The sequence below is a fragment of the Equus przewalskii genome, chromosome 18 (genome assembly GCF_037783145.1).
Source record: "Equus przewalskii isolate Varuska chromosome 18, EquPr2, whole genome shotgun sequence".
NCBI lineage: Eukaryota > Metazoa > Chordata > Mammalia > Perissodactyla > Equidae > Equus > Equus przewalskii.
The window spans coordinates 3,269,749-3,412,753 of NC_091848.1; the positions used below are offsets into that span (position 1 = coordinate 3,269,749).

At 45.9% G+C, this 143,005-nt stretch overlaps 2 protein-coding genes and 1 long non-coding RNA gene across 3 annotated transcripts; 1 reads left to right on the top strand and 2 right to left on the bottom strand.

Annotated features, from left to right (window-relative positions):
* Positions 1–16,763: 16,763 nt before the first annotated feature.
* LOC139077080 (uncharacterized) lies at positions 16,764–21,138 on the bottom strand. The gene is made up of 4 exons (XR_011529292.1): positions 20,027–21,138; positions 18,631–18,699; positions 17,705–17,931; positions 16,764–17,304 (listed from the first exon to the last, which is right to left on the bottom strand). It is a non-coding gene; the product is annotated as an uncharacterized lncRNA (long non-coding RNA).
* A 153-nt stretch (positions 21,139–21,291) lies between these two features.
* Positions 21,292–71,857, top strand: LOC103562913 (uncharacterized). Its single transcript, XM_070582942.1, has 19 exons — positions 21,292–21,379; positions 22,299–22,677; positions 32,651–32,682; positions 33,903–33,947; positions 41,538–41,579; positions 41,863–41,892; positions 42,104–42,310; positions 45,021–45,065; positions 45,431–45,490; positions 45,846–45,892; positions 46,002–46,051; positions 46,323–46,540; positions 46,643–46,893; positions 48,047–48,181; positions 51,080–51,218; positions 65,777–65,830; positions 66,076–66,156; positions 68,726–68,992; positions 70,447–71,857. Exons 1-19 carry the CDS (start codon positions 21,292–21,294, stop codon positions 70,464–70,466), a joined length of 2,190 nt encoding a protein of 729 aa, XP_070439043.1. The 3' UTR covers positions 70,467–71,857.
* Positions 71,858–77,213: 5,356 nt separating this feature from the next.
* IL12A (interleukin 12A) lies at positions 77,214–83,828 on the bottom strand. Its single transcript, XM_008538081.2, has 7 exons — positions 83,435–83,828; positions 82,769–82,923; positions 80,059–80,172; positions 79,709–79,750; positions 79,593–79,634; positions 79,357–79,500; positions 77,214–77,880 (listed from the first exon to the last, which is right to left on the bottom strand). Exons 1-7 carry the CDS (start codon positions 83,550–83,552, stop codon positions 77,725–77,727), a joined length of 771 nt encoding a protein of 256 aa, XP_008536303.1. The 5' UTR covers positions 83,553–83,828; the 3' UTR covers positions 77,214–77,724.
* Between the last annotated feature and the right edge of the window lie 59,177 nt (positions 83,829–143,005).

Sequence of the window (143,005 nt, forward strand, 5' to 3'; positions counted from 1 at the left end):
CAGGGCTGTGCGTCACGGTGCGTGGGGATCTGAGCAGCTGGGTTCTGGAACGTCTAGAGGTGGTTCTGACATGCAGCAGCTTTGAGAGCCGAGGGTTCACATGCTCCTTTAATTTAGTGCTTATTTACAATGTTGTCAGGTATTAGGGTTGGCTGGGAGTCTTTATTTCTGTCTCAAGATGGCTCAAAATTCTGGGCTCTCCTCTTGGTCTCTAGGGGGAATCCTTGCTAATCTGGGCAAGAACCCACTTGCCCACAGCTGTTTTTGTGTGACACTGAATCTTTTTGGCTCTAGAGAAGCACTGTGCAGGAAGCATTTGTGAAAATGCAGTTGTGAAATCATGGTAATAGTAGCAACATTCACATAAATCAAAAGAAAAAATTACCCATAAACCCTCCCAACCCTGGTAAATCAAACTACTTTCATTTTTGCCTGTGACTGTGTCTGTCGGCGTAGGCATGGACACATAAACAATGGAAAAGTCAACGCGGCTCTCCAGTGGGTGTTTGCGTCTCTCTGAGATCAGACCAAAACAATGAAAGGGTTGATATTTCCAGATACTTAAGCAATTACCCCAGATTACTTGGCTTTAAATTTTTTAGCGAAATAAAAATACTTTTCAAACATCTTCTACCAGAAGCTAAATGTGACAGTGTTTTATTCTCAATCCAGCTACTTAAAATCTCCAAAGAATGTATTTTAAAGTTCTTCCAAAATACATTTTCCAAAAGTTTCAAATCTATCTTTTTCTTTCTTTTATCAGAAGCTGATGAGCGTCTGAACAATGATAACATATTGGAGGCTTTGTTTTAGAGTGGGCTGCTCTGCGTTTGGATTTTTTTTTAGGCATTTATTTTCACATCTAAATTTCTCTTCAATTTATCTGCCATAGGTCCTAAGAGATGAAAGTGACAGTAAATATTTTAAAACCTAGAATTTCACTTTTTTCTTTATTGTTTGAAAGACTGAGTCTCTCTCATAATCGGAGTTTGCACAGTGCATTTGTGTTTTAGTGTTCTTAGACATATGGCTAAGCAACTTTGCAAAACCCACAGGCTGTTGGGCAATGTCAGCCTGCGAGTCCCTCGGGTTCTTTTCGGCGCCATCGATACTTCCTGGTTCCCCGTTTGCTTCCTGGTTTGGAGCGCTTCCTGCCCTCCTCTCCACCCACTACAAGTCTGCAGTTTCAGCGGCCGCTTCGGGGCACGTGGGGGCGAGGGTGGCTGGGGTCTTTGAAACGGGGCACAGGGACAGGTGTCTAAGTCTGGGTTCAGGGAGCCTCCGGGACTCCTAGGCCCCTGAAAGAGCGTCTGGGGAGCTGGAGTTGAAATGCAGGAGACTGTGCGTGTTATGAAGCAAATCTTCTCTGATTCATGTGGAACTTCAGTGTTTCTAACGTAAAACTGTGACCCTTAGAAAATCAAACTGTACTCAAAAATGTTTAAGAATTTATAAGAATGTTCTTGAGACAGACTTTATAAACAATAAGTGAATTTAATTGAATACTGGTTTTATAAATTTACAGGGTACATTTCTTTGGCTACTTGCCCAATAAGAAGTGGGATTTTTATTCTGAAGTTGCCTTGGGCATCCAATAAAAATGTCTTTAATTATCAATGACTTGGACGGCTTCTGTCGCTGTGTGCTACACACCAGGCCTTTGTAGGCGACCTTTCATGCCAGTAATGAGAAGTTCTATCTTCATCCTCTGAATACCATCCCTCGTTAAGAGCAGATTCAGCTTGTCCCACGGTGCCTGAGCTGGCACCCATCTCCAAAGGCCCTTTCTGTCCTGTGGGCCAGTGTTGTTGAAACCACCAAACACATTGTTGTTGCTGTGTACCAACGGCCTGGGTGCAGGCAGGACACGTGTCTCGTATTCAAGAACGTCGTGTCCCCTACACTAGGGTGAGATGAGTGGCACTCACGCCTAGACCGGTGGAGTCTGAGAACGCCGTCAGGGCTGTCATGGCCTTCTTCATCTCGGGGCGGAGCCATTCCCCAGAGGAACTCCAGTCCGCCCCATGTGGCTCACTGCTTTACTCTCATCAGAAACTCATCGTCTTTTCCTATTCTGTTTAACAGCTTTCCATCCACAAAAACAAGGGTAATACGTATTTGTGCACAGTACGCTATGACATACTGGGCATGTCGCTGCTATATTTTGACCATTATAACGGGAGACCTTTACAAACATTTGATCATCAGGTTTATTGTTACACAGTAATCAGTCAGCGAAAAGCTGTACATTACGTGGTCCAATGGCCCAGTACAAAGTATTTCCTGGAAATTATTATATTTTTTTTGAGGAAGATTAGCCCTGAGCTAACATCTGCTGCTAATCCTCCTCTTTTTGCTGAGGAAGATTGACCCTGAGCTAACATCCGTGCCCGTCTTCCTCTGCTTTCTATGTGAGACACCTGCCACAGCATGGCTTGACAAGCGGTGGGTACGTCTGCACCTGTGATCCAAACCAGTGAACCCCGGGCCACTGAAGCAGAACACTCGAACTTAGCCACTGTGTCACCAGGCTGGACCCCCAGAAATTCTTAACTTAATGATGTCCTTTGTAGTAGATATAACCTTAAAAATAGGAGACAAAAGACACTGGAACATTCCTAAAGCTCCACTCAGCCATTAGCAATTGGTTCAGTTCATCACTCTATAGGGTGACTAAAATGTCTCCCAGAGCAATGCCACTCGGGTTTGCAGATTTCCACTCACCTTGTCAGATGCCGAGAGCAGAGGTGCTCTTGGCAAACACACGGCTTTGCCCTGTCAAGCATCTGATATAATTGTGCTAAGAGACAATCTCCTTCTGTTGCTCCGAGCCTCTCTAGAGGCACCAATGCAATATTGGATTTCCCCTATTGCATAATAATTTATTAATTCCTTTACCCCAGCTACTATTTCTCCTTCTCTTCATTCATCATTGATTTTTTACCCAAACTTTTCCACCTCTTGCGGGGATGTTAGGTTCAGCCACCGTGCGAGTCCGGATTGCTGACAGCATCACCGGTCCAGCAAGTACCCCGTCCTCGGTCCACTCGCCTTCATACAGGGTGGGTTACACAGGTGCAGAACCAGGGGGCTGTCCTGACCGCTGGGCAACACAGCTGCATTCACTGTCAATCTGAATTTTGCCAGACAGAGTGAAGACACAATGCAGCCCATTAGGCCCTTAGGAATTCTGCCAGAAAGATTTAAAAGGGATAGTTACAATTTCTCTCTTAGGGATCATCCCTGCTTCCTCCTCTCCCAGCACCCACAGTTGCCGTCCTGGTCTGAGAACCACCGCATCAGTGAGGAGAAAAGGAAGGTGTGGCGCAGGGAACGATCGTGCAGTCGCACCAGACTTCTCCCCCCGACCCCGCTCCTGTCCCCCAGAGACGCAGGGGAACCCGGGGAGTGGGGAGCCCTCCTCGGCCCTGCCCATGTTGACTGTGAGCACACACTCATGAAACTGTGTAAACCAGCACTTCATGCCTTTATTGTCCCCAATTTTAGACCTAAATGTTTCAGTTGCCCCTGCCAATTCTCTATCAAACCCCTACCCTGAGGACGAGGAGCAAAACGCTGTGTCCATTTGCTGTGATATTTCTGTGCCCACTCTTTGACTCTGTGGGCAATAAAATGTGTCCCTTGGTCTGAGGAAATGTAACTCAGAGGTCCAATTGGTGCAGTATCTTCTGCTCTAATCCTTTTCTAGAGTTTTGAGCATTTATGTTACCACTAGGTGTGCAAAGCTGAGTCCAAAGCAAATGTCTATTTCTGTCAGGACCCAGCACTACGGGCAGGGGCCCGAGGCAGTGTACTCGCCAGCTCGGCCCCAGGGTCGTCTCCCTGGGAAGCTGCCCCACCGCCAGCCGTAGTCCCTATCTTTCTTGCTGGCAAACAGGACAGTTCTGGTTCCAGTTGGCACTTTGTGCCTCTGGGACTGCAAGAGGAATATATAGATGGTCAGCCTATCTCTGTGTTGCTGCCGCTCCCCCAGATCCACTCGGTTTGTGGACCCAGATGAACACCTCTGGTGAGCACACCACGATATCCACTTGCGGATTCCAATCACCTTCCACTTGGAAAGAGGTTATTCTGATGGGCACGGACATGTCCTACTTAAAGCACTCCTTAAATTCCATAGTGATTTCCACGGGGCTCTTTTCCATTGCCCATCTGCCTGACCAAGCCACTGGCCACTGCCCGTGAGTCAGAATACGCTCCAACTTCGGAGATCTAATTGTTGAAGAATTGCTCCCCTCACTGCAAGGAAGACAGATGCAATCCGGCGCACAGGGCTGATTTGTTCTCACCTTCTTCAATTATAGTTTTTCCATCAGTTGGGACATAGCCTTCCAAAGAAATTGCTGCTTGTCATCTTTAGAACTGCCATCCATAAACCATGCAGCTTTTGGTTTATCAGTCAAGAGCCATTCATAAGACACCACCCATGTGTCAAGAGGATCTGACGGCTCCTCAAATGGTTCCAAAGTTGGCGCTAGAGGAAATGAGACCACCTGCTCCTGAATACGATGAGAGCTTCTTTGCATTCCTACATAGCAAGTTCCTGAATGAACCATTTCCATTTTATTATCAAGCTCTTTTGGGCACTGCCGTCTCTGTTGGAGTGTTTCCCTGATATTATCCAAGATATTATGCATATTTCAGGTTTCCAGATTATTTTATGCCCTTCTGTCATAAAAGAAGTTTCAATCAATGCCCAATAATAGAAACCCAATAATTGTCTCACAAATGACATGCACCATGCTGTTGCATTTGGAAATTTTCTGGTCCCAAATCCCAGTGGCCACCACCAGGCAGCCTTCATGGGCTGTTGCCATAAGCTCCAGTGTATGTTAAGTGTGAGTTGCAGATACTTCCCAAACTTTATCTGAGTACAAATCATAAGGGCCCAATATTGATTGAAGCATCACTTTTTGCTGCTGTTAAAGCTGCCATTCAGATACAGCTTTCTTTCAGGTGGCTTTATGATGAAGCTAGAAATATTCCCAGATGTGGAATATGCATCCTAAATCCAGACCACCCAGCAGTTGCTGTGCTCCTCACTTAGTTCCAGGGTATGTAATGCCAACTGGATATTTTCAGTTGCCTGTGGAACGTCAGGGGTGGCTCCTGCCCATGTTACTCCTAAGAATTTGTGCATTTGGGAGGCCTCTGGGATCTTTGCTGGATTCGTTACCCAGCCTCTATCAGTCACGTGTGTCACCACTGCACTTCAGTCATCCTGGCTTGTTCCTCAGTTGCTGATATTGTCATGCTATCATCAACGTAGTGTATTGTCAAACCAAATTATGGCAGTAAGCTGATGAGTTCCGATAACCCTGTGGCACTACAGTAAATGTCAACTAGGATCCCTCCCACATGAAGGCAGACTATGGTTAACTCTTTTTTGAGACTGTAATCAAGAAAAAAGCACTTGCAAGATCAGTCTCTGAGTGCCAATGTCTTTTGGCTTGTATTTTTTGCAGTGTGAGAGCCATATCAGGGACTGCTAAAATTACAAGTGGTGCTCTTTATTCCAGCCTCAATAATCCAGTGTTACTGTCTGTCAGCCACCCACCTTTTCAGTGGTCACATGGGGCTAATGTGCAGAGAGCTTGTTGACATCAGTGCTCCACCTTCTAACATGTTGTTAATTAAAGTGGAAATCTCTTTTTGTCCATTAAGTACCACTACTGTGTCAAATTAACCACCTGTGTGGGCTCGAGAAAATCTATAGGTTCTCATTTAGTAAGTCCAATTAATAATAGCTGAAGGGCAAACTTACATGCCTTCCGTTTTACAATATAAGACATAGGAAGTGTTTCCCAGTCAGACACAAATCCATTCCAATGATACATTCAGGTAAAGGAGACACGACAACTTCACATGAAGTCTGTTCACACATCCCGATTTTCCTCACGTCAATCCCATCGCCACTGCACCCTGGCATGCTCCCAAGCTAACTGTAGCCACCATTAGGACCTCACCAACAGGTTTTGAAATCACATTGCATTGGGCACCTGTGTTAAGGAGTCCAGAAAAGCTTTTGTCCACACTTGGCCATTTTACCTACACGTATGTTCACGGCCCTGGGTGTCCAGCTAGGGATTGATGCCAAACCTCTTAATCTCAAGTTCGTGTGCCCAATGCTCAGCAAGCCCAACACTGAGACATCAGCGCTTGGAGATGGAGACAGTTTTATTCAAATTGGCCAAGACGAGAAGGTGGGAGCATGGGTTCACTCAAATCCACCTTCAGCAGAGCACAAAGCAGGGGGTTTTATAGAGCTAAGGGGGTTGGCAGGAGATCTTTGGAGAAACAAAGGGGTCACTCCTGATAAGCTGCTGGCGCTGGCCATCTGATCGCAACCTCCCCAAAGTCACTTCCTTTCTTCTACAAAACAAATTCACAAATCCTCAAGGCCTGAGTCAACCTTCAAGTTAAAAAAAAAAACCCCAGCAAATTGACAAGAGTCATTTGTGTTTGTGCTGGGAACAAGATCAAAAGGCAATCATGTCCGTAGTGAATATCTCAGGTACCTGGCTTCAGGATCAGGCCAAGGGCTTCTGGCCCTTTCATCAATCTTCATCCTGATTAATTTGCTTGACCACCCCTGGGATATTGTGATTTACAATAAGAAATACATTTTAGGTCTTCGTCCCATTCCTGGCACAAACCTCCTAAAACCCTTGGAGTTTCCTAAGCGTTGAGAGCCGTAAAGCTGTCCTTTGTTACGTGAACGAGGTGACTTTTGGAAAGCACCTAAGGATGGGGCTGGGTGCCAGTGGAGCCAACCTGTGGTTGGAGGGTTGAACTTTCAGCCCCGCCCCCCAACCTCCGGGGAGGGGAGGCTGTATTAAGATCTTTGTTTTGATCCCATTAATGTCCTCCATAGTCATTCCGTTTCTTAATAAATGTTTAAAGAGCTCCTTCCCGCTGGGACAAGTCTTGACTATCCCCTTTGTTTTCTCCATTCTTTTGTGACTGGGTCTAATTTTCTTAGACTAAGGGTAAGCTGAGATGAGAGTTCTGACGTGGTTTCTTGGATTATTGCTTGATTTTGCAGCACTAAGTTTGCATGGGGTACCTGTGCAAAAGGGTCCCCTTTATCACAGCATTTGCTGTGACCTGGGTAAAGGCATATTAAGTGGATGATCATCATAATGATCATCCCGATCATTAAGAACGATTAAGTCCCGATCATCACAATGCCTCTCCAGTCTGGACTGCATGCACGGCACAGGAACCGTCTCATCTGGGATCTCCTTAGCATTTACAGAAGGGAACAGTCCATTCACCATCTCAGGGTAAACACACTTTACAGAGGCTTCTGTTCAGCCCACCAGGCCTGCTGTGCCCTCGGGAACAACTTGCTGTGTGTTTGGATCATGTCTGGTTGTTCAGTAGTGAGCTATGGGTCCTGCATCAACCAGACATGCTCTTGTACCCTACAGCACTCAAAATCAAGACGACTTCTCCTGAGTCAGTCACTCTCACAACCTGTGTTAGCAAAGGGGCCTCAGGAAGTTGCTGATGCTGATCTGCAAAATGAGACGGCTTCTTCACACTGTGTCTTCTGGTTTGATAGTTTCTTGGTTTTGCACATCTCGACATCCCTTCCCCTCTGCCACCTGGGCTACTTTCTTGGTGACCAGAGGTTGTACAGGTGTTATCTGTCAATCCAGCACACTTTGTCCCTGTGGCAGTGGCCTTGAGACTGGCAACCATAGCTTTGACTGGCCAAAATCTGAACATGGTACAGAGCCAGGATCTGCCGCAACACTCCTCATTCACTTTCATTTTAGTTATTACAGGTAAAAATTACCAAGGGATTGTATTTTAATTTGTTTCTCGTTATTTTGCATTTTTAAAATCTATCCAGTGAGCCAGTTCTTTGGGAGTTGCATCTCCCATTCAGAATTCCATGGGACACCTTTATCTTCAGTAACTGATGACAGTGCAGCTGCTGTCTCATCCTCATTTTGAGAGAGGAGGCACCAAAGTGCGGAGAGGTTATGCAGCTTGCTCAAGGTCCCACAGGCAGGGAATGACAGGGCCAGTATTTGAAAACAGGCCTATCTGACTTCAAGGACTTGCTCTTAACCTTTAGCAACACTGCCTCCTGTGAACAGATTCTAAACCTTAAGTACTAGAAGCTTCTCCCATCCCATTGGGCATTTCTTGCTTTATTCCATGGGAATTCCCTGTTTCCAACCACACTCCTCTTTCTCTCCCTTTGGGATTGGGCAGTCCACTCAACCTTGCTCAGCTTCAGATGTGTTTTGGGGGCCAGGAACATCCTCTGGGCTCCTCTTTGGGCCTCTTGTCTATTTCTGCCCCGGGACCTCTGCCGGACAGGAGATGGCGGTTCAAAGAGATCAGTGATTCTGAAACTTCGCTGCACATTGGAATCTCCTGGGGAGCTTTAAAAATATCAGTGTCCAGGTACCACCCTTGAAAGCCTGATTTAATTGGTTGATTTCTGTCTTAGTCACTTGGGGCTGCTATGACAGAATACCAAAGATCGGGCGGCTTACGAAGAACAGAAATTTGTTTCTCACAGTTCTGGTGGCTGGGAAGTCCGAGGTGAAGGTGCCGGCAGATTTAGCGTCTGGTGAGGGCCTATTTCCTGGTTTACAGATGCCGCCTTCTCACTGAGTCCTGATGTGGCGGAAGGGGTGAGAGAGCTCTCTAGAGCCTCTGTTATAAGGGTGCTAATCCCACTTTTGAGGGCTCTGCCCTCGTGACCTAATCACCTCCCAAAGGCCCCACCTCCAACACTGTTTCACTGGGGTTGGGTTTCGGTGTATGAATTTGGGGAGACACACCTTCAGTCTATAGCAGTAGTAGGGGGTTGAAAGGTTGCTCTGAAAAAAGTATGCTTACTTCCCAGAATCTGTGAATGTAAACTTATTTGGAAAAAGGGTCTTTACAGGTGTAATTAAGTTAAGGATCTTGAGATGAGATTGTCCTGGGTTATCCTGTGGGCCTTAAATCCAATGACAAGTGTCCTTATAGGAGCCACTCAGAGGAGAGACACATGGAGGAGAAGCCATGTAAAGATGGAGACAGAGATTGTAACTATGTAGTCACGAGCTGAGGAGCATCTGTAGCTACCAGAAACTGGAAGAGCCCAGGAGGAATTCTCCCATGGGGCCTTCAGAGGAAGTGTGGCCCTGTCGACACCTTAATTTCAAACTTTCAGCCTCCAGAACTGTGACAGTATACATTTTTGTTGTTTCAAGCCACTGTCTGCAGTAAGTTGTTGCTCAGATGGATACAATTGGGGCATGGCGTGGGCAGCACATATTTCCAAGAGCTCCCTGCGCGGCTCTAACGTGCAACCAGGGTTGCGGACCGCTGGAATAGGGCATCTAGGAAGCATGTCCCCTGCAGTTTTCTTCAGCTCAGGGTCTAAACGCTTTTTTGCAATATCATGATGTCTTAATTGTACTTTTTATTGTCTTTTATCAGAGTAAATATTCGATGCACTATGGGAGCTGCCAGGATATATAAAGTTTATGGTAAGGAAATAAAAAGCTCTATGCACAGGTATATAGGCATCTGTATCTTAAGTACAAACCCTTGCACCCAGTTCTTTTTCCCTGAGGCTATTTGGGCTGGATCTGCAGTGGTTTTGCTACTTCTGTGTCTGATTTATGAGTTATCCTGCCCCTTTCGTCTCCTGCCGTCCTGCCCGCCTCCTGCTGCTTGTTTGGGGGACAGTTTATTCTAGGGCTCACTAGCACCTCTGGAAAGAGTGGCCTGAGGAAAGAAAAGGGAGCAGGCCACGCGCAGGCTTATGGCCACTGTGGCTGCAGGGCTGAGGAAGGCAGGGCGGGCTGGGAGGAGACAGGCGCCGTGAGCTCCCGGGGTCTTGCCCTGTCTCTGAATTGCTGGACAGGGAGAAACTGTTGCTGATGGACAGCCACTTTGCAAGATAAACCTTGAGAAAGAAGTCAGGGGGGCTGAGATCCACACAAGTCTGATCATCTCTGAAGCCTATGAATTCTCCACCATACCTGCCTCTTCAGAAATATATATATTTTGATACTGATAGATATATAAACGTATGTACAAACATATTCATATACTGATACTGGCATGTGTACTGACGTGTTACAACATGGATGGCCCTCAAAAATGTTATGCAAAGTGAAAGACAACAGACACAAAAGACCACATATTGCCTGATTCCGTTTATCTAAAGTGTCCAGAAAAGGCAAACTTACCCAGTCAGAAAGCAGATTAGTGGCTGCCTGGGGCCGGAAGTGGGATTGGGGACTGACTGTGAACGGGCAGCAGAGGTCACCTCGGGGTAATGGAAATGTTCTAATGGATGAAAATGTGCTGGTTGCACAACGTGGTAAATTTACTCAAAATCATGGAATTGTACACTTCAAATTATTTTACGGTATATAAATTTCACCTCCATAAACTTGTTTTCTAACAGTATAGTAACTAATTTACCAGTGTTACTCTCAGAGTGCATGTTAAACCTTTACTCTTTAGTCCAGCACGCTGAGGGCAGAGCCGCCTTCCTTCTCACGGGTTGGCACCGTGCGTGGGGCTCATCCTGTGAAGTCGGAGGGCGCTGTCTGATGGGTGATCTGAGGTCCAGGGAGTTTTGCTCACCAGATCTTTAGCTTAGTCCGAGGCCTTTCTCCTGGCAGATAATTTGGAGCAGTGGCACTGGTTTTCTCTCCTGTCAGGACCATACTGGGATATATACAAAAGTTTTATTATTATCATTCATAGGGAAATAATGAAAACCATATTCCTACGACAATCTAGGGTCTCGGTTTGCTGGCTGTGTCGGTCAGGATGCCTCAGTCATGCTGCAGAAACAAACAGCATCCGAATCTCAGCAGCTTAAAGAGCAAAAGTTTATCATACACTCGGACTACACGACTTCGAGCGCTGGGGGCACTCTGCTCCACGTCATCCTTGCTCAAGGACTCAGGCTGACAAAGCTCCACCCTCTCCAACATGCCAGTGCCACGGCAGGAGGAAGGAAGGAGAATCACATGCTGGTTCTTCAATGCTGCTGCCCGGAAGTCACAGGCGTCTCTTCCACTCACTCATGACAGAGCAAGTCACGTGGCATCCACTAACTTGGAAGGAGCAGAGAAGGGCAGTGCTCCCTCCTGCTGGGAAACAGAGGCACAGGAAGTGAGTGGACAAGAACAACGCCTGCCACACGCTCTTTCACCAGGAGAGACACCCGAGTGGTCAGGACTCACAAGCTGCCCTCTGCTGCGTGAAAAAATGTCCCAGTTAGCCCAGGGCTGAGAGCTTCCTCAGGATGTGGTACTTTCATTGCTAAAATGGGAAGTTTCATGCCAGTCGAGATGGTTGGTCACTCTCGCTGGGTTGGGTCTTGGGCTGTGCATCCCGTGTATGAAGGATGCCAGGACCTCTCTGCCCACGAATACTCCTTTCAGAAAGTCTGCCCCAAACTCTTTAGGGGCTTTTAATTAAAATTTGAGCTTACTTACAGAGACTGCCCAAAGAATTCCCAGCGGGCCTCAGCTCTGAGAGAACTGCAGTGCTTGTCCTCCCTGGCAGGGTCTGAGCACGGGCTGGGCTCATTCCAAAGCCAGCACAGCTTGAGTCTTCACCACCTGCCGGAGGCTTTGGCTGGTGAGAGCCCACCCCTGCTGCGGCAGCCGTGTCAGGATAGGAGAGGTCACACTGTGAACGGGGGATCTTTGAACCACCACCCAAAGGAACAACTTCCCACCTTGGAGGAAACCTGCGTCTCATAAAAGGACAAAGTCTTTCCAAAAGCTTTAACAGCCATGCGACTAGTTGCCACTCCTCATTCCAGCTGCTGACATACACTGTTTTATTTAAAGCTTTTTTTAATCCCAAAATAGCAAACCAGGAAAACCAGATGTGCCCAAGTTCACAGAGTAGGGAGTGGCAGAGAAAGGGGCCAGTGTAGGGTAGGCTCTCAATCCCAAACTCAGATGCTTTGCTGTGTCCATTCCGGACCACGCAACGGGTCTACCCTGGCCCGAGCGGGCACTCACGGCTGCCGCAGCCTGAGCCTCAGAGCCTCGCCTGTGCGTGGTCCGTGATGTGTTTGCGTGGTTTTGTGTTTTTGTAAAATTTGCGAAAGGAAGGTAGTGTTTATATCCTTTTTCTGAAAGAGGGCTTCCAAAAGTAGCTACTCTTCAGGCCCCACAAAAGCTGGATTGAGTCCAGCTTGTATCAGCACACGTCCTCTGTGCCCCTCATCAGCTCTTCCTCGTGCTGCAGTCGGCCAAAGGGCACTGCTTTCCTCAGGAAAACCTTCCCCATCCCCCCCGTAGCCATTTTCCCCTATTGTTCACTTTCAGAGCACTGGGCACCTCTTGTCCATAACACAGGAGTTGCAATTTTAACATTGACTTGTGCAATTATGTGACTAAAGTCTATCTCCCCTAAGAGACTGCACACGCCACGAAAGCAGGACACATATCTACCTTCGTTTATCACTCTGTCCAGTGCCTACCAGGGTGCTGGGTACATGGCCAGAACTCAATAGATGTCACGTAGAATAACGTCAGAATATTGTGGATACCGCATGCATAAAAATTTATTTTATCTAACTTTATTTTGAAGTATTTGTCATATCCTTAGAAATAATTGAAGACAACCTGAAATTTTGCAGAACTAAGGCTGAGCATCCTGCTCTAGGTTCACATCTAAATGTCGTGTCTGAATATGTCCAGATGCTGTAGGGTAACACACACGTGCCCTAGTGGGGTCACTGTTGCTACCTGGGAAATTAAACCTCAGTTGTCTAAGAGTCTGAAAACGTCTCCTTTTAATACTCCATCTAGCTCCCGGAATTCCTTGAAATCAGATAGGAGAAAGCTCAGCAATTAAGCAGTACCCAGCAAAGAGCCCTTGTGGTCTGCTGACAACGCAATTCACGCAATTCACGTTTTATAGTCCTCACACAGCTCACTTCGTGATAGCTCCGACCTAGCCCTTCAATTACACCGTCCTTTTCCAGTCGTGGTCGTATTCACATTTATCGGGCACTTGCTGCGTGCCGGGCTCTGAGCTTGGTACTCTACACGCACTAGCTAAATCCTAACATGCTTATGATACTCTCATTCTCATTTTACAGAGGACAAAACTGAGGCTCAGAGAATCTAAGTAACTTGTCCAAGGTCAAAGAGTAGTGAAGCTCAAAGAGGACAAGACTCCTGGTTATCCTAAAATCCATTCTCCTCTTCTTTCTTTTTTAGTAAAATCTATATATTTTAGCTGAGCACATGGCTGCCGCATCTAAAGCCTGCATTCCCCAGCCTCCCTTGGATCTAGCCATGAGACCACTAGTCTGACCATTGGGCTGGGGGCATGTCATTCATGCTCTTAAAAGGAAGGAGTGTGTACTTTTGTTCTTTCTTCTTTGCCCACTGGCGGCTGCAAAGCAGACTTGGCAGTAGAAGTGGGAGAAACTGTCCTGATGGTTACCGTCAAACTAACTCCCTGGGATTTGAAGCCAGGCCTGTCTGATGCCAGCACCTGTGTTAAGCTAGGCTTTCAAAGGCCTTTCAAAGGCAACGGTGTTGATGAAGAAATTGGCAGAACTCAGAGGGAGCCTGCTCTGGGGAAGCAAGAAGGCTTGACAATGGACCTAAGGGGGATGGATGTCGACTCCAAAATTTATCAATTGAGTCTCCATGAGCAAATTTCTTAATCTCTCTGTCCCTCACTTTCTTTATCTGTAAAATGAGAATGATAACAGTAACTACTTTGTAAGACAAATGTGAGGACCAAGAAGGACAATGCATGTGAAAGAGCTCAGCACTATTGCCAATTACACGGTAAAAAGCAGTAAAAGTGAGTGATTATTATTATCGCAATTATTCAATGTATAATCACTTGTACAATGTTGATAATATTGTTGATATTTGATAGTACCAAAGGGGATTTCCGATAATAGATGTAAAATCAGCATAGCCCTTTGCGTATAAGAGGCACAAAGGCGGTTATTACAGATACACATTCAAAAGAGAAAAGGACCCCGTCCCTGCAAGCAAGGCAAATGAATGTGAATAAAGACATTTCAGTCTAGATAGGATGGTGATAGTATTTATCATTAGGTATTTGCAGAGCAGAGACTTCATAGCAGCAAAAAAATGTAATAATCCTTAGTCCATTGTGTTCGCTTTTCAGCTAATCAGTTTTCACTGATTTCCTTGGGCAGGCTTTGCCCAAGACACCTGACCTTGAGACCTCACCCAATTTAAAACCCTGTTGAAAAGCCTCTCACTTGATGTAACATCAACAACAAAGAAAAACTAGAGTAAGTGGAATTTATAACAGATGATAAGAACCACAGGGTGTGATCTGCTGTTAAAAGAGAAAAAAGGGGGGGCCGGCCCGGTGGCGCAGCAGTTAAGTGCACGCAGTCTAGTTTGGCGGCCCGGGGTTCGCCAGTTCGGGTCCCGGGTGCGGACATGGCACTGCTTGTCAAGCCATGCTGTGGCAGGCGTCCCACATATAAAGTAGGGGAACATGGGCACGGATGTTAGCTCAGGACCAGTCTTCCTCAGCAAAAAGAGGAGGATTGGCAGCAGATTTTAGCTCAGGGCTAATCTTCCTCAAAAAAGAAAAGAAAAAAGGAAACTATTGTGTCTTTCTAAAGAAAACAATAGAAGAAACTTATTGAGAAACCCAAAATAAACGTTGATTTTTGAGACAGAAGACCTGAATTCTGGCCTTACCATTGTCGTGGTCCTTTAGCCAGCTTCTAACCTCCTAGAACTGGAGCAGGACTTTGTAGAACTTATAAAGTGTGAGGACAAATAACAAATAATTGAAATGTTCTTTATTTTAGTTCTTCAAAATAGTTCCAAAGAAACATTTAAGATTTTCTCGGTTACTTTCTGCAGAAGATTTTTTTTTTAAAGATTTTATTTTTCCTTTTTCGCCCAAAGCCCCCCAGTACATAGTTGTGTATTTTTATTTGTGTGTCCTTCTAGTTGTGGCATGTAGGACGCTGCCTCACCGTGGGCTGACAAGCACTGCCATGTCCGCACCCAGGATCCGAACCGGAGAAACCCCTGGCCGCCGAAGCAGAGCTGGCCCCTCTGCAGAAGATTCTAAACAATGAAACAATTGCAGTTTGAACAGTTTCTTCCATCTGGATTTCTGTGGTGTTCCTTTATCTCTCATTTATATGCACTTCACCACTGATATTAATTATTAACTTTTCCTGGTAATAGTTTTGCCATACACAAGGAGAGAAGGGGGTTGCCGATTCCGGAACCAACAGAATCATGGTGAGTGATTCAACTCAGATGGAGCCATACTTGTGGAGTGTTGCTAGAGTAATAAAGAACACCTCTTACTGGAATACCCCGTTACAGTTCTCAGCTCCCTTTCACACACACTGCCTCCTCTGACTGTGGTTACAAGGTTACAGTGTGGGGAGCTTGAAGATTGGTGGGCTCAACATCTCAGGCGGGTCACTCTGTGCCTCTGTTTCCGGTCTGTAAAATGGGGCTAACACTTCTTTCTTTATCACACAGAATCGTCCTGTAGCTCAAATGAAAATATACGCATGGGAATGCTTTATAAACTGTAAAGCTCTGTATAAATAAAATCCATTATATTAAAATTAAAGATGAGGAAACAGGCTGTGAGGTGTTCCTGGACTTGCCAAACGTGAGTGGGCACGTCATGTCAGAGCTGGACTCCACCAGTCTTCCATGAAGAAGTATGTAGGGAGTGGGTATCTGTCATCTTTTTGGGCCAGCCAGCAGCAGAACCCCCTTGCCTATGTTTTGAAGATTTCCTCCCTTTGGAAGCACACCCCTCATCTCATTACCTCAACTCTCACTACCGGAACTGGAAATGCTACTCCCTTTCCTGGCCTCCTCTAAGCTGGGGGTGGGCTGTGGCCTGGGCCCCAGCAGCCTCCCGCATTCACCTCATGCCTTAGATGGGAAGCTAGAGAAATGAAGAAGGAGCTGGCACGCGGGGGCTCCAGTGGTGAAGTCCACTGCACACTGTCAGCAATTCGGGCTACTGTCCTCAAGGAGCCCCTCTGTGGAGTCAGGAGATGTCCCACATCCCCACGTCAGGCTCTCTGGCCCTCCTGGAGAGTCTGTGAACTACCCAGGATCTTTTATTTTGTTATTTTATTTATTTATTTATTTAGAGGAAGATTAGCCCTGAGCTAACTACTGCCAATCCTCTTTTTCGCTGAGGAAGACTGGCTCTGAGCTAACATCGGTGCCCATCTTCCTCTACTTTTTTTTATATGTGAGACGCCTACCACAGCATGGCTTGAAGAGCGGTGCCATGTCTGCACCCGGGATCTGAACCAGCAAACCCCGGGCCACCGAAGCGGAACGTGCACACTTAACCACTGCGCCACAGGGCCAGCCCCTACCCAGAATCTTTTAAATCAGTGCCTCTCAAATTGTAAGTGTGCCTACAGATCACGAGGAAGTTGTGTTAAATTGTAGATTGGTACTCAGTCGGTGTGGGTGTGCTTGAGATGCTGCATTCTACAAGCTCCCAGGTGATGCTGATGCTGCTGGCCTGCAGACCCCACTTTACGTAGCAAGGCTTTCCTACTTTTGTTTTCAGCTCAAACTAACACCCTAACTGATACTTACAGGTTCTATCATCAAAAATTGGGAGGCAGAAGTTTATACATAAAATAATACCAAAACACACAAAAAGGAATTTTCCAATTTTTCTGTAACTATAATTATTCTGTTGTCTTCTGGAAAAAAACGCAAATGATATTTAATTTTTAAAATTAAAGTGAGTTACAATTTTATTGAGCAATATTTTATTATTCTGCAACAGCCCTGGAGTTGACTGGAGACAGTGCTGTGTCTCACTTGGAATCCCCCTGAGGGGCACGATTAGAGCGGGGTGGAGGGGTCGGGAGGGAAGAATGATAACCTCCTGGCTAAACTTACTTTCCTGGAACCCCTCCTCACACATGCCCTGTCTCTTTCAGCAGCTGAGGCAAAGAGACAATGCTCTGCTAGATAAAGGCAGGAGCAGAGTAGTCCTCCCCAAATGATGGTAACATCTGCCAACAGCAGAAGCCTGGGGACTAGTGTCTCAGTCACTTAGGCTGCCATAACAAAATGCCACAGACTGGGGGCTTACACAACAGACATTTGTCTTCTCACAGTTCTGGAGGCCGAGGAGTCCGAGAGCGAGGTCCCGGCAGATTTGGCTCTTAGTGAGGGCCCTTTTCTTGCCTTGCAAACGGCTGCCTTCTTGCTATTTCCTCAAATGATGGAGAGAGAGCTCTGGGATCTCTTTCTCTTCCTGTAAGGACATGAATCCCGTTTTGGAGGCCCCACCCTCATGACCTCATCTAAACCTAACTACCTCCTAAAGGCCTCCCATCTAATACCATCACACTGGGGGGTTTGGGGCTCAACAGAGGAATTTTGGGAGGACAGAAACATTTAGTCCATAACAGTTAGCTAAAGATTCTTCTAGATAAATGATTTAGCTTCAATGCTAGGAATCTGTCAGTTCTGGACAAAGATTCCTGTTGTCAGTGGTGGTGTGTTTCACGGTATGCATGTACACCCTGGTGAGCTCTGATCGGCAGGAGACCATTGGGCCACACCGCCCTTTCTCTGTGGAACCTGGAAGATCACATGTGTTGTCAGTTGGAGAAGCATATGCATAGCAGGCCCTAGGATGCCACGAAAAGTACCTTAAACAAGAAATGGAATGCCCTTGTTGTAGAAGACAAACACCGCCAGCTCCGAGGGAGCTCAGAAGCCAAGAGAATACACCAAATGGTCTTTAGGGAGAAAACCAAGAGCTGCCTGAACACGTAACTACAGAGTTCCATTGGCTCATGTGTTCGTCCAGGGAACCTCCTGGTGGTGATTTCTCGGCCACGTCTGCCTTTCCAGGCCTGATACAGAAGATGAGAGTCTGCAACACACAGAAAACAAACATGGGGGAGAAGTGAGCAGTCTTTGCCACATTTAAATCAGAAAATGGCTGGTCTTCTCTCATTCACAGCTTAGATAAGCAATTCTCACTCCGATACTGCAGTCTTTAAGGAATTCTCCAAGATGTCTTCAGGAAATACGTTCTCTTCAAGTTCTCTCCACTAACATTCGTTCTCCAAAATTAAATAAATAAACTTACATTTTTAATCTGAAAACATGCATGACTCACATATATATTTCGTATAGTATATTTAGTATCAAAATGAGGCAATTTAAGTGCTTTATAAATGGAATAGCATTAAATACGTAAACAGCAAAATTTGCTATTGATGAACCTTTGAGATATATTGCAGACTAAAAACAAATTGAAGAATAGCATATATATCATACAATTTTCGAGGCAAACACACACACACAGTGCTTTTTATAATATATATGAAGATGTGGGGAAAATGGTCTGGAAGGGACACTCCCAACTGAGATAAGCAATTGCCCCAGAGAAAGATTAAACAATAACCATAACTCAAAAATACAAGCAAGGGCTTGACTGGCAGAGAGTCCCAAGAACAAGCCCCAGCTGGGCCTGAGAGAGACAACGCCCCATCAAATGTGTCGGGCAAAATAATAAACAAATATATTTAAATCCAAGGAGAAGGAGATGGAAAAATCATCACTTTACCCTATTGCCCTCCTCTCCCATTCAAACAGTGCCTTGTCTTCCACTCCCTCAGGCGAAGAGAGGCCAAAACTAAAAAGTAAAATAAAATAAGGACCAAGAAGTTAGTTCTTGGCTAAGACTGACTGGTCATTTGCAGGACGCTGGGCTAGAGAACAAGTGGATGCCCACATGTAACATAGCTAAATACTTAAAAGTTACGAATCGTGCTAACACACTGTTAAAGGAAATACATTCTGTCTTCCTGCCTTGACTGATATTCCTGTAAAATGATGTGGAAGGCCTGGTCAAGTTAGGGTTCTTGGAGTCCGGCCCCAGTGTGAGGCAGTCTGGGGAGAGCTGGCTCGGGCCCACAGCCACCTCTCTCGTTTTCCACAGCTGGCTCTGTCCGTGTGGCGACAGGCTTTGTGCACATGTGTGACCACTCAGCCCCCATACACAAGCCCCATCTGCATCCCTATAAACAGCTACCCCTTGCTCTCTCCTTGCTCTGGAGTGTGCACTCTGGCGGTATGTTCCACCCATGGAAAGCCGGACTTGGGGAAGGGGCTCATGTAGGCCCTGGAAGTGGGCTCAGGGCCATTTGGACAGGGAATTGGGGTCTCTCAACCCCTAAGCTTGGTCTAGAAGTTGGGGGGAGGCACAGGATCCGGAAGGGCGCATCCCTGGGGGCTGACCCCTCACCCCTGGGAACTGCGATTGGAGGCAGGCCACGGTACAGCCCTTTGAAGGAAGGGTCCCAGGGCTGCCCCTCCTACGCTGGTCTAAGGTCAGTCAGTACCATTCTTGGTTCGGAGGAATCCTGGGCTCAGGTCCTGAGGAGTTAAGGGATTTCAAGCACCATTTTGACTACATTACATATAGAACCCACAGCAGCGAATTAGCCTCATTTTTCCCACTTTGTACAAAACATGGATATTTAAAAATATGAGCAGCCCAGGCAACATCAAAACTTTCTCCTCTCTGAGAGATGCCCAGCACTGGGACAGAGGCTGACTGATGAAACCAGACTCCCCTCTTTCATGCCCTCATTGCATTGTATCGGAATAGCAGGCAGAACTGTCAACACATAAGTCGTTCTGTCTCCCTCTTCTGCAGAGCGGGTACGGTTGAATTTACCTAAAAAGGGCAAATGATGCGATTTTACTGCATCAACTATAGACTCTTGTTTCCTGTTTGTATTAATTACTTATTGCTGCAAAACAAATTACCCCCAGATTTAGCAGTTTAAAACAACAAACACTTATTATTTCACAGTTTGTGGGGCAGGAATCTGGACGTGGCTAAGCTGGGTGGCTGTGGCTCAGGTCTCCCAGGGAACTGCCGTCAAGCTGTCCACCAGGGCTGCAGCCACGCAAAGACTGACGGGGCTAAAGGGTCCGCTTCTAAGCCCACTCACATGGCTACTTTCAGGCTTTGGTTCCCAGGCTGTTCGATCGAGAGCCTCGTTCTTAATGGGCCTCAGGTGCTTGTCACACCATGAAGGCCTCCTGGAAGTCAAAAAAGAATTTCAGGAAGGAGAGAGCAGTCCAGTGAGTCAACGGCATACAGAAAAGAGCACCTCAGATCCAGCAGCTGCCGGGAATGGTGACCCGAGCAAGAGTGGGGAGCGGGTCAGGGACCATGTCACAACCGGTTGAGAAGCCAATGCGAGGGAGGGAAAGTGAGATAGAGCCAGAAGTTCCCAAAACAGGGTCTGCCAACAGGTGCTGGGTTGGGCCAGCTGGGGAGCTTGTAAAAAATGTACCTATCTTATAGTTAACAATACTGTATTGTGTATTTGAAAGTTGCCGAGAGTAGATCTTAAAAGTTCTCATCACAAGAAAAAATAATTTGTAACTGTGAGGTGATGGATGTTAACGAGACTTATTGTGGTGATCATTTCACAATACATATCAAATCATTATATTGTACATCTGAAACTAATATAATGTTACACGTCAATTAAAAAAATACCAGTTCCTAGACCCACTTTTTTTGTTTTGCAAGGAAGGTGAAGTTGAGAAAAGTTAAATGACTTGCTCAAATTCCCATAGCTAGACAAGGGCAGAGCTTGGGTTGAAATTCAGGCTCATCTGGAAGCCAAAGTTCATGTGAGTAAGCAGCATGCTAGCCTGGCTCCCCCAAACCCACGTGAACACACACCCAGGCTCTCCATTGGCAGCTGGGTGGCCCTGTGCAAGTTCGAGCCATATGATCTATAAGAACTCCAGTTGCTGACAGGTGAAGATGGTGTAATATCTACCTAGTGCTCTTATTGCAATGATTAAATAAGATAATTTATTTTTAATGCCCTTTCACCAAAGACTGCTAAGAATACACCTAGAGTTAAACAAGGTGGGTCTATTACTCATTGCAGTGAGGGAAACGCACACCATGGGAAACCCTGGAGAGGTCTCAGTGAGAGTGTTAGAAAACATTAAAGGACTAGGGCTTTTGTTAGCCGACTCGGGAGGCCTTGAGAAAGCAGGGGTAATTCTATAAATATGTATCTTCATAAGTCTTATCCATAGAGAGGGCACACTAGTAAGGCCACAGTTGGTGAAGAAGCAACTGTCACTCTTATTAGCCAGGATAGCTGTATTTTGTGGCTTAGACAAAGTTCACCTTTTTTCTTTGTTCAAACACGGTCACGGAGGGGTCTTGCTCTTGTCTTGCTCCATCATGGTCACAGAGGAGCCTTGTCTGATGTTGGTGTTCAACAGCACAACCCCAAGGCCCAGCGGGAGCGCCAGGTCAGCTTTCTCGGAACGTAAAGAATCCTGTCACAGTGGCGGACTCACGGGTGTGCCACCCACAGGGCTATGGCTCTACTGTGTGCACCCACGCTGCAGCATCAGACCTGTGAGTAACAGGGGCAGGCAGGGACATTCTGGGCTGAGACATTCTAAGGAATCTAGACGACAGGTCTCTCTGTAAACTGCAATCACCATTTTATTCCCCATTTAATACCCGGCATTCCCTGAGGCCAATTCCGTGACGTCAGGGGTATTTCAGCCTGTGGAGAACCTCAGAAACAGCAAAGACGGGGCTGCAAGCTGGAGGACCCCTCCTGGACTCCGCTTTTACGTCCATCCTGCAGTGAACGTGCAGTGAGCCCCTACTGTAAGCTACACCTGGGCCAGATGCTGTGACACCCCCCACTTCGGGGAACACACAAGCAAAGGATCACGCTGAAGAAGGGAGTGAAAGGAAACCTACAGCGAGGCACCGACAGTCTAAGCAGCGTTCCCGACAATTTCCTGAACATTGCAATCACCTGGATCTTTAAAAATCCTGATGCCTGGGTCCCCTCTACGGATGTAATTGGTCTGGGATACCACTCAGGAGCACCGAGATTTAAAAACCCCTCGGTGACCTAATGTGCAGCAGTTCGGGAACCACTGGTTTACTCTATCCAGCCTTACAGCTTGGGGCGGGGGAAGGGGTGTCACACAGCGGCTTAATCAGATGAAAGCTGTGGTCCTCACTACAGACATTGTATTTAGAAACAAAATCTGGCAAAGAATTTCAGAGGGCTTACAGACCCTAAAAAGCGAATCTGGGAACCCCTCGGGTGGTGTCTCGAGGTCCCCGGTGAAAATGCCGAAATATAGGAGTATCCAGGCCCAACCAGGGTGACATGAGCTCTCCGTCCCCTCCGGACTGGCGCTAGCCCTACTCCTTCACAGAATCCTCGCCGGTAGTGTCAATAAGTCGAGGCCCTGCAGGAGAGGGCGCCGACAAGCAGCCACGGCGCCGCAAGTTCGCGCACGTGTGCGAGTGTGCACGGCGGTGTGCACGCGCGGGGCCGACGGCGAGCGCGCGTTTCCCTCACGGGATCCCCGGCCGCCTCCGCTGCAGAGGCGCGCCCGGCGCCCCCTCCCGCCCAGTCCCCTCCCCCGCTGGCTCGCGCTCGCCCTCTTCCCTCCGCCTGCAGCGTCTGCCGCCTCCGGGTGCGCAGGGCCGCGCTCCGCACGCGCACGCCTCCCGCTGCCGCCCGGGCGCGCGCGGCGCCCCCTCCAGCTGCCCGGCGACCATGAGCTGCGGCGCGCGGGTCGCGGGGAGCAGGTGAGCGCAGCCGCGGGGCGGGGGAGGAGAAAGGGCAGAGCGGGGTGGGGGCGGCTGGGCCTACCCGCGCGCGTGCGAGGAGGCTCTGCCCTGGCCCCGGCTCGGACGGCGGCGAAAGCTCCACTGCCCCCGCCCCGGCATCCCCGCGCCAGCCGCGCGAACAAAGCGCCCTTCGGCGGCGGCGCCTGCCCGCGCGGGGCCCGGAGCGTGGGGAGGCGATGCGGCCCCGTCCCGGACTGTGCCCCGTGCCCGCGCCGGGCCCCGGGGCCGCACCTGGGGAGGGCAGGCGGCGCCTCGGGCGCGCGCAGGTGCCCGCGCGGGAGGCGGCGGCGCGCAGCCCGGGAGGCCCGGAGGCGGGGCCTGCAGCGCTTCCCCGGCGCCCGCTGCCCGGCCGGGGGCGGCGGCAGGTGGGCCGGATGGGCCTCGTCCTCCTGGCGGCGGCGGGGCCCGCGGGCGCGGACGACGGCAGGTCGCGCGGCGGAGCCCCTTGCTCTCCGCGGGTAGACTCGGCCCTTCCCGCCTCCGCGGGTGCCTCCCCGCCGCCGAGGCCCGGCCTTTGGTGTCCTCATCTGTCCCCAGCCTCGGGCTCCGGCTCTCCGCAGCCCCTGCGCCCTCTGACCCCGGAGCGGGGCTGAGGAGGTCGCCCTGGCGGGTGCCCGGGAGTTTTCTGAACAGCGTCGGCGCTTTGGCCACTCAGCTTTCAAATTGTTTGAGTCGAGGGCAGGATTAGTTCCCTTCATGCCGCCCTTCGCCGGTGCGTGGAGGCCCCCGCCCCCATCAGCCCCCCACCGCCCATGTGGCACTAAGAACGTCTTGGGCGCAGAAGGCGCGAGATCAGCATTGCTTGAAGGGTGTCTGCTATTCCTGTGAGGGCGGCCAGTGCCTCTGTCATCAACGTCCCACAGACCTTTAAAGACAGCTGCTTTTTACACGGGAGTGTGTTAGGAGCGCGTTTTGGGATGCTGTAGTGGTGCGCGGTCGCGCTCTCCGGAGGCCCCACGTCCCCCGCAGCGGCGGGCTCCAGCCCGGGTGTGGCGTTTCAGCACGAGACGCGCGGGGCGGCCGCAGCTTGTCCTTTCGGGAATCTCATTGCGCGAGTGCGCGCAGGAAGTCCACCCAAAGCAGCGCGGAAACGCTCCGCAGAGGTTCGGGCCGCTGGCATTTTACTGTTGGGACAGTCACTGCTGCAAAACACAGTTTCCGCGGGAACAGCTAGAGGAAGAAGTTTCGCAGCTTCAGTTTTTCCTGGATTGGTAAACGTCAGGCCCAGCTTCTCTCGAGGAGGAGGGAGGGCTTTTCACCCCCCTCCCCCGCCCCCCTTCAAACGTTGTTGCAATCAGGAAGTCAGCCTAGCGGAGTTTGTGTGCCGAGAGGTTTTGCTGTTTGATTTCTTGAGGTTAGAAGCACGAAAAAAACCACACTGGGACGGAACTGAGTCTGCTTGGAATATCAAGAACACTTCTGGAGAGCTGTTCACTCAGCAGCGGTGCTTGTGAACGATTGTTAAAGCCAGCTTCGAATCAGATTATGACTGAAGTTTTTCGAGTCAAGTTTCTCCACCAAAAGCAATAAAGAGAGGAGGTGAATTGAAATGTAGTATGTGAAACTAGCACGGTTAGTTACACCAACAGGGCTAACTAAACTTCTCTGCTTTCCCCGCCCCCGAACCACAGCCCTCCTCGTACAGTAAGATGTGGGTGCCCCCCCACCGCTTCCCGTGGGAACTTGTTAGTCCACCGGCTCTGAGCTTTCTGGCCTCTTCGGGCAGAGTGTTGCTAACGTGTCGTCTTCACACTTCAGTGTGGCAGCCAAGTCCGTGTCCTTCTGTGTGGAGAGGGCGCCGGCGGTTCTCAGTCACCTGCACAGACTGAGCGGCTGTTGCTGAGTCGCTGCACAGTGTGCCCTCTGACACTTAGCCCTGCCCATGGCTTTGGCTCTTTAAGCTGTTTATTACAGATTTTTTAAGTACTGAGGAGTAGTGTCTCTCCTTTATGTCTGACTACCATATTCTGTTATTTATTTGTCAAATGAACATTTTTTTTCGGTGTGAACTGTATGCTGGAGATGTGGCATCGTCGCACAGACGTGCACACACACCCACTCACTCACGCTTCCGCTTCTCTTTTAGTTGCCGGAGGCAACTGACCTGTAAACAAAGCACGGCAGAGCAGTGCAGTGAAACCAGTAATCTGGGCGTGTCGGCCATTGTTGGCTCGGGGAAGGAGTCGAGAAGGGAACGCTTCCCCTGGGCTGGGTCGTGGGAATCCTCCTACCGCATCCATCCCCAGCCCAGGTGCGCGCCCCTTCTTGCCCACCCTGGGCACTTAGGATTTCATTCTCTCTCCTCCGTCTCTCCCCTCCTTGTCCTCTCATTGCTGGAAGTGCTCCAGCTGCTCCTTTCTCCCTGCCAGCCTAGTTCCAGCACTTTCCCCTCTCGGCCTCACTTCCCTTTGGAGTCCAGGATGCAAAAGACTCACTGACAGTTACAAGAAGGAAGAAGGGAGTAAGCCCTGAAACTGTTCCCCCAATTCCTGCCGCCCCACAGCTGCCCTTTAGATCTTATCCCCACTGCAATCAGACTCTCCTCCTTGTCCCCCTGCCACCCAGGGTCATTCTCCATTCACAGCTGTAGCCCACAAGCTAAAGCCCTAAATACTTTTCCTTTCCCGAGATGCTAAAAACCCTTCCTGTGTGTGTGTGTGTGTGTGTGTATGTACAGTCATGTAGAAAACACAAGCAGCTTAAGTGTACAGCTTAATTGAGTTATCACAAAGTGAACACATTTTATGTAACCACCACCCAGGTCAACAAATAGAACATGGTGCTCTGGAAGCCCCCTCATGTTCCTTACCGTCCTATCCGTCCTCACCAAAGGAACCGGGTGTTACTTTCACTTGTTTGTAAACTTTATAAAAATGGGATCATATACCATAAACTCTTTTGTGTCTGGCTGCTTTTGTGCACCATTATGTTTGTGCGGTTTTGTCCACGTGGTTGTGTTGAGCAGTTCCTTCATTCTGCTGGTCCACGGTACTCCATTATCTCACTGTATCTCATGTGTTCATTCGACTCTTGGTGAACGGGATAGTTGTTTGCAGTTTTTGCCTGTTACAAATGTCAACCTACAAAAACAGAGACCAGTTCAAAAAGGAAAGCATTTATTTGGAATCAAGAATTGCGATTCAGGAGCACAGATACAAGTAGAAACCCAAATAGTATCCTGACTGCACGAGGGGGCTCAGAATCTTTATGGAAAAGAGGAGGAGGGTGGGGTAAGACGTTTCTAAGAACAATTCATTGGTGCTACATGAGGAGAGACTAGGACCACTTCATAGACTGGTTAGTTATTTGGTCATTGGCAAAGTCCAGTTTCATCACTCCTTACAAACTGTGTATCTTTGTTTTTACTGACTTCTTGCAATATTGGCGGTTTGGTCCAGTTTGGAAGATAAGAAGACGTGTATGGCAATTCCTCTGAAATGGCTGCTCCGGCTGTATTTTAATACAGCTCTTCTCATGTCTTCTTTCTCACAAATAGTGATGCAGTGAATCCTTTAGCCTTTTGATGCCCAAAGACCTACCAATTTCACCATTATTTTTGCCACTAACGTAACTGAAAAAGGGTAGGTGAAGGAGCCAGCCTGGAGAGCCAGCCCTCTGGGCCTCCCATCTGTGCCAGCGCCAAGTGCCTCAGCAGCACTGGAGACTGCACTCATTCAGGGACCGGAGGGTAGAAGAAAAAAGCTGTAGGACGGCTTCTGTCATGGCTGAGCTGACTGGAGCGGTGATCTTTGGGCTGCTTAGAGGAAAAGAAGCAGGGTGATGATGGCCAACCAGCCTGGCTTGGGAAGTATTCCTTGCGGGCATGGAAGCTGGTGATTCAGGGTGCCCACGCCTTTCCCACCCCTCACCTGTCTCTACCTGCCCCTTGTTGAGTCCCTGATCCCCCCCAGGGCCTGGTACTAGAGGGTTGTGTTGTTGGCTTCCAGAGCTCGATTCTGAATGAAGGCGGTTTCCTTGGGACTGTGGTTGAAAATTGCCTAGCCTCCTGAGAGGCATTTCTCGTCTAGTACTGCAACTTCTGGAGCAGCTTTGGTGGCCTGGGCAACTGAGATTTTCTTTAGGGAAATGCTTGGACTTGACGCAGGCAGTGTCAGAACCTGCGGGTTGTCAGGGGGCTGCACAGGATCAGGCAGTCTCCCCTGTAAGATGTTGAAGACAGCAGATTCTGGGACACTGCGTGATTGACCTCTTCCAGTGCTCTCAAGTTTCAAACCTGGCCAGAGTGGAACTGCAGAGGTACGGCAGAGGGACGGTCACTGCTCAGTGTCCTGGCGGTTGCCATCAGTTTGGTTACAGAGCCGAGGTTTCTCCACCCCGGGCCCCTCCTCGTCTCCTGCCTGTCTGCCCACCACACTGGCTCTCCTCCCGTTCCTGCACCTTAGTCAGCTCCTTCCTGCCTCAGACGATCCCCGTGCCCCTTCGTCTCTGGCCCATTCCTGCCTGTCCTTCATGGCTGGCCCAGGGAGCTCTCCTTGACTCTGCAGTCTTAGACAAGCTCTCTCAAAGCCCGTGCTGCCTTGGGTGCCGTTCCCCTCGGGCTGATGGGCTCTTGAGGGCACAGACCCAGTGCTTTGTTCACTTGTGCCCAGCACCTTGTGGGGGAGCAGAATTTGCCACCCCAAAATGCTCTTTGGCATAAGCATTATTTTGGGCTGCTTATTTTTTAAGAAAGAGCAGACGTGGGAGGAGCTCTGTAAACCAAGTAGAAGTTACCCTTTGTAAATAAAATACATTTACATTTGTAAGGGAGATCTCCGTTTGTAGGAGTGTCTCCCTAGCTGTCCCAGGAGGAGGGGGCTGACTCTAAATCTCTGGCAATTGTTATCCACGAAGAAGGCAAGGACTTCAACCCGCATAACAGCCTCACCCTTGGTGATCTGCTTTTCCTGGTCACGTCCCATAGCTGACTCCCCACCCCCAACATCTTTTGTCTTTAGCCGAAGATGCTATTTAAGGTGGTGGCTTCTGCTGTTTTGTCGAGTTACTCAGTTTTCCTGGGTCTCTCCCGTGTGTACATGTTGTTAAACTTTCATTTTCTCCTGTTAATCTGTCTCATGTCAATTTAACTTTTAGACCAGCCAGAAGAGCCAAGAAGGGTAGAAGTAAAATTTTCCTCCCCCACAATATAATCCATACATGTTTTTTATTTTGTTTTATTTTTTATTTTTTTGAGGAAGATTAGCCCTGAGCTAACTGCTGCCAATCCTCCTCTCTTTGCTGATGAAGACTGGCCCTGAGCTAACATCCATGCCCATCTTCCTCTACTTTATATGTGGGATGCCTGCCACAGCATGGTGTGCCAAGCGGTGCCATGTCCACGCCAGGGATCTGAATCGGTGAACCCTGGGCCGCCGAAGCAGAACATTCAAACTTAACCCTGTGCTACCGGGCCGGCGTCATATATTTTTTTACTTTATTTTTTATTGGTTTTATTTTTACTTTAAGAATTATTAACATCTTGACCTGGAGAATTATTACTTATTGAGCCAGAGTGGAGTGAGACCATTTGGATGCCCAGTGTCACCCATCCATGCCGCTGAAAGTCAGGCCAGGTGCTGAGCTGGAAGAAGGGCTCCCTCAAGGTCGGGGTCTCTGGATTCTAGTGCTGCCCGCCCTTTCACCACCCTGCATGGGCTTGGCCAAGCGACTTTACCCCGCTGAGTGCTGTGTCCTCCCTTGCGTGTGAGATGGCGGTGCCTGTCCCTGTTCCCTCTGGCAGAGGTCCCGTGAGGGGCTGGGGTGCTGTGGCTTTGAAAGAACTTGGGAACCTCTAGCAGACTCTGCCTACGTGAGGATTTGGTTTTGCTCTCGGGGTTCATTTCACTATAGCCATGACTTAATTCCAACAATTGGTTTTACTCATTTGCACTTATTTTAATATATTCCACATTTTTTGACAAGCGTGTAATACATACCCTCCTTTAATATTACCCCTTTGAGGTCTGAAGCCTGTTCTTTCAGTCCCGTAGTAACTTGGAGATTTTACTGTGCCAAGAAGCAGGGCTTGCTCCCCTCCATGGGGGGAGAGGAACCCGCAATAAGGTGGGGCCTGGGAGCTGGTGGGCATGAGGCAGCCTTGAGATTATACTCAGATATGATGATTGAGTCCGGATCAGAACTTTGGGAGTATTAGATGCATTTAAGTGAAGTCCGTGCCCCTTTTCTGCTCATCCCCAGTGCCTAGATGCACTGTGACCGTTTGCAGTCGGTGCTGTCTCCCCAGGCTCGCTGTGGTTTTCCTTATAGCAATCCACATGGAAAGAGCAGAAAGGAAGGGAATGTGGGGAGCTGCATCCATGTAGTGGCCAGGGTCTGTGGGGGCTCTGGGGTCTGTTTCCTCACCTGGCTGTACATGGGGCTTCTCTGGGGCAGAGGGCTGGTGGGCTACCCTGCAGCTTGACTAAGCTCGTCTTGGATACTACTCGCTCATCTGCTTCATGAAGAAAATGAAAGTTTTCCACTAAGGTTTTCTGGGTTTTAGCAGAAGTTTTAATATCTAAGCAGATGTGTACATGTCTGGAAATAGGGATAAACAGCTGTGGAAGAGGGCAGGTGGAAGTGCCAGTGAAGAGGAGGATGTGACTTTGTCACTGAGGACTCCGAAGTGGGTGTCAGCCGACGTAGTTGTGCAGTGAGTGCTCACTCTCAGTACACGCTCTCCTAATTATTTTAAAATTGAAAGGCATGTGACTGCGTTATAAAAGGCACGCGGCTGGAGAAAAAGGACACAATGGTGGGCTTGTTCTTTTTTTTTTTTGAGGAGGATTAGCCCTGAGCTAACATCTGCTGCCAATCCTCCTCTTTTTGCTGAGGAAGACTGGCCCTGAGCTAACATCCATGCCCATCTTCCTCTACTTTATATGTGGGACACCTGCCACAACATGGCTTGACAAGCTGTGCCATGTCCGCACCTGGGATCCAAACCAGTGAACCCCGGGCTGCCGAAGCTGAACGTGCGCACTTCACCGCTGTGCCACTCGGCCGGCCTCTGGGCTTGTTCTTTTATGCATTTCATTGGGACCCACAGTTTAGCCTTTCTTGGTTTCTTGAAGCATTTCCTAATTTTAGGTTCACCCCTGCCCCTTGACCTTTTGTGGGAGTTTAGGATTAAAAAAAAAGGAGGATTTAGGTCTGAAAATGAGAATACATGTATTCTCTAGAATCATGGAGCTTGGGAAATTCCAGCTACATGGGAAAGTTTACCAGTATAAAATCTTGAGTCAAGGAGGTTTGCAGAATCTGGGGGTCCCTGACAGCCTTGGGCGAGGAAGAGAAGAGAAAGGGCAAGCAGTTGGTCTGCTGCTTTTGCTCTTTTCTTCCTCAGTTTACTTTTACTACCATGATTGGGATTTAGGGGGGAAGCGGTGTAAAGTGAGGGAAGACATGGTACCAGGCAAGTGCATGGGCTTCCAAGTTGTAATGGCCTAGGCTCGTGTGCTCCTTTTCTATTTGTTAGCTGTGTGATCCAAGGAAGTTAGTTAACGTCTCTGAGCCTCAGTCTCTGCATTTTTAAAATGGCCTTCATAGGCTTATTGGGATGATTAAATGAGAAATAAAGATCTTAAACTCCCATAAGTACAAGCACCATTGTTGTTTTCTTCCTGCTTTTTCACGTATTCATTGAATTTTCTGATTCAGGGGGCCCAGAAGAACTTTTGGAGGGCCCCCTGTAGGGTTCTAATGGTCCTCAGACTGCACTTTGAGAAATGCTGTTTTTAAAGGATGAGTAGATGTTTGGGCATCAAGGGGGCAGCAGGGCTGTCACTTCCATGCACGTACAAGTCCAGGAGGTACCCCAGCATCATGGTACTTGTCCGTGGAGCACCCAGAGTTGGGGTGCATGACCTGCAAGGCCACGGGGGGGCCCTGGAGGATGCAGAGAGTGGTGTGTGTGTGTGTGTGCACGTGTGTGTGTGTGATATGCAGAGTGTGCTTGGGACATGGGAGATCATTCACCCTGGGGGAGCGTGCAGGGCGCGAGATAAGGGGTGGGGTGGCGGTTCCTGTGTGCCATGCCAAGGAGCTCTCAATAACAGAGACCCAGCCGAGTCAATCGAAAGGTCTAAATGGCTTTGCTGAACGATTCGTGAATCAGGCAGCATCCCATCTAGCCAGCTCCGGGGCTGCAGAAAGGGAAAGGTTTTCAAAGGCAGGACAAGGGAGTCATAAGTGGAAAACGGTTTATTCTGGGTTCGGTCATCTCACTTTGGGAACAAAAGGGTCTTATTAGGTGGGTTACCCCATCTCCCTTTGGCGGATGGGGAGGCCCATGTGACAGATCACCTCCTTGGTGCTGACGGGAAGATTCCTGAGTGACTGGCTGAGACGACATTTGTGATGGAGGTCGAAGCTGCAGTTAGGTGTTAAGCCCCTGTTTGGTGACACCGGCCTAGCAGGAGTGACTCGGTTTTGGGCCTGCGGTTTTCTTTTAACACAACTCAGGCTTTAGCCAGGAGGCCATGAGGAGCCACAGAAGGGTGTAAGCGAGGACATGAGTAGGCCATGCTGATGGTCCTGTGGGTGTGCGCCGAGAGCGTGGGCCTGCGGGCAGGGACGTGAGCAGGAGGGGGTTGTAATCAGGCAGGAGAGCGGTGAGAGCGAGGCTGCACTGAGGCAGGAGCAGTGGGTGTGGAGGAGGGCCAGGTTGAGGGAGGTGCAGGAGGAGGCCGGGAGGACTGGGGTTGGCTGCTTGCCCAGGAAGAGGGAACAGGAGCTGGTGATGCCCTGGAGTTCCAGCTAGGTGGCCTGCTGATGTGGCTCTCTGCGAGGGCACGTCTGGACGGGCAGGGAGAGCTGCGGTGGGCTCAGTGCTGACCATGTTTGATCTGAAGTGCTGAAGTGACACCCAGGTCCCAGGCACCTGGAACTCAGGGAAGAGGCCTGGGAAGGAGGTAAAGATTTTGGAGCTGAAGGCTCGGCGTGCAGACGAGCTCTGAGGCAGTGATGGCGGGAGGAGGGGGGCACGCGATTGCAGGCCCTGTCAGTCCCCAGGAGGCCAGGACAGGGGAGCACCTGGAGAGACAGAGGAGGGGGGAGGAGGGAGCACGCCAGGTGAGAGGGCATGCAGAAGCCATGGAGGAGCCTGTCACCTGCTCCATCCAGAGACAGCAGCCACCCACCCGGGACTGAAGGAGGGCCCGTGGGGTCTCCCAGGCAGGAGTCATTGGCGGCTCCAGCTAGAGTGGTTTTGGTGACGGGGGAGGGCAGAAGCCAGCAGGCCGTGGGTCTCGGGAAGGACGGGGAGCGGGAAGTGGAGGCTGTGGTTCTTTTGTGAGACTGGCGTGAGAAGGGCAGAGAGCATTCAGGCAGTCGTGAGGCTGGACCCTGCTCCAGGGAGGGCCTCTAATCCAGTGGCAGCTCTCCGAGCCCCAGGGCATGTCTCAGGTGTGCTGGATGGAGGGGAGAGGCAGGGAAGCGAGTGAAGAGGCCTGGGAGAAGAGGTGACTGAGCAGCGGCTCCTAGGGGAAACAGAGGGACTGGAGGCAGCGCAGAGACGGCGGCTGGGCTGCCCTCCGGGGGGAGACAGGCCACAGGGGCCGCGTGGCTGGGCGGGGTGGGGCAAGCCAGCACTGAGCCCCTGGGCAGGGGTGGCAGGACGGGAGGGTGTTGGGGTGCACGCTGGGTGAGCTCTGTGTGTGTGCACGTTGGGCTGGGCTGTAGGTGCAAGTCAGTGGGGCAGGACGGGAGGGTGTTGGGGTGCACGCTGGGTGAGCTCCGTGTGTGTGCACGTTGGGCTGGGCTGTAGGTGGAAGCCAGCGGGGCAGGAAGAGCCCGCAGGACTGGGAGAGCTTCACTCAGCCGGTTGCATTTCTGGAGAAACATAACATCATAATCATTTCAATGATTTTCATAATTATTGTGTATAAAGTTAGTATCTGTTTATAAAACTGTGTTTCTTTTCTTGTTCTAGTGAGGATCACAATGCCTCTTCAGAAGAGAAAGGTACGTGCTCTGTGCCGGAGTTGAGTCATCAAGAACGTTGACTTAGGCTGTGGAAACAGTTGCAGTTTTAGAAAGTGATTTCTTCATTCATTTTATTTATTGGCTGCAGTTGCTTTGTTACATTCATGCTTTCACCGACTTACAGAAATAGAAATGCGTTGAAAGAATCATTAGGTTAAGATGATGAACTAATGACATTTTTTCAAAATTTTAGCATTATTTTTCAACAGATATTTAAAAAAGTGAAATGTAAAGAATTTAGGTCTTTTTAGCTTTTTACAACTTGCGAATAGAAAATAAATGGTCTTATATCTCACTCCTTTTAAACTCAGTCTAATGTTCTTTTTAACTTTATTTTAAATTCAGGTAAGGGAAGATTAGGGAAGTATTATCAACTGAATTCAGTAAACTTTCCGTGAATAATAACTAGGTATTTTTTTTAATACTTGAGTGTTGTTGTCCATTTTATACACTTAATGAAAAAATGGCAGCACATAATTCTATCCTTGAACCTGGCTCAAGTGGAAGCTCTCTTGTTGAGGCCTGAACTCCGTCTGGGCGTGGTGTGGGCCCACCGAGGGCCCTCCTCTTCTTGGCCTGAGCCGGCAGCACCCTCACCCTGTGCAGGGTCTCCCGACTGCCCTCAGGGCCTGCCCTCATCTGGGGCCGCCTTGTCTGGCCAACTTCAGACCCTTTTCTTCAACTTGTGTGTCCCCTCCCTCGATTGTTGGCGTGTTTGCCTGGATCGACTGTTAACTGGGGAAGGATGGTGATTCTTTCGTGTGGTAACTCGAGCCCTGGTCGGCCAGGTGCTCTTTTCCTTTCTGATGTCAAGTTACTTACTTGCCAGGCGCTGTTTAGGGGCTGCTGAGCTGATCAGAGAAACAAGACAGCTTCTTTGGCACAAAATTGAGAGATTACTGGGAACCAACCAAGTGTAATTATGAAGTTTGTTGCCTTTCTCTTCTCTGTACTGGAAAGGCTTATGGTTTGTTGGTGTCCATCTTTTTTCCCCTGAGAATATGGCATCGTTGGCCATTGGTAACAGGGCATTGGTTACTAAAGGCTGCTCTGCATCTAAAGGGTGACTCACTTCATAGCAGAGGGGGTTTCTATTACTGTTGACTTGTAGCTTTTACAAAAATGAACATAATGTTATGTTTTATACTTATATTTATTATACACTTATGTTTATGAAACTTTTTTTCCTCCAAATTTAGATTGCCCCACCCCCAACCTAGATACTTCAAAGGACTCCAAATCAGGTAAGGGATGTGGTTTATATTGGTAAACACCTAAATGAAATTTTTACAAAATAATTCATAGCAAGCTAAACTATAGTTTATTTTTCTGTTTTATTTCAAATAATGTGAGTAAAAGGTAGGGACTTTAATTTTTCTGCTTGAAAGAGTTGAATAAATCTTGAAGTTTTATGATGACTTAGTGTAGGAAATCACCGCCTTTGAAGTTGGGTGATAAAGCTGTACTTAGTGAAACTGAGAAATTGTCTGAGGAGGTGATCAGGGCATTTTGTAGTCTGACCACACTAACCTAATACAGGGTCCTCTGCAAACCCAGCCAGGTGGGGGGACACTTGCCTGGGGTAGTCCTGAGAGGCTTCTCTGAGGAGGTGATGAATTGGGTAACGGCAAAGTTGGGGGAAAAAGTTGTCTTAGTTCAGGAGCCTTGCAGGGGTCAAGGCCCTGCTATGGGAAGGTGTGCAGTGCTTGCCTCCAGAGCCGGGAAAAGGTCAAGTGACTGGAATCAGAGAGCGAGGGAAGGGGGCCGGGCCTGGTGTGTCTGCAGAGGTAGGCGGGGCTAGATTACACGTGACCTTTGCATTAACAAATCTGTTTTCCAAATAAGATGTCCAAATGGCCAATAAGCGCATGAAAGATACTCAATATCATTTCAGGGAAATACAAATCACAACCACAGCAAGATCCCACTTCACACCCACTAGGATAGCTATAATAAAAAAGACAGATGATAATAAGTGTTGACAAGGATGTAGAGAAATTAGAACTCTTACAGACTGCTGATAGGAATGTAGAGTGGCATAGCCACTTGGGAAACAGTTTGGCAGTCCTCAGGTCGTTAAACATAGTTACCATTTGACCCAGCACTTCCTCTGGTCGGTATATACCCAGGAAAAATGGAAACATAGGTGCACACAAAAGCTTGTATGAATGTTCATAGTAGCATTATGTATAATAGCCAATAGTTGGAAACAGCCCAGAAGTTCATCAGTGATGAATGGATAAACCAAATGTAATGCACCCGTAGTATCCGTTTGCTGGGTCTGCTGTAACAAAGTACCACAGGCTGGGGGTTAACAGAAATGACTGTTTCACCGTGCTGGGGGCTAGAAGTCTAAGATCAAGGCTTTGGCAGGGTTGGTTCCTTTGAGGATCGTGATGGACAAATGTATGTCAGATTCTTTCCTTGGTTTATAGATGGTCATCTTCATGATCTCTTGATGTTCTCCCTGTATGCATCTTTGTGTCTGAAGTTCCCCTTTTTATAAGGACACTGGTCATTGGATTAGGGACCACCCTAATGCCCTCATTCTACTTGGTTATTTGGAGAAGACCCTTTCTCCAAATAAGGTCACATTCTAAGGTACTGCAGGTTGGGACTTCAACATATGAACTTTAGCGGGACACAATTCAACACATAACACCATGTACTGGAGTATTATTCAGCCATAAAAAGGAGTGAAGTGCTGATGCTTGCTGCAATATAGTTCAACCTTGAAAACATGCTAAGTGAAAGAAGCCAGACCCAAAGCCCGCATATTGGGTAATTCCGTTTATATGAAATGCCCAGAATAGGCAAATCCGTCAAGACAGAAAGTAGATTATTGGTTGTCTAGGTCTAGGAGGAATGGGGAGGTTTGGAGGGATAGGAAAAGATTACAGGGTTTTATTTTAGCAAGTGGTGAAAATGTAAAATTGTTGTGATGAATGTACAACTCTGAATATAATAAAAGCCACTGAATTTATACTTCAAGTGGGTGAATTGTATGGTATGTGAATTAGATCTCAATAAAACTGTTACAGAAAAAAAAAGTTATATAAAAAAAATCCAGGGCCAGCCTGGTGGCGCAAGGGTTAAGTGCGCAGATCCCGCTTCGGAGGCCCGGGGTTCGCTGGTTGGGATCCCAGGTGCGGACCTACACACTGCTCCTCAAGCCATGCTGTGGCAGGCGTCCTACATATAAAATAGAGAAAGATGGGCACGGATGTTAGCTCAGGGCCAGGCTTCCTCAGCAAAAAGAGGAGGATTGGCAGCAGTTAGTTCAGGGCTAATCCTCCTCAAAAAACAAAACAACAACAACAAAAATCCAAAGCTTATTGACCAGAAAAAAATCCATGTTGTTTTCTTGAAACCTTTGAGCTCAGCCGTGTCTGTGCCCGGGCCTCCTTCCCAGGTTTGCTGGCACTGTGGGGTTTGCACACTTGATTTATTCTATGGTTAGGTTTATGCAGAGTAGAATATACTGTAGGACACACAAATGGCACAAGTTGTTCCTCTAATTTATTTTCCTTACCCACGTAGTTTCTGAGACAGGGGTCAATTGGCAGTCTTGTTGCCAGATGGATGAGTTTTTATCTTTACCTATATCTGGAAAATTAAGTGTCTTTTCTCCTCAAGGCAGTTTTGTATGGATTTGATGGTCATCTAGGCCTTCTTTCTGGAGTTTTCATACTCCTAGTGACAAAAGGGGAACCAATGGCACCCCCTCAGGATATGTAATGTTATGCCAGTGTCACCGCAAAATAACCAATAATTAAGGTGAGTTTACTTGAGCCAGAGTGAGGGTTATAATCCGGAAGGCCTTAAAAAGCATTCTGGAGAAGTGTGGGTTTCTGTACAGTCTTATATCTTCTTAGAACAAAGAACATACATTAAACACACCCGGGATACATTTTCATCAAAATTTGAAAGAGGTATTCAGTTGCAAATTATCAGGTCAACATGACAGTGGCGGCAGAAAGGGCCTAACCTGGGCGTTCCCAATCAGGCGGGTGAAGGAGGGGAAGCTCGGCCTCATCTGAAGAGAGGGCCTTCCTTACTGTAATGATTGAAGCAGAGGTGCAGTGTATGTTTGATAGGCCTTAAGTCAGCCTTTTTAGTTCAAGCAGAATCAGTTTTGAACCCGAATAGTTACCCCGTATACCTCAATGTGTGAAAATCTCTTGTCACCGGATACCCTTTGGCTTTAAGGTTAAATAAAAAAAGAAGTTGAACTATGATTTTGTAAGATGGAACCAAAATGGAGATTCGAATGGGATTGTGCAAGGCTGCTTCTCCCCCAAGCTGTCTGGGAAGGGAGGAGAAAGCCTGCTGTGGGGCTGTGTCTGAGGGGAAGCGAGGGTGGCCGTGTGCCTGCTGGGCTGCTCGGCAGGTGTGAACGGCGGCACGGCTTCCAGTTGCCGAGACACTTCCACTTCAGGCCAGAGCCGGCTGGAGGGTGCTCTGCTGAACGAGCGCAGACTCATCCAGAAGCCTAGGGGGGTTTTTGTAAACTGAGGACAGAGCTGATGTGGTGGGAAGGGGCAGAGGGCAGACAAGGACCTCCCAGTGGGCAGTGGGGTGGCCCTGCCCCTGGCCTCTGGGTGGAGGGGTGTGGGCTGTGTGCCTCTGTCTAGGCTGAGGGACCTTGGAAGAGGCGCAGGTCTCCATCCTGCTGTGTGCCCCTAGAGGTGTCTGTCACCCCCCTCGGGTGGGGGGGATTAGCTGGCTCCTCCAGCAGGTGAGGAAAGGAGCCAGGTGGGCGGTGCAGCTGCTTCAGGTGCCCTGTTCCCTTTCTCACCTTATTTTCTGTTAAAGTTTATTTTGAAAAGTTTAGCCTTTTTTAGTTGAACTGAAGGGTCAAAGTGATGCAGGGTCAGTGAGCCGAGGAGTCAAAAGAAAGATTTCTTAGACTCTTAAGATCTGGCAGTAGTGCTCTTTTATTTAGAGAATAGAATAGCCCGGGGACAGGACCCATGGGCAGTCAGAGCTTCTGCTGCCCCAAGTTGAGGGTTAGAGCTAAATTTAAGGCATAGGTATGTGATTCATCTCTTTACAAGACAAAGGAAAGAACATGAAAAAAGTTAAAATGGTATCAGTGCAGGTGGGGTCTGGTCATTGGGTGATCCCATGACTTTTAGACAAGAATCAAATCGGATTAAGTAAAGGTTAGAAAGGTTAGAAGCCACCACCCTAAATCAGTGGCATGAGATTGCCAGACAGCAACCAACTTAAGTTCTTGCCTCTGGCATTAAGAGTTTCTAGAGATAAGGCCATCCCCCTTCTTCCTGGCACAGAGAGGGAGGCATCTTTACAGATAGAGGTTTCCCTTAGAAATGTAAATGTTTCCCAACAAAGGGGCAAGCAAATTCCACTCCTGGGAGCCTGCTTCTCATCTGTAGTTTTAAAATTAACCAGCCTAAAAATCCTCATCATAAACCGTTTTAAAATTAAGCAGCCTAAAAATCCTCATCAAAAGGAAGGGGTATGGGTTTTGTCCACATTTAGGCGGGCATTCTGAAGGACAGGCAGGTGTGGTGAACCTGACTGCAGTCCAAATGAGAAGGTGGGAGGGGAGGAGCTCTGGGCTGCGGGCTGTTTGCATGTCCAGGGCTCCCCCAGCAAAGGGTCTGCTGCTGCAGCCCTCCCCCGCACAGGGGTGGGGGGGCCCCTGCTGTGTAGTAACAGGCTGGGCCCGTGCCTGTCGCAGGCCTTTAGGAGGGAGTGTGACCTGTAGTAAAAATAGCTGTCGCTTCTTAAGTGCCTCTGTGCACAGAGTCTGGCTGATCAGTCTTTACAGTAAGTAGCACTTTTAATCCTCAGATTTGTGCCGTGAGGCAGAAAAATGGTCCCGGGGGCTTTAGGGAGCAACGCTAGAACCAGGAGTCCTGGGACCAGAACCACTGGGAAGGTGAACTGAAGGGGTGGCCCAGAGTCACACCCACTATCCCCCTGATGGAAGCACCATCTCCCAGGGACTGGGGCAGAAGATAGGGCCTCACCTGGGGCTGGGGCTGGTCCAGGCAGAATTACAGTTCTGCAGAGACTCGGGCAGGGCCTTCATTTGCTCATTTATTTGAATATGCATTCATTCATGGAGCAGCTGTGTGGGACGGGGGCAGGGAATCAAGGTGATGAGACCTGGCCTCAGTCCTCCAGGGCTCACAGAGCAGCGGCTAAACAAGCAGCCTGCCAGGGGGGTAAGTGCCACAGGACGGAGCCCAGAGGCGGCATGGCCAGCTTAGCAGGTGGAGGGAGACTCAGCAGAAGTCCCTTTGGGCTGGGTCTTCATGGAACCCTTGAGCTCTGGGGGTGGGGCCTGGGGAGGGATTTCCAGGCAGTGGGAAGGCATCTCTAAGGGCTCGGAGGAAGGGGGGCAGTCACCCTGGGGAACAAGTTTAGGGAACAGGCGAGTGATTAGGATAGGTTGATTCTAGTCCAGTGGCTCTCAACCGTGGCTACACATTGGAATCTCCTGGGGGCCTTAAAAAAGTACCGCTGTTCAGGCTGCACACCAGACCAGTTAGATTAGAGCTGTAAGGAAGGGCAGAGGGTCAGGCATGGGTGTGCTCACAACGCTCCCCAGGTGACGCCAGTGTGCAACCAAGGTTGGGAACTGCTGCTCTGTGCTTCCAGTCCTGGAGGACCGAGGCCTGTGTTCCACCCTGAGTCCCTGGTGCCTGGCCCTGCACTGTGAGTGCCTGCGCTACGCTCGGCCACCCTCTCCTGCGGGAACTCATCTCCTGCTCCCCCAGCACATCCAGCCCGGCTGCCTCCTGGGAGTGAGCTGCCTGAGAAATGACGAGCGTGCTTGTGAGTGTCACAGTGATGAGGATTTTTAGGCTGCTTAATTTTAAAACGGTTTATGACGAGGATTTTTAGGCTGGTTACTTTTAAAACTACAGATGAGAAGCAGGCTCCGAGGAGTGGAATTTGCTTGCCCTTCGATCAGAGACATTTGCATTTGTGAAGGAAATCTCCATGCCTCCCTCTCTGCGCCAGGAGGAAGGGGGGATGGCCTTATCTCTGGAAACTCTTAATGGGGAAGGCACGAACTTAAGTTGTTTACTGTCTGGCAACCTCATGTAATTGACCCCCCACCCCAAAATCCTCCTTTGTCTTTAGTTGAAGATAATATTTGAGCGGTGACTTCTGCCATTTACTCAATCCGGTTTGATTCTTATCTAAAAGTTGTGGGACCGCCCAATGGCCGGACCCTACCGGCACTGGTACCATTTTAACTTTTTTTCTTTGTCTTGTAAAGAGATAACTCACATACCTATGCCTTAAATTTAGCTCTAACCCTCAACTTGCAGCAGTAGGAGCTCTGACTGCCCGTGGGTCCTGTCCCCCTGCCAGCGGGGGCAGCAGAAGCGGTGGCAGCAGAAGCTCTGACTGCCCACGGGTCCTGTCCCCATGCTATTCTATACTATTCTCTAAATAAAAAAGCACTACTGCCAGATCTTAAGAGTCTAAGAAATCTTTCTTTCGACTCCTCGGCTCACCAACCCTGCATCAACAGCACGGTTAGGAGTGCAAGCTCGGGCCACACTGTCCCAGGTGAAATTTAGCTCCAGACTTCCTGGTGGTGGGGTGGTGGTGGTGGTCTTGCATAAGTAAGTTAACTGGCCTCAGCTTGCCTCACTGGGCAGTTGTGAGAACTCGTGTAAATATGTGTAAAGCACTTTCATAAATATATGCGGGGTGATGGTGTATATATATGCAAAATGAGTGACTATATGTAAATAAGTAGGTATGGTATAGTGCCTGGCACGCAGCACTCAAACAGCTGCTATTAGCTGCTGTTATTGTTGTTCTCAGCGTTATTCTCAAATCTTTCCTTCCTTCCATGTATCTATTGTCAGTCCTTGGTTCTGGTGGTCGGTAGTTATATGTAGGTAGGGGGAGACTAGAGAATAATGCTAATAGCTTTCCCCGTGTTTCCTTATTGAATGTGGAGCGTGAGTCGAGGGTGAGGCAGTGTCAGAAAACAGGAGGAACGACTGAAGAGTGGGAGCGGAGGGGCTGAGCTTGGCGGGGCAGCTGGCACCTGGGGCACTTCTGTCTGCCAGGAGGGGTCCCGGGGCTCCTCGAGGTGGACATTGGGCTCATAGATTTGGGAGTAAGTGAAATGCACCCCCAGGGCTCGGGAGGCGGCAAGGAGGCTGGGAGGCGGAAGTGGGGCGTGGGGGGTGGAGAGGAGCTCGGAGGCGGTGGAGGGCATCGGAGAGGCAGGCGGAGAGCCGGGCAGACGCCCCGGAGGGGCCTGGAGGGCCCCGGGGAGCCGGGTGCGCCAGCGCCTCTGGGGACATGAGGGAAACGATTTTGAAGTAGTTGTGGGAACGGAGGCCTGACTGCAGTGGGCCAAGGTGCTGAGTTGGGGGTGAAGAGGTGGAGGGAGGGTTTTGGGGACCACTTTCTTCAGAACTAGCTGAGCGCTGTGGCTGAGCTTGTCCTGCGCTTCGGTGAAATGGCGGTGCCCTCGGGGACCCTGCGCCGGGCGCCCAGATGTGCGGGCGCAGGGCCGGAGCTGCCCAGATGTGTGGGCGCAGGGCCCGGGCGGTGGGCCAGCCAGGCGGGGGCCCGGGCGACGCCCACACAAAGTGATCATTGTGGCCAGAGTGCCACTGGAGCTCATGTTTAAACCATTAAAGTATATTTTATCCATTTCCAGAGAAGAATGAGCCCCCTTTTATGTGAACCGGACTAGTTTTGGGCTTCATGAGAATTGATTAAAAGAAGAAATTAGTTGGGTTTGGATCTATTTTATATGTATAATTAAATAAAAACTCCCGGTTTTTAGTCACCGTGTACTGCTGGCATATGCTTTTTTTCAGGAGAGGACAGCAGTTCTCAGAGCAGTTCTGAAAGTGAATCTGGTATGTAATATATGTATGTGTCTCTAATTGTAGAAATCTAGTTAAACGTATAACCTTCTGTTTCTATTTTAAAGTAATGCACACATCACTTACATTGCTTGAGGACGTTTTAGTTACTAGGTGGTTTTATACGGTCCTGATAAAGTATTTTTGTGGTAAACAATTTCTAGTTGGCCTGCAAAGTGGCAGAACAGGACGCCTGCGGAGGATAGGCAGGAAGCTCCGCGCCCACCCGCCCCGTTGTCACATGAGTCTGATTTAGACTTTTTTTTTTCCCCCGCAGATAATGAGGAACCAAAACCAGAAAAAACAAGTGAGTGTATCCTTCCTGTGAATTTTATTCTTTGTTGAAAGGGGGAAGGGGAAGGAAAGATAGCCTCTGGGATTTTTAAGTTGCAAGTTTCTTGTTCATTATCTTTTTCTGTGCAAAATTGAGTCGAACATCAGGAAACTCGTAAGCACTTTGAAGATTTGAGTTCACTGCACTTGGCGTTCCAGGATATGTTCTTATCTCGTTCATCCAGGTGCTGCGTGTGCGCTCTGCTCTGTGCCCCTGAGAGAAAAGGTTGAGAGCCGGCTGGCCGGCCGGGGGGGTGGCCGCGGGCGTGGCGGCTTCCTGCCCGGGCTCTGCCCGCACGTTGCTGCGGAGGCAGCTGTTGCTGCTGGAAGTGTCGGACAATGTCATGTGTGGTTTAGAGTTTTGCTGTTCTGGCTACTTGTGAACAGCTTGAGTATGAAACCACTTTAAGAGCATAGATTTTAAATTTAAAATATGGTTTTCATATAAAGTTTTGTAACTAAGCTTATATTTTAACTGATTTTATGTTACTGTAGGATTTTTTCCCCAGTTCTTAAAATATGATCTGCCCATGAACACAAATACTGCAGCAAGGCTGTCTGGGCTCCTTTGTTTTAAAATAAGTAGAGTGTGTTCACTCAAGTCCTGCTTTCCTCTGATTCTCTCTGCAGTTCCCCAGTGGGGACGCTGGAGGTCATCGTAAGGTCATTGTAATCTCCTGGCCATCATGTTATGTGTTGATAAGAACTGTAATTATCTCTATGTCACCCTCATGGAGTAGATGACACATGCTGATACCCACAAGGAAACAATGTACCCACTCTCCTACTCCCGGTCTTCTTCATATGTTATGGATTATTTCATCCTCCAAGATGTGGTCGAAAGTCCAGCCTCCGTAGATTGGATTAGGATAGTAACGAAATTAGAAAAGTGTGTATTGGGATCAGGTCTTTTTTGTCCCAGGCTAATAACTGGGTAAATGACCACAGGGACCCAGAGTCCAAAGGCAGGACCCTCAGAGTCCAGAAGCCAGGCCTGGGCCAGGGCCTCACCAGGGCAGGCAACCCAGGTGGAAGTTAGTGGGGTTCAACATAGGCCCCCAATTGGGCTGGAGGCTGGGGTCACTGAGGTCAGACTGGGCAGATGGGGCAGGGAGGAGCTGGCCCCGGCTCTTGGCTGGCTTAGACACCTGGGTGTTCTTTGCCAGGGGAAGTGCTCCGCGTCTTCCATAGGTGGGCTGAAATGCTTGTTCTTGGAGCCCCAGGTTTATCCAAGGGCCCTGCCTTCCCCCAGGGCCATTCTCGTTATGAAAAGGCCTGCCATCCTCCACACTGGGGGAGAGATGGGAGAGGCACCTTCCCACTCACCTCCGTTCCCAGGCCAGAGGGAAGGAGCAGGTAGGCACCCTCAGATGCTTGCTTCTGTGTAGGGTGGTGGCAGAGTGCTCCCTGAGATCGTTTGCATTGTTTGTGGTGGGAGAGAAGCTGTGGTTCTAGGTTGGGGAGAAGGGCCTCAGTTCTCTGCTTTGGCCGGGAAGCCCTGGTCAGAGGCCCTGCGTCTGCTGGCTGGTTGGGACTCTAACCCCTTTGCTTCCTCTGCTCCCAAGGCAAGTAGCAAGACAAAAGGACGTGGGGTGTGGAGGCAAAACCGTGCAGATGTACAGCCGCTGTGTAATTTGGAATTCGTGATGCTTTAAAGGATGCGCGGCCGAGGAAGCAATATGGGAGGATTGTGTGTGGCAGGAGTCGGGGCAGTCTTCAGACCCTTCGGATCTGTAGTGTTCTGAGTCCAGCATCCTGGAGACTTTTAGTCTCTATTTGCCATTTCTTCTGAATGCTGTTTTCAGAGCTGGTCGTCTCTGCCAGCCCTGGTCCCTGATACAGCCCTGCAGCCCGAGCGATCAGGCAGCTATGTGGCCAGGGCAGGTGCACTGCCCCGGGGGCCTGCCTGTCCTGGGCGCTGGTGATGGCGTAGGACCTGGCACAGGTAGTGAGGAGTCCTGTGTGAGCCTCAGGGTGACCTCCCGAAGCTTGTTCAGACCCTTAAAATATAAAACCAAGCCGTCGACACACAGGGTCTCACCCGAAGTGACAGAGTTGTTATCTCCTTCAGAGTTCTTGAATTTTTTAATAAATCCCACCCATCACCATAGCAAAATAGTAGTTAACAACAGTTCGCTATACTCACTGAGCACTTGCTGAGTGTCAAGACAATCCCTACTGGTAATTTAATTTTCCTGGCTTTGTGGAGGTGGTATTATTCTAATCCCCATTTAACAGATGAGGGAATTGAGGCATGGAGAGACCTAGTGACGTAACTGGAGAGCCCACGCTCACGCAACCTGTGCTAGTATAGATAATAGGAAAATTCAGCGCTGTCCCCTTTCCTAACCCTTTTTGTATTATGGAATTCTAGTCATTCAGAAAGTGGTCACTGAGCACTCACCAGGCCCTAGGACCGTGGTCTTCATGGAGCGTACGTTCTGGTGGGGAGAGAGACAGGAAGCAGAAACGCTAAACTGCACGGTGTGCCAGGTCGGGGGCCTCGAAGGAAAGTGAAGGGGGAAGAGTGAGTCTGCCTGGCAGGTCCTGTTTCGGGGGCGGGGGAGCAGCTGCAGGAAATCCTCTCAGGTAAGGCGACATTTGAGCAGAGGCGGCAAGGCTGTGAGGATCCATGTGACACGAGCATTTGTGGGAGTGGACAGTAAGGGCGAAGGCCCTGAGTCGGGAGTGTGCTTTGCTGTGAGAGATGCCAGGGAGTGCCAGGAGGGCGGGAAGTGCGGGGAGGCTGGAAGGACGTGAAGTGGCTGGGAGCCGGATCACACAGGGCCTGGAGCCGTATGGAAGGAGTCTGCATGCTAAGTCAGAGACTCCTACACTAGTTCCAGTTTAGATAGGCTAGAATCGGATGTTAATTCCTTTCTTCCGAGCTAGTCTCTCTCTGTAATAGCTCGGGGGGCTGATGCCAGACAAGCATTATCTTGGGAATGATGACTCCAGCTTAATTCCCGACCCCCGCTCCCCGTGAACAAGGCTTGAGTGGGGGCTGCAGCTCTCCAGTTGAGACCGTGGCCCAGGTGATGAGTAATTAATGAAGCGATTATTCTAGACCACCTGTACCTTCAGCCCTTCTTGTCTCCACAGATGGGGAACTAGGAGAGTCTTCCGCCGAGGAAGCTTCCGCTCAGGGTAAGGGGAGGCCGTGGGCGTGCCCTCTTGTTCTCTCCCCCATGCATGCGGTGTGAGAGGAGGACGGAGGGTCCAGTCTGAAGGATGGTGAGAGAGCTGTTGGTGCCGGATAAAATGATCAGATAAAGACTTTTGTGCCAAAATGGGGTGCATTGAAGCTTAGGAGTCTCGTTCAAATTTGTTTTCCTGCATTAGACCTATAGTGACAGTTGCAGACATGATAACGCGTCATGTGTCATTGAAGTGACCCATGGGGATGTTTAGATACATGAATAAAGTTCTTGTTGGTTGTGAAGCTGAAGGTGGGAGGTTAAGTGGTATGTGATTTATCCCGCCATTGGCTTGTGCCAATAATGTGTTGACAGTGTCTTTTACAGGTGAAGAATGGGAGGATAAAGAATCACGCACAGATCATTTTAATTCAGGTATAAACTTACCTTTTCCAAAAAAGTTTTTTTTTTGGTGAGGAAGATTGTCCCTGAGCTAACCCCTGTGCCCGTCTTCCTCTATTTTGTATATGGGATGCTGCCACAGCATAGCTGCTGATGCCTGGCGTAGGTCCTCACCGGGAACTGAACCTGGGCCGCCAAAGCAGAGCACGCTGAACCTGCGCAGCAGGCCATGGGGCCGGCCCCCAAAATATTCTTTTAAATAGTATTGCTGAGGGGCGTATCCCTTTGAATTTTGTAATCTGGTCATGTCATATATGTTTATTAAAAAAATTTTATTTGAAAATGCCAATCACATTCATAAAAGTAAAACTTTTTCTCCATCATTTAGAGTTTAATAAAGTCCAGCCTTACTGTGAACACTGTAATGCTGAAAGTGTAAGTTTCTTTTAATTATAAAATATGGTTCTCTAATTTGCTTTATTTAAGAAAACATTTACTTATATGTTCCTTATTTATATATTATATATATATACCTTTTCTCCAGAAACATCATGAACAGGTGACCCCCAGGCTCCTTTCCCGGGGACAGTTTCTGTAAGTAATTGTGAATGCAGAAGGCTTAACATCATCACTCATTTAATTTTCTACATAAAAGTAACCCCAAGTAGGGGAAACACAAACAGCATAACTAATTTCACACATTTTATATAATTACTTGGATTGTTTTCTTTTATAATGATGCTTCCTCAAAATGCTGCAGAAGTTCCCTTAGTGCTTTTGAATGAAATTGAAAACGTGCGTCAGTGTAAGTCCTCTGCTAACCCAGCGTTAGGACTAAACAGGTGTTCTTGTCTGTCCAACGCAGACTGAAGGTGGACACAGAGGGGATTTACCAGTGCACGGAAACTGGTTTGATATTCGAGGTTAACAGAAAAGTTGACATCAAGTATTGCGTTTTGTCCTGGAGCAAATACGCAGACCTGGTTGTTAAGCCCTGGGCTGTCAGTGGACCTTTGTTTGATGTTAAATGTGACCCAGCCTGTCTTACCTCCATTCAGTTTCCACATTCCCTCTGCTTGGGTCGTAAGTACTTGTTTACTAAAAGTTTAATTAGCACGTGCGTGTGTGTATGTGTGCAGTCCATTACAATGCCTAGAACGCTAATTTACCTTCATATTTTAACAGACCATGATGCCAATATGACGTTCAAAGTCTTACATGTGAAAAGCTCTGGGGCATTGTTAGAATCTACTGTGGATCATTCTGCAACCCATGTCAAATGGCATGTGAGCTCTCTTTCTCCTGTGGGACCTGTTATGCAAAGCGAAGAAACAGTATACCACCACGGGGCCGTGATTCTGTACAAAGCCATTGACCATAATCCATCTTTGTCTTTTCGAGTGTACATAGCAACCAATAATGAGTCCTTCATCAAGGTAAAGTCAATGAAAATAAATCATAAATGTTGAATACTTTGTGTTCAAACATTACGCCATGTTTAGGTGGATCCTGTCCCTATGATTTAAGTGTTCCCCTACTGTGGGTCTAATTTGTCACTTACCTACAGAGGTTATAAGGTCACTTCCTAGGTGTGTGCTGAGTTCTCAGATCCGTGGAGTGTGGTTGTTTACACACATAAGCAGCGTCGAGAAGGTAACAGATGGGGAAATAGCCCTCTGGAGGTGGGGATGGCGGGCAAGCAGGCCTGGCCTTGGAGGGAGTTGCCTGATGGACAGCCTAAGCCGTGTGTTTTCCACAGCCTTGCTACTCAAATTGTGATCTGGGAACCAGGAGGCTAGGAGCCCGGACATGACTTTTTTCCTGTTTAGGAAAAGATTTCCTTGCACTTTACCTTCAAGAAACCTAAATTGCACGTTCAGCTGTACAGCTGCTTTACAAGTGAGCGTGGGCCACAGGTTACATTAACCTCCTGGGGCACTCGAACAATACTTAGAAAATCACTGTCCCATTGAGGGCCCCGTCGGAGGATGGAAACAAATTCTGAGTGAACTGGAACTGCGTACAGTAAAATAGTTGCTTTCCTTTCACATGGTGGGCATGTCGTTCATACAAATGGATAATGCTAGTGCTAATTTAATTTTCTCAAATCCTGCAGAAGCAAATGGCTGGTGCCACGCAGGGTATGTGTTGCTTTTGGCTGTAGCGCTTTTGCAGAAAGGTGTTTGGAGACCTAGGAGGCTGGAGTGAGGGTCAGAGGCGCCTCAGCCCTGTGGCCTTTCTTTTCCGAGCACTGGGAGCCTTCTTGCATTGCCGCCCTCGGAGGAGGACATGAAGGCGGTGCTGGCCGGCACGTGCACTGCTTGGCCAATTACAGTTCTTTCTTTTTTTTTTTAATTCTTTTTTTATGGTGGTAACAGTGATTTATAACATTATGTAAATTTCAGGTGATGTCATTACATATTTCGATTTCTGTGTAGATTACATCATGTTCACCGGGCAAAGACTAACTGCAATCCATCACCACACACATGTGCCTCGTCACCCGTCGCCCGCCCTCCTCCCTCCCCCTTACAGTTCTTACAGTTGTTGCTGATGAATTTCAAAACCAAAACCTATTTCCACATTTAGGATATTTCCAAGTCTATAAAGCACTCCTCTAAGAAATTCATGAAAATCGACAAGCCTCCTGTTTGCCAGAAGTTACTGCAGAATGGAAAGAAATACAGACTGATCAGTGAACCAGAAGCTGAAATTACCCCAGAGGTATATATTTTACAAAGCACTTGGAGGAGCAGCAGGGATGTATAGTTCTTAGATATGATATTTTGAAGGTTTTAAAATAATGCATTTTGTTCTCATTTTTTATTTCTCTGTTTATAAGAAAGCAATTGTTTTGTTAAATGTGTAGTTTATTCCAAAGATGCTGTTGAATTTCAGGATTAATCTGCAACCATTGCAAAAATTGACTGTCTATTCTCTTTCCCTTTAAAAACCTTTTAAATTTTCTTGAATTTTTTATTAAATGCTTAACAGCGTTAGCTTCACAGGAGTAAAAACCTTAAGTTTCATTTTAAGTCACAGAGCATCGAAGGTTAAGGGAAAGGAGCTGCTAATCAGCAATATTGGGCTTTTTTTTACTGGCAGGCATTTGAAAAATAGTTATGGGAACAAATTGTCACTGAATTTAAGCTCTTCACTGTACACACTGTGACATTTGTAAGTGATTTTGGTTTCTCGTAAATGACGCTGTGCCCTGAATGTGTGCCATAGCTTATCTAGCCGAGACGTCTCTGTGGAAATTCCTTTTGTACACCTCTTTTTGTCTGTCTGTCTTCTAGTTTATGAAAAGTTGAAAACACGCTTTGATTTTGTTATGTTAAAATGTGAAACAAGAGAGTGCTGCCTGGGATGATTTGATCGTATTGTTTGGGGCCCAGGGCCCTGGAGAAGCAGTCGGCTTGATCAGACAGTCTGCCATAACCTCCCTTTCTGGTTTCAGAGGATCTCTTTGAGCCTTACAGCAATGCAGCTTAAGAAACTAATGTGTGAAGCAGGCGGGTCCTCTGCCCACGTCACACACCCTGGCCTTGCGAGAGCCTGGCCTGGCCCCATCTGCCCTTGGCTCCTGAGGGGTCTGAGAGGTTGCTTCTCAGCCATTGCCACCTGATTGAGCGCTGGCAGATGGCACATCAAGATAATCATGAGAAGCAAACTGTAGCCTTGTTTGGGAGGTGGGATTAAAATGGAAGCGTTTGCTTAGAACAGTGATTCTTGGCCTTTGCTGCATAGCGGAATTCCCTGGGGGCTTTACAAAAGTCTGGTGCCACCTCCAGAGACACTGACTTAGTTGGTCTAGGAATGGCCTCTGCGTTGGGCTTGTCAAAGCCCCCTGTCGTGTGCTGCCAAGATGAAGAACCACTGGCAGAGAGAAGAATACCTGTTGAGTGGGCGACTCTAGGCAGGAAGAGACTGCGTGGTCCTGAGAGTTCTTCCTTACAGGCGAGAGTGATGGCTGGAGCGCTCCAAGCAGTCTAGTTCTGTCCCTAGTCGTGTGCTCTCTCTTGGCCAAATTTCTGGCCTATAAAATGAGGATAGTCTCCCAGGATTGCTCTAAGGATCATGCAAGATAGTGGTTTGGAGGCACTCTAAAAGTTGTAAAACTCTGTATACATCTAAAGTGTTCTTAGTTTTATGCCATTAATGATTTTTGTTTAACTGACATTTATCAAAAGTGTCTATCAAAAGGCTACCAGGTCAGCCTGGAATAAGAGCTAAGATTTGAAAAACGACTGTCAGGATCTTTTCCCTCTAAAGATGCTAGCGTAGATGGTCATGTACAGAAACAATTTTCACGTAATGTGGAGTTACCGTAGAGTGGGTGCAGAGTGCATTGGGTTTCCAGGAGGGCGTCCCACATGGTGGCATTTGTTCTGGGTTTGAAGGGAGAGGGATTCAGCGGAAGAGACGAGCTCTTCTGGAAGAGAGAACCGCACGTGCTGAGTGAGGCAATGGGAATGTGCGGCTGGGCTCGAGGCGCCAGGATAGTTCTGGGGAAGGGGGAACACGGGGGCTTTGGAAGGAGTGGGCCTGCGGGAGGCATTGTCTCAGCTTTATGGGCCCTCGTGACCCGGTGAAGGATGTGAGGATGCTGCTAGTGATTTGGAATGGAAAGGGAGAGGGGCGGGTTCAGACCATTGGTTTATTTATTTATTTACTTTTAATATGCTTTTCTTTTTTTTTTTTTAATATTGGCACCTGAGCCAACAACTGTTGCCAATCTTTTTCTTTTCCCTGCTCTTTCTCCCTGAATCCCCGCAGTACATAGTTGCGTATTTTAGTCGTGGGTCCTTCTAGTGGTGGCATGTGGGACGCCGCCTCAGCATGGCCTGACGAGCGGTGCTGTGTCCGCACCCACAATCTGAACTGGCGACACCCTGGGCTGCCGAAGCGGAGCACACGAACTTAACCACTCGGCCATGGGGCCGGCCCCCAGACCATTGGTGTATGATAGCGATGCGCACTGATTTTTTTAAAATGTATTTCTCCCTCCGGGTTTACTAGCCAGACTGGAGACGAGTGGAGGAGGTCAAAGGCAGGAGATGGTCTGTTGTGGTTAAGGGCTCACACTTTGGAGTCAGAAGGGGTGGATTCAAATTCAGTTCTGCCACCTCCTAAGATGCAGACTTGGGCAAGTTAATTAGCTTCTCGGAGATTCTTTATCCATAAAATAGCAATAACAGGACTTGTTAGGGGAGGGTGCTATTCAGTGAGAGAATGTGGATAAAACAACTCAGTGTGGTTCTGCAGATGCTTTTGAATCAATTCCAGATTGTGGGATGATCTAAGCAAGAGAAGATGAGGAAGTTTAAAAGCACTTAGGACAGAGCGCTTGGGCGGGGGGACACGCTCCAGTTTGGGAACATGAAGCACTGAAATCAGGAAGGGCTGAAAAGTTAGGCTTTGGGAGAACGGGCCCGGGTCCTCGGAGCCTAAGTGATGCTGAAAGGCAGGTTGGAGTGAGGAGGGGCTGGGACAGGGTGGTGGCTTCAGATGGGGCTCCCACGGCCAGGGTCCTGGGAGCGTCCAAGCGGGCACTAACCCTGCTGTTATTCCTTATTTGACATTTTATATTGTCAATTAATGCACTTTTTTTTTTTAAAGGAAATTGAATTTGTTGATGGTTCACTTTTGAAATTGAAAAGTTATATTGAGGTGTATTTGGAGCAACCAGTGGAGTTTAAATTACTTTTGGTTGAAATGGATTCTGAGGAAATTGTATGGAAAGCAAAACTGAGAGAATGTAAGTGTTTTGAATCCTGAAGGGAACTCTGGTTGTGGGGTGCGGGGGTGGGAAAGCACATAGAGTCCTTGTCTGTCCTGTCACCACAGCCTTTAGAAGTCTGAGCGAAGGCGAGGTGCTGGCTCTGGTTCTCGGCGCCCACCGTTTGCGTCTGGAGCTGGAGGCTGCGCGTAGGGGGTGGGCTTAGCCAGGAGAGGGCTGTGTTCTCCCACCGCTCTGAGGTTTGGATCTCAGATATTTTACTGTGAGTGAGGGGCACTGCAGCCAGGTCTCTCCCGTCCCCCGGATGTCGACCTGCATTTTGGCTGATTGCAGTCTCTGTGGCCTGCTCCTGCCTCTTTGGTCGTCAGCTGACAGCTACTGTCCGTGTGACCGCAGCTCTGCGGTGGGGCCCCTTTCTCCCTGTGTGGGTCGTGGTGCTGGGAAGCCCTCTGGCAGCCACCTCTAACCTCCTCTCCTGCTCTGGGAGAAGTGGGAGAGGGCTGCAGCCCCTGTGGACTGCCTCTGGGACAGGTGACTCAGTGACACCAGCAGCTGCCCCTGGCCTCCTCCTCAGGCAGATCTGAGCTTGACCTCCACTTCTGTTTGAAGGAAGTTACCAGAGCAACAGACGTGTGTATAGTGAATGCGTTTTGGAGCCAGAAGGAAGCAGAAGCAGGGGGTTGGGAATGAGATCATATGGGTTCTAGTTCTGGCCCTCGAATTAGCTCCATGTGGGAGTGTGAGCAAGTCTTTCAACGCACTGTGGCTGTGGTATCCTCATCCGCAAATGGCACTATGGGCCCTCCTGCTGATGCCACATGTCTGTAGTAGATAGGATTTTGCATCATTCGCATTTTGTATTATAATACCTTCACTCTTTCCTGGTGTCACACCCAATCCCACGTAGACTACAGTATCATTCTGAAAAGCAGCACAAGTGGTGAGTGCCCATAGCTGGGCGTTAAAGGGGTTTCTGTAGTCTTCTGGTCCTTTCATCCTCCAGAGTGTTTATTTTGCTGCACAAATGTAATAACATCAAGGGTCTCTTAAGTATTCTGTAAATCTCTTTATCAGCTGAACAGCCTTTGAATCCTTTTCCAGCTTGTTTCTTCTGTATCTGTTGGGTTACTTGTGGACATGTGACTTGACAACTGCTCATCATGACACAGGATGAGTGCTGTGTCCCAGTCCTATGTTATTTCTATCTTTCCAAAATACAGATGAAGTTCGTTAGATACTGTGTTTCCAATCAGGTCTCTATACTCTAGAAATGGAACCTAACGTGGCATGTTGGAATTCTCAGTCCTAGTTTCAGTGTGAGCCTTTTCTGTAGATGTGATTGATGCTTATTCTTAATGTTTTATCCTTAAGTCAGCCAGTTTGAAACAGGCCCTTTTAGCCAAGTTAAATGACCTAACCCATGAGGAGTTCTGGTTGGGACTGTCTGTTGGGGATTGTATTGTTTCCCTTGATATTCATTATTCTAATAAATGAACCTAAAAGATGTTACTTTTATTTATTTATTTCTTTTATAGGGGTCATTTTGGTTTACAACATTGTGTAATTTCAGGTGTACGTTATTATGGATCAGTTTCTACATGGCTGCATCGTATTCACCCCCATAGTCTGGTTTTTATCCGTCACCATCCATATGTGCCCTGTACCTCTTGCACCCTCCCCCACCCCCTTCCCCTCTGGTAACCACTAAGCTGCTCTCCTTATCCATGTGTTTGTTCATCTCCCACGTACGAGTGAAATGATGTAGTTCTCTTTGTCTGGCTTATTTCACTTAACATCATACCCTCAAGGTCCATCCATGTTGTTGAAAATGGGACACTTTTGTCTTTTTTTATGGCTGAGTCATATTCTATTGTGTGTATATACCACATCTTCCTTATCCAGTCATCAGTCAGTGGGCACTTGGTTTGCTTCCACGTCTTGGCTATTGTGAATAATGCTGCAGGGAACAGAGGGGTGCACAAATCTCTTTGAATTGTTGCTTTCAAGTTCTTTGGATAAATACCCAGTAGTGGATGGCTGGGTCATATGGTATTTCTATTTTTAATTTTTTGAGCAATCTCCATACTGTTTTGCACAGTGGCTGCACCAGTTTGCATTCCCACCAGCAGTGGATGAGGGTTCCCTTTTCTCCACACCCTCTCCAATATTTGTTATTTTTTGTCTTGGTGATTATAGCCATTCTAATGGGCATAAGGTGACATCTAAGTGTAGTTTTGATTTGCATTTCCCTGATGATTAGTGATGTTGAACATCTTTTCATGTGCCTATTGGCCATCTGTATATCTTCTTTGGAAAAATGTCTGTTCATCTCCTTTGCCCACTTTTTGATCAGGTTGTTTGTTTTTTTTGTAGTTCAGTTGTGTGAGTTCTTTATATATTATGGAGTTTAACCCCTTCTCGGATATATGATTTGCAAATATTTTCTCCCAGTTGGTGGGTTGTCTTTTCATTTTGATCTTGGTTTTCTTTGCCTTGCAGAAGCTCTTTAGTCTGATGAAGTCCCATTTGTTTATTTTTTCTTTTGTTTCACTTGTCTGAGTAGACATGATATTTGAAAAGATCCTTTTAAGTCTCATATCAAAGAGTGTACTGCCTATATTTTCTTCTAAAAGTTTTATGGTTTCAGGTCTCCTTCAAGTCTTTGGTCCATTTTGAGTCTATTTTTGTGCATGGGGAACGATAATGGTCTACTTTCATTCTTTTGCATGTGACTGTCCAGTTTTCCCAGCACCGTTTATTAAAGAGGCTTTCCTTTCTCTATTGTATGTTCTTGGCTCCTTTGTTGAAGATTAGCCGTCTGTAGATGTGTGGTTTTATTTCTGAGCTTTCAATTCTGTTTCGTTGATCTGTGTGCCTGTTTTTGTACCAGTACCATGCTGTTTTGATTCCTGTAGCTTTGTAATGTGTTTCGAAGTCAGGGATTGCGATGCACTAGCTTTGTTCTTTTTTCTCAGGATTGCTTTGGCTATTTGGGGTCTTTTGTTGCCCCATATGAATTTTAAGATTCTGTGTTCTGTTTCTGTGAAGAATGTCGTTGGGATTCTGATTGGGATTGCATTGAATCTGTAGATTGCTTTAGGCAGCCTGGACATTTTCACTATGTTTATTCGTCCAATCCATGTGCATGGACTATCTCTCCATTTTTTTGTGTCGTTATCGATTTCTTTCAGTAGAGTCTTACAGTCTTCCTTGTATAGGTCTTCCACCTCCTTGGTTAAATTTATTCCTAGATATTTTATTCCTTCTGTTGTGATTGTAAATGGGATTGTATTCTTGAGTTCGTGTTCCGTTAGTTCTTTGGTAGAGTATAGAAATGCAACTGATTGTTGTATATTGATTCCTTTTTTTTTTTTGAGGAAGATTAGCCCTGAGCTAACATCTGCCACCAATCCTCCTCTTTTTGCTGAGGAAGACTGGCCCTGAGCTAACATCCATGCCCATCTTCCTCTACTTTATATGTGGGATGCCTGCCCCAGCATGGCTTGACAAGCAGTGCCATGTCCCCACCCGGGATCCAAACCGGCGAACCCCGGGCTGCCAAAGCGGAACCTGCGAACTTAACCACTGCACTACCAGGCCAGCCCCTTTGAGTGCATTCTTTAGGGTTTTCTACATATAAAATCATGTCATCTGCAAATAGTGACAGTTTCACTTCTTCCTCTCCAATTTTATTCCTTTTATTTCTTTTTCTTGCCTGATTGCTCTGGCTAGGACTTCCAATACTATGTTAAATAAGAGTGGTGACAGTGGGCATCCTTGTCTGGTTCCTGTTCTTAGAGGGATGGCTTTCAGCTTTTCTCCATTGAGAATGATATTAACTGTGGGTTTGTCACATATGGCCTTTATTATGTTGAGGTGCTTACTTTCTATACTCATTTTATTCAGAGTTTTTATCATAAATGAATGCTGTATCTCATCAAATGCTTTCTCTGCATCTCTTGAGATGATCATGTGATTTTTATTCTTCATTTTGTTAATGTGGTGTATCATGTTGATTGATTTGTGGATGTTCCATCCCTGCGTCCCTGGAATAAATCCCACTTGATCATGGTGTATGATCCTTTTAATGTATTGTTGTATTTGATTTGCTAGTATTTTGTTGAGGACTTTTGCCTCAATGTTCATCAGTGATATTGGCCTGTAATTTTCTTTTTTTTGGTATTGTCCTTGTCTGATTTTGGTATCAGGGTAATGTCGGCTTCATAGAATGAGTTGGAAGCCTCCCCTCCTCTTCAACTTTTTGGAAGAGTTTGAGAAGGAGAGTTATTAAGTCTTCTTTGAGTGTTTGGTAGAATTCGCCAGGGAAGATGTCTGGTCCCAGACTTTTATTTTTTGGGAGGTTTTTGACTACTGTTTCGATCTACTTACTGGTGATTGGTTTATTCAGATTCTCTATTTCTTCTTGATTCAGTTTTGGACAGTTGTATGATTCTAAGAATTTATCCATTTCTTCTAGATTGTCCATCTTGTTGGCATATAGCTTTTCGTAGTATTCTCTTATAATCTTTTGTATTTCTGAGGTGTCTCTTGTAATTTCTCCTTTTTCATTTCTGATTTTATTTACTTGAGCCTTCTCTGCTTTTTTCCTTGTAAGTCTACTTAAAGGCTTATCCATTTTGTTTATCTTTTCAAAGAACCAGCTCTTAGTTTCATTGATTTGTTTTCCTATTTTTTTAGTCTCTATATCATTTATGTCTGCTCTGATTTTTGTTATTTCCTTCCTTCTACTGATTTTGGGCTTTGTTTGTTCTTCTTTTTTCCATTTCCTTTAGGTGCACTGTCAGATTGTTTATTTGGGATTTTTTCTTGTTTTTTGAGGCAGGCCTGTATTACTCTAAACTTCACTCTCAAAACTGCTTTTGCTGTATCCCATAGATTTTGGCATGTCGTATTTTCATTTTCATTTGTCTCCAGCTATTTTTTGATTTCTCCTTTGATTTCTTCATCGACCTAATCGTTGTTCAGTAGCATTTTGTTTAATCTCCACATTTTTGTGACTTCTGATTTTCTTCCTGTCGTTCATGTCTAGTTTCATACCTTTGTGTTCAGAAAAGATGCTTGGTGTTACTTCAGTCTTCTTAAATTTATTGAGACTTATTTTGTGGCCTAATATGTGATCTATCCTGGAGAATGTTCCATGTGCATTTGGAAAGAATATCTATTCTGTGGTTTTTGGATGGAATCTTCTCTATATATATCTGCTAAGTCCATCTGGTCTAATGTGTTATTTTAGGCTAGTGTTTCCTTATTGATCTTCTTTTTGGATGATCTATCCATTCGTGTAAGCAGAGTGTTAAATCTCCTACTATTTTGTGTTACTGTCTATTTCTCTTTTTATGTCTGTTAATAATTGCTGTTTATATTTAGGTGCTCCTATGTTGGGTGCATAGATATTTACGACTGTTATATCCTCTTGTTGGATTGTTCCCTTTATCATTATATAATGCCCTTCTTTGTCTCTTGTTCCAGTTTTTGTTTTAAAGTTTATTTCATTGGATATAAGTATTGCTACCCCAGCTTTCTTTTCTTTGCAATTTGCGTGGAGTATCTTTTTCCATCCCTTCACGTTCAGTTTGTAGGTGTCTTTAGGTCTGTAGTGTGTCTCTTCTGTGCAGCATATATTTGGGTCTTGGTTTTTTTATCCATTTGGCCTCCCTATGTCTTTTGAATGGAGCATTTAGTCCTTTGACATTTAAAGCAGCTATTTATAATATGTACTTACTGTCATTTTGTTACTTCTTTTCTGGGTGTTTTAGTAGTTCTTCTCTGTTCCTTTCTTTTTCTCTTGCGCTCTTCCCTTGTGGTTTGATGGCTTTCTTTAGTATTATGTTTGGATTCATTTCTCTCAATTATTTGTGTATTGATTATTGGTTTCTGGTTTGTGATTACCATGAGGTTCATATGTAATAATCCATGTGTATAAAAATCTGTATTGAGTTGATGGTCTCTTTAGTTTGACCTCTTTCTAAATGCTGTACTCTTTCACTCCACTCCTTCCACATTTTGTGTTTTTGATATCAGATCTAACCTCTCATTTTGTGTGTGTGTGTGTATCTGTCACTCTATTATCATTTAGAAAGGTAATTTTAGTACTTTTGTCTTTTGACCTTCATATTATCTTCATAGGTGGTTGATCTGCTACCTTTTCTGTATTTTTGCCTTTACCAGTGATTTTATCACCTTTTTTTGGGTGGGGGGGAGGATAATTTCCTTGTTCCTATTTGTGGTCTTCTTGTTCCTACTTAGATAAATCCCTTTAGCATTTCTTGTAAAACCAGTTTCTTGGTGATAAATTCCTTTAATTTTTGCTTGTCTGGGAAGCTCTTTATCTCTCCTTACATTCTGAATGATAACCTTGCTGGACAGAGTATTCTAGTCTGTAGGTTTTTTCCTTTCAGCTCTTTAAATATATCGTGTCACTCCCTTCTAGCCTGTAATGTTTTGGCTGAGAAGTCACCTGATAGCTTTATGGGCTTTCCTTTGTATGTCACTTGTTGCCTTTCTCTTGCAGCTTTTAGGATTCTCTCTTTATCTTTAATTTTGGACATTTTAATTATAATGTGTCCTGGTGAGGGCCTCTTTGGGTTTATCTTGTTTGGAGCTCTCTGTACTTCCTGTACCTGGATGTCTGTTTCCTTCCTTAGGTTAAGAAAGTTTTCAGCTATTATTTCTTCAAATAGATTCTCTGCCCCCTTGTCTCTCTCTTCTCCTTCTGGGACACCTCTAATACGAATATTAGTGCACTTGATGTTGTCCCAAAGTTCCCCTTAGACTGTCCTCATTCTTTTTAATTCTTTTTTCTTTTATCTGTTAGGCTTGGGTGGTTTCCTCTAGTCTTTCATCCAGCTCACTGATCCATTCTTCTGTATCATCTACTCTGCTATTGAGTCCTTCTAGTGAATTTTTCGTTTCCATTATTGTAGTCTTCATTTCTGATTGGTTCTTTTTTATATTTTCCAATTCTTTGTTGACATTCTCACTGTGTTCATCCATTCTTCTCCCAAGATAGTTGAGCATCCTTAGGGCTTTTTGTTTGAATTCTTTGTCAGATAGATTGCTTATTTATGTTTCATTTAGTTCTTTTCCTGGGGTTTTGTCCTGTTCCCTTGCTTGGAATGTATTCCTTTGTCTCCTTGTTTTCCCTTTTTCTCTGTGCTTATAGCTATCTTTTAGGTGGATCAGCTACGTCTCCTGATCTTGGAGAGGTGGCTTTATGTAAGAGGTGCCTTATGAGGCCCAGCAATGTGCTTCCCTCTTGTTACCAGCTCCAAATGTTCCAGGAGTGTCCCCTGTGTGGGCTACATGTGTCCTTGTGTTGTGGCAGGGTTGCTCTTGTTGCAGGTGCCTCGGCGGGCTAGGCTGTTCCCTTGACCTGCTGGTTGTAATGGTCAGCTGCGTGTAGCTGCTGTGGACCCTTCAGTCACTTTCTCAGGCATAGGAAGCCCCAGCACAGTTGGCTGCAAGGTCTAATGGCACGTTCTTGTTGTAGTTTTTCTGTTAAGTGATTAGGCCCCCAGTGTGGCTGGTTGCAAGGCGCAGGGGCTTACGGTTGCTGTAGGCCTCAGGCCTGCAAGGCTGTTGTCAGCTCTCAGGATTGCAGCTGAGTGGGGCTGGCTCAGGCATTGGAGCACCCACTTTTTTCAGGCTTTGGAAGGTAGGGCTGATTCCCTGTGTAGCTGTTTGAGTTGCACAGGTCTGCTGCAGCTGATAAGTCCCATGACCCACAGGTCCACACCCACCGTCAACACAGTCCTGGCCCATGCACACTTCCCAAGCCCCTGTAGTGGACCCAGTCGCCCCACTGCAGAGGCCCACACAGACTCCACCAACACCCCACACTCTCCACCTGCTCCTCACACGTGCCTTGCCTCACAGAAGTGGACCCACTTGCCTGCCTGTAGAGGATCAAGGCACCCAGTCTATGCATGCCAAAAAGTTGCCCAAGTGCTTGCTGTTGGCTGTGGCCAGTCCCTAAGGTGGCCCGCCTGCCCTGGCTGAGCTGGATTAAATCAGTGCTCTAGTTGGTGGGGCAGACCCTGGGCTAACGGGCCAGGGGAAGATCTCCAATGATGTCAGCCAGCACACCTGTACTGCGTCACAACAATGGCTGCCACCAATGTCTCAGTCCCTGGAGAGGTCTCACGTCTCACCAGGATGCACCCAGAGCCTACCAGGTGAGTCTCTTTTCACCAAAGGACTTTGTGTTTTTCTTTCTGGTGATTTTAGGTTGCTTTCCAAAACAGGTGCATTTGTGTGGGGACCCTTCAAGAGCTAGCTTTTTCCCACTTATGTCCAGTAGCTTTTCTGGGGGTATTCCCCATGCATTTAACAGCCAGCAAAGCCAGATATTATGAGACCCATCTCAGCTGTGCTGAGTCCGAAGGATGCTTATGGTAGTAATGCTCCCTTGCTCAGGTACCCAATTCTCCGGGGATGGCTGCATACCAAGGAGGGTGGCTCCTGGCTGGCTGTGAAGCTCCACAGCTCATGAAGGTGGCATTTTTCTCTCCGGAAGGAATTTCTGCCTCAGTCAGGACTGTCCGTTGTTGTGGGGGTTTTCTTTATCCCGTTTTCAGTTTTCTCTCCAGGGTAATTTTTCCAAGAATAGTTGTTACCTGGTTGTGTTCATGGGAGGAGGTGAGTTCAGAGTCTGCCTACACCACCATCTTGATACCCTCCTTCCTACTTTCATTCTGTTGCATATGGCTGTCCAGTTTTCCCAGCACCATTCATTGAAGAAACTCTCTTTTCTCCGTTGTATGTCCTTGGCTCCCTTGTCAAAGATTAGTTGTCCATAGATGTGTGGATTTCAATTCTGTTCCACTGATCTGTGTGCCTGTTTTTGTGCCAGTACCATGCTGTTTTGATTACTGTAGCTTTGTAGGATCTTTTGAAGTCAGGGATTGTGATGCCTCCAGCTTTATTCTTTTTTTTCTCAGGATTGCTGTGGCTATTTGGGGTCTTTTGTTGTTCCATATTAATTTTAGGAGTCCTGTTCTGTTTCCATGAAGAATGTCATTGGGATTCTGATTGGGATTGCATTGAATCTGTAGATTGCTTTAGGTAGTATGCACATTTTAACTATGTTTATTCTTCCAGTCCATCACCATGGGATATCTTTCCATTTCTTTGTGTCTTCTTTGATTTCTTTCAATAACGTCTTATAGTGTTTAAGTGCATAGATCTTTCACCTCCTTGGTTAAATTTATTCCTAGATATTTTATTCTTTTTGTTGTGATTGTAAATGGAATTGTATTCTTGAGTTCTCTTTCTGCTAGTTTGTTATTCCTGTATAGAAATGCAACTGATTTTTGTATGTTAATTTTGTACCCTGCAACTTTGCTGTAGTTGATTATTTCTAATAGTTTGTGGTGGATTCTTTAGGACTTTCTATATATAGAATCATGTTGCCCACAAACAGTGAGAGTTTTACTTCTTCCTTTCCAGTTTGGATCCCTTTTATTTCTTTGTCTTGGCTAATTGCTCTGGCCAAAACATCCAGTACTATGTTGACTAGGAGTGGTGAGAGTGGGCACCCTTGTCTTATTCCTGTTCTCAGAGGGATGGCTTTCAGTTTTTCACCATTGAACATGATGTTGGCTGTGGATTTGTCCTATATGGCCGTTATTATGTTGATGTACTTTCCTTCTATACCTATTTTATTGAGGATTTTTTAATCATAAATGGCTGTTCGATCTTCTCAGATGCTTTCTCTGCATTTTTTGAGATGATGATGTGATTTTTTTCCATATTTTATTAATGTAGTGTATCACATTGATTGATTTGCAGATGTTGAACCATCCCTGTGTCCCTGGAGTAAATTCCCCTGGAGTGTGGTATGTGATCCTTTTAGTATATTGGTGTATTCGATTTACCAATACTTTTTTGAGGATTTTTGCATCTATGTTCATCAGCGATATTGGCCTATAATTTTCCTTCTTTGTGTTATCCTTGTCTGATTCTGGTATCAGGGTAATGTTGGCCTCATAGGATGAGTTTGGAAGTGTTGCATCTTCTTCAGTTTTTTTGGAGTAGTTTGAGAGGGATGAGTGGTAAATCTTCTTTGAATGTTTGGTAGAATTCTGTGTACAAGCCATCTGGTCCTGGACTTTTGTTTGTTGGGAGGTTTTTGATTATTGTTTCAATCTCTTTACTTGTGATTGGTCTACTCAGATTCTCTATTTCTTATTGATTCAGTTTTGGGAGATTGTATGAGTCTAAGAATTTATCCATTTCTTCTAGGTTGTCCAGTTTGTTGGCATATAGCTTTTCATAGTATTCTCTCATAATCCTTTGTATTTCTGTGGTATCTGTTGTAATTTCTCCTCTTTCATTTGTAATTTTATGTGAGCCTTTCTCTTTTTTCCTTAATGAGTCTGGCTAAGGATTTGTCAGTTTTGAATCTCCTCACAGAAGTAGCTCTTAGTTTCATTGATTGTTTCTATTGATTTTTTAGTCTCTATTTCACTTATTTCTGCTCTAATTTTTATTATTTCTCTCCTTCTGCTGACCTTGGGCTTTGTTTGTTCTTTTTCTAGTTCTGTCAGGTGTAGTTTAAGATTACTTCTTTGAGATTTTTCTTGTTTACTGAGGTACACCTGTATTGCTATAAATTTCCCTCCTAGGACCACATTTGCTCCATCCCATAAGAGCTGCTGTCTTGTGTTTTCATTTTCATTTGTCCCCAGGTATTTTTTGATTTCTCCTTGGTTTCTTCATTCATCCAATGGTTGTTCAGTAGCATATTGTTTAGTTTCCACATATTTGTCACTTTCTCAGCCTTTTTCATGTTGTTGATATCTAGTTTCATAACATTGTGGTTGGAAAAGATGCTTGATATGGTTTCAATCTTCTTAAATTTATTGAGGCTTGCCTTGTTTCCCTACATATGCTCTATCTTTGAGAATGTCCCATGTGCACTTGAGAAGAATGTGTGTTCTGCTGTTCTTGGATGTAATGTTCTATATACATCTATTAAGTCCATCTAATCTAGTATTTCATTTAAGGCCACTGTTTCCTTGTTGATTTTCTGTCTGGATGATCTGTCCGTTCATGTAAGTGCTGTGTTGAGATCCCCTGCTATCATTGTGTTGCTGTCAGTTTTTCCCTTTATGTCTGTTAACAGTTGCTTTTTATACTTTGGTGCTCCAGTGTTAGGTACATACATATTCTGAAGTGTTATGTCTTCTTGGTGGAATGTCCCTTTTATCATTATATAATGCCCCTCTTTGTCTCTCATTGTCTGTTTTATCTTGAAGTCTACTTTGTCTGATATGAGTATGGCAACATCTGCTTTCTTTTGCTTGCCTTTTGCCTGGAGTATCATCTTCTGTTGCTTCACTCTGAGCCTATGGTTGTCTTTCAAACTGAGATGTGTTTCCTGGAGGCAGTGTTATTGTTGGGTCTTGTTTTTTAATCCACCCAGCCACTCTGTGTCTTTTAATTGGAATTCAACCCATTTACATTTAGAGTGATTATTTATATATGAGGGCTTGGTAGTACCATTTTATCTCTTGTCTTCCAGTTGTTCCATATTTCCATTGTTTCTCTCCCTTTGTCTTTCTGATTGCCATTTCAGTCTGGTGGTTTTCTGTGGTGGTTTTCTCTTTTTTTATGAATTGTGGCTTTGCTCTGATTTTTTGTTTAGTCATTACCATGAGCTTTGCATAGAAGATCTCTTAGATGAGATAGTCCATTTTCTGATAGCCTCTTATCTCCATTAGCCTAAGCAGGTTCCATCCCTTGCCTCTTCCTCCTCTCAGTTATTGTTGTCATAAATTGTTCTTATCTGTGTTGTGAGTTTGTGACTAAATTGAAGTGTTTTTAGTTATTTTTGATGCTTTCCTTTCTTTTGTTTTTGTGTTATAATTAAGTATTTACTGACCTATTCTGACTTAGAGCTGCAATTTTCTGATTCTGTGTGTCTATTGATCACTTGCTCAAAGCTGTGTAAGCCTTTGCTTTTTTGTTTCAGGTAGGAGGGCTCCTTTCATCATGTCCTTCAAGGCAGGCTTAGTGGTGATGAGCTCCCTCAGCTTTGTTTGTCTGGGAAAGCCTTTATTTCTCCTTCATATTTGAAGGATAATTTCACTGGATAGAATATTCTTGGCTGAAAGTTTTTGTCTTTCAATATTTCGAATATATCATTCCACTTTCTCCTAGCCTGTAAGGTTTCTGCTGAAAACTGCTGAAAGCCTGATAGGAGCTCCTTTGTAGATTATTTTCTTCTCCCTTGCTGCCCTTAATGTTTTTTCTTTGTCGTTGACTTTTGCCAGTTTTAATAGTATATGCCTTGGAGAAGGTCTTTTAGCATTGATGGAGTTCTGTTGGCTTCATGTCCTTGTAGTCCAGTTTCTTCTCCAGGTTTGGGAATTTCTCAGGTATGTCTTTGAACAAGCTCTCTGTTCCTTTCTCCCTCTCCTCCCCCTCTGGAATACCTATAATTCTTATGTTGCGTTTCCTAATTGAGTTGGATATTTCTTGAATAATTTCTTCATTTTTTAAAACTCGTGGTTCTCTCTCTTCCTCCACCTGAATCATTTCTTTCTGTCCTCTTAATCACTAATTCTATCCTCCGTAATATCAGCTGTATTTTTTAAATCCATTCTACATTATTTTTATCTCATTGATTTTGTTCTTTATCTCCAGAATTTGGGTTTTTTTAGAGTTTCACTCTCCTTGATGAAGTATTCCTTCTGCTCATTAATTTTATTCCTGTGCTCATTGAACTGTCTTTCTGAGTTTTCTTGTAACTCACTGAGTTTCTTTTGATAACTATTTTGAGTTCTCTGCCATTCAGATTGTAAATTTCTGTGAGTTCAGGATTGGTTTCTGGAGACTGGGCATTTTCCTTCTGCTCTGCACTGTTACTGTAGTTCTTCATGGTGTTTGATGAATTGATCCTTTGGTGGTGGATTTGTGTTTGTATCAGGTTCACAGATTCTACCTGCCACTACCGGGCTGAGGTAGGAGCTCTGTTTCTGATCCCGCCCCATCTGCTGGACGTTGTGCCAGAAGGGCTGCTCTGCATTTCACGCTGGCTGCAGCCACTTAGCAGATCACACACGCACAGGTGGAGCGTCTGTGCTCTGCCAGCAGGTTGCTCTCGTGCAGGACCACTGTGCTTGGCAGGGGACGGGGCGAGCTGGTGCAGAAGGCAGGAAGAGAAGGGCACTTTCTTTTGCTTGAGGGCTGGCTCTGTGCCAGTGGGCATCTCAGCTGAACTGGTGTGCTTGGTGGGGGCTCCTTCACAGGAATGGAGCTGCATCACTCGGTGGGGAGTGTTTCCATGGGTAGGGCTGCTGTGGCATGGTGGGCACTCCCACTGACCAGGCTACAACTCCAAAAGTGTTTGAGCCAGCCAGGCTGCCCCGCCTCCTCTTGCAGTCACACTGGCCACCGTGTGACAACCCATGACATAGGTTGCTCTGCTGGGGAGCGGGAGGAGTGCACTCACCTAATTCCACTGCCTCCCAGGGATCCAGTCCACCCACCACCTGATGCACAGCTGCATTGATCTCTCAGATGCCCTGTTGTGCTGTGCTGGGAATTCTGCTGGTTGTTGAATCTTCATTTAGCTGTAACTTAGAGGGGAGAGATAAAGGGAACAGCTCACACCACGATGATGCTGATGTCACTTCTTGATTTATTCTTCAAATACATTATTCTTATCTCAGCACTCATGGTGCCTCCACCTTCAGCTTTTTCAGCTTCCATGCCTCCTCAGCTGCTCAGGTGTTACTTTTTAATCACAGCAAATGCCACAGTAATAGAGGTCTTTAACATGCAGCAACCTGAATGACAGATGTTTTTCTGGACTGGGAACGGATCTCTTGCTAGTTTTAAAGACCACTTTATAATACCTCGTGTGTTTGATTTTTTTAAGCTTCTTCAATAATGTTCTCTGTTGTAAGATATTTCTGGTCTCCATTGTATTTTTGGACTAAGCTAATGGTTGAGGTTAGTCGTTGCTGTGCAGGCGTCTTCCCTGTAGGGACCTGTGGAAGGCTGCATCAGACGGGCACATCATAGAGCAGGGGCTGAGTTCCAGACAGGGAGCTGGGTCAGAGTCCCGGTGACATGTGCAGAAGAACTCTAACACAGCATTCTCCAGAATACAGTGCGATAATATGTGGGACTCTTTTAGGTGGAGTACATATAAATACATTTGCAATGAAAAATGTTTATTTTTGTGGCTTCCTTCTCCATATGGCAAGTGATAACAGTGTTCTGTTTGCAGCAGTTATAGATTTAAAGAGGTACTGGATAAGTAACCTTTCAGCTGGCATATGGGTGTGGCGAAAAACATAATGGTGGCAGGCAGATGACTTAGTTTGGGAAGCACTTACCTCACAGACCTGTTGGAAGGAGTACTGGTTATTTATCTCAAAATTCCAGCCCAGTGCATTTGTGCACATACCAGTTAAAGCCCCAGATCCATACTTGCACTTCAGAGAGGTTGCCGAGATGTGAGAGCTCCACACGCTTTCACAGATTGACTTCTGTAATTCACATTTATTCTGCTTTTCCAGTCAGTGCTTATTGTTCTTTAACAGGTGACTGGATTCAGCACGATCAGAATCGGAACATTTCGAAAAGCAGCATGAGTGGTAAGTGCTGGTGGCTGGACTCCACTCTCCTATTCCTTCCGTCTGCTGGGATGTTTGCTTTGCTGTGCAAATGTGGTGACATTAAGGGTCTGTTACATGTCCTGTAGCTCTCTCAATCATCTGAACAACCTTTGAATCATTTCAATTTGTTTCTACTTGAATGATGATTTAAAAAGAAACTCCAGATGGAAGGTGAGTAGGAAATAAACATAAGGCAATGCCAATTTGTTGATTTTTTTTTTAAGGTAACAGGCGACGAAAATTGAGTAGCAGCTTACCTGATGAGGAGGCCTATGATAAAAGAATGAAGCAGGTTGACACTTCAGGTTTGTAAAAGTGTCATCAGTGGTATAAATTAATTCCCTGGTCTCTGCTATCAACATTCATCTAACACATGTACTGTTGGGTCAGTCTTCCTGGAGCCACATCCCAGTTGTGCCTGTCCTCCCAGATGCCTTCTCCTTGTGGCTCCTCAGGCCTAGATAAGGTCCTCCTTGGTCTGCCCCAGCCTGCTTTTCCAACTTGACTCCCCACTCCTCCCCTTCACTCAGTCTACATAGAATAGAGGGTTGCGGGGAGCTCCCTTACAGACCGTAAGGATAGGGGCAATCGCCATCTTCATGTTTCCATAGCACTGAGCATGGAGTCTTTTGTGTAGAAGATGATGAATGTTGATTGAATGAGATTGTGAATGTCTGTGTGTGCGTTGATTGACTTCACAGTTGTTAGCTACATCTGGGGTGGAGAGCCTCCAGCTCAATTATTGGGGGCAAGTGTCAACTTAATTTCTTCCAGTTAAATGGCAGAGACCAAGGTTCAGTAGTTGCGAAGACGCAATAGAGATTTAAGACAGGACAACAGGTCCCTTACTAAGGAGCTGGAAGATGGAGTATGGAGCTCAAAATTCAAGTCCAACCAGAATTCACAAACCTGGGTTTCAAAACTCAGACTCATGAGACAAAGTCTCAAGGCTTTAGAGGCCTCATGTAACTCCCCAAATTACCCCTTTCCTCAAAATTCCTTTCCTTTTACAATAATTGTGAGGTATGAATGTCTAAAAGTAGGCGAGCTCTTTCTCTGTAAAGTGGAATAAGATGATCTTCAGTTTCTGAAAGCTGGAGGCTGTGTGGTGGCGCTACAGGAGTTTCTGTGCATCACCATGGAATCGTTTATCCTTAGTTTTATTAAGTAAACTTCAAAATAAGTGAGGCTCTGGAATTATTTTTAAGACCTGACTAAATTGGAATACGTTTTTTCCAGTTTTATTGAGATATAACTGACAAATAAAATTGTGTATACTTAAGTGTACAATGTGAAGATTTGATATAGACATTGTGAAATATTTACCATTCAAGTTAATCAGCACATCCGTCACTTCACGTAGTTACCGTTCTTCTTTTGGTGGCGAGAAGGCTGAAGACGTACTCTCAGCGAATTTCAAGTCTACAGTACAGCGTTACTGCAGATGGTCACCATGCTGTACGTTAGATCCTCAGAACTTACTCATCTTATCACTGAGCAGGACACAATTTTAGGTTAAATTGATATATATGAAAAGTTTTTCTTGTTTCATGCAATTATTTGGCTATTTGAAACTAGTTCCAATAGCAAGTAACTAGAAATAGAATTAAAATTATTAAATACCTATAAAGATGTGGAATTGCCACCCTTTTTGGAGTTGAGGATGTGGTATCTAAGTAAATTAATAAAGATTTACTTTTGTTTGGGTATTTCCACAACATTCTTTGAGATATTAAGTCACTATCCTGGTAGTTTTAGACTCAGTATATCACTGTGTTGCTTTTAAAAATATGGTCAGCACTCAACCTTAACAGAATCACATTGAGATCTTGTTGAAATTTAAGTTCAGAGTCTGATACAGTAGGTTTGTGATGGTCCTGAGAGGTTGAGTATCAGTAGGTTCACTGTGTAGTTTTCATCGCATCAGAAGTTTTGAGAGCCAGGAGCAGCCGACCACGTGTCAGGAAACCACCAGCAGCGCAGGCCATCTTTAGGGACCCAGGTCATCAGTCTGGAAAGTCAGAGAGTGGGGAAAGGGCCCAGGCACAAGTGTTTGGTTCACATCAATAACTCAGCCACAGGTGAGCAGAGGTGTTGCGGTCCCAGAGGAGGGGCAGGAAGTGGTCTGCTGACCTCTCACCCACTTCCCGCGTCCCCTCCAGCATATCGCTGTGAGGATCCTTACCCAGAACTCTGCAGCCAGTGAGCTTTGCTGCACCAGAGACAACCAGCTAAAAGACATAAAAGTGGAAAATCTAGCTTAAGGGTAGGGCTGATATTTTTATGGGACCAGTGGTTTGCATTGGCAAACATATGCCCCTCCAAGATTATGACACTGTTTCTTAGAGATCAACAGATAATATGAATACCATCCCGTGACTTTTCTGTGGAATGCGCTTTTTCCTGGAATGCCAGGAGATGGCACTATGGAGACTGCGATTCTGATCTGCTGCCACCCTCTGTAGTGACCACTGAGGTAGCATCCGTATGTGGTGTGACATTAGATAAAGACCGAAGTGGGCAAGGGCAAAACTGTCTGTTTTTATTTTTGGGCCACATAAATTATTTTTGGTGTCTGACTTTTTTTTTATTGCAACTTAATTTGTACTGCTTTGTGAAAGAGTCTCATTCCCTGACTCACTGATTATCAGCGTGAACCCCATAGCCCGGTTTAATGTTGTGTGAAATACTTCCCTTCAGCCCTTACAATAGTTTGGAAAGCAGAGATTTTTTGGCACTTAAACATATTTTAAAAGCAGTTAAAGTTACAAATCATGGTGTCTTTTTCCTATAAGGAGCATACAATTTCATTATAAATAGTTATAAATGATTGAAGTGGTGAGAGGAAGTGCTGAATTCCTCGTCTGCTTTTAGATGGAGTGAAGGCTAGAAGCCTGTTAACAGACGCTCAGTTGATCACGCTTGCTGGGAAGCTGGGGAAGGAGTGGACAGAAGTGGCCATGGCCAGCCTGGCGTTGGACACCAGAGATATTGACGATATCCAGGAGAAGAAAGATGTTACCATCTATAACTTTAAGGTGCTGAAGAAGTGGCAAGAAAAGGAGCAGGGTAATGCTACAGCCCAGAATTTATATAACTGCTTGAAAAACGTCCCGGTTGAAGTCCAAGACATGCTGAAAGGTGAGCAGGAAGTTGTCCTAATTAGGCCTTTTCTTGGAATCAAGTTGTGTCTTCGTGAATGGCAACTTTCTGGTGTAGAATGTATTGCTTGGCTATTTATAAGCGTGGTTCAGAGAAGCACGCAGATGTGGCAGGAAGCATGTGGGCTGCCGTTGTCGAAGTGCAGAGGATTTGTGCGTGGAGTCGCCAAGAGCTCGAATCCCAGCTCAGGTGCCGGCCAGCTTTCCCCTAAGGGGCAGCCTCCCTGCGCCGGCCGTCAGATGGCGCCGAACCCGCCCGGGTGCTAGGTTTGTTGTGAGAATGAAGAGGTGGTGCCGGTGGAGTTCGAGGCAGGGGGAAGGCTCGGCGCGGCGTGGATGAGAGCGCCGAGATGCTGCTCTGCGCTGAGCCGGAGCAGGAGCGGGCAGGGTCGCCCTGGCGTGGCAGCACAGCAGGACCAGCCACTGGGGCACCAGCGAGCCCTGAGCCCAGAGAAGGGAAGGGAAGCGGAGACCAGAGAGGGCTCGGCGAGGCACCGGGAGTCTCAGCCCAGGAGCCACACTGCTCCTTCCTCTGTTTTGAGCACTTCTTTTTTTGTGGCTTGACCTAGCACGCTGTTATGCCTGAGGTCAAGTCAACTCAAAACTTTTATTGTTCCATGTTGTTACTGCACGTGTGGTGTTACTTCTCAGAAGCCTCAGCAAGTCAGAGAGAAGTTTTATTTGGAATTTTCTTTGGACTTTTTATTCCAAAAAGAATGTGAAAGTGTGCTAACGCCCCAGGAGTTTATAGGAAAAGGAACAGCCCTCGGTGATCTCCAGGGGCCTTCAGACCCACCGAGGGCCGCTGTCTGAACTCCCTGTGGGACTTCGGTCGCCCCGGAGGGGGAGGGGTTGCTGTCAGTATCCAAAGGTTGCTCCTGTTCTTAGATATATTGAATCATGTAAATGCCTGAGGCCCCAGGTGGAAGCCTGCTTATCTGCACGCAGGGCTGGCCTCTGGGCAGCAGTGGCCGCTGCGCTCTGATAACCAATAGTCAGTCTCTTCCATCGCAAGTAGCTGGGCGCATCTAGCTCACAAACCCTCAGTAGTGAGTTGCCGTTTGGTTTTTTGTTGGTATCTGCTCCTGACCACCCTAGACACTTGACTTGCTGATCCCTTGGAAGATTTTTTGCAGTGAAAGGGATCATAAAAGCTTAGTAGTTCAATCTCCTCATTAAAAGAGAAAAACCTTCTATGAGTTAAAAACAAACAAAATCCCCCAAATGTACCAGTATCTTCTGCTCTCTTGTAGCCAAAATATCTAGTTAATTGGCTGAATTTTGTGTTTTTATCACGACGTTTTAGTATCTTCCACGGCAGCCTTTGTTGCCGGGGCTTATTTTCAGCCCTTTTGAAGGGGCGAGTGTTGTCTTTAAAAGCATGCCCCTCCCCCTGCAATGAATTCCTGAGTTTGTTGGGTTCTGTTTTGTTAGGCTTCTTACGGGGAACATGAAGTTTGGAAGACGGACTGAGAAAGGAGGCCTGGGGACCTTACATCTGCAGAAGACCATGTCAGCCCGGAGTGGGTGTAGACTCGATGAGACCTTGAACTTCACAGCCTGTGCAGGCAGCTCCTGTTAATCGTCAGCCACTCTACAGCTCACAGCCCTCAGGGAATGTAACATGTTTGGAAACTTGAGGAAGAAAACACATCTCTAATATCAAGATTTGTTTCTGCACCTCCCGCTCGCACATCGCGCCCTGCACGCCCGCCCACAAGTACACTGACACGGGTGCTGAGCGGGCCCCAGCCAGTCAGATGAGAAACGTGCTCATCTTCTTTCTGGAGTCTGTGATCTATGAAATTCACATCAAGTGTTTGAAACATTTTTAGCAATTAAGTGGTGATATACTTGCAGCAATGTAATTTAGCTTTTTTCTCATTGACATTAATAATGAAGAGAAGTTCCTATTCTTTTAGTTCCCACTCAGACACACGTGCCCCTGGTCCAGTGCGTCTTTGTATGTGGGAAATGGTTTTCATATCGCACATTGCTAACCTGTCTGGCTGGCGGTCTGTTGAACCACTGAAGCAGTCGTGTTGCCTGGTCCTCGAGCGCTGAGGGAGGAATGTAATCTCCCCCATCGCAGTGTCAGTGTGCACGCTCAGAGGCGGTCCCCTCCTCTCACTGGGGAGTTCCCCTGGATCGATCCTCAGGGAATCCTTGTGAGTTTCCTCAGCCCTCCAGAATCACCAGGCCAAGCACTACATTTTCTGACTCTCGCCCTGGGATCATTTGCTCCACTCAGAGGTAGCCTTAGCCGCACCAAGGGAGAACGGTGATCTCTTCTTGAGGAAGACTTGCCCAGGGAATATCGAGCCCATTGGCTCTTATTAATCAGTGAAGTCGTTTTTATGGGATCCGTAGATGTTATCATTCTCCCAGAATCATGTATGTGGTGATTAACATTTTGGATACGTTTTGTTAACTTATTTGAAGGAACTATAAATTACCATTAGTCTTCTGTAGGTGTTAGCTGGAGAGTAAAATAAATCTCAATGAATTAATCGGAGAAACACACTTTAACTATAGCTTTGCCTGTGAAGAACAAATTTACTTTATAGGGAAGAACATATTTTTATTTGTCAGGGATCCTGTGGAGTTCAAATCAGTGTCACTTTATAAGTTTTGCTTTTAATTGTACTATATTTTAGGAAACACATGGAATTTTCATATTCAAAAGAGTAAAATACTTAAAGGACTTGAATTTTTAAATGTTTATAAGTTCTCTGAAGAAAAGCATAATTTCAGAGATGCTTTGTATATAAGCTGGTTTCCTAACAATTTTCAACCTTGCTCATACTCTGGATGAAGGGAGGACAAATAAATCTGCATTTATACAGTGCTGTGTCTTTGTGTTATTATTTACTCAGGGATTATTTTTTGAAGCATCACTTTCCTCAGCTGCCATGCTCTAGGCGTTAGTTGGTTTTGTGCCCAGCCCTTCGGTTCTTGGACTGAGGCCGAGTGAGTGCAGCCAGGCAGATGAGGTTACCCAGGAGTTTGCTCAGCTTCAGGAGAACCTGCGGTCGCCTAACCTTCTCGCTCCAGGAGCCATTTAGAGGCCACCCCGACTCCGCCCCTGTCCCCACCCCTTGGTGATGGGAAGATGTGTTTTTATTTAAAACCAGGCTGATTCATTTTAGTCCCTTACTTATGCATCTTGCTAACGGGATTTTTCTGCACCGTTGGGACTCATTTTGTTATTTTATTGGACTGCTTTAGGGGAAAAGCACCCCCTGCTTTGTCGTGTGGAAGTGCGTCTTCACTCCGTTTCCTACGGAAGCCGCCGGACTTGCCGATTCCTCTAAGTCCGCTCGTGAGGATGGCGGTTTCAGCGGTTGGCCAGCCCCTTGCCCGTTGCTGGAAGTCCTTCCTGGGTGATGCAGCACATTGCTGAAGGGCATGATCCCAACTGGGTAACTAGGGCCTTGCTGCTGGCCTTGTCTTTTCTAGCCCGCATACGATGGTTTGGGCATTTCTGATACTGGCTCTGTGGCTGCTGATGCTGAAATGGAGGCTCTGGGTTGAATTCTGAGCACGGACTTCTGACGTTCTTTCTGCCGCTTAGCTGGGCCCTCCAGCTGCACCCTGGAGCTTCCAGTGGATTTGGATTCAGTTTGTTCCAGTCGTGATGTAGATTCCTAGTTAGACAGCCTGGGCTAGTCAGCCATCGACCTTGTGGAAGTCCGTTCCTGCTGTTTGCTATGCCTCTGGCGTGGGGCTCGTTTTTAGAACGGGTGTGCTCTATGCGTTTGTAGCAGGGTTTTCTTTCAAGCAATTTGGGAAGTCTAAAAGATGGCTTTGTTACTTAGAGAAACTGAACTGCAGGGAAGGGCTTGGACGAGTTCAGTGAATTTTTAACTTCTTGGCTGTGGAAGCCGTCTGTGAAAGGAACCCGTACCTGAGCTGCCCTGGGAAAGCATGCAGGAGTGGGGCCGCTCCAGGGGTCCCTGAGGAGCCCTGCTGGAGCCCAGCCCTGCCTGTGGGGACGGTGTGGCCTGGGTCTCTGGTGCCGCCCCCCCGGGGTTTGGAGCTGAGGCCCTGGCTGCAGGAGGACGTGCTCCAGCTCACAGGGTGGGCACTGCATGTCATTGCTAAGGGATAGTGACTGCGTCATCCAGACCAGAGACCTCTAAATTGTTTCAATCAACAGGCTTAGGAATTTTGGATTTCCCCCCATTGTAGGCATATATATTGTTTTGAACCAAGCAAGCATGTACATTTTAGAATTTTTAACTTTTTTTCTGTAATTGGGAATAACTTGATTTTTAAAGACTAAGGTTTCAAAATTCACGCCTGGATTAGAAAAAGAAATGAGAAGAAACCTGTGGGAACCCAAGGAGATTTGCCTGTCTGTCTCTTTCTACCATTTTTGAATGAAAGGCATGAGGATGCGAGCACACCAGTCATGTGCATTTCCTCGCTGTGGCTCTCCCGGCGGGGGGTGGGCAAGGTGCCCAGGTGCCTGTGAGTGCCCAGAGTGGCCATGAGTGCTCTCAAGTGCCCCAAGTGCCCCCGAGTACCTTGGGTGCTGCAAGCGCCCGTGAGTGCCCTGTGAGTGCCCATCAGCATCCGAGAGTGGCCCCAAATGCGCCAAGTGCCCATGTGTGCCCCAAATGCCCCCAAGTTCCCTGAATAACCCTGAGTGACCGTGATTGCCCGAGTGCCTGTGAGTGCCCCTGATTGCCCCCAAGAGCCCCTAAGTCCCCTGAGTGCCCCAGGTCCCCGTGACTGCCCCCGTGTTTCCCCGAGTGCCCCTGAGTGCCCCTGAGTACCCGAGTGCCCCAAGTGCCGCCAAGTGCCCCTGAGCCCGCGTGTGCCCCTGAGTTCCCCCGAGTGCCCTTGAGTGACCCTGAGTGACCTGGATTGCCCCCGATTGCTCTGAGTGCTCCTGAGTGCCCAGGGTACCACTTAGTGCCCCGAGTGCTCCTGAGTGCCCGTGAGTGCCCCCAAGTGCCCTTAAGTACCCCGAGTGCCTGTGAGTGTCCCCGAGTGTCCCTGAGAGCCTGGCTTGAACGTCAGTGTCTGTCCTCCGCTCGGCGGCAAGCTTATCTGGTCTATCCAAAGGGGAAGTCGACAGTCCTTCTTGTGGGGTTATTGGGAGGATTCTCGGCATTTGTGGCATTGAGCGTTAGCTCCTGTTGCTCCTCTTAAAGGCTAGATGAGGGCCGGCCCCGTGGCCGAGTGGTTAAGTTTGCACGCTCCGCTGCGGCGGCCCAGGGTTTCTCCAGTCCGGATCCTGGGCGCAGACATGGCACCGCTTGTCAGGCCACGCTGAGGCAGCGTCCCACATGCCACGACTAGAAGGACCTACAAGTAGAATATACAGCTATGTACTGGGGGGCTTTGGGGAGAAGAAGAAGAAAAAGAAAAAAGGTTGGCAACAGATGTCAGCTCAGGGCCAATCTTAAAAGGAAAAAAAAAGGCTACGTGAATATATTTTCCCTGTCATAACTCACACTCATAATGTCATACCCAAAGATACGTAAATAGAAAGTTTTTGACGTGTTCTTACCAAAAACACTTCAACCAAAAAATTGATACAAGTCAAGGTTTGAAAAGTGTGGTTGGGTCTTTTTTGGTATTTAAAATAGTTTTCTCAGCTCAGACTGCTACAACGAAACATCATAAACTGGATGGCTTAAACAGCAGACGTTTATTTCTCAAAGTCCTGGAGGGGGGGAGTCTGAGGAGAGCGGGCAGATGTGCTGTCTGGCGAGGGCCCTCACCCTGGTTTGCAGAGGGCCCCTGGTCACCGTGTCCTCACGTGGGCTGGGGAGACCTCTCCGAGTCTCTTCCTATAAGGGCATTTTTGACATCATGAGGCCTCCACACTTAGGACCTAAGTAACCTTCTGAGGGCCCCACCTCCAACTACCATCACATCGGGATCAGGGCTTGAACATGAGAGTTTTAGGGGGAACAAATATTCAGTCCACAGCAACATTGTAATGTGCTTTGCCTTAAACTAGGAAGCCAAAATTATATTCGCTAGAACCAAATATGTAGTCCTCAAGCAGAGACAACAACTGAATGCTCCAGGGTGACACCGCCAAGGGGACTCTGTCTCCGTCAGTGCTGGCCCCAGATGAAGCTGGCTTTCTTCCCTCTTTGTCCCCACGCTTCCTTCCTCCCCAGTGTCTAAGGGCCTCTAGCAGCTCTTGAGTTGTCCAGTACCCGTGAATGGCGGGCCAGACCGCTCCCCAGAACTGTGCCCTTTCCCCAAAGCTCTGGGCCCTCAGGGCACAGCTGTCAGCTGTTTTTTGTGTTAATTCCCTGATTAAGTCATTCTCAGCTGTGAGAAACACTGTCATTGTTTTTTTCCTTTTAAAAAAGTAACTTGTTAGTCAAATAAGTCTCTAATAGGCTAGGACTGGAGAATGTTTTTAGGGGGACCTCCATCTTACTAAATTCCTTTGCACCCCACCTTTGTTCTGTGAAGGCAGGGGCTCCTCGCCTTGTTGCCCCGTCTTGCGCCAGTCGGCCTCCTCTGCTGAGCACCGATGCATCTCGCGCCTGGAGGACAGGGCGCTCTGAGGTCTTCAGCAACGATCTAACAGTTTACAAACACTGATGTTGAGCGCTAGCTGCATGCCAGCACTGCACTGGGCCGTTTACTCCTCACAGGAGCACTGTGAGAGAGGGGCTGCCACTCCTGAAGGTCACAGATAAGAAAACAGTAGCAAAGGTGGTGTAAGCAATTTGGCCCAGTCACCAAGCCCAAAGACTAACAATCTTCAACAATTGCTCACATTTATTGTGCACATGCTATCTGCCAGGTGCAATGCAAGTGCTTTGCATGAGCTGTTCACTTAATCTTTGCTCTGATCCTTTGAGGTTGGTTCTGGTGTATTATCTTCACTTCTTAGAAGAGGAAACAGGGAGAGGTTAAAACAACTTGGTCACGTTAGACGAACAACTTGGTCATGTTAGACGATTTGTAAATTGTAGACCCAGGCTTAAAAGAAAAAAGTGGAAACTAACCATGGAATGAAGAGTGGAGTTAGTTGTGAGGACTTTTCTTGGGCCAATCATGTTTTTGAAGCATAAGCCACGGTAATTTCTAGAACCAGCGTAACAGCTGTGTTCCTCTGTATAAACCCAGGCCATGGGGTATAGGTTCTGCTTGCGTCTCCTGCGTCTGGGCACAGACGACCGGCCGGGCAGCAGACAAATCGCCATGCCACGTGAGGGACGGCCACAGCTCCACAGCCCAGCCCGCCAAGCCGTCAGCTCTTCTCACAGGCAGAGCTGCTGAAACCCAAACCTGACACTTAAAGCCAAGAAACGCTGGTCTGTGAACCACTGGCAGGCCATTCAAGCTTGTGGAAGAGTCCTTCAAGAAAACCCTAGCTACCGATGATTTCTCTCCAGTCATTGTATATGAAGCGGGTGAGAATCTGAAAAATGAGTAAGTTTGCCACCCAGATGAGGATGTGGGGTGGCCAGACTCATTCCCGGCACAGTCCACGGGGATAAGAGCCGGCATCTGGTGGGGAGCAGTCACAGGAAGGAAGGGAGAGAACGGTAAATAGTTCGTTTCTTTTGGCCTTTTCATATTAAGGAGGAGCATGATTATCAGAGTACTAAAATTACATGGTATTCTGTCAGGGGAATCTTTTAAAATTCACATGACTTAGAGAATTAAAAAGATAGAATTTAATATTTGGGTTATTAAGAGCACATCTCAAGCAAAAGCAAGGCAAACGTGGTTCAGGCAGAAGTTGTATATAATTTAAAGCAAATGGAGAGTTTTTCTCATAATTTAGAAGCAACTTCCCCCTGAGGGCCTAAAGGTTCACAAAAATTAGAATAATTTAACCAGAAGGCCTCTTAATGATGTTTTTCCCAGTTGGGGGTATTATTATGTATCTGTCTAATGCACAGAATGTTATGGAACTGTGGGTAACAGGGAAAAACATTTTTATGTATCTTACTTTTAGATTCAGATGTTGAACAAAAATAATAAGGTATACTCTCAAAAACCTTAACTCACTCATTGGCCTTTGTATCAAAGCATTTCTAGTCTTACGAGGTGCTCTCTAACCTGTGAGATTAAAGGAACTAGGAAATGGGCACGAATATTGTGGCATTCTTTCCAAGGTAATTTTGTTCAAATTTCATCACTTTTCAGTTTTCCCATAATGTGTGTTTTAACACTTACAGTATTCCAATTACATCAGAAAAACATGAAAATTACTTTAATTCAATCATTTTATTTTTAGAACAAAATATTTTTCAAATCCATTTGATAATAAATATTTTAATAAATATAACAAATAAATATGTTAGTTTACATGCTTTCATGAACACAAAATTATATAAATAAATATTTTAAAATAAATTATGCTTGAGTGTTTGATTCTATAAACAATTTGGTAAAGAAATAGCTTATAAATTCTTGCTCTTCTATTAAAGGGAAAAGAAAAACACATTCATTGAGGACATTTTCCCTCCTTAGCAATTTGCTCATGAAAACTTAAAAACAACTTATCCATAGTAAATGTGAAATATACTTGAAAGGCTATCAGTCACATCCTCCACATCTTGGGGGTGACTGAGGTAAACAGGCATGAGAATCTGGACCATCTTAAGCGGGACCAAGTCAAGCCACCCCCTCCCCAGGTCTTAACCCACATCCTATTAAAATTTCTTTGGTTCAAATTTTTATAAAAATGACTCGAAGGCTGGGAGAGACCTGAGCTCTTTAGGAAGAATTCAGATAGCCCATCATCCTGTTGATGGTCACTGCGCGGATTCTGAAGGCATGAAGAAGGATGCAGAGCTTGACTTTAGTTTTATAAAAATCCAGTCCTTCAAGGGAGGGCTTTTGTGGCACAGTCTCACTGTTGAAGTTCAGGGCCTGGGAGAATAAAAATCGAGCATTTCATATGTGGTATTCCAAAATTAAAAGAGTCATCCGTAAAAATGGGTGAAACCAACGCACGTCTCAGAGCCTGCAACCCCCTCCCTCACTACGTCTCCTCAACCCAGATGGACTCCCGGCCAGATGGCCAGGCCGAACCTGAGAAAAGAAACGCTTGTGCTCCCAGCCCCTGTGCTGCAGTGAGCTCTGAAGAGGCCTGAAAGCTCTTTAGAAAATCCGTGGTGAGAGCTGCATTTTAGCAAAGACCAGTTGTGTTACAGCGCCATCTGTGGCACTAACTGATTTTCATGTGTCATGTGGAGAAGTCAAGTCCTTTTTAGAACAGAGAGGTGACGGACTGCTGTTAACTGGAACTCTCTATCAGTAACAGACCTGTTCACTAGACACTCGTGTGCGTCAGATAAGGACCCTGCAACAGATCCCCCAGTGTTGGCCCTTTAAATTGATAACACAGTGCAAGACCTTATATCTGCACAACGATCAATACCTTCATTTGTTCCTCACAAAACGCCTAAAAGAAAGGTGGATGGGTAAAGCCACTGCATCTTACAGAGGAAAACAGAGGCACAGAGGGGTGAATGGCTGATTACCAGCAGAATTGATTCCAGCACCCAAATCATCCGACTCTTGGACCTGAAAATGAAATATCATCTGCAGCTCTCTAGATGGCTCTGTTCTTTGATGCTTGTGTGAAGTTTTTGGCACCAAAAAAAAGAATGAATGAATGAAATATAAATAAATTCCTTTTCAGACAATGATTTCCGACAGCATCTTTTTCCCCAAGGCCTGGTCACCAAGGCGCTCGACCTGCTCCTTCTTGTGTGGATGTTTCTGTCTTGTATCACATGTGCTACGGTGATTCAGGAAATTACAAAGCAAGTTCTTGTCGATGAATAACACTGAGGATGTCCCCGGGTGATAGGTCATTCCTTTACTTCATTCACATTTTAGCTCAAAATGGGTCATACCCAGGCACGAGCCGCTTGTCTTCTCTAGCCGGGTCTGCAGCTGTGCACGCCAGCCCTTGCGGGCATGTCCTGCCACATCTAGAGGTGAGAAGGTTGGTGTTGTGGAGTCCCTGCGATGGGGGCTTAAATCCTAGCTCTGCCACTTACAAGCTGTGTGACCTCGGACAAGTGGCTGACTCTCAGCTTCGGTTTCCTCCTGGTACAGACCCCACATGGCTGCTGTGAGGACAATGTAAGGAAATGTCTGAAAACATCTGCAGGGAGCCTGGTGCCGGCACGTGGCCACAGACGGAGGCTGCTTTCCCCGACGTGGCTGCACCGGCCGGCCTCTGGGGGGCACCCTCCAGCCGGTGCTTTGCAGGGCCTTGCCAAGGGGCATTTCAGGCCTCTCGCAATCCAGGAAGGGCTGATCTTACACTTCTGAGGGGACCCTGGCTGGCTCTCAGCAAGAAGAAGGCACTCCCCGACAGGATGAAGGCCTCACCTGCATCAGCTTGTCAATGGCTGTCAGCATGTTCTCATCCAGAAAGATCTGCCTCTGAGGATCTATCAACAGCTTGGCATTCATGGCCTTGAACTCCACCTGGTACATCTTCAAGTCCTCATAGATGCTGCTAAGGCACAGCGTCTGGGTGAGGTGACACAATGGGGAAGGAACCGTTGAGACGGGCTAAAACGTTTCCCCCTCGCTGGATCTGAGGAAAGAGTTTAGTGTCTTACCATCATAGAAGAGGCCTTTCCGGGGGTCAGGCAACTCCCATTCTAGAAGGAAAAACAATCAGGATCAACGATATGAATGCATAATACGGGCTGAAACCTTTCATTTTCTGACTTACAGTTATGAAAGAGATCTCTCTGGAAGCCAGGCAACTCTCGTTCTAGAGGAAAAAATCACATCAAAGATATTAATTCTTAATAGACATTTTTCAGAGTTTTCTTCTCAGACATCTCTTTAAAACATAATATAAAATTTACCATCAACTATTTTTAAGTGTAGAGTTCAGTAGTTAAGTATAGTCACACTGTGTGAAAAAACAAATGTTTTGTAACTTTTTTTTTGAATCTGACTTCTGAAGTGGGGACTGTTAAAGTGCCATGCTGATGGAGACCAGACACGTGCACGCTCTGGACGAAGACACGGTTGGAGGCACCCTGAACAGCACGAGAGGCTTTGGGCCGTCCGTACCGGGGCGAGTTCCAGGGGGAGGCAGGCCGCCACGGTGCTGCTCTTGTCTTTTGTGATATCCTCATGATCGATCTCTTCAGAAGTGCAGGAGTAGAATTCTAGGGTTTGCCTGGCCTGTAAAAAATGAAGAGAGACCCAGTTTAAAATATTAAGAGGGCACATGGCTCTGCGTGAGGCTGGCACCCCAGGTGCCAGCAAAGCGAGAGCTGGCTGCCCTCAGCCTCCATCTCTTCCACATAGGGAGCTTGGGCCCTTCAGAAGACAAAGAACAGGTCACTGACTTCTTCCTCCCCCCCTCCTCTCCCTTTGCTTATGACATGTCTCTCTGGATGATATGCTTTTCTATTACGTAAACACCATAAACCATTTCAGCAGGCTGTGCTAATCGATTTCTACACCACGCTGGGACACTGGCTTCTGGTGAAAACAGGTTTTTTCTTTTGCCAAAGCACCTGAGTTTTATGAATATCTTTTCCAACTATAACTTCTAAAGGGGGAACTGTTAAGGTCAAAATTTGATGCCTATATCAAACATGCAACCCTAGAGACAAGCAGAGGTTTTATCTGTGGCACGCACACACAGACGTCACGTTACGAGCACATTGGGAAAGCACTGTTGAATGTCATTATGAAATTGATCTTCAGAGGTCAGCAACCTCCTCACTGAAGATGAGGATCATTTTTCCACTCAAGAAGCCTGATGTGTGCCAGGTACTAGGCTCGGCCCTGAGGAGCATGACAAAGAAGAAGACGGTGCTGTGCCCCCCAGGGCTCTAAGTCCAGCTGCAGATCTGCGAGCGCCCAGGTGGCTAGGAGACGCACTGCAGGGAAGAAGCACTGAGAAGCTGTGAAGGCTCTGAGGAGGGCGTGGACAGGGAAGCACAGGCGTCACCAGAGATGGGGCTTAGGATGTTGACAGGCAAAGGAGGGAGAATCTCAGGCAGAGGGAGCTGCACGAGCCATGAATCGAGGCTCGAGAGTGCAGAATGTGTTTGGGAACAACTAGTGAAACCCATCAGTGTAGACATAATGACACTCCCACCAAAGGATGTCCACTCCCACTCCCTGGAGTCGAGGGCGCGTCATGCTGCACAGCAAAGTCAACGAAGCTTGCTACCAGCTGACTGTACAACAGTGAGGCTCCCTGGGACATCTGAGTAGGTCCAACGTGATCACTGCGTCCTTCTCAGCGGAAGGAGAAGGCAGGAGAGTCAACGTCAGACTAATGCAGCATGAGAAAGGCTCAGCTGGCCACTGTTAGCTGTGACGACGGAAGGGGCTGTGCACCGAAGAATGTGGGCGCCTCTAGAAGGCAGGGCAAGGCAAGCAACCAGACTGTCCCCTGGAGTCTCCAGCAAGGGACACGGCTCTGCTGACACCTTCATCTCAGCCCAGTGAGGCCCATTTCCAATTTCGGCCTCCAGAGCCGTAGGATCACAAAGGCGCCCCGGCTGCTTTGCGTGCGCTGTTTGCACAGGTGCTCAAGCAGACCTTGGCAGCCAATGTCCGGAGCCCGCTGCGAAGGGTGAGGTTTGGAAACGTGGGCCCTCTGTTGTGGTTCTTCAGATCTTTTCAAGAGAAACTGGAAATCTGGATTCTTATATGAAAAGTCCACTTTTCTCAATGGAATCAAACTCAAAAATCAAAATAAATACAAAGGACATGGGCCTAACTATACAAGTCCGTGGGCTGGATAAGGCCTGCAAATTGCATACATTTGCCCCCTCTTTTTTCTGCCAGGGGCTAGCTGACTTGTTCTGGCAAATTTGACAAAGGAGTGATATAAAAAATATCAAATTGAGTTCTGCAGTCTTTTGAGCTTTGGTGCCCTATCTGGGAGTGGGAGAGTCAGCTTTTTCACAGAAAGCATCTATTTCGGTTGGAGTCCCTAAATTTTCCCCCTATTGAACCTCTCCTGGGGACTCAAAGTGCTGACCTCCGCAGCTCTCACTGGGTGAGCCACTTCCTAACCAAGGTCGCCGGAACTGCACCTAGCAAGGGGCAGCAGGCTGTGAGCGACAGAGGGGGAGTTCTTTAAGAAGGCCACTGGCATCGAGCTTATCTTAAGATATTCACAAAACAACAAGCTAGAAAATATTCAAGAAAGATTCACTAGAGAGCAGGAAGGCAAGACGACAGCTTTTAACACACTGGCCTTTGGTCGCTGCAGCAAAAGCAGTAACTAGGGGAGCACTTTTAAAAGGAAAAACCCCACTTTTTTTTCATTAAAATATGAAACCTAAAAAAATGAAGCAGCTGTAAATAAAATTAGATAACCCTGTTCCTAGAAAATGAAGGCTGGATGTGCACTGTCACAGGTCCCCTCAGTGTGTGGCTCTGACGAGATGCGTCAGTACGTGACAGGGAGGCCTAATTCACGCTCGCAGCCCCTGGAGCACAGAGGCTGTGCCTGGTCACACCGGCCTGCGGTGATACGTGGGTCAGAGACACACTGTTGGCAGGCTACAGGGAACACTGTAACTAGCCACTTTCCCCTGTCTAGACACAGCCAGAATGAACGCCATGATAATTTATGACCCCTCCTGCTTCCTCTGGAGACACAATTTCATTGAGACTCTTTCGCGCATAGCTGGGCCATTTGTGAAGGACCTTCCCCCATTGCCTGCAGTTCCGCCAGGTGACCAGGGGCTCCAAGAAGCCCCTTCCCTACAGAGGCTGCAAAGTGGAACAAGGACACTGAAAAGCTCACCTTCTGAAGCGTGTTGCTGACGGTCCTCAGCAGGTTTTGGGAGTGGTTGAGGCACTGGAACATTCCTGGGCCTGGTGTGGCTGTGGGGAGGTTCCTGGCCAAACTGAGGTGGTCCAGGTGGTTTAGGAGGACCAGGATGGCCACAAGGAGGAGGCCTGGAAGCAAGGGGCAGGTCACGTTTGTCAGCCTGGTTTGGCTGCCCTACTTTCCATCCTTCTGGCCATCCCCACCCATCCACCCACTGCCAATTTTCCTTCAACATCTGCAGATGCATCAAGTTCTCGGAAGGCCACGCTCTCCTCTAGGGCTGGAAGCCAACCCGCTGTGAGGGCCCCCTAATGAGCTCAGATAAGGGTAAGGGACTCAGAGCCCACCCAGAGAAAACCTCCATTTCACAAGGAGGGGAACTGAGGCCAGGTGGTGAAGTGACTGGCCCAGACTCATAGTTTTGGAAACCGGGGGCCGACAAAGCCTCACTCTGAAGCCGGCTGGGATCTGCCCTCTTGGAGCTGTGGCTGGGGAGCCCTGAGCAGGAAATCGACCGCACGGGGCCTCCGCTTCTCAACCGTGGAGTGGGATAAAGACACTTAGCTCCCGGGCTGTCTCAGGAGGAAAGGGCCGCCGTCCCCCAGGGCGCGGGCCGCTGAGCGGGGCGCCGCTACTCACCGCGCGGGGCGCACATGGCGAGCGGGCGCTGCGCCGACTCTGGACTGGCCGCGGGACGCCGACGGGTGGACGCCGCAGGTGAGGGCGGTGGTGGCGAGCCCGGCCCGGGGGGTGACATTTTTATAATTGCCCCGAGGCGCGGCAGGACTTTCCCGGGACCTGCTCCCTCGCTTGCTTTCTCTCTCTGTCTCTCTCTACATCAGCATCTCGGTGACACGTGGAGTCCGGCCCGCGGCGCTGGCGCGCTTTCGGGTTCACTCGCGGCCCGGCCGCAATCGTTCCGGGACGGCCCCCCGCCTCCGGCCGCCGCTCGAAGCGAAAGTGAAATCCGCGCGAGCCGCGGCGCGGGGTCCCCGGGCAAGCCCGTCCCCGCCCGCCGCCCTCCGCGCCCGCCGCCCGGCCCGCGCCCCGCCGCCCGGCAGCGCCCCCTCCCGACGGAGCGCCCGCCAGTGCCAGCCACTTCGCAGCTCCTCTATCCAGGGTGGGCCCTGATGGTGAGGGACCTCCCGCCCAATTCTGGGTGGGGGTGGGCAAATCATTCATTCATTCATCATTCATTCAGATGGTCCTCTGCTTACTAGGCCGACGTTGTGCCAGGTGCGCGACGCCCCGTGCGAACAGGTCTCTCCAGGGCACTCCCACACCAAATCTGACTCAATGCGTTTTGTTCATGGGTACCATCTTAAACATGAAAATGGATGAAACTAGACTGGCTGTGCAATAACTACTTTCTCAGAGAACCCAGTTTCCTACATTGTCCAGGAGAGAATCGTTACAATTTAGTGGGATGGGTGCACAGGGTCCTGGGAGGAGAAGCCCAGACAGAGGGCACCTCAGCAGGAGCCACGGGGCTGAGGAGGCAGCGAAGGCTCCCAGAAGCAGCGGCCTCTGATCTGAGTATGGAAGGATGAGGAGGCATTAGGCTGCTCCCAGTGGGGTGGGAGGCAGGTTCTAGGTGGAGGGAACAGGCGTCAGAGCACAGTAAGGGAGGGCGGAAGGAGGTGGTGATCTCGAGGTTCTGCCGTCAGGTGTGAGGTTGGAGAAGGCAACGGGCTGCACCATGAGGGCCGTAGATGCCATGCTAAGGAGTGTACATTTCTGCTGAGGGTGGTGGGGAGCCTTCTAGGGTTTTAGGCAGGAGACATGGTCGGATTTGCGTGATGGGACCATCCCTTCCACAGCAGCGTGGAGGATGGATCCCAGGGGTCAGGAGTGGAGCCCGGGTGGCAGTTGGGAGGACGTGGCCAAGGCCCCATTCAGAATGGAGAACAGAAGGTGGGCAGGAGGGGTTCTCTGTGGGGAGAGACCAAGGCTTGGTAACTCCTCAGGTATGAGAGAAAGGCGGGCACTGAGCATGGCTGAATGGAGGTGGTTCCAGTTCCTGCACAGGGTTCCTGTAAGAGGGGAGTGAGTTTGGAAGAGATGGTGAGAAATTCCATTTTGGATGTGCTGGGTTTGAGGTTCCTGTGGGGCTTTTCAGTTCACTCATTTCTACCACAAGTGTTAGTCACCCTGGGTGTGTGTAAAAGGGAGAGATGTTTGGTCACCCGCTGAGAACTTCCGATGGGTCTCTCTGCATGGAGGCCCCTGGACTTCACAGTGGAGCTGCCAGTGCCCAGCTTTGTGCAGACGCTCCTCTTGGAGAGGGAAAAGCCTTTTGGGATACAGGAGGGAAGAGTGAGTGGCTTCCTCCTTCTCTCCTTGGGGCCCCCATTGAAGTCAGGAGGGATGAGGTCACTGTAAGCCTTGATGCCACCATGAACACTGAGCAGGGCTAACCTCTACTGAAGATGGGGTGATGACACCAATAGGGAGAAAGCTGTGTTAGACCCTGGTCTGATTCAAGCTCTCTCAGTTATAGACATCAGCCCCCCAGGCGGATCATCTGCTCAAGGGTGATGAGGCCCCCACCACAGGGACTTTTAGATGTGTGTAAAGTGAGAGCGATAGTTGATCTCGAAGGCTCCTTCCCATGCTGCTGTCTGTGAATCCCCCCGTGGGAACAGAGACCACACATTGTGAGAAACAATTGCATCTAGCGGATTGTGTAAAGCAAATGACAGGTGCAGAGCTGTGCTGCTGTCGTAGGGGTTTAGGATGGAGTTAAACGTACTTCAAGTCATAATGAAGTGAAGTTTATCACAGCTGAGCTGTTTCTCCCCTCGAAGGGCTGTCTCTTAGGGAAAAGTAATTTCTGTGGCATACATGAGCACAGGTCCTCTGCTCACCGTGGATTCTTGGCCACCAGACAGTTTCTAACCTATACTCTTGAGAAACCGTTCTCTGATGTGCTGCACATACTGTAGCCAAGAGGAAATGAAAACCTTCTTCTGGAATAACATTCCTTTTCTATAAGAGACAGTCTTTGCCCATGATCACTACTACATAGTGTCTAGCATTGTACTGGAAGTTGTGGCCAGAGCTATAAGGAAAGAAAAAGAAATGCAAGATTTAAAAATTGGAAGGAAAAGGCAAACTTGTCATTATTTACAGTTGATGTACAAGAAAAGCAACAGAAACAATAGACCAAATACTAGAAGTAATAAGAGGATTCAGCAACTTTACTGAATACAAATATCAACTTTCAAAGATCAACCAAATCTCTCTATTTGCAACAACCATTTAGAAAATACAATAAAAATAATATACCAGATAATAAAACAAATAGATAATAATAAAGAGAAGATACCATCCACAGTAGCAGCCAAACTATAAAGTAACTGCCTGTAGGTAAAGAAGCAGTGCAGTGGTTAAGAGTAAGAACTCTGAACTGTTTGAATCCAAGTTCTGTTACTTACTTGCTGTGTGTTCTTGGGCAAGTTGCTTGTCTTTCTCGGCTCAACTTCCTCATCTGGAAAATGCTGATAATAAAAGTATCCATATTATAGGGTTGTTGTGATTATTACCTGAGTTAGTATAATTATAGAATAGCCTTTAGAGAAAACTTTAAAAGTCTAATCAAGAAAATAGAGTGATTTAATTTAAATGGGAACACATTCCATACCCTTGGGTGGAATATCTTAATATATAAAGAGCTCAAGTCTCTTTTAATTAATTCACATATTCAATGCAATCTCAATACAAATTACAAATAAATTTTCTGAGGAACATAATAATTAACCTACTCCAAAGTATATAGGAACAGAAGCCCATGAATATCTAAGCTGAACTTGTAAAGGAATAATGAAGATGAGGGAGTAGCCGCACCAGATAGAAAGATATCGTTCAAAGCAATGGCAGCAAAAACAGGGTTGGGCAAAAGACCAGTCAAATGGACCACTGAAACAAAATAGAGAAATGAGAGATGGACTTGTTTTTATGGGTATTGGGCATAAGATACAGATGGTACCCAGATCAATGAGGAAAGCATGGATTATTTGGTGGAAAATGCTCACTATATGGTAAAAAATAAAACTGGACTCCAACCTAGGACGACACACAGAGGTGAAGCCACTGGGAAGTGGATGAAAGACTGAAAAGTAAAGTTATTACAGCAGGAGAAGAAAATGGAGACTATCCTTCTCACTCAGCAGGAGGAAGGACTTCTTAAAGACGTCAGAGCTCCAAACCATAGGGAAAAATACTGATAAATTTGATTACAGAAAAATCAAACAGTTCTGTGGTGTGATTTCCTGTTAACCACGGACAAAGTTAACAGACAGCTGACAGATCGGGAGAAGATACTTTGCAAGGTCTAAAACCAAGGGAGAGTATACAAGGAACTCTTGCAAGTCAGCAAGAAAAAGACAGAAACTCCAATGAAAATGGGCAACGCTTGTAAACAGGCAGTTTACAGAGAGGACACTCCAAAGGCTAACCAGTATCAAGAGAAGCTCAGATATATTATAATCAGAAAAATACAACTGGAAACATGAATGATAAATCACTATATACCTATTAGGTTGGCAAAAATGAGTATATTGGATACTGACAAGTGTTGGAAATGGAGAATTTCAGGATCCTTTTTATAATGCAAGTAGACTGAAGCAGCTACAACGGAGGGCGTTCTGGCATCTGGCTTGGTCAGATTAAGTACACACACACGCCTGATAACCCAGTGTTCTACCCTTGGGTGTATATCCCAAAGAGATTCTTATACATACAGGCTCGTAAAGGGACAAGTGTGTTCATTGTTTGTAGTGGTGAGAAGTTGGAGGCAATCTAGTTGCCTACCACTAGGGGCGTGAGTAGGTAAAATGTGAGGGATCCACTTCAGGGAGAATTCTGGAGCAGTTAGACGTAATGGACGAGATGTACAACATGGATAGATCTTAAAAACATAATACTGGGTGGAAACAGAGTAAGATCTATTTATTATAATAGAGGTAGACAACTAAATCCCTTGGAGTCAGATTTATTTTGGAATCCAAAAAACTTGGATTTAAGAAAGGGAAAAGGCAGCATCTCATGATTGAAGCCAATAAAGGTGGGGATGGTTACACTAAGTGGATAAAGAGCACAAATAACCTCATGTACCTTGAGTCAGATTTTGCTGCTAAGTGAGTTTAAGAAAAACTTTTGGGATCCAAAGCTGTGTAGTTTTCAGAATTGTGAATAAGTGATTGTGGAACTCTATTTACTTAAATGAGAAGAATATATTCAAAATAGTACACATTACACAAGGACACTTATGAACACAAGAATATATGTTAAATGTATGAGGACAGATCCCACTGAGAAGTGAGAGGGATGAGAATGAGGAATGCGGATGAAGAAAATATGTAAATACCTGTACACACAGGTATAAGAGAAGGGACCAATGATGTCACAGATCGAAGAATAAGTTCATAAGTTCCACATTGCATCTCAATCCAAGCGTGATGCGCTGATGAGGCTGGTTCCGTGGAGCAATTTTTTTTCTGTGGTGAAGTGTTTCAGCAGCAGGGGGAAAAATAGCTGAGCCAGAAAAACCATAGCAGAGCTAAAGTAACTCCAGACCTATCGTCAAAAGACCTAAGTTCTAGCCCCTTTCTGCTCCCTGGCAGCTGTGTGAGCTTGGACAAACCACTGCCTTTCCTAGTCTTCATGTCTGCAGAATGGAGACGGTAAACCCTGGTTGTCTCACTGTGTCATGCAAATCAGATTATACAGTGAACAGGTAGAGTGGTAGGGTGTCATCACTAGGAGATATCACTATACAGTGAGAGGTGTGGTGATTATTTTTGCATTAAGGTGCACACACACCATTTTCTTCTACAAATGCCTCTTTGCATTCTTTGAAATGTTAAGTGGCAACTTCCCAATAAGGTGGGAAGTGGAACCCTAAATGTTTGCAGCAAAGTATCTGTAGGCAATGTCTATATGTTATCCACACTGTCTTGAAGAACCTCAAAAATATTAACAATGAGCTTCAAGAAAAAATTCCCAGAAAGGTGCCATTATTGCTTATTGATGCTCCAGAATAAAGATTTTATTGATATTATTGTAAACTTTTCTGCCTCTTGAGACACTTTAACAGACTCTCTGAATATGATACAACTTATGCGCATTGCCACCTCATGTATGATAAGATCCCCTGATGCCTAGACATTATAAAGAAAAGATTGATACATTTAGTTATATAAAAGTTAATCATTTCTTCAAGGAAAAGATGCCATAGATAACATTTAGAGACAAATGAAAACAGAAAAAAAATTGCAACCGCATATGACAGACCAAGGGATAATGTCACTGGTGTGTAAATATGAGTATCAATAAGAGAAAGGCCAACAATTGAATGCAAAAATGGTCAAAGGATATGAATAGACAGTTCAAGGAAAAACATGCAAATTACTTATAAACATATGAAAAATACTCAGCTACACTCAGGATTAAAGAAATGCAAATGAAGTTTGCTGATGTGTAGAGGTGTGAGGGTGTGGAGACGGCTTGCCTTGTTCTGCGGAGGGGGTGAAATCTACTACCGTCTATTGGAGCGTTAGTTGGCAATAGCTCTCAGAATAAAGAATACATGTATACTTTTTCTCAGCAATTTCACTTCTAGGAATTTGTCCCATAAACTATTTGCACCTATGCGTAAAGACTGATTTCCATTAAAAGCATTATTTTTAATATCCAAAGACTCAAAACACTCTAAATGTCCATTAATATGGGATTGTTTTAATAAAACATGATTTATCTTTTCAATGGACTACTGTGCACCTATGTGATAGGAGCAATCTTTATTACGTGAAAAGTCACGTGAAAATTCAAGTTTCAGATCAGTGTACAATACTCTTCCCTTTGTGCAAGGAATAAAATGCATGCATGGCATACACACATGTACACCCATAGATCGCGGTGTAGTAGGGACGCAGACCTACACTCATGAGAGCACAGAAAATCAATGACCGTTGCCTCTGGAAAACGAGATTGGATCTTTGAGGGAAGAGGAAAACGTGCTTTTTATGGAATACCCTCTTTATTGTTTGAATTATTTAACATCTAAATATATTACAGCTTTATTTCTTTTCGTTTTGCTTTGTTTTATTTGAACTTTTAAATATCACCTAATGGCAGGTGAAGTGAACACGACAGCTGCTGGGCCCATCTGGACAGCGGGGGAGCAGGGAGTTTCCTCTGAACTGCAGCACTCCTGCTGGATTTGCCGTACAAATATTGAATCTGCGAGTGGATAACCTTCTCCTGCGAGGCGTGGGCTTCTGTGTCCTACCCCCTCCATTCATCCATCTTCTCACTGTTTTGAAGGCTATTCTACCTGTGTGCTCTGCACGTTTGGATTTCCCTTTTACCTGTCATGTGCACAAACACTACTTCACCAGCCGGAACCTTCCTAGCTATGATCTGGTAGAGTGTAAAGACCATGGCTCCGTGGTCCAGGTTAAAATCCAGCCCCTATCACTTTCTAACTGTGTGGTCTTGGGCAATTTCCTTAACTTTTCTGAACTCCTATAAAATAGGGAGAAAAACCCTTCCTGGTAGGCTTGTTGGGGTGATTTCTTGGGATAATGTATACACAGTAAGTCAGAGGGTAGAGCCTGTCACACAGCAGCATTGCGGCATTGATTTCTAACAGGTGACTGATGAGCCTTTAAATAACCCCCCCAGGGCCCATCACGCGCCCTGTTCCTCAGTGAGGAGAAGGGTTGGGGTTAGTATTATGATGCTGTATGGCCCCTCATGTGGAAGGAAACAGAACATTCCTAGTCAAGATCATCCTTTTTTGCTTCTTAAGAAACAATGAAATTTCTCAGCATGTGAGACCTGAAAGGCAGGCTGGCCAGCGGGAGCTTCCCAAAGTCCCCAAACAGCCATTTGATTGTGTTATGTAGTCATCATTCGTTTATGTCTAGTTTCCAGTGTTTGGCGTTCCTCCACGGTTACACGCTCTTCTATCAGAGATCATGTTCCTTCCGCCTGAAGAACTCATTGTAGACTTTTTTTAAAGCACAGATCTGCTGGCAACAAATTCTCTCACCTTTTGTTTGTCTTAAATGTCTTTATTTTCGCTTGTTTTTGGAATATGTTTTTGCTTGGCAGATGCCTTCTTTCAGCACCCTGGAGATGTCATCCCAATGTCTCAGGGCTTCCACTGTTTCTGTTTAGATGTTGCTGTGTTATTGTTGCTCCTTTGAAGGTGATTTGTTTGGGAAGAGGGTCTGGCTGCTTTTAGGATTTTCTTTTTTGTTTTTTCCCCTAGAATTTGCTTATGACATTCATAGTGTTTTTTTCTTTGTATTTATCCTGCTTGCGGTGTAGCACTTCTTGAACCTATCACTTGATTGCTTTAAGTCAGTTTTGAGAATTCTCAGACGTTACCTCTTCAAACATTGCTCGTGTTGCTCCCAACTCAGTCTTGGTCTGGAAGCCTTCTGGAACTTTAATTACACAAAAGGGAGACCTTTCGCAACGTCCTACATGTTTTTTACACTATTTTCTGTATTTTTCATCTTTTGGTCCGGGTGCTTCCTTCTGGATATTTTCTGCCAACCAATTTTCCCGGTCACTAATGGTTTCTTCACCAGTGTCTAAACTGTTGTTAAATTCATTTATTGAATTTTTTATTTTAGTTATTGTATTTTGCAGTTTTAGGATTTCCAGTTGGCTTTTAAAAAAAAATACATAGATTTCAGTTCTCCAATGAAATTCTCCATCTGGTCATCTATTTTCTTGAACAAGTTAATCACAGTTATTTTATATTCCATGTCTGATAATTCCCGTATCTGGATCATCTGTGTGTCTGTTTCTATTGTGTACTTTTTCTCTTATCCCTTTCTCTTTGTATGCCTGGTAATTTTTGATTGGATGCCATATATTGTGTATAAAAAGTTATAGAGCTTCTCAATGATGTTAACTATGGCAGGCAATCAGATTAAAAGTAGAACAACTTAAACCAACCAGAGAATAAGCTGATTTGAGGCTGGTTTCTAATCTTTACAAAGGCTGGTCCATATCTATTCACCCTTACATTTAGGATGTGGGCCCATGAGTTCCAGCTGAAAGCAAGAGGCATTTCCCAAGGCCATTCTGCTTGGCAGACTCTGAGCTCTAGTCCTTACTGTTCAGCACTGAGGTACAGTCATTAGCTCTGTTCAGTCTGTCGGTCTCTTAACCAGTTTTTGTTCTGCCTTTCTAACTCTCAGCCTGTTCTGCTTTCTAACTGGCAAACATATAGAGGCAAAAAGCAGTTCATTTTGTTTGAATGACTTCTCTGCACTTTCTTTCCCTCCAGGATCTTGGCATCTCAAGTTCTGGTTGCTCTGGTAGCCCTGGGCTTCAATGCTCGTCTCTCCAGGGTGTCTGCCAAAACCTCTGCTCCCTCGTCCTGCTTTTTAACAGCCACTCTCTGCTCAGCTTCTCGTCCTATATCCAGTATGCTAATGAGTCAGCAGACGATTCAGTGGTGAGTGTAGAATGTCAGGCTTATCTCAGTGAGTTTCCCTCTTTCAAGGATCTTCACCCTTCAAGCCATGGCTGCCTTGGTGGCTTTTCAATGTTTTCTGACAATTTCTCTTTTGACTTTAATTTGGCTCTTCTAGTTGTCCTCATGGGAGGATTTCCTTGCTACCAGCTAGCCTGACATGGCTAGAAATAGAAACTAAATAGCCATTTTAAATTCAGGATCTGCTCAGAGTTCCAAAATTGAAGCTCAGCTTCAGAGTCAGTATGACAACTGAAGATGTCCTCCTTTTTAAATAATCTACTGTCCTTGGTGCTAGAAGAGCTGTGATGAACGTAGAATAGCAATAATAAGCTATAAGGTATGAATTACTGTCGTCATCCCCGTTTTCACAGACGAGGAAACTGGGGAAACTACGTCTGTTACTGAAAGTTGTACAGCTGGCAGTTAGCAGGGCTGGGAGTTGGGTCCATGTGGTCTGACTCTTGCAGTCACTCTTCACAGAAGAATAGGCCTTCAAACAAGTTCTTATTGTTGAGAAGATAACATGACAACCTTTCTCTCTCCCTGCCTCTAAATTTATAACAAGCAAGGAGAAATTTACAAAGAGACTCTTACACCACAGCATCCTTCTTCTCCATTTGTATCCTCTGCAGGCCTCGCACAGAGCTGGGCACATGCAGATTCACAAGAAAAACATTTTGATTTCTAGATTAGAGCTGAGGTCTGAAGTGATATTTTATCATTTGTCTCTGCTGCCTTTCTTATGTTCCTGTGGGCATTCCGCAACACACGGCATTTGTGGAAATGAAAGTTAGGGCTGCACAGTATGATTGTGCAGATCAAACAGGCAGTTTGGGGCAAAACCTAGCCTGCGCTTTGCTTGTCAGGCTGTGATCCCTACTGCAGCGTGGAAGAAGGGGGCCTTTTTCTTATTCAACTTCTGGCCAACTCTAAGTTAGAATTTTTCCCTAATCCATCTCACAGGAGCATCTTTTCTGGCCAAATAGTGGGACAGGATGATGTCTAAATCCAACTGTTTGTTATCACATACTTCTGTTTATTTGGTGACCCACTGCATGGGAAATTTACAGGGTCTGCTACCACTGATGTCAGAGTGAGGAGAAGGAAAATAGGACAGGAAAACACTGGGCATATTTGTACTTCAGAAAGGGAAGAGTTGAACCAGTTTTCTCTTCCCAAATGCTACTGTGGGCATCAGACGAAAGCTTTTTATTGAGTAGATTTCCAAAGAGACTCCAGAGGAAAGCAGCAGCCGGGACCTTTCCTGGCATCCTACAATTTCATCTCCTCTGATGTTTTTGCAGTATAAAATGCCCCACGTTTCTTTCCTAAATAATGACACAAATTTACCCAATGTCAAGGAAATGCAAAGAATTTTGAACGCGTTAAGTATGTTTATCCCACGGGTAGTGATAGCCTATTAGACAACGGACGCACAACAGTTTTGAGTGGCTTCTCTCTAGAAGCTGAACTAATGTTCCCATACCCAATAAGTGACTACCTCTATGACAAGATGAAGCAAATGTATTCTCATAAACCAATAGAAATGATCTATTCTGGATTTACATAGAGCTAAACCAATTTCATACAACAATTTTAGGGCCTCCATCTGATAAATAGTTTTCTACAAGTGATTTTGTTTATCTTGGGATCATTTCAGCCAAAAATTCTGGGGACAGCCAAACAAAAAGCTCCCCGAATTCTATGCAAATTTCCAGCAGAACTTTCAAATTAATTGAAGTGGCTTTTTCTTAGTTAAGTTGCTCAGGGACACTTTTTTAACCATTGATCTCTTCTGAGAGGCTATGACCAAAATGTAGGGGATGGATACCTGGGCAGCCTGTTTATGACAATGAACTATGACACTGTTTGTGCTGATTTCCTCTTTCTGGAAAAATCTGTTTTCCAAATTGGAGCCATTGCTCCTTAAAAAGATCTGTTTCCTTTGAAATAATCAAGAAAGTACGTACCATTGTTAAAATAATGTATAAAGGACAGAAAACCCCTTTCAGAAGCTCCTCTTAGTTCCAGGTGGTGATCAGATGGCTGACTATTTTCAGAATCCTGAGGCTGTGTGTGCACACCATAAATGAGTGACTTCAGCTACTGAACAGTTTTATTAAATAGGGAAACTTGGTACTTTTTCCAACTGTGTTTAGGGGATTTTACACCCAAATATTACTCTGGCTAGGAGTGATTTGGGGAAGAATGATTTTACTCATTACTGGTAACAAGTGGTAACATTTATTGACTAAGTGTTATGTGCCAGGTACTGTAATGGCAATTTTACGTTATCATTTCATGTAATCCTCATAACGACCTATGAGCTGGGTACCATTACTATCCCTGTTTACAGGTGAGGAAACTGAGCTTCACGAGGTTAAATAACTTTCCTGAGATAGTGGAGCTGGTGTTTGAACCCAGCATATCTTTGCTACTCTCTTAAAATATAGGGGCCAGCCCGGTGGCACAGTGGTTAAGTGCACACGTTCTGCTTTGGCGGCCAGGGGTTTGCTGGTTCGGATCCTGGGTGCAGACATGGCACCGCTTGGCACACCATGCTGTGGTAGGCATCCCAAATATAAAGTGGAGGAAGATGGGCACGGATGTTAGCTCAGGGCCAATCTTCCTCAGCAAAAAGAGGAGGATTGGCATCAGTTAACTCAGGGCTAATCTTCCTTAAAAAAAAAAAAAAAGAAAGAAAAATATAATGGGGTAAGAGGGATGGTTGGGTGAAGTAGAAGGGGACTGTAAATTAATACAACCGAGGCCGGCCCAGTGGTGCAGCGGTTAAGTTCGCACGTTCCGCTTCTCGGCGGCCCAGGGTTCGCAGGTTCGGATCCCGGGTGTGGACATGGCACCGCTTGGCACGCCATGCTGTGGTAGGAGTCCCACATATAAAGTAGAGGACGATGGGCACGATGTTAGCTCAGAGCCAGGCTTCCTCAGCAAAAAGAGGAGGACTGGCAGTAGGTAGCTCAGGGCTAATCTTCCTCAAAAAAAAAAAAATTGTTAAATTAATACAACCTTTTTGGAAAGCTGTTTTGAAATACTTATCAAAAGCCTTTAAAAAATCGTATATTTTGACCAAATAATTACACTTTTGAGGCTCTAGTTCAGGGCACTGATCAGAGATTTGGACAATGATTATGCACAAGAATGTTCACTGCCGCACTATTTACAAGAGTTTATAACATAGGTTGAAAACATATTGAAACAATATGAAAACATATAAATTATGACAAAGGCATAGCTGGAACATTATATATCTTTTAGTAATAATATTAAAAAATGTATTCTTGGGGAAATGTTCAGAGTTTGTCGTCAGGTGAAAAAGAAGGATGTAAACCTGTATGTGTATAGTGTGATCATATTGTGTTTGCAATGGAAGGAGACCCAGCAAAATGTCAACACGGACTCTGGATAATGCACGATGGATAATTTTCATTTCCTATTTTATGCCATTTGGTATTTAAAATTTTTTTTACAATGAGTGTGAATTACTTTTACAACCAGAAGAAAATGTTATCATTGATTTTGTTTAAACTAAGCAACAGTAAATTAACAAATATCACAATTTTCACTCTCAGCAAATCACTTTTTCCCCTGAGGTTAGTTTCTTTAAAATTTCTTTTGCTCTCGCTCAGTCTCATTTTGCCTGTGCCTCTTCTAGAGTGTCGCTGTGGAAGAAACCATCATCTCAGGCAGCTGTTTTGGGCAGAGTGAGGCCCTATGTTACTCAAACCTGCGCCCTAATCGCTGTCTGTAAGTGCTCTCGTCAGGCACTTCTAAATTCCCTGGCCCTTCGCAGCGGATGGTAAGAAGTCATCCAAAGGCAGGACTCGGAGCTTTGATTAAAGAGCTCAGAATTGGAGATCAAGGTCAGAATGTAGCCTCTGAAATTGACGCTAATCAAAATAATAGAGGAGAACGCTGCCAAGTAAGGGTCCCTTTAGAGAAAATCTGTGAAGACGTTCTTCTGTTTATCCAGCAAATATTTGTAGACCACATTCCGTGTTAAAGATTTTGTGTTAGATGGCTTAGGGAAAGTTATTATAAATCAGCCACGATGAGCCCATGCCGCTGCTTGAGTTTTTATTAGGTTGACAGAGGTTTCCACGCGGGTAGCAGAGAGGCTCTGTTTGGTTAAGAGGCTGGCAAAAGAGCTTGCAAATCTGATTGAAGTTTGGAGGTCCAGTAAGACCTCGTAATAAAGACCCGCAGGACCAACACCAGGAAAGCTGAAATCATCTCCCAGGTCGTCTCAGCTGTGTTCCGTGCTTGCCGGACCCCGGGTCTAAGTGGGAACAGACATCTGTTAAGCCGTGTCTAACGAGTGGAAGAGAAGACTGAGAGATGGGAAACACAGATCAAAGCAGACCTGGTTCCATCCTTCTCCTTTTCATATTCTCAGACTAGAACCTCAGATGCCTTTGGCCAATAATGAATCCAAACACCCCTACAAATGGCCGCGAAGCCCCTGGTGGCCGTGCCGCCCGAATGTGCGCTCTCGGGTCTGACCTGGCCCGTCTCCACCCGCACTTCCCCCGCCTCTCCCTCTCCACGGTCCCTCCAGAGACACTGCCTCTCTGGCCATGAAACGTGCCCAGCACGTTCCCCCGTCAGATGTTTCACACTTCCTGTTCCTTCTCCCTGGACCACTGTTCCTCTGGGTGGCTCACAGGTCTCTTCCTCACAGCCCCTTTCCCACCGCCCTGTGTGAAGGACACTGCCCCCAGCCCCGCCTCTCCAGCGCCTCCTCCGCTTGACTTGGCCTTGCTGGCGCACACCGCTACTAGACGCATAGTCGTGCTTAGTTGCGGGCTTATCCTCTGCCGCCCGGCACTAGAGTGACCCTCCAGGAGGGGAGGGACTCTGTCCATTTATTCACTGTTGTATCCCCAGCATATAGAACAGTGCCTGGTACATAGTGGGTGCTCAGGAAATAGTTATTGAGTAAGTAAATGAGTAAAGAAACTGCTTCTGGAGAGCAGTTGGGGAATATGTATCAAAACATAAAATGACACATACGTTGACCTAGCCAATTCAACTTCTTAGATTTGTATGAAGGAGATGATTATACGGGTGAGAAATGCTATGCATGATCAGGTTAACCACAGGATTGTTCATGGTCCCACAGACAGAGAGTCTAAATATCCATTGATGGAGCCTTGTGCTATAGGCAATGTGCCTTTATGATATAGAGATAATGCTAACCAACATGGAGAAACGTTTACAACGTGTTAGGGGTGAGGAAAATTGATTCTCGAATGGCATATATGGAATGATTGCATTTGAATAAGATTCTCTCGCACTTTGTGTGTATCTGTGCGTACAAGAATGTGTGGAAAGGGTTCATCACAATAACAACAGTAATCTTGGTGGGTGGGAGTGGGATTTGGGGTAATTTTTACTTGTTTCTGTATACTCCTGTATTTTTTAAAACAAATGAACTTGTATATTTCTGAAAACATTTTAAACAAAGCTGATAGAGCTGTTTTATAAGTGAAAAAAGTTTTTTTCTACTTTAGAATTTATTCTTGACCGCTGTTTGTCAAAGCAGTCTGCAGTCACTGACTCGCTTCCTGTGATTCCGGTGAAAGATCTCACAGGTTCCCCTCGCAGCTGCACGGGGCGGTTCACTGGCCTTCTGGATGCTGTAACTCCTTTTCCCCATTGCCCCTGCCTCTGCCTTGATTTACACTCTTATCTGGTCGTGCAGATCAGGGAGCAGTCGCCTCCTAGCTGGGCTTGCTGCCCGCTCCTGTCTCTCTCCTCCAATGGGGCAGACCACGATGGTTCCCTGGGACCCGCAGGAGAGTCCAAGCTCTCAGCTGGCCGGCTCAGCCTTCCACATACAGCCCCTGTTTCTTTTTCTAACCTCACCCTCATCCACTCCCTTCTCTGGCATTTCATCTGCCCAGCGTCTTTGGCTATCTTTCTTTTTCTCTGGAATTCCTATTTCTCTGCCTTCACTTCTCTTAAGCTCCACTCACCTTTGACTTTTTTGTCCAAGCCCTAGAGAACTACCTTCCAGAAAAGCTACAGTACTTACATTCTGTACTAATTCTTTGTTTCTTGAAAAATTGGCTTCTTTTAATTTCTGTGTTGTGTATGTATGATTGGGAAACTCTTTGAGAGCAGGAAATATTTCTTATGCTTCCTTCATTATCCACAGAATCTATTTATTTATTCATTCAACAAATATTTGTTGTGCATCTGCTGTGCACCTGGCTCTGTGCTAGGTTCTTGAATAGAGCAGTGAACACACTGGAGCTTCTAGGCCAGGAAGCCACTGTGAAGAGCCTTTCTCCTTTGAGATCTCTTGATCGATAGTCTTCCTTCCAAACTGGACATCTACTGGTAATATTTTCTCTGTCCCTTCAGCAAGGGAGTGATTTGTGGAAGAGGGCTCAGTAACTGACTTGATTCTCTCTGTTATCAGTAACGAATAACAAAAGGGCCTGGAAAGGAAATTGTCTCTTCTCTTGCTCCTTCAGAGACCGCAAACCCTAGGCTCTGTAAAAGGAAGCCTCTCCAGATTTCTTGATGAACAAAGTCTATCGAACCAGGCAAGCTTCCTACTGAAGACAGAGGACCGTCATAGTACTGAGAGGTGAGATCCTGAACATCCCTAGTCTTTTGTGAACCTGTCAAATGAACCATTCTAGGATGTAATTTCCTCCACGACATGCAGCACAATGGAGTGTCATGTCATATCACACACTTCCCAAGTTTTTCATGGATATTAGAAACCATGAGATTAAATCTAAGGATGTTGAGACTACTGTTTTTTTTAAACATATGAAGTTATTATCATCAATAAGGTTGAAAAGTTGCATAAATATGAGTAAACAATCAAAGTTCTCAGCAGCTAAATTAATGAAATGCACGTGATCTCAGTACTGACCCCTAAATGTTTTAAGGGGATTCTTGGCCAATAATTCCCCTCACTTTGACGCGCCATAAATTAAGTGTTTAGTTCTTTTTACCGAGAAGTGAATGAAAGATTCAGAACTCTGAGAGGCAAACATATTTCAAAAGGCTTTTTCAATAGAATCCCTTTTGCTAGCTACTCAAGGTAATGTTAAATAATAATTAGTAATATTATTGGTGGATTTTTTTCTTTTGTCTCAAAGTCCAAATGAGGACAGTCTCCTAACTCCTTACTGGTAACCAAGATGCTTCTCAGTAGCCACCCAATTACAGGTTTTCCTTTCTCATTTAGTTACTAAAAGGTCAACATCCTCTATTTTTTAATAGAAATATCACAAAGTAGCAAGCATCCATAATTTTTCAAGACATAAAGCAAAATATAAAAATTTTGCAAAATGTCTTGTGCTTGCATTAATTCCTTTGTGGTAATAACATTATCCTTTGGAAATGAGATATCTTGCACCCACAGTCCATGCCATTCTCTTCTGGAGGTAGGTTCCAGATGACAGGAGTATTGTTGCATGGCAAATAGCCAAGCGTTTTGGTCTATGGGTGTAGGATTTTCAAAAAGTGCCTTCATCCCTTTTTTTTTCTATTGGGAAAAATGGCCAGAAAGATGGCCATGCATTGTATTATTAAGGACGTAAATATTGGTGTTATTTTGGAGACAAAGGTAGCAGTAGCTTAAATAAAATAGACATTTCTCTAGCTCACTTTCCTAACAATGGAGGTATGAGCAGCCAGGGTGGGTTTGACGGCTGCATGGGGTTAGGGACCCAGGCTTACTTCATCTTCTTGCTCCACCCTAACATGCAGCTTCCACCTTGTGGGCCAACATGACTGCTCCGGCTCCAGCCATCATATCTGCATTTAAGCCAATGGGAAAGGGATAAGTGCAAGGGGAGAGCATACTTCTCTCCCTCAAGGGTGCACCCCAAATGTTGCATGCATCATTCTACTTGCACTCCACTGGCCAGAACTTAGTCACATGACGGCACCAAGCTGCAAGGGGGCTAAGAAATACCAAGTTTTCCCAGGTTGCCATAAGACAAGCTAAAGGCTCTATTCCCATGTAAGAGGATGAGAATGGAAATGAGGCGACAACAGACAGCCCAAACCCCGTGTACAAACAAGGAGGGAAAAGAAAGGAGAATAAAAGAATTTGGGAAGTTAAGAAAGAGGGAGAAAGAGAATGGGAGAAGGAAAAGTCAAAGACTGTCTTCGTAAAGGTAGACTACATTTTCAGGTGTTTTCTCATTTTCTTTTCAGTTGATTCTAGACTTCTGAGTTTATTTTTATCCCTGCCATTTGCAATGCTATATAACAAACTTAAGCTTCAGTTTCTCTCTTCTCAGTTGCTCTTAATTATTGAACTCCATTCAAGGAATAACTATTTGTGTTTCCTGCAACCCTGAAACTGTAGTAGGTGTCAGACATACAGGCGAGGAAAATGAAAATGAGTCTCTGCCTTCAAAGGATGATGTGAAAGTGTGGGGGGGCAGATACTCACCACGTGACTGAAAAGTGATTAACGATGTAAAGAGAGGAGTCCAGGAGTGATGGCATATAGAGGTGAGCACCCAGGCTATGCTGGAGGGAGAATAAGATACACAGAAGCCCATTAGAAGGAGAATTATTTTTCTGGATTGTGTTGATCCCAAGAATGTTACCCTAGAGGCTAATGAGTCAAATCCCATTTAATTGAATCTAATGAAACGACCGTGTCTTGAATCTCTGCTGTGTCTGGGGTACTGAGCCAGACACTGTGGGAGCTACAAAAGAGAAAAAGAGACGGTCTCCCAAATAAGGAACTCATGCTCTCGTGAGGGAGACAACAGTGTAACTCAGGGCATACGTGATCAAGAGCTACAGTAGAGATGTCCACTGTCTGGCTGCATGCCCAGTTGAGTGAGCAGTGTGGGATAGGCTGTGCAGAGACCAAAGAAAAGACTTGGAAATGGCGCACAAGACATGTAGGCTCATTGGGAGTTACTTATAGGGAATGTCCAGTGGCAGCCAGCTGTACGGAAGTGTGCACCCACTGCTGAGAGTAGGGAGGGGGGTGCTTATATGGGCATGGGCACAAAGGCTCTATGCTTGCCAAGAGGGGCTGTCCCTGGGACAGCCTGCGTTCCCAGGAACAGTAGCTCACGAGGAGGGGCTCCGTGTTCCTTCAAGACGTGATGTTCTCTGAGTGAGATAAGGTAAGATCTGGGTTGGCCAGGCCCTGCGTGTCCTGCCAAGAAGGTTGGTGTCCTGCCTGGAAGGGGGACAGAAGGACACATGGCTGTTAAAGGGCACATGGGCTAGTGGCCCTACGTCCACAAAACCTAAGGGGAAAGGGAGATGAATTCTAACTTGTTATGGTCTCTGAGCCTTCAAGGAGAATGTGGCATGTTAGCTGAGCCTTGAGTGGTGTGGTAGGGTAGACGGATCTTTTAGGAGGACTCAGCTAGAACAAAAGGCAGACAATGCAGGATATGTTTAAGGATTTTTAGTTAAATGTGGCTGACGGGGTGTGGGACAGACAGATGACCCTAAGGGAGGCACTATAGATCCTCCTGGAAAGGCAGGGGTGGACTGGGGGAGGCCTTGGCCACAGTGCTAAGGACTTGCTTTTGTGGGCCACAGGGAGCTTGGTGAGCACTGATCTCTGCTTTTGGAAGCTAACTATGGAGAGAGGGAATCTGAGGGCAAGGGAACCACAGAGGAGGCTTTAAAAGTTGGCTAGACAGAGAGGATCAAAGAGAGAGGCCTTGGTGAGGAAGCCTCTTTAGGCTGAGCATCCGACCGGATGTTTACAGCGCTGTGGGTGAGCAGGAAGAGCACAGACGGGAAGAAAACGCTAAGGTTTCAGCCTGAGTGACCGGGAGGGTGATGATGACGTTTAGCGGTTTAGGGAAGAGAAGGAGAAAAGAAGCAGTCCACAGACACTAAGGGTCGTCTGCCCAACAGCCATGCCCCTGTTCTTCACGGGGTCTGATTTTGTCAAAGGTCCAACCCATGCTCAGCCCCTGAGGAGCGTCCTAATTAGTGAAGCCACTCAGCTCGAGGCACCCCCTGCTGACTGATATTGGTCCAGCGCTGGGGGCTGGGGGAGGGATGTGGCACTTAAACTGGCCCTGTCATATTGAGTGCATCCTTCCTGTTTGGGGACGCATATCTGTGTTGTGGAGGCACATAGCAGAGTGGAGAGACTAATCACCCAGACTGAGAAGGGAAGCCCCAGGGAACTGAAAAGTATCAAGGGGATAGTGGAGAGAGAAGAGCTCAGGAAATCAACCCCGTCGAGTGATTTTTGAACCCCTGGGCTCGCCCTTGACCTCACATGTGTAGATCTGACCCTGACCCCGTCACCAGACTATAAGGACTGAGCCATGGAACAGGCCACCATGCTGGTCCCATACTGGTCACCGGATGGCACACACAGGGCGCAGATCCGAATAGCCCTGCAGACTTTGAAAACTGTGCTGTCGTTAGAGCTACAACCCACAGGAGGCTGGTGGGAACCTGTGGCCTGAACTCAACAAGGTCAATCCTGCTGAAAGAAAAATATCAAAATTCTCCACAGGATTTAAACAAGACCCCGAGTCGCATTACATTACATTCAGAACGTCAAAGGTACAATCCAAAATTACTCATCTTACAAAGAACCAGGAAAATGTCAACTCACAGGAGAAAAGATAAGTGACAGGTACCAATGCTGAGATGACACAGATTTTGAAAGCATAGCTCTTAAGTAGCTATTATAGATGCTCCAAGAAGTTTAGGCAAGCAGTTTTGGAATGAATGGAAAGACGGAAAGTCTCAGCAAAGAAATAGAACCAAGAAAAAGAGCCAAATGGAAATTTGAGAACGGAAAAACACAAAAACCAAACTAAAAGCTCTCCAGATGGACTGAAAAGCAGACCATAGAGAATGGAAGAAAGAGTCAGTACATTTAACGACAAATCAATAGAAATTATCCAATTGGAAGAACCGAGAGAAAAAAGATCTGGCAGGGGTAGGAGGAGCAGAACCTTTCCTTCTCCCGGGCAGAGGAACTCAGGTGAAAGTTAGTGTCATCAGAGGCGCAGAAAGAGAGGAGAAGGAGGAAACTTCAGAAAAATATTTGAAAGAATAATGATTGAAAATGTCCAAAATTTCAAAAACAAGCAACAGAGATACAGAATAAGAATAAAGAACAAGGCAGGGGCTGGCCCCGTGGCCTAGTGGCTAAGTTCGCATGCTCTGCTTCGGCGGCCCAGGATTTCACTGGTTTGGAGCCTGGGCCCGGACATGGCACTGCTCATCAAGCCATGCTGAGGCGGCGTCCCACATGCCACAACTAGAAGGACCCACAACTAAAAATACACAACTATGTACTGGGGGGCTTTGGGGAGAAAAAGGAAAAAGTTAAAAAGTCTAAAAAAAAGAAAAAGAAAAGAACAAGGCAAACAAAATATCATGGAAGACAGCCAAGGATGGAGAAAGTATCGAGCACATGAATGCCCATGCCCATATGGCCCCTCACTTACTGTGCTACCTTGGAGGATTTTGTGTATCTTTCTGAGTCTCAGTTTCCTCATCTGTAAAATGGGTAGAAAAAAATGTACCCCAAATAAGGCTATCTATGGGATTGAACGCAAGAATCTAAACGAAGCACTTATCGTAAGTCCTGACTCATAAGAAGTGCTGAATAAATGAGACCTTTTCAAAAAGGAAGAGAGTGGTCAGCAAAGATGTCATGGATGACGAGGACTGAAAAGAGACCACAGGATTTTGCAAGAAGGAGATGATCATAAGGGACGATATGAGATGATTTTGGTAGCACGGCCAGAGCAGGAGCCAGACTATTTTGAACTGAGGACTAAATGAGGGCAGAGGAAGGAGAGGAAGTCAATGTAAACATTTTTTGACAAAGTTTGGTGGTGAAAGGAAGATGAGAGATAAAATACTCACTTGAGAATGCAAAGCTCATGGAATAGTCCTTTCTTTCTTTTTTTGCTGAGGAAGATTGGCCCTGAGCTAACATCTGTGCCAATCTTCTTCTATTTTATATGGGGTGCCACTTTTATGGGATCCATGGGATGGATGAGTGGTGTGTAGGTTGGTGCCCAGTATCCAAATCTGCAAACCCGGGGCCACTGAAGTGGAATGTGGGAACTTAACCATTACGCCACCGGGCTGGCCTTCTCCTTTCTTTTTTAAGATGGAGAATTTGATCCTGTTTTTTAAACTGAAGAGAAGGAGCCAGGGAGAGGAACAGATTAATGACTCAGGAGAGAGATGGGATGGCTGACGGCACATGATGTTGGAGAAGACAGGAAGTGATTGAAACCTGCAGTTGTGTATGTGTGTGTGTGTAAGTTCTGGTTGGTGCAATAGCTTAAAGCAGAAATGTCTATTACAAAAGAGGGTCCATGGTTATCACGATTGGCGGGCGATATGTTTACTGTTCTACAACAGTGGTTCTCAGCCCTTTTGCACATTATGGCACATGAAGAAAATGATGATATCTGTAAGCTATATTGGTGTAAATCATAGAGGATTTGGAGGCATTTTTCTGCGGCTTGGTGAAAAAATTTAGTATGTTTTTATGTTATATAATTATGATAATAAAATAAAATGTAAAGTATTAGGGAAGGTATTAAATATTGAATTTATATAAAACTCCTGTGTAAAATATTCTCAAATTAATTACCTAGAAATTTATGCCTATATCTGTGGATAGAAGGGCAATAGAAGATGGTATGCCTGGAAGGGCTCTAGACATTTCTCGCTTTTCTTTTCTTATTTATAACTTTGGTTCATTTATTAAAGTTGAAACATGGTGCATGGGAACAGGGTAAATTAATTACTGAGGTTTTATTTGACTACCTAGAATGTGAAAATATAAGCCAGAATAGAAATTTAGTACAATAGCAGAGGAATTTCTATTTAGTTTTCCTTTTGAATGCATTTTAAGCAAAATCAAATCCTAATTACACTTGTAAGATATGCTGCTATAGGAGGCGTTAGGTCAGTAAAAAATTTTTTTTTTATTGCAGTGACATTTGTTTATAACATTATATAAATTTCAGGTGTACATCCTTATATTTTTATTTCCACGTAGATTACATCATGTTCACCACCCAAGGACTAATTACAATCTATCACCACACATGTGCCTAATCACCCCTTTCGCCCTCCTCCCTTCCCCCTACCCCCTTCCCCTCTGGTAACCATCAATCCAATCTCTGTCTCTATGTGTTTGTGTGTCGTTGTTTTTATCTTCTACTTATGAGTAAGATCATACGGTATTTCACTTTCTCCCTCTGACTTATTTCGCTTAGCATAATAACCCTGAAGGTCCATCCATGTTGTCACAAATGGCCAGATTTCGTCATTTCTTATGGCTGAGCAGTATTCCACTGTGTATACATACCACATCTTTTTTATCCATTCATCCCTTGATGGGCACCCAGGTTGCTTCCAAGTCTTGGCTATTGTGAATAATGCTGCAATGAACATAGGGGTGCAAGTATCTTTACACATTCCTGTTTTCAAGTTATTTGGATAAATACCCCATAGTGGGATAGCTGGATCATTTCGTAGTTCTGTTCTTAATTTTTTGAGGCATCTCCACACTGTTTTCCATAGTGGCTGCACCAGTTTGCACTCCCACCAGCAGTGCATGAGGGTTCCCTTCTCTCCACATCCTCTCCAACACTTATTGTTTCTTGTCTTGTTAATTATAGCCATTCTGACTGGAGTGAGGTGATATCTCATTGTAGTTTTGATTTGCATTTCCCTGATAGTGTGTGATGTGGAACATCGTTCCATGTGCCTATTGGCCATGTGTATATCTTTGGAGAAATGTCTGTTCAGATCTTTTGCCCAGGTTGTTAGTTTTTTTGTTGTTGAGACATATGAGTTCTTTGTATATATTGGATATTAACCCCTTATCAGATATATGGTTTGCAAATATCTTCTCCAAATTGTTAGGTTGTCTTTCATTTTGTTGATGCTTTCCTTTGCTGTGCAGAAGCTTTTTAGTTTGATGTAGTCCCATTTGTTTATTTTTTCTGCTGTTTCCCCTGCCTGGTCAGACATGGTACTTGAAAATATGCTGCCAAGACCAATGTTGAAGAGTGTACTGCCTATGTTTTCTTCTGGAAGTTCCATGGTTTCAGGGCTTACATTCAAGTCTTTAATCCATTTTGAGTTAATTTTTGTGTATGGTGTAAGATCTTTTGCATGTGGCTGGCCAGTTTCCCCAACACCATTTATTGAGGAGACTTTCCTTTCTCCATTGTATGTTCTTGGCTCCCTTGTCAAAATTTAGCTGTCTATAGATGTCTATAGATGTGAGGGGTTTTTTCTGGGCTCTTCATTCTGTTCCATTGATCTGTGTGTCTGTTTCTGTGCCCCTACCATGCTGTTTTGATTACTATAGCTTTGTAGTATATTTTGAAATCAGGGAGTGTGATACCTCCAGCTTTGTTCTTTTTTCTCAGGGTTCCTTTTGCTCTTTGGGGTCTTTCGTTGTGACATGTAAATTTTAGGAGTCTCTGTTCTATTTCTGTGAAAAATGCCATTGCAACTTTGACAGGGATTGCATTGAATCTGTAGATTGCTTTAGGAATATGGACAGTTTAACTATGTTAATTTTTCCAGTCCGAGAGCACGGAATATCTTTCCATTTCTTTCTGTCTTCTTCCATTGCTTTCAACAATGTTTATAGTTTTCAGTGTACAGGTCTTTCACCTTTTGGTTAAATTTATTCCTAGGTGTTTTATTCTTTTTGTTGCAATTGTAAATGGGAATGTATTCTTAATTACACTTTCTGCTACTTTGTTGTTGATGTATAGAAACAACTGATTTTTGTATGTCAGTTTTGTATCCTGCAACTTTACTGTATTTATTTATTATTTCTAATAGTTTTTGGGTGGATTCTTTAGGGTTTTCTATATGTAAAATCATGCCATCTGCGATTAGTGACAGTTTTGTTTCTTCCTTTCCTATTTTGATCCCTTTTATTTCTTTTTCTTGCCTGATTGCTCTGGCTAGAACTTCCAATACTATGTTAAATAAGAGTGGTGAAAGTGGGCATCCTTGTCTGGTTCCTGTTCTTAGAGGGATGGCTTTCAGTTTTTCACCATTGAAAATGATATTAGCTGTGAGTTTGTCATATATGGCCTTTATTATGTTGAGGCACTTACCTTCTACCAATTTTATTCAGGATTTTTTAAAATCAGAAATGAATGCCATATCTTGTCAGATGCTTCCTCTGCATCTATTGAGATAATCATGGATTTTTATTCTTCATTTTGTTAATGTAATATATCACATTGATTTGCAGATGTTGAACCATCCCTGCATCCCTGGAATAAATCCCACTTGATCATGGTGTATGATCTTTTTAATGTATTGTTGTATTCAATTTGCTTGTTTTATTAAAGATTTTTGCATCTTTTCATCAGTGATGTTAACCTATAATTTTCTTTTTTGTGTGTTGTCCTTGTCTGGTTTTGGTATCAGGGTAATGTTGGCCTCATAGAATGAGTTAGGAAGCTTCTCCTCCTCTTCGAGTTTCTGGAAGAGTTTGAGAAGGATAGGTATTATGTCTTCTTTGAATGTTTCGTAAAATTCACCAGGGAAGTTGTCTGGTCCCAAACTTTTCTTTTTTGAGAGGTTTTTGATTACTGTTTTGATCCTCTTACTGGTGATTGGTCTATTCAAATTCTCTATATCTTCTTGATTCAGTTTTGGAATGTTGTATGAGTCTAAGGATTTATCCATTTCTTCCAGGTTATCCAATTTGTTTGTGTATAGTTTTTTGTACTATTCTCTTATAATCCTTTGTATTTCTGAGGTGTCAGTTGTAATTTCTCCTCTTTCATTTCTGATTTTATTTATTTGAGCCTTCTCTCTTTTTTTCTTGGTGAGTCTAGTTAAAGGTTTGTTCATTTTGTTTATCTTTTCAAAGAACCAGCTCTGGGTTTCATTGATTTTTTTCTATTGTTTTTAGTTTCTATTTCATTTATTTCTGTTCTGATTTTTATTATTTCCTTCCTTTTACTGATTTTGGGCTTTGTTTGTTCATCTTTTTCCAGTTCCTTTAGGTGCAGTGCTAGATTGTTTATTTGAGATTTTTCTTGTTTGTTGAGGTAGGCCTGTACTGCTATAAATTTCTCTCTTACTACTGCTTTTGCTGTATCCCATAAGTTTTGGCATGTCACATTTTCATTTTCATTTGTCTCCAGGTATTTTTTTATTTCTCCTTTGATTTCTTTGTTGACCCAATCGTTGTTCAGTAGCATTTTGTTTAGTCTCTACATACTTGTGGATTTTCCAGTTTTCTTCTTGTAGTTGATTTCTAGTTTCATACTGTTGTGGTCATAAAAGACACTTGGTAAGATTTCAACCTTCTTAAATTTATCAAGACTTGTTTCGTGGCCTCATATGTGATCTATCCTGGGTAATGTTCCATGTGCATTGGAAAAGAAAGTGTATCGTGCCGTATTTGGAGAGAATGTGCTGTATATATCTACTAAGTCCATGTGGTCTAATGTGTCATTTAAGGCCAATGTTTCCTTATCCATCTTCTGTTTGGATGATCCATCCATTGGTGTAAGTGGAGCGTTAAAGTCCCTACTATTATTGTGTTACTGTCTATTTCTCCTTTTATGTCTGTTAATAATTGCTTTATATATTTAGGTGCTCCTGTGTTGGGTGCATAGATATTCACAAGTGTTACATCCTCTTGTTGGATTGTTCCTTTTATCCTTATGTAGTGCCCTTCTTTGTTTCTTCTTACAGTTTTTGATTTAAAGTCTATTTTGTCTGAGATAAGTATTGCCATTTGCATAGAGGATCTTTTTCCATTCTTTCACTTTCAGTTTGTCAGTGTCTTTAGGTCTGAAGTGTGTCTCTTGTACGCAGCATAGATATATAAGTCTTGTTGTTTTATCCAGTGGCACACCCTTTGTCTTTTGATTGTAGCATTTAGTCCATTGACATTTAAAGCAGCTATTGATAAGTATGTCCTTATTGCCTTTTTGTTACTTTTTTTCTGGGTGTTTTACTAGTTCTTCTCTGTTCCTTTCTTCTTCTCTTGCTCTCTTCTCTTGTGATTTGATGGCTTTCTTCAGTATTACCTTTGGGTTACTTTCTCTTAATTTTTTGTGTATTTATTATAGGTTTCTGGTTTGTGATTACCATATCATATATGGTAATCATATGTAGGTTCATTTATAATAACCTACATATATAGCAAGCTATATTAAGTTGATGGTCTCTTAAATTTGACCTCTCACTAAAAATCCTCCTCTTTTACTCTCTTCCACCCACATTTTATGTTTTTGGTATCATATCTCATCACTTTGTGCGTGTGTGTGTGTCCTTAACCTCTTCTCATGGAAATGGATAGTTTTAGTACTTTTGCCTTTTTTTGGTTGTTGTTAGGAAGATTGGCCCTGAGCTGACATCTGTTGCCAATCTTCCTCTTTTAGCTTGAGGAAGATTGTCCCTGAACTTACATCTCTGCCAGTCTTCCTCTATTTTGTTTATGGGATGCCACTGCAGCATGCCTTGATGAGTGGTGTATAGGTGCATGCCCTATACTACAAACCCTGGGCCACTGAAATGGAGTACATGAACTTAGCTACTATGCCACTGGGTCTGCCCCAGTACTTTTGTCTTTTGACCTTCATATTAGCTCCATAGGTGGTTGATCTGCAACCTTTACTGTATATTTGTCTTTCCAATGATTTTTTCTTTGATAATTTTCTTATTCCTATTTGTTGTCTTTTCTTTTCCACTTAAATAAGTCCCTTTAACATTTCTTATAAGCCTGGTTTATTGGTGATAAACTCTTTTAGTTTTTACTTGTCTGGAAAACTCTCTCTCCTTCCATTCTGGTTGATAACTTTGCCAGGTAAAGTATTCTTGGCTGTAGGTTTTTTTTCCTTTCAGCACTTTGAATATATTTACCACTCCTTTCCAGCCTATAAGGTTTCTGCTGAAAAGTCAGCTGATAGCCTTATGGGGTTTCCTTTGTATGTCACTTGTTGCCTTTCTCTTGTAGCTTTTAGGATTCTCTCTTTATCTTTAATTTTGGACATTTTAATTATAAGGTGTCTTGGTGTGGGTCTCTTTGGGTTTACTTTGTTTGGAGCTCTCTGTGCTTCCTGTACTTGGATGTCTGTTTCCTTCCTTAGGTTAGGAAAGTTTTCAGCTATTATTTCTTCAAATAGATTCTCTGCACCTTTGTCTCTATCTTCTCCTTCTGGGACACCTCTGATACGAATGTTAGTGTGCTTGATGTTGTCCCAGAGTTCCCCTTAGACTGTTCTCATTCTTTTTAATTCTTGTTTCTTTTATCTGTTCAGCTTGGGGTGATTTCCTCTAGTCTTTTGTCGAACTCGCTGATCCATTCTTCTGTATCATCTACTCTGTCATTGCCAGTATTATATTCTTCATTTCTGATTGGTTCTTTTTTATATTTTCCAATTCTTTGTTGAAGTTGACACTGAATTCATCTATTCTTCTCCCAAGGTCAGTAAGCGTCCTTATGACTCTTTGTTTGAACTCTTTGTCAGCTAGATTGTCTATCTCTGTTTCATTTAGTTCTTTTTATGGGGTTTTACTACTCCCTTGCTTAGGATGTATTCCTTTGCCTCCTCATTTGGCTTTTTCCTCTGTGTTAGGTGGGCCAGCCACATCTCCTGATCTTGGAGAGGTGGCCTTATGTAAGAGGTGCCTTATGCATTGGCAGTGTGCTTCCCTCTCGTCACCAGTTTGAAATGTTCAAGGAGTGGCTCCTGTGTGGGCTTCATGTGTCCTTCTGTTGTGGTGGGGTTTTTCTTGCTGCAGGTGGCTGAGAAGGTTAGGCTGTCCCTCTGACATGCTGGTTATAATGATCAGCTGCATGTGGCTGCTAAGGGCCCTTTAGTCTCTTTATCGGGCATGAGGAGCCCCAGCACAGTTGGCTGCAAAGTCTAACAGCACATTCTTGCTGCTGTTTTGCTGTTAAGTGAGTAGGCCCCCAGCGTGGCTGGTTGCTAGGCTTAAGGGCTTACAATTGCTGTAGGCCTCTGGCCTACAAGGCTCTTGTCAGCTCTGTCACATGTGCAGCTGGGTGGGGCTGGCCCCAGGAATGGCAGCACACAATTGTTTCAGACATTGGAAGGTGGGACAGATCCCTTGTGCCTGTCTGAAATGGCCAGTGGCACAAGTCTACTGCAGCCGACAAGCCCCACTGCCTGCAGGCCCACATACCCTGCCAACACGGTCCTGCCACACGTGCATGCCCTGCCCCACTGAGGTGGATCCACTTGCCCCACTGTAGAGGCCCCACACACGTGACCTACATGGGCCCACAAGTTCCCCCTGAGTTTGCTGTTGGGTGGAGCTAGTCCCTAGGGTGGCTGCCTGCCCTGGCTGGATTAAATCGGTGCTCTAGTGAGAGGGGCAGACTCCTGTGCTAACAGGCCATGAGAAGAACTCCCACGGCATCTGCCAGAGTCTGTGTCAGCACACCTGTACTAGGTCACCGTAATGGCTCCTACCAATGACTCAGTCCCTGGGGTGGTCGTCTCAGCCACCTCTTGCCTCACCAAGGTGCACCCAGAGCCTATCAAATGAGTCTCTTTCACCAAAGGACTGTGCACCATTCTTTCTGATGATTTTGTGGTGGTTTCTGGAATGGATGAATCTGTGTGTGCGCCCTTTTAGAGAACACTTTTCTTTCTCCTACATTTGCTAGCTTTTCTGGGTGTAGTCTCTGTTGGTTTTAATACCCAGCAAAGTCAGGTATTATGGTACTCATCCTGGTTGTGCTGAGTTCAAAGGCTGCCTATTGTGGCAAAGCTCTCTCACTCAGATCCCCACTCATCCAGGGGAGGCTGTGCACCTGAAGACCGCTCCTGTCCAGCCACAAAGTGCACGGCTGGAAGGGGGTTTTCCACTAGCAGAGGGGTATTTCTGCCTCTTTCACCTCACTCAATGTTGTCTCTTATTGTGGAGCTTCTTTTAATCCAGGTTCCAGTTCTTTCTTAGAGGTAATTGTTCCACAAGTAGTTGTAAATTCGTTGTGTCTGTGTGAGGAGGTGAATGCAGGGTCTGCCTACACTGCCATCTTCCCAGCAATCTCTTCTTAATTCGTTCCTAACTCCTGAGAGGGAAAGGGCATTATTCATTGGTTCAGCTAAAACTCCAAAACTGGAACAAGTGGTTGACTAGTTGGGGGAAAAATTTATATCATAATTCATGCCAATATACGAAGAATAATTTTCATAAATGTCAAACTATTAACAAAAACTAGAAGACAATATCGAATTTCTGGGTCATGGAAATTCTTTGCTTTTTCCAAGGTTGAAAGCAAGTGTGAAGATCCCAAAGGCAAAGATACATAGCTCTAACAAGATTTATAAACCATGTGGACACATAAAAAAGCAAAGATGAATGAAAAGGCAATTATCAAACTGAAAAATTATTGCTGGTAAATGTTACACATAATTACTACACTAAATTATCAAGTACACAGACAAAATGATCAAGAATATGAATACCTCAATAGATGAATTTGAAAAAAATATTAATAGACAATTCACAAAATGAAAGTACAAATAGCCAATGGATATGTGAAAAATGTTACATGCACAAATGATCAAATAGATATGGTTAAAATAAATCACCATTCTTTGTCTATCTAGTTGGAAAAAAATGATAAAATGAGAACAGCCAGTCTTCATGAGGGTATAGCGCAATGATCACTGAGACTGTCAGGAACACAAATTAGTACAACTTTTCTGAAAAGAAATTTGGCAAAATTCATTGTGAGTCTTAAAATGCTTATACCTTTTAACTCCAATAAATCTAGGAATGTACCATAAGGAGTTTGCAGAAATGCAAAATAAAGATTTATGTCCCCAGGTTTTTACGATAACAGAACACATGGATATGTCCACCATTAGTAAAGGTTAAGTACATTATCATATAATGGAATATTATGCAGCCATTAAAATTAAGCTACAAAACGTTTTTAAAAATCTCCTAAGAAGATTTAAAAAAACACACAACCTTATAATCCTTTCTGTTAAAGCAAAATGATTTAAGGTAGCTTGTGAATAGATTTAAAATTCAGCAAAATTGCCTAAGTCAGAAGTAGGTGAGAAAAAGAGGCCAAAAAGAGTAGGGAGAAAATAAGAGCTGGGAAGAACCTACTGCAAAAATGAAAACAAGCGCTCGAGCCTGAGTGTTGGCTGTGGACGGCCACACGTCTGACTCCAATTCCAAAGGGAAAAGTGTTTTAGAAGATCACAGCGTGGAATTTTCTAGGGAGCCAACAAGAGATAATACAAAGACTGTTAGGCATGGTGAAAGGCACAAATGAAGTTTAGCAATATGATTTTGTGGTGGACCCACTAGGTAGATGCCTGTGATTTTCTCCAGCAACTCTCAGCAGACTGAAAAAAGAGAAGCCATAGCATCAGAGGCTGAGAAAACGAGTGTTGGGGAAATTCAAGTTTGGAAATGGACACAATGAAGGAGGGAGAAAGCCAGAGTGGCAGAGGCCTCTGGGGTACTTGCTTGAGCAATCATTTATTCATTCAAGGAAAATTATTGACACATTCTGTGTGCCAGGCACTGTCCTAGTCATTCGTGGGATACATCAATGAACATAACAAAGATCTCTACATTTGGGGTAAGAGGGGAGGGGACCCGGAATAAATAATAAGCACAATGAATTTGTGTAGTTAGGAGCAAAAGAAACTACCGCGCAAGCTGTAGGGAACCGGGAGTGTGGATAGGAGTGTGTGTGGCTTGTGGGACTGGGCAGGAAAGACAAAGGCAGTGACAGAGTGAGTCACAAAGATATCTGGGGAGGAAGGTCACGGGTCAAGGCCTTCTGGACCACGAGGATCTAGAATGGGCAGTGAGGGAAGAAAGGTGAGGCAAGGGCCTGAGTCTCAGATGGAGAGAAGAGAGTGGGTCTAGGTACCATTCCTGAGAGAAAGAGACACAGAAATCAGGAAGCTGTCCCAGAAGTGGGAGTTCCTGAGCTTGGAATCTCAGAGATTCACAATTCTTATCTTAGACTCATTCGCTTTCCTCACAGAACTATTTTTAAGTTTCGCGGTTACAGGTGTCTCCAGGGTGCAGCCCTTTCCTGCCTTGATTTCCCAGCCAGTGCTATGTGGCACGGTGAAAATCAGGATTTCACAGGCCAGAGCTCCTCGATGCAAAAATTAAAAATGAATTGAATGACTCACACTTTCAAAAGTGCCTTCTTTAGAGGTTTAAAAATAAACATAGAATTGTAGGGCACACAAGTGTACAAACAGAATGATCACAACTTTGTCAGATAACAAGACAGTCCAAAATCATATGCAGAGAAAAAGAAGAAAAGAAAGATGGAGAAAAACTCTGAGCCATCTACCGTGGCTGGCTGTCTTTGGGTGGGGGACTAGATGAGCTCTTTCCTTTATTTCTTCTTGTTTTACTTTTATAAGGGCTGAAGAATCTTTTACTTAAAGATAGGCTAGGTTTTTCTCAATTTTGGTTTGAGTACAGTGCCTCTAGAAAGGAAGGGAACACAGTGGACAAAGGACGCAAAGAGGTAACTAACAAAGGAGATAAAAACAGTGAAGGCAGCATGAAGAGATAGTTAATACCACTAGTAACCAAAGACATGAAAATTGAACCTTTTAAAATTTATCCCTTTGTTCATTACATTGGCAATTAAAAGATGTATTTATGAAGTGGAACTGAAAAAAAATGGCGGCCAAGAAATCATGAAGGAAGTGATTCACCAAAATTCCCTAACAGAGATGGAAGAGCTCACTGAGGGCCAGCAACACCGATGGAAACAGACGCACATCAAGGCAAGGCCTCACGAAATTTCACAACACAGATAAGATCCCACAAGTTTCTCGAGAGTAAAGAAAACAGCTTATGTAAAAAAGGATCATGAATCAGAACAGCTCTGGATTTTTCAACTGCAAAACAGGAAACTAAAGGAAAGTGGAGAAACCTCAAAAATATCAGACATCAAAAATATCTGACCCCAAAAATATCAGAAGCAAAATGATTTTTAACCTGTAATTTTATACCCCGCATACTGTCAATCAAATGAAAATAAGATAAAGACATTTCAAGATATGATATCTTTACCTCTGATTCATCCCTTTTTAGGGAGGCTCCTGAAGGGTGTACACCACAAAAAATAAGGAGTAAACCAGTAAAGAGAACTACTGATAGAAGAGACAGGGAAAGAGAACATCCAGGGGGCTGTTAAAGGAAGATTTCAAAATGGCAGCCAGCCCAGACCAGAGCAGGTCAGAAGTACCTCCAAGAGAGAATTCTTCAGGAATGTGATTTATAAATACCTGATTTTCCAAACAGCTCGAGAGGTATTTAGGTGATTAACAGAGACTTTGCGGTTGAAGTAGTAGTAAGATATTGAGAAATAAGCAAATAAAAATAAGCACTTCACAAAGGGAAACTCCAGGGCAAACACACAGTTGTGGGGGAAGGGAGGATAAGCGTAGGATAACTTGAGACTCAATTTGAACGACATCTAAGGTGTCGTCAGCATGTAGCAGCAAATCTCTCTCCAATCGAGGTCAGGATGTGACTCTGTTGAGAGGATGGGGGCCTAGGAAGGGGCATGTGTATGGTGGGGAGAAAAAAGCTAAATCCTTTTCTTTCAGAGAAGAAAGTTCAAAACAATGTGTAAGCCGGACACCTCTTCTCCCTTTGGACACTCTTGTGTTTGGATGGGGAGTTATCGGACAGGCAAGGAAGCTAGGGATGAATGTGACACACTGAGGATAGAGAGCAGAACGGAAAGACAGAATCTGGGTCCTTGGTGATCTGCACTGAATTAACCAATCCCGGAGTCTACTGTAATCTACTGGGCGTGCAAGGGCCTCGGTGACAACACTGTCAATGCCTGTGGCTTCCACATTCAAATACTTGGCACAATTGTACTATCACCACAGTTTGGCATGTCTTCTATACAGGATTTCCTATAAAACCCTAAAAGCGAAGAAAAAGTCAATGTTAATGATAAGATACATTATTATTAAGCACTGATAATGTACCATATCCTTGAGGCTACCCGAAGATGGATAGCCCTTTTGGACTTGAATTTTACCACCTATGGTCTTAAATATTTTCATTCACAAAATTATTGAAAGAAAAAAATGACTTCACTTAAAATAGCCCCTAATATATGTATGGAAGTTTATACTTTTAAAGAATAATTTTGACACATGACAAGTTACTATTCTAAAGAAAAAAATTATTACGTGCTAGCTACTTCAGAAATGCTGAAGAAATGAGTAAGACCACATACATTTGTACAAGGACTTTTAAATATATAGAATTACCAAGAAAAAAATTGTTTTTAACTTTGCAGGACAAAAAAATAAATAAATAAAAATAAAGGGAGGTGGAATTTTTTTAAAAAGCGTGAAACCACCTTTAAAATAAACTTATAATCACAAGTGTTGGAACTAATCTTATCAATATGTTTGCTGGTATTGGTGGAGATTCATGGAAAGTGACTCAATCTCTAACTGTTTTTCTCAAGTAGCCACAAAGAAATTTACCTATAACTAATATACAATGACGACAGCTTGTGATTATTAAGCTCCATGGCTGTGCTAGGCACTATATTGAGAACTTGATGTGCATCTTTTCATTTACTTTTTGCAAGTATCTTTGGAAGGGGGTACTATCATTGCCCCCATTTAGCTTGAGAAAAGTATAATACCTGAGGTAGGATTTGAACTCAGACATGCTTGGTTCCAGAACCTGAGTCCTTAGCTACTGTGTTACACGCTCTTTCATTATATATGAAGAAATCCAATATCAAATGCGAGAACGATGCCTCGGCCATCTTTGAACAGATTTCTATATTAAATATTCGATGTGGGTGTTTTAACATGGGCTGAGTGTTCTCTGACTGCAGGTACGCACGTCTGGTATTCCGCTCAGCTCTGGATTTCTCTTTGTGTTTAGATGTACTTCACCCTGGACCGGATATACCGTGTAAACACTGCTCTCATGTTTATTGGGGATTTTAATGCTCTGTAGAATTCCGCTTACTCACCATATTGTGCTGTCTAGTTTTGATTTCATGTTCCCATAGACTTGCTTGTTACAGAGCTCTGTCGCAGTCCTCAGTTTTGTCAATCAATCATGCAACCCACAAGAAAGAAAAATGAGTGAGCTGGAGGGGCTCAGTAAGGGGGAGGAGATGATCAGACCCCATTCTTGGAGCAGAACCTGGGAGCCATCTGAGCCAAATGCACGGGGGAGAATAGGCCCTCTTGGCACCAAACAGAGAAACACAGAGTCTAAAGTCTCCTGATATGGCCATTGCTGGTCTACCACCCTCTAAAGATATTTCCTTTGCTTGCCGAGGAATTGGTACAAAATGGCTTGTGAACAATGTCCCAGCATGCTCCTGACAAGCTTCGATATGGGATTGGAAACCATTAAACAGGATTGGATTGTCCGTAAGTGATATGTAAGAACATCAACATTGAAAGCTTATATTTCTATTTCAATTATTTAATCTCTGCCAGGTCCATACGCGTCTTCCCTGAAACGAAGCAGGCCGTTCCCACCTCCTTTGGAAATGGAAATGGAGGTGTCATGGGAGCGTGGAAACTAGAGATGGGGAAATGCTCTTCATCATAATAGCTGCTAATTAAAAATGCACAATAATACCACCAGGGACTTTGTGCAGTGGGTTTTCTTGATGATAAAAGTTTTGATCAGATGAGGCCTTTTGCTCTGATGGTGCACACAGCCCAGCTGCAGCCACTTTCTCTGTGGATGTTTTCTGAGGCTGGATCGTCCCCCAAATTTCACTTTTATGGCAGTCTTAGGAGTATGGATATTCCCTACTGGAAGGGACCTTAGAACCATCGAATCCAATGGTTTTTTTTTTTTTGAGGGAGATTAGCCCTGAGCAAGCATCTGCCACCAATCCCCCTCTTTTTGCTGAGGAAGATCCGGCCTGAGCTAATGTCTGTGCCCATCTTCCCCTACTTTAGTTATGGGACACCTGCCACAGCATGGCTTGATAAGCAGTGTGCAGGTCTACACCTGGGATCCAAACCAGCGAACCCTGGGCCACTGAAGTGGAATGTGCAAACCTAACCACTATGCCACTGGGCCGGCCGCTCAAGTCCACTGCCTTTGTTCCATGGAGGAGGGAATAGAACCCAGAGAGAGGAGGCAGCTTGCCAAGGTCAAAGTGATGGCTTACCTCAGTGTCCAGAACAGAACTCAGGCTTTCTGAGCTCACAGAGTCCTTTCCTCTGCTCTGCAAGGCCTTTCCTCCTAACATACCCTGTCGTCTGTTAACTCATTGACAAGAGACGTTGTCACAGGATGCAGGTGAGCCCATGGGTTAGTTGAGAGGACACGTCCATCCTGTGAACGTGTGTCCAGTCTTTCTCTCGGGCACCCAGACTCCTGGGGCCAGACATGCACAGCCTTGTTCTCTTATTGCTGGAGGGTGGCATCATGGGTGATTTAAATTTTCTCTTTGTCCCTTAAAAAAGTTATCAGTATTTACATTATTTCTCCTATGGTGAGTCCATATTGCTTTTGTGGGTTAAAAATACAATCAAATATTTTGAAAAGAATTTCAAGGTCCAAGATATGACCGTGGGAACGGATTGTTGGATCAGAGCAAATAGTGTTGAAAGTGGAGGTGGTGGTGGGGTCAAAAATTGAAGTCCAGGTTGTCAGCTGATTTGGCCATGTAGCTGTTGAAGTCACTCACGATGATGGGATGAGTGGGTCATGGAGAAAGCTGGGAGTCGTGGGCCAACGTCTTCAATAAACGGGCAGAGGTGGGGGGTGATTTGTAGAAATCAAGAAGGACAATGGGTGACTTAGCTCAATGGCGTGAACTTTAGTGGGAAACGAAAGAGTCATGCTGTGGAAGCTGCAACGAGGCCCTGAGAGCAGGGAGGGATGCAGACGAGAGCCAGAACTTCACTACGTCAAGGAGACCGAGTGAGTATTTTATGAAGATGTTGAAGGTAGAGGGAAGCGTCTTTTTCATTTTCTTTTCTTTTTATTATGAACTATAACACACATTTAAAAAAGGACATCAAAACCTACGTGTACAGTAGAATGCATAATTATAAAGCACGTGGCCATGTAACGACCAATCTGTTGAAGAACTAGAGCCTTGCCAACACTCTGGGAGCCCTCTGTGTCTGTTCACGCCTGTTCGCATCCTCTTTCCTCACCCCTGGAGTTAACTACTATCCTGACTTTTATAATAATTCCTTTCTTTCTTTTCTTTGTTTTTTTTTTTTTTTTTTTTTGTGAGGAAGATTAGCCCTGAGCTAATATCTGCCACCAATCCCCCTCTTTTTGCTGAAGAAGATTGGCCCTGAGCTAACATCTGTGCCCATCTCCCTCTATTTTATATGTGGGATGCCTGCCACAGCATGGCTTGCTGAACAGTGTGCGGGTCGGCACCCAGGATCAGAACATGGGAACCCTGGGCCGCTGAAGTGGAGCACAGACTTAACCACTAGCCTCTGGGCTGGTTCCAATTCTTCCTTTTCTTCATAGTTATTGAGTATTTTTTTTCATTCCACTTTTCCCTTCTACTTCTTTGGATGTTATACATTATTTTAGATACGACAACTTACAGCCTTAATGTATCAAATTCTAGTGTTACCCTCCTCAAGGACAATTTAAAAAATGTAGGATACTTTGATTCCATTTCCTGGCCTGTATGCTATTGTTATATGTTAATTCTAGATATTTTTAAAGCATCACGACATTCTTGTTCTCAGGGTGCGTTGAGCTTTGCACACATACTACTTTCTTTGTTCTTCTCTCCTTCTTGTAGCTCAGGCCTTTTATATGCCACCGTGCAAAGCAGTGTATCCATTAGAATTTTCTTTCACATGAGTATGATGGTGGTAACATTTCTTGGTTTTTGTTGGTCCGGAATGTCTTTATTTTGCTTTTTTTCACGTAGGAAATATTTGTTGGGTATAAAATTCAAGTGCAGTAATCTTATGGCACTTGGGAGGTTACATTCCATTGTCCTCTGGTTTCCATTATCAGTCTGGGAAATGATTTCTCAGCTTAATTGATGATCCTTTGAAGTTAATCTGTCTTTTTTTCTCTGGATGCTTAATAACCTTGATGTTTTATTTCTCTCTCTCTCTAATTTTCTGTGCTCTCACTATGATGTGTCTAACATTTTTAGTTATTTTGCTTGGGGATTGTAATAATTCTTGAATCTTTGGATTGGTGTCTTTTACTAAATTAGCCATTCTCTCTTCAGATATTATCTCTGCCCCATCATGTCTAGCTCCTTCCAATACTAATCAGGAATATGGTAGACCTTGTCACTCTGTCCTCTTTGTTTCTGACCTTCTCTTCTGTGATTTCCACTTTTTCTGTCTCTGGATACTTTGTACTGTGGATAACTTTTTTGACCCATATTTCAGCTCTGTAATTCTCTCTTCAGCTGAGTCTAAAGCCAGCCATTGAATTTTTATTTGTTACTGCATTTTTCCTCCACAGAAGTCCTATTTGGTTCTTTTTCAAATACATTATGTTGCTTTTTATGATTTTCTGTCCCCTACAGATATTTTCAAGCTTGTCTTTCATAATTTCAACATTATAAACATAATTATCTTACAGTTTATCTGATAGTTTCAATATCTGAAGTTGTGCATGTGACTTTTAGTTTATTCTGTTGCATATTGCTCTGAGGTTGTTATCTGTGATTGTGTGCATGCCATTGTATTTGAAGAAAATATTTGTAATAACAATTGAAGGCCTGGGATGAATTCTCCAGAGAGAATTTTCTTTGCTTCTGCTTGGAATCGTAGGCCACTACTAAACTAGGATCATCTTATCAAATTTAAGGGTTGAGGCTCCCGGGATGAGCCAGTTCAGCCTTGCTCTGAGGCCACCGTCCTTTTAGGTCCTGGCTTGCTGTGGAGTATGTCTGTGTCTTCTGTTAGGCCCTGGGCTTGGTAAATGTTCCCTTCACCCCTCAAGGCCATTAAAACCAAATGCCCTGCATAACTTCTTTAACTGCAAGAGTTACTTATTTGACTTTCTGAGTTCTCGTTTTTCCTTCAGTTTTATAATTCCTCACTAAGTTTTTGGCTCTTTGATGCTTTTAAGAAGAGTTAAAAGAGAATTCAGCTCTTTTTTAGTTGTTTCCAGCAAGAAGTCATTCCAAATGACCTAGGATATTACTAGAAATGGGGAGTTTGGAAGTTTCTTTACATGGAGTGAGGACTCCAGGGGAAATGGTAGGACGTTTTCTTAGAAAAACGAATCATAGTGGAAGGAGATGGACAAAGACATTCTAAGGAATCTAGAATTAAGAATACATGAGGGACTAGAAACCCAGAAGGGCTTGCCTTTTGTACCATGATTTAGGGATAGAAGGAGTTATGGGATTAAGTGGCCTCTAATTTTCAGAGAGTAAAGGCAAAGACCCCAGTAACATCAGTCCAACAACCAGTCAGACTTGGAGTCTGGGCTCTGGGCCCCAGCTCTGCTGGGAATGTGGCAAAGCCCTGAAGATCCATTGTTCCGGTGGTTCTGGAGAATCCTCTCCCTGGAAGGTTGGGAAGGGAATTCTTAGTTCCGAAAATGCTCACCTTTTGGAAAAACCAGCAGTGGTGTTCAGTGGCTTGGAAGCCTCTGTTACCTCATTGTAATTCTGAATACTGTCTGTGGTAAGAATTGTGCACATTACTCACTTGAAAAGAATAAGTATTATTTTTATCATTTGAAACGGTTGTAGAAGTTTGCAGTTGCAGCTGTATTTTAGGGCACCTCATTTGTGGCTCCTGTGATGTATAAAATGCCGAAATCCAGATCAGAGACAAGCCTAGTGAGCACATTTTTCCCGTGGGAAAAGAGACCATGATTCTTAATGTTGTAATTATAGACATATTCACAGATGTAGAGAAAAAATATCCCTAAGAAAATACATCAAATATTCCCAGAGAATTTTGAATTCTTTATTCAGACTTTGCTTTGCTTTCTAAAATTTATTTATTTATTTTTCTGCTTTATCTCCCCAAATCCCCCCAGTACATAGTTGTGTATCTTAGTTGCAGGTCCTTCTAGTTGTGCTATGTAGGACACCGCCTCAGCATGGCCTGACGAGTGGTGCCACGTCCCCACCCAGGATCTGAACCTGCGAAACCCTGGGCCGCTGCAGCGGAGCACGCAAACTCAACCACTCAGCCACGGGCCAGCCCCTAAAATGTATACAATAAGCATATATTATTTGTATAATCAAAAAACAATAGAGGTTATTTTGGAAGAGAAACAAGGTTCTGTCTACTCCACAGCTGAATGCGAACAATCCACGTACCTCTGTAGGGTGCGATCAGAATGCAGTTGTGCCATAATTTAAGAATAGAACATCTTAAACAGTCAGTTCCGGGGATGTGGGAGCAGGTGTCTTCAGTTCTCGGGTAGAGGAAATAAGGTCAAAGCCAGCAGCTCACAGCGGATGTGGCTGCTGTCTTGTCGACAGGGATTCTGTGAGTCACCCACTAATTTGAAGCGACTCTGGGACCATTTATGGAATCTAGAAAGACCTTTGATGGCTTTACTCAGTCCCTCTGGAAGATTCTGCAGGACAGGAACCCTGACCTCATCTCAGTCAGTAATGAAAGCCGAGAAAGAGAGAGAGGGGCTAACTTGCTTCTTGACTCAGTCTTTATAGCTGCACCTGATGGAAACGTCTGCTCTTCAGATAAAGAGGAAACGTTTTAACTACTCGTGGGTCTGACCCTATCACTGCTTTTCGTTTAGCTTTTGGAAATGAAAATTTCAAAGTCTCCTTTGGCAAGTTGGAGGGTCCCAATGTGCTGCTTTCGTCCCTCCAGCGATTCGCTGAAGGCAGTTATGTCAGGAGCTTTGCTGCAGAAAGACCTTGCTGGATCTTGCTTCAGCTTGGCTCGGTGTCACCCCAATGACTCTGGGAAGTCACCTCTCCTGGTCTCCGCTCCCAACATCTGCTCTAAGAGAGCTGTGCTCGCTCTCCCCAGGACTCTTCGTTACTTCCCTGTCACAGCTGTTACCAAACGCACCGTCAGCTGCATGGTCAGGTGCAAGCCTGCTCCTGGTGACCACCGCGGTGGTCCCTCCAAGGCAGGGACATTTGTTTTTGATTTCTGTGTAGTTAGCCTCGAAACAAGGAGCTAGCGTGTAAAGAGAAGACCTGCTTTGGATTCTACTCTGAAATTAGCCAGAGGAAAGATTTTGGTTTTGCATTTTCATTCTGTTCCAACCACAAGCCGTACACTGCCCACCATCACTGTTTCCGCATCATTGCAAGGATCCTCATTGGGTGACTATAAGGCAACAAAAGAAATTTTTAAAAAATAGTAAATAATGAACGTGGCTCTTCCAAATCCTGCCCAGAATCATCACGTAGTTGGTTGTTGCCCTTCCAAGGGATCACCCTTGTGCCTATACATTTGTCTTCAAGATCTTACAACTGCTCAAATCATTTTGAGAAGACTTCTTTTGTGAAACGGCTTGTAACACACATGCGATAACTCAGTCTCTACTCCACAGTCATGTTGGTTGAATCTCCGTGGACTTGGAGCAAAAGCAGATTGCTCAGCTTGATCATCCACGTAATTCACCAGACGTGAGTTCTTACAATTTTGGGCTACTTCAGAATCTCTGCCGGATTTCGGTTGTCTGCAGTATACCAAGTTAAAACTTCTTAGAATGGTACAGTGCCCTTAGAATCTGACTTCAGCCTGGGGCTCTCCCACGTGTCTTGCTCCTTCCCAACTTCACCGCATCTCTTACCTCCAGCTACTGATACCCTCTGTGCCCACTCCAGAAACTTCACTCTTGCCCACCTGCACCGTGTTCCTTCGTGTCTTTGCTCCTCTGCCCACAATCACCTTCTACACGTTATTTGCCTTCTCATTCTTCAAGGATAAATCAAATTTCATCAGATCCCCTTTCTCTAAGCTCCCCCACCTCCCTGAGAGTGTTTCTGCATCAGCCTTTCTGCTCTGGGGGTGACTTTTTCTAACTACTCTGGCTTCCCTGCTGGAGCCTATGCTCCTTTAGGACAGGCTCCAGGGGTGTGTTGGCGTTCCCAGTGCCTGACACTGAGCTGGGCACATGGTAGGGAAGAAGGATCAGAAAATTAAGTCCTCTTCAAAGGATCAGAGATGTTTTTAAACTTGTGCTACAGATTCTGAAGGCATTAAGCACGCATGTATTAAATACATACTACTCCAGGCACTGGGCTTACTGTGGGGACTCAGAGATGAAAATGACCCGGTCCTTACGCCCAAAGAGGTGCAGACTAGAGGAGGAGACACAGAGGAAGCAGGCAACCAAAAGCTGGGTGACAGTCGGGTATGTTGTGGGAGATTTGAGGAGGAAGGGAGTCAGCGCGATCAGGGCGCCCCATGAGGCGGCTTCTTTTGTCACTCACATGATAACATCTAGGTTTATCTTGGCTTCAGATAATGCTCCCTCGCTGCTTGTCACCTGTTGCCTGATGTTCCCACTACAAGCTACCCCTTTAGACAATAGCATTATTTGCTCCAGAGAGCGCTGTTGAAATATGCCTGTGTGTTACTGAGACGAGCGAACCCTGACAGCTAACCTCGAGGTCATCCTGATTCCTCCATTTCTCTTACCTCACACCTCTGGCCACTCTTCAAGTCCTGGGGATTCTTCCCTGCGGTGTCTCTCACATCTAGCCCTTCTTCTGGCTTTCATTGTCACTATTTTAGCTCAGGGAATGGCGCCTGGACTTATCTTCTCATCTTCAGTCTCTCCTCACTGCATTCCATCCCCTGCCCGGTTAATCTACTGAAAACAGTTATTTCCCTTTTCAAAAATCTTCAATGGTTTGCCCAAACTTTTAACCTAATATTTAGGGACCTTTGTGAACTGATTCCAGCTGACCTTTCTAATTTACTGTTGCAGTGAATTATTTAGGAGACAGATCAGGCAGCTGTAAGAAAAAGACCCAAGTATGATGACATCAACAGGATGGATGTTTATTTCTTTCTCACGCCAAAATCTGATGAGATGATCCAGGGTTGATAAGGTGGCTTGATACTGACAGGGACTGTGGTTGGCTGCCTTCAAGGTGACCCCCAATAATTCCTGCCTTCTCCCATTCATACTCTTGTCTAGTCCCCTCCCACTCTTTACCAAAGTAAATGAGAAGTACTTTTATTTATCTTATATATAAGAAACTGAGATGCAAAAGAGTTAAGTGACTTGATTGGTATAACGGGCTAAAGGAACAAAGTCTGGTGTCACCTGATCCCAAATCCAAGACTTTGCTTATCTTCTTCTGCTGCCGTTCCTTGGAGAGAGAGGAATGGGATGAAGGAAGTCAGATATTTTCCCTTCATTCGAACGGTTGCTCACAGGGTTAAGCAGTGCCCTCACGCCCAGAGGGAATGCACAAACACATATTTACCCCTCGAAATTCTTTTCAGTTAAACACATTAATAAATGATGAGTAACATCAGGAGGGACGTGTACTCCCCTTTCCTCCTCTGCCTTTTTAATTCATCAACCCACTCCCTTCTCCGTTGGCCCAGAGATGGAAAGATCTGCATAATATCTGGGTTGCCATGGCTGATAACATCCTTTCTTAGTTAACTCTTAAGGGAGGAGTCATGTAAAAGCCTATAAATGATCTCATGAATTATGCATAAGGGACTCAACTCAAGTCATGCATATAAAATGGGCATTAAGAACACAAACTCGACTCTTATTCTTTTATAAAGAGACCCACACAGGGCTTGCTGGCCTAGTCTGTAGCCCTCTCATAGCATGAAATGGAGTTTGATTTATTGGTTTGAACAAATGTACTAAATGACCATTAACCAAGAAAATCAAGTTTTATAAACACAATTGGCATCTAACAAATAATAATAATATGCCTTTTCAAATTTATGTGTACTTGTAGAATATTATATAGTCTTTTGTGCACACAGTGACTGATGAAATCTAACCCCTTCTCCAACCCAGCTAAGAAGAACCAGTTTTAGACTGGAGAGTGATTTGCTGAAGAGCTCAGAAGGTACCAGAGGAGATTCACATTCAGATCCCATCTCCTGTTCTCCACCTTATTCTCTCTGATGCCTTTGAAGACACAGCTGGGTCTCGGTGGGAATAATTCCACCCCAGGGGGACAGACCGTTGCTAATTTAGGAAGATGGAGATGAGGGTGGCACTGGTCTTCACCATGGCAACCAAAGGCCCTCTCAACTTCAGCTATCCAGGACCCAGTCCAGCTAGTTCAGACCCATCTTCTCATCGAATTCTCAGGCTATTAAAGATTCAAGGACACCTCAAAGGGGGTGTCTGGTCTGTCCTTATATTAGAGACTCTAACTAAATTCCAGCATAGTCTGTTGGAAAAGAACATCCTTACATGGTTTGGTTGACTCTTATTTGGGAGAATTTGTTTTTGTTTTTCAACTACACTTCATTTAAGAACTGCTTGCAGATGCTGTCCCATGGTGGCAATGGAAAAATCGGGATTTGGGTCAGCTGGCGAGCATACCTGGTGGAGCCATCACTCTCTCTCACCAGGCTACTGCCATGGCCCTGAGGTGGTCCCCCTGCGTCCCCTCTCACTCCCTATGGCCCGTTTTCCAAACAGCAGCTGAAACCACCCATGACTTTTCATCATGCTTAGAACAAAGTCCAAGCCCTGCCCCGGCCAGGAGGCCTTCGATGATGTGGCCGTGCCGTGCTTTCCTAACTAGTTCCACGCCGCCCTCCTCCTTGCCCACCACATTCCAGCCGTGCTTTCTCTCGGTTTCTTGAACACGTTAAGCTTGCTTCTACCCAGGCCCATCACGCGTGCCTGGAATGATCCCACCACCCTGTCTTTGCCATTGCAGCTCCTTCTTGTCATTTCCATTTCTGATTAAATGCGGCTTCCTCCAGAGAACCCTTCCCTGACCGCCCAATCTGTATTAGTGGTTCTAGCACATAACTTGGCGTTATTTTCACGTTATTACTTTCTGATATTTCCTTGTTTATTCAATCTGTTTCACTCTGTCTCTCCCCCACCAACCTGTAAGCTCTATGTCTTGTTCTCCACTATCTCTCTGGTGCCTAGGACGCTGACTCGCACAAGCAGACGCTCTGTTTGTTGAAGAACAAATGAATGAATAAGTGCCTTTGTTTTCCCTTGGATCAGTCATATTAGAAAAACGTGTTGGTTTGTTTACATTTGAAAAGATTGAGTCATTTTATAAAAACAAGTCTTTCCCAGTTAAAATCAATTCATAGTTTAATAAAAATCGCAACGTGAGCCAGCTCAAGCTTCAGTAAGTCCGTGCGCTCCACCCTCGCACGCAGTTCAGATCCCGACTCACATGCCTGGAAAAGTCATTGGAGTTACAGCTCTTGGTCCTGGGACCACCTTACTGTACCTTTCCCTGGGCTCTGAGGACCCAACACGCGTCCCATGTCCTCTGAGAGATTTCTTTGACCTCATGGCTGCCCGCCCCCCCAGTCCCCGCCCACAGAATTGCTTTTGTAGCACTTAGCGCTCCTGCCACTTGTCAGGCGTTGGGTAGAAGTGGATGTTAGACGCTCTGCTCTGTGGGATGAATGGGCAGGGGGGTTGTTAACTCTTTGCAGGCAAGGTGAGGGGCTGTGTCCCTTTATTTCTCCTCGGCTTCTCCTTGGACCCTTTCCCACAGCATTTGTCCTGTGGATATTCTGTTGACCTGCAGACCCAACTCCAGTGGCCTTTTCTCCAGTTTTGTTTACTCTGAAACGAGTGTCTGCTTCTAGCAGAGATGAGGCCCCAGGGCAGTCTGGCCCAACCTTGGCCATGGTCAGGGGCAGAGGGCAGGGCAGGATTCAAGGGGGGTTCTTTCCAGGATGCCCGAATGTGTAGGGCATTCCCCTTTCCTTGCGGTTGAGATCATCTGGTGAAGTCATTCTTAGCCAGAAAAGGGTTGTAAAAAGGCAAGAACTACATCACTTTATGTCCCATAATAGCTTTCCACAAAAGAGAGAGATCTCCTTCTGGAGGAGATGAAGCTTAGTTATAGCTGAGGCTACCGGGCAGACCCATGACAATCTCCCTGGTAGCCAGGAACCCATTAGCATCTCTTTAGCAGACAAATGATTATGTAGTTGCAAGAGACCCCAAAACCTCCTCCGAAAAGAGGTTTGCATCTTGGGAGAAGTCGTGTCCTCAGCATGACGATATGGTAAAAATCTTACTTTTCTTAACAGCAGACAAACCTTCCCCAGACCGTAGAGAAACCTGTGACATTAGGTGATCCTTTTGATCAGACACTCGGCATGGCAGGGGAGAGCATCTGAGTTACAGTCTTGGGTCCTGGCACCGTCTTCTAAGGAAAGCGGATTCAGATGATGGAAAAGTGCAGGGGGAACTCCTCCCCCGATCTCGCTCACTGGCAAGGAGTTTCTGCCCCAGGCATTAACTTCTCTTTGTCTTCAAAGCCTTTCTGCCTTTCAGCACTTTTACTAAAACATCTCTCCCGGACAGGGGTCAACTCTAAGACCTTCATCGGGTGGCTGGTAACGGTGTGGACCCTCACGTCACTCCATGGAGTCCTGGAATCACCCAACAATCCCGTACTACAGAATTTACCATCTTCCTCTTTTGCATGGTTGTGACCCCACCAGGCAGACAGGGACCTTAGAGAGCAATTTATCTTATCAATCTTTTCACACCCAGGGCCTAGCACAGTGCCTGACACATGATAGGCCCTTCATAAATATTTCTGAATGAATGATCAACATTGCTAGAAGCTTCCAAGTGTAGAAGCCAGCTGAGCTGAGGAGTAGGACACGGATGCGGGTGCAGGAATAGTTGTGGGGGGAGGGTCTCCATAGAGGAAGGGAAGAGGATCTCAGGACCCCCGAACTTTTGGCCCTTGGCCACACAGAACACAGCCGGTGACAAGGAGAGCTGCCTCAGTGTGGAGAAAGTGAAAGTTCTCAGGAACTGCCATGGATGTTTTTTAAACACTTTCTCTGTCCTACTGACAAGCCAAGACCCCTCCCTCTGTGACGGTGCCAACTGAGCAAAGCCGTCTCATGTCCCCACTAAACAGTAAATTCTCTCCTTGCTAAAGCATTTGAAGTGTGAATTCTAAAGATAACCTTGGGAACCGCTCCTTCGATAAACCGAGGGAATTAATGCAGGCTTCAGGGTTGGCTGTGCCCAAGAGAATGGCAGCTTGATTTTCTCAGGTCACATCTCCCCTGAAGGAGAAGGCAGCGTTTCCTTGTCAGCCGCATGCTGGGGGCTGAGGCTTGTGGTGACTGCACGGCTGGGGATGGTCCCCACGGTGCACGCTGTGATAGAACAGTGGGCCCCAGGCCTGGGCAGCCCCTCATGGCTTTCCCAACAGATGGTGAGGCACGACAGGAGCTGGCAGGATCTGGGGGCTTGGCCCGGGTGCACCATCCCCTAAAGCTGAGGACAGTCAGCTCGGCAGAATGCGTTCTGAGAAAGCGTTTCTAGCATGCTGTCAAGATGCATGTCTGTTACCAAGTGGTGTGTGTGTTCCTCTGGCAACTTTCTGGGAGCTGTTGCTGCTTCCATCCAGGGTTCGTAACAACAGCCTCAATAACTGACCCTTATTAAGCACTTCCTTTGCGCTCGGCCTCGGTCTAAAGTGATGACACAGGTATGAAGTCACCCGGTACTCACAGCAGCCCCACAAGGCAGGGGCTGTTTCCATCCCATTGTACAGACACCATCTGTACAAGAAAGGCACAGTTTAAGAGCTGCACCTCAGCAGTCCTCTTCCCATTTGAGAGTGATGCTTAGCTACGGGGTCTCCCATCTCAGAGGGTCTCTATCTTGCTGGCCCTGTCTCCAGATTTGCCTCCCTCATCATAGCCCCCTCACCCTTCACGTCCCTTGTGTTGTCTGGCAGTTGATTCTGACCTCTGTCTGTCTGAAGGCCCTGGGCTCTGTACTCACAGCCCACAAACCAGCCCTGCCTCACCCCAGCACCCAGCTTGCCCCTGGAACCCCTACCTGGGGTCAGATGGGTGGTTCTGCAGGCTGCACGGGTCTGAGAGTAGAGCATACGGTTGGGTGAAAATACCAGGTCCTCTTGCAAAAGCAGATGCTTAGCACCAGGTAGGGCTCCATATGTAGGCATAGGAAGCACTCTGCCATTTTTTGAGGCTTTAGAGAGTAAACACGAGTCCACAAATGTTAGAGTTTCTTTTTTGAAAAATCCATGTTCAGTACTCTCTCCAGAACATCACTCAGAATTCAGCTTTTCTAAGATTCCTTCACGTGAATCCCCACCAAGATGGCTACTCCTCCAACCCAATTCTGCACCTTTTATCTTATCATCTGCACTTTGCATCATTCAACCCCCACTTTAACCACTTACTTCTCACACTCCTGTCTTACTAGCCAATCCACACCTAGCCTCACCGCGACACATTTCAACAATCCACATCATCCTGGCTTGTATTAGTTGCTCTTTCGCATTCTCCTTTTGTGTGTTATGTTGTTTCCTTAAGGAGATTGTAGATCCAGGAAGTCACCTATAACTTCCATGCTCCCAGCATCTAGCCCGAGGCTGGGCAGAAAACAAATAGCTCAGAAACAGACTTTGCCATTCATGAGGTTACTGGCTCCTCATTGCGTGGGCATCAAGTATTCTGCCGTTGGATGTAGGCCCTCCTTAAAACTGTGGCCTCTTCCATTGCTGTCTACCTCTCTTCTATACAATCTATGACTCAATCTATGAATCTAGACTAACCTCCTCCTTTTTTTTTTTTTTAGGCTTTATTTTTTAGTTTTTTATAGACTTTTTTTAGAGCAGTTTTAGATTCACAGCAAAACTGAGTAGAAAGTACAGAGAATTTCTGGATACCCCCGTCCCCACACATGCTGTAATTCCCCCACTGTCGACAGCCCGTAACAGGGCAGTACATTTGTTACGATCAGTTAACACACTTCAACACATCCTTACCACCCAGAGTCCACACTTTACATCAGAGTTCACTCTTGGTGTTGTGCATTTTACGGGTTTGGACAAATGCGTAATGACGTGTCTCTCCATGTAGAGAATAGTTCCGCCGCCCTAAAAATCCTCTGTGCTCCACCTGCTAATCCCTCCCTGGCCCCTAACCCCTGGAAAACGCTGATCTTTGTATTGTCTCCATAGTTTTGCCTTTTCCAGAATGTCACAGAGTTGGAACCATACAGTATGTAGCCTTTTCAGATTCACCCTCCTACTTTTCATCTTTCAACTGCTTCCTTTCTTGGACAATTTTCAAGTGCAGGGTTTGGGTCCCTGGATATCTTGGGTAATCACATGTGAGCACAGTCTGTAGGCTGTCACACAGAGAGAAAGACCAGGGACTACAGGTGTGCAGTTGTAGGGATCTCCAAGGGCCCGAAATCCCCCTCCTACTCCACCCTATGTTGCGACTGCCCTTTAGGTTAGGGTGTTGGAGTTCCCTGTTAGAATACAAACATAATATCTGGAAGGGATGATGCACATTATTAAACATTAACATGCTGATTCAAATTAGACAAGCAGAATAGCCAAAGGACAACGTGAATCTGGGGGAATGTACCCAAAAGGTAAGACTTCTGGGAGCTGAGGACCAAAATGAGGGCTTCCCTGCGTTGTATGTACCTCCACAGTCTGGACTCCTGGAAAGGTGGAGAAAGATAGGAAAACACGTGGTGTAGTGGAAAGAATACACTTTTGGGAGCCAAGGAATAGAATGAACAGTTCCTTAGTACATTAGTTATCTATTTCTGTGTAGCAAATGACCCCCAATACTTAGTGGTTTGAAGCAATAAATATCTGTTGTCTCGCCGTTTGTATGCGTCAGGAATATGAGAGCAGCTTAGCTGGCAGGTTCTGGCTCAGAGTCTCTCATGAGGTTGCAGTCAAGATGTTAGCTGAGGCTGGAGTTACCTGAACGGCCGACGGGGGCTGGGTCCCCTCCCAGGCGGCTCACTTACAAGGCTGTGGGCAGGAGCCTGAGGTCCTTGCTGGCTGTTGGAAGAGGGCCTTAGTTCTCTCCATGGTGCTTCTTGAGCCCTCCCAGCGTGGCTGCTGGCTTCCCCAAGCGGCTACTCCAAGAGACAGCAGGGAGAAGGCCACACGCCTTTGTGACCTGGTCGTCACATGGTCATTGCTACCATATTCTTTTCATCAGATGTGAGTCACTAAGTCCAGCTCGTGCTGAAGGGAAGAGGAATTAGTAGGCTGTGCTTTTTTTTCAAATGAGTTTTGAAGAATCTGTGGGCATATTTCAAAACCACTACACCTATGCTGTATAAGCTGTATATACTTACACATTCTGGACTCCTGGAAAAGTGCAGCGAGAGAGAAATGCGGAGTGCCAGATCTTCCACTCACCAGCTGGCGACTCGTAGAAAAGCACAAGCGCCCTAAGCCTTAGCCGCCGTGATCAGAATTATATGACAAACGTGCCTTCCCTGCACGCGTGTGGAGCCTTGGCGAGGGCTAAGGGCGGCGTCTGTGAAGACCTGCTTGTGTGTCACACGGTGCTGTGCAGACTTACACTGCTCTGCCTGTGGGCTGGCTCGGTGCGTGGCTGAGGGAAACGTCCGTGGCAAAATTTCTCCCCACGAAAGCACTCCCTCTTGCCCTGTGGGCAGATTCAAAGCCCGTCCCTTTCTCATCCTAAGGTGCAGGAGGCAGCGTTCCTCCCAGTTTTGTTTCAGGACCGGGCTTTCAGAGTGCAGCGAGGAATTCACGGGGTTAGGCCTTCTTGTTCCACACCCTTGCCCGAACCGCCCTGGAGGCCCGGGTGAGGCGCCCCTCCAGGCTGCAGTCCTGTTTCCTGCAGAGGAGCTGAAGGCCCCTCTGAGTCAGGTCAGACAGACTGCAGTTCCGAAGGCAGATTCTGCATTTTGTGCCCAGAGAACATTCATGTGCAGCCTTTCCCCCCATTGCTAAGTCACACCTGATTTCTTGTTTTATTTCCTTACATGGTGGCAAAGTTTCATTGAAATGATGTACAGACAGATTCTGTATTGAGGATGCTATGATTTTTCTTCCTTTAAACTCACTTCCATTGGTTATTACATTTAAGATCCCTTCTTTAAAGAATTCCTTGTGAATGACTCATCAAGCACTGAAAAATGTGTATTTTAGAGGCTTGTAATGAGAAGTTCAAACGATGTATTTGTTCCACGGGACTCTGTGATTTCTGCCTCCACTCACCTAAATGTTTCCGTGTTGGGAAAGACCATGGAAATTTAAAAGGACAGACGTTCAGATTTCAGGGAGTGGTCTGTGAGAACAGCTCCAGCAGTGCGGCCACCCGAGCAGACGTCGGCTGAAATATCCTCTACATGTACCCTAAAGAGGGAAGAAACACGCCTTGCAAACTGGAGATGGGCTCCTGCAAAGTGCACTGTACACTTTACTTCTCCGCCAGGCCAGAACCACCAGCTGATTGTGCGTGGCTCCCTGTGGTGTGATGTCTGGACATGACATTGTTTTTCTAGGTTCTTGGTGTGCCCAGCATTCCCACTCTTTTGGAGTGTGATGGGCATAGTTGGCTGAGCCCAGATTATCTTCAGGGCAAATCTTTCCTTGTAACACAGCCAGGGGCTTCCTGGTGTCTTAGGGCATTCAAAACTCTTACAGTAAAATCAGTTTAAATCCCCTGGAAATATTTAATAATAGATGATAAATAATTTTTTTAAAATTTGGGAAAGTAGAGGAAGTGAGGGATTAGCATGGCTCCCAGTTGGAAATCATGAACTTCTCACCCCGTCTCCTTCCTTGTCTATGGCAGAGATCACCCGCTGTCCCGATGTCAGATGTCCTCTTCTTTTACACTCTAGAGTCTACAGAAATATGCCTCTAGGTTTATAGTTGGACACGAGGTGGCTCAAAATGGCTTGCAGCGAGGTACGCCATGTGACTAAGTTCTGGACAGTGGTACATTAAGCAGAAATAGTGCCTGCACTTTCTGGGAAGTTTTCTTGAAATGAGGGGTACATACTCTTCTCGTCTTTCCTTCTTCCTAATGACTGGAATGCAGATGTGATGGCTAGAATTGGAGGAGCCATCTTGGATCAGGAAACGATGTTAGAAGTGGAAACCACACACAGGAGAGTCACAGGATAAAAGGAGCCTGGGTTAACACCATGGAGAATGATGCCAGCCCTGGCCTATCCATCAACGCCATACCTCCAACTGAAAGGTGGTCCAGCTGGCATCTTCACCCTACGACGTTGCCTCTTGTGTCATGGCCACAAGAGCAGACACCTGGTGGTTATGAATGCTAGCTCTAGTCAGGCAATTTGGGGTTGAAATCCTGGTTTCATCACTTATTAGCTGTGTGACCTTGAGAAAATTGTTTAACCTCTCTGTTATGATCACATATTGCCATGTAACAAATTCCCCCCCTTTGCATCCTCATAGATTTTAGGGTCAGAAATTTAGACAGGGCGCAGCAGGGCAGTTTGTCTCTGTTCCCTGATGTCTGGGGCCTTAGCTGGAGGACTTCAAGGCTGAGAGGTAACTCGACAGCTGGGGGTTGAAAGCATCTGACGCTCATTCGCACGCAGGTCCAGCTGTTGATGCTGGCTGTCAGCGGTGACCTCAGCTGAGACAGTCAGCCCGAGCGCCTGCACACAGCCTCCTCATGTGGCATGGGCTGCTTCTACAGGGTGCCTGTATTCCAACAGTGAGTATCCCAAGAAAGAGAGCCAAGTAAAAACTGGATCACCTTTGCTGGGGCTGGATAGCATCACTTCTGCCAAATTCTGTTCATTGAGACAGCCACACACGCCCACCCAGGTTCCAGGGGAGGGGGAGAAAGACACTAACTCTTGATGGGGAAGTGACAAGGTTCTTGAAGGGCATGCATGACTGGAAATATTGTTGTGGCCAGTTCTGGAAAAGAGAGTCTGCCATACTCTCTCCCAAGCTTCTGGTTCTTCATCTGCAAATGAGGCTCACCATATCTACCTCATAAGCCGGGGGTAACATTCAAATATTTAACCCCAAGTACAGCATGGACACTGACCAACACAACAGTCGCTGGCATTAAGGCTTTAGTCCTGGATCATGGACCAGTCCTGGAAGTCCCCAGGGGACAGGAAAGGGCGGACAGGGTGTTGTGTGCCTGGGGAGGGAAGGGCTGTCACTCAGTGGTCTCAGGGCAATGAATATAGTCCCTCCACCCCCCAGTACAGAAGCATTTCAGTGGCCTAACAACCTACTCTTGCCTTCTGGAGGAATGTCAGCTCTGCTCACAGCACCGTTCTGAGGATTAGATAAGACAGTGCATATAAAGCTCTTGGCACATGGTAAATGCAGAATAAACAGCTATTATTGTTATAGCTCCTTGTGGTACTTTTCCATCTTAACATGTAGCATAGAAGTTAAAATCTTAAAAACATGAAACCCCTAATGTTTTCTGTCTCTTTTAACGTGAGGACACACTGTCTCCACCTCCCTAAGAGCTTACAGACCATGTGAGCATCGAAGGTCTTTAATGAAACAAGTGGATGACCGTTCAATGGATAGATTGTTCTTAAGAAATAAGGTATCTGTTTCCCCTTATTGGGAACCATGAGTCAATGACAGCATTGCTCTGTATACGTCTCTTCACGGTTGTACAAAGCTTGAAAATTTCCTACATGTTTTGGTACACGAATTGATGTGATAACAGAATAGAAACAAAAGAGTATTACCCAGCTGTAATTTCAGAAGGGATTTCTGCGGCTTCATAGAGAAGTGTGCTTTGCTCCATGGAACCCCATATCCTAAAATTAGAATAGGCCGAGAGAGACGGAGTCCGGCTCTGTAGTTCCTCATAGATAGGAACCTTCTTTAATAATGAAATTATGCTCTCAGGCCTGACTCACTCGCACATTTCCTAGACATGAACGAGGCCCCCAGGGTTGGGCTGGCACATATCTGAATTCTCTGGAAAAAGGCTGATTGATGCGGAAGGATTTTCCACAACGCCGGGGAGCCATATTTTCTGTCGGGCCACGTCGGCTGGGGAGGTCAGAAGAGGGGTTGGCTAACAGCGGGGGCAGGAACCCAGGCTGCCTTCAGCCTTGAGCGGCTGCTCCCTGCGCGGCGGCCGGCGGCTCCGGCGGGCCCTCCGCGCGGGCCCGGGCGGGTGGGTGGCCTCCGGGAGGGGCCGTGTGCTCCGCGCTCCCGCGGGGCGAAGGCGGGGGCGGGAGGGGCGCCTTGTGGACGGCCTGTCCCCGGGCCCGCGCTCCGCCTCCCCCGCCCTGGCCCGGACGGGCTGCCGCCCCCGCCCTTCCTCGCAGCTCTCGCTGGGCCGTCGTCTCCCCGACCCTTGGCTGGGACTTGGATCCCTGCACTTAACCCTGATCATCAGAGGAAGATGAGTTTTAACTGGGTTCGGAGCCAGACGTTTACCAAGCAAACAAGTAAACTCCTTGGTGAACAGAAGGCCTTAGCAGAGGGCGAGGCGGCGCGTCCCCGCGGCTCTCCCCGGCCGGGAGCCCTGCGCGCCGAGGCCAGCGCGGCCGGGGCGCGGCGGGGGCGGGGGCGGCGCGGCGGTCAGCCCGGGAGTTACAGAACGCCAGTCTGCATTTTGAAGAAACTTTTCACTTCACAGCTCAAGGCTAGTGTTTCTCAAGTGTTTTGGACTAGGGTTTTACATCATGTTCTAGCGCACATGTATATTAAAAGAATGATTTCCAGCTGAAAGTTGTTTCACAAAATAGTGCTTACACTGCGTGGAATGCGCGCTATTTTCTCTCTTCCCTCCTTTCCCCCTCCCTTTCTTCCTCCCTTTCCCCCTCCGTCTCTCTTTCTCTCTCCCTTCCTCCTTTCCTTCTTCCCTTCCTTCATGCTGGTGACTACTCGCTAGATTGATGTCACAGATGGCTAATGAGTTTAAAAAGCGCAGCGCTGGAGCCCTGAGCCCAGAGCCCTGCACCGCCAGTCAGCCCCTCCCAGCAGCTGAGGGGCCGCGGTCACGTGGTCTTCGGATCTTCAGCCCCGCGGGTCACCTCGACCGCAGCGGCGCTGAGCCCAGAGGTCGAGGCGGGGCGGCGGGCCGCGTCGGGGGAGCTCTGCAGAACTGGTTGAATTTGTTTTTCTGCACATGGTTGGTGGAACTCGCCAGATTGGCCGGAGCACGCAGTTGGTTCGCTGTATCGTATAACAACTTTATTCTATCATCCTCAGAGCCTTCTTGGCACAATAAACCTAAACCCTTAGAAATTACCTCAAATTGTATTTGGAGCCATTTTAGAAAAACCAACTTCAGAATCAGTTCATGCTCACAAAGAATAGTCAGCTCACGTTTATCGCATTCTCATGTCTTGCGCTGGGGGCTCAGCAGTTGGGCCAACCCACTGCGTGCGGAGCGGTGGTGAGTGTGTGCGTGGAAGTCGGGCTCGCCCTTCAGCAGGCTGAGCCGCAGTTTGCTGTCTGCTCAGTGGGGGGAGAGTTGCGAGGATTACAAGACGGTGCGACTGCAGCGTCCTCCGCAGAGTGCCTGGCGACCGGCAGGTGTGCGGTGGCCGCTGAGGTCCATGGGGTTAGCATCCTGGCTACTCGGCCGCCTGGCTCACTCGGCAGTCCCCACCCACGGCTGCCTGGCACTTGCTACCTTGAGACTTCCTTGTTTGGATCCCGCTTGGCTCCTCCCCAGGGACCTCCTTCACTTGTTTAAAGACAGGAGAGAACGTTAGAATAACAAGGAAGTGAAACTCTCCGCTGCTCTTCAGGAGGACATGCAAATGAGGGCACCAGGTTCAAACTTCCCAAAGGTATCTTTATCTGAATTTTCCTGGGGATGTCCTCCACGCGGGAGACTCGCCCTCAAGTGAGAGATACTGAGAGAAGACTCCTAAATCTGCCTGAATTCGGATTAAAGAATGACAGTAATGATCTGAGATTTGGGGAGGAGGAGAATGGGAGGAGATGGGGCTCCATTAATAACTGAAATCTGGAGAGCATTTGATACAACACATTTATTGTACACCTACTGTTCACATTATCCTGTACCAAAAACTCAGGCCTCCAGGAACTTGGCATATAATTGAGGGTTAAAATATATTTCTTCATTAACATCTAAAAGTAACGCAAGAAAACTCATAGGCCATTGGGTAACGGTGCGCCACATGTGTTACTTGACGCAGTGTGTTATGAGTTCTAGACGTTTTCCAAACAGGGCCTGTGGGAGAGGCTGGATAGAAGCTGAGACCTCCTGGGGTGAACTCTAGGTAAGTGAACAGGATGGTGAGGAAATCTATACTGTGAAGGGCGTGCTCTTGGGAGAAAGTGAGTGTCCAAGTGGCAGTGGAAAGGAACACAGAGGTGGGTCCGTGTAAGAAGAAAGACTGAGCAGTCAGACTGGAGCCACACTGCACTTGGCAGCCAAATGGCTCTTTGGATCCTGATGTTTCATGTTCCACAACAAGTAACCAGTTACTGACAAGTAATGAAAGGACCAGTGCTAGATGAAGGTTGACAAATAAAAATGGCAAGTAATAGGATATATTGGAGAATATGAGGAAGCCATTTGGTGTAAACCTAATTCGGCCTGACGTTGTCTTTCTAAAAGGGCGTGACAGAGGCCGTTGAGCATGCATTGTATATCTGCTTAGACATTTCCTATGACAAGAACAAAGGCCCTTGAGATAAAGGTGCAACTTCCCTCCCCCTCCCAACGTTGGCATTCCCTTAAGGATTAAGCATCTTTCCTTAGGCTAGAAACTGATCGCTGTGCTCACCTGTGACCACCCAGCTCCACACAATAGACTTGCCTCCTGCTACGCCCACCAAGATAGCAGACCCACTACCTGCTGTGTCCATCAAGCGCTGTGCAGACAGGGCAATCTTGTGACTATTGTGGGAGGGACATTTCAATCACATGTGAAATGTCCTGTTTGGGGGTATATAACTGCTCTGTACACCTCACTTCTTCGGTGCCCTTTCTTCCCGAAGGAAAGGTCCATGGTCCTCAGATTTCAGCTCAGAATCAACTCTCCCAAATTTTCGTTATAGATTGGTTATGGATTATTCTCGTCGACAAGGTCAACTGATGCCCTGGACACAGCCCAGCAATGGTGCCCCCTTGGCCCGTCCACGCCTCAAATAAAGGATCTGTTATGCACATCCGCTGCGGGGTTGAAGGCTGCTGACCTGGCCCTTGTGCTTACACAGGACACAATTGAAACTCTCACACATGAGGTGGAAACAAATGAGATGTCTAGGACACCTTCAAACCAAACTGACAATTTAGTCTCTTACTGTGCCAAAGAGAATGTTTTTTAACAATGCTGATTAAAGTCAAACATAAGCAGATAAAGACAATTACAAAAAATTCCGCTGCAGTTGAGAGTGGCAGTGTAAGAGTTAAGGCCTGAGAGCTGAGGAGAGCCTCCCAGTTGCCCTTGCCCTTGAGCAAGTCAGGACAGCTTAGTTTCTGAATGTTGAATCCCGGGCTGGAGAGAAAAGGAGAGGAAGAAAGTGCCTGGACTGCTTCCCAAGTGTGTAAAAATAACTGCAAGGGGTAGCTGCCAGGTCCTTGAGGCAACGCCCTCGTCTTTCTCATCTTTTTTTCTTTTTTTTCTGGGTGAAGAAGATTGGCCCTGACCTAACATCTGTTGCCAATCCTCCTCTTTTTGCTTGAGGAAGATTATCCCTGAGCTAACATCTGTGCCCATCTTCCTCCATTTTGTATGTGGGGTGCCCCCACAGCATGGCTTGATGAGTGGTGTGTAGGCCCATGCCTGGGATCCAAACCCGCAAACCCTGGGTGCGTGAATCCAACCACTACACCACCTGGCTGGCCCTGTTTCTTATCTTTTTATCCCCATGTCTGACCCAGGAGCTGTCACACAGAATTCAAATTAACAAACTTTTATTGACTGTCTCCTGTGTGCCAGTAATTGGAACTAGGAATAAAGAGATGATCAAGACTGGGTCCTGCCTTGAGGCTACTCACCGCCTGGGAAGGGTGGCACGTGTGCGAGTAAGTAAAATGCAGTGTGATAAACGCAATGAGCAGGTATGCCCAAATAAGGCAGCTCCAAAGAGGTGACGTGCCAGCTGGCTCTAGAGGAGAGGAGAAGGCAAAGGGTTGTTGTAAGAAAGAAAGTGCGTTTTAGGCAAATCTGACTCATTGTAGGAGATCAGTATGTATCTGCTGAATGAAGGCAGGCGTGACTGGAGAACACACACATAGACCTAGAGGAGTGTGCAAACTCAGCGGGGCAGGTAGACAGTGTAGAGAGAAGTCGTTCATCGTTTGCAGGACGTTTTGCACATAGCAAATGCCAAGAAAGCGAGCCTTGGCCTCGGATGCGTTATTGCTGCGGAAGTTGCCGCAAGTGGGCTGTTTCATTTCCATGCACGCTGTCCTGGTGGAGAAGTAGTGAGCTAGTTACTTTGGTTGGCCCATCAACAAAGAGGCGTCAAAGGAGCTGTCGAGGTACGTGGCGTCTGTGATTCCAGGGAGAGGAGTGGCGTGACGCCTCTACACAGCTCCTGATTTTATCTACCTCTGTCTTTTCTACAGAATACCTTATGTGGAAATACTTTTTTCATAGGAGCAAATATGGAGCAATATAAAAGTTCTGTCCCTATCGTGCGCCGTCCTTCCCCAGGTGTGTTGTCGCCAGAGCTGAGGGATGAGCCAGGCCTCGAGCTGCTGAGAGCTGTCCCGGGAGGGGTCGGTGTTAGCGCGGCCAGGCTCAGGAGAGCGAGAGCACACTGCATTCTTCTGTGGCCACGATTTTACTTTACTGTCTCTCCTCGGGGGCGGGCGGGGAAGCAGAGCTCTAGGGCCACAAGAAGTGGACAGAGGCAGGTCAGGTCCCTCTCGTGTCCTGCCAGGGCGGGCCTGCGGGCTCTTCTGCGGCTGTAAGCCGTGGCAGGCCTGGCCTTGCGGGGCTTCCCAGGAGTCTGTCCCCGACCGCCAGGCCGCCCTGACCAGGGGCTGAGCTGGGATCCCCACCCCACTGGTAAAGATATGCCTGCGTTTCTACAGGTCTCTTAAAGCACATTTACTTTATTTTCACAGATGAGACAAATGCCACCCAGATCTCAACTATAAAAGGCTTCTGCGCTGAACCAGGCTGTTTGATTTGGCCAGCAAGCCAGGATTCCTCTCCACAGAGCGAGACACACATGACTACATGCAGAGAAATGAGCTCCTTTTTTGTTCATAGAGAAAACAGCCTTCATTTTTCCCTAGTGCCATAGAAACTGAAAGGCTTGAGCATGTTTTTATATGCAAACATATCCCCATAGCAGAGAGAAATAAAGTTAACTCAAGAAGCAAAAATGTCTGCCTATAGGTATATTGAACAAAGGTCACCACATAACCCAGATTTTAAAGGAAAATTCCAACTTCTAATGTTTAAAAACTGTATAGCTGATTATACATAAATAATATAGCTGCATTTATTGCTTTATATTGATTTTGTTTCAATAATGATAATTTATTAAATGCGCCACCAAATGTGATGCACCAGTCAGAAAATTATTTGTCATCAGACTTTATGTCCTAATTTTTGGTTTTGAAAAAGGGAGTCATCATACATCAGCTTTCACATGAAAGTGTCCTAAAGGTACACTTGCCCCAAACTGACTTCACAGGGGACCAGATTGGTATAAGGCAGGGATGTGTCTCCGGAAAATGGCAGAGCTCAGTGATGGACCACTGGTACTACTGTGAGAGGACGCTGAAACCAGTGTGAGGCTGAGCCGCCGAGGAGCTGGCCCTGTGCTCCCCGTGCTGCCTGCCCTTCCCAAGGAGGATTGCTTCCGTCAGCCAGACTTACAGGTGTAAAGAGATGGAGCCCACAGCCAGCAAAATAAAAGAGATGCTAAGATGAGGAGTTAGGCAGATCATTGCCCTAGGGCCATTTGTACATCAAGCTGAAGACCCCCCCAGGCTACTGTTTTTGAAAAAGTTCTTAGAATTTTAAACTTGTTCTTAAACTTTTAAACAAGTTCTTAAACTTGTTAGAATTTTGTGTGAGAGAAAAATAAATTGGCTCTGAGTGAAAGTAAGAGAGTCACTGCAATGAGGAAGGTGTGTAAACTTCAGGGCACGATCACGAAATAGAAAGACTCTAGACACATGGCCACTCTGAGGCCATTTCAACTTTCTCATTCTTGTTTGCTGCCGATAGTGATTTCTGGGCGGGTACGGTTTGATTGTAACTGACTGTGACGGCATGTCAACCACAGAGGCGTGAGGAGTTGCAGATTCCTTTACATCTTTGGCTCAGATGTTTCCTTGGCATCCACAGAAGGCGGGAGGAGGCAGATGTCTCTAGTGAAGCATGGGAAACTGAGGCACAGCTAGGTTAGAGGCTAGTCTGGCACTCAAGCTTCCTGGGTACACACCCCTTAAAGTAAGCTACTGCATGAAAACCATATTGACATTCAAACTGTGGGTGCCTAATTTTATTTGAATCAGGTAGTTTTGGCCAGAAAATAACAACAAATTACCAAATAGCCTCTGTTGTTTGGGATCCAACCAATCAGTCAAGATCTTGAATGCTCATGGCTCCTTTGAAGGGCCAAGAATGTCTACCGCAGTGCTTTCTGGGGGAGCCCATGAAAAACTGCGCAGGCAGCAAAGTCTCTTTCATGGTTTGGACAAAATATGCATTATAAGAAATAGTTATTTATTTTTAAGTAGTTTTGACTCAAAAGATACAACTGGCTGAAACGTGGTGGATAAATCACATTGGAGGAGAAAAAGGAATGAGGTGAGCATTTC

Excerpts from the sequence above, each read along its gene's own strand:
- LOC103562913 (XM_070582942.1), top strand. The coding sequence starts at position 21,292 with ATGGTCACAGAGGAGCCTTGTCTGATGTTGGTGTTCAACAGCACAACC. Across the intron at positions 45,066-45,430 it reads CGAGGAAGCTTCCGCTCAGG|TGTCTTTTACAGGTGAAGAA; the intron begins GTAAGGGGAGGC and ends ATGTGTTGACAG. Across the intron at positions 65,831-66,075 it reads TTCGAAAAGCAGCATGAGTG|GTAACAGGCGACGAAAATTG; the intron begins GTAAGTGCTGGT and ends TTTTTTTTTAAG.
- IL12A (XM_008538081.2), bottom strand. The coding sequence starts at position 83,552 with ATGTCACCCCCCGGGCCGGGCTCGCCACCACCGCCCTCACCTGCGGCG. Across the intron at positions 82,924-83,434 it reads CGCCATGTGCGCCCCGCGCG|GCCTCCTCCTTGTGGCCATC; the intron begins GTGAGTAGCGGC and ends CCTTGCTTCCAG. Across the intron at positions 80,173-82,768 it reads TCAGCAACACGCTTCAGAAG|GCCAGGCAAACCCTAGAATT; the intron begins GTGAGCTTTTCA and ends CATTTTTTACAG.